This window comes from Andrographis paniculata, unplaced genomic scaffold (genome assembly GCF_009805555.1).
Source record: "Andrographis paniculata isolate CXL003 unplaced genomic scaffold, ASM980555v1 Contig51END, whole genome shotgun sequence".
Taxonomy (NCBI): domain Eukaryota; kingdom Viridiplantae; phylum Streptophyta; class Magnoliopsida; order Lamiales; family Acanthaceae; genus Andrographis; species Andrographis paniculata.
This window is the reverse complement of record NW_026137586.1, coordinates 3,695,396-3,839,574: the sequence shown is the minus strand read 5'-3', so window position 1 is coordinate 3,839,574 and position 144,179 is coordinate 3,695,396. Positions and strand designations below refer to the sequence as shown.

General features: G+C 32.2%; 11 protein-coding genes and 2 long non-coding RNA genes across 21 annotated transcripts in view; 8 read left to right on the top strand and 5 right to left on the bottom strand.

The window, feature by feature from the left end:
• LOC127253871 (hydroxymethylglutaryl-CoA lyase, mitochondrial) overlaps positions 1-2,536 on the top strand; it is a 3,607-nt gene extending 1,071 nt beyond the window's left edge. Inside the window, exons 2-8 of the mRNA XM_051278668.1 lie at positions 1-171; positions 285-450; positions 533-712; positions 800-880; positions 955-1,255; positions 1,325-1,440; positions 2,079-2,536. The exon at positions 1-171 is cut by the window's left edge and continues 19 nt beyond it. Coding sequence (XP_051134625.1) covers positions 5-171; positions 285-450; positions 533-712; positions 800-880; positions 955-1,255; positions 1,325-1,440; positions 2,079-2,336 — 1,269 coding nt within the window. The 5' untranslated portion in view covers positions 1-4 and the 3' untranslated portion in view covers positions 2,337-2,536. The remainder of the gene's footprint in view (positions 172-284; positions 451-532; positions 713-799; positions 881-954; positions 1,256-1,324; positions 1,441-2,078) is intronic.
• Positions 2,537-15,556: 13,020 nt separating this feature from the next.
• Positions 15,557-18,616, top strand: LOC127253647 (uncharacterized). The gene is made up of 6 exons (XM_051278325.1): positions 15,557-15,785; positions 16,485-16,535; positions 16,602-16,644; positions 17,278-17,318; positions 18,207-18,266; positions 18,394-18,616. The coding sequence occupies exons 1-6, from the start codon at positions 15,720-15,722 to the stop codon at positions 18,448-18,450; spliced, it is 318 nt and encodes a 105-aa protein (XP_051134282.1). The 5' UTR covers positions 15,557-15,719; the 3' UTR covers positions 18,451-18,616.
• Positions 18,617-18,749: 133 nt separating this feature from the next.
• Positions 18,750-22,059, top strand: LOC127253645 (protein NRT1/ PTR FAMILY 4.6-like). 3 transcript variants are annotated; one of them, XM_051278319.1, is made up of 8 exons: positions 18,750-19,416; positions 19,482-19,562; positions 19,635-19,698; positions 19,779-19,996; positions 20,067-20,498; positions 20,615-21,091; positions 21,172-21,661; positions 21,735-22,059. In XM_051278319.1, the coding sequence occupies exons 2-8, from the start codon at positions 19,560-19,562 to the stop codon at positions 21,914-21,916; spliced, it is 1,866 nt and encodes a 621-aa protein (XP_051134276.1). In that variant the 5' UTR covers positions 18,750-19,416; positions 19,482-19,559; the 3' UTR covers positions 21,917-22,059. The 3 variants fall into 3 exon arrangements, with proteins under 3 accessions (XP_051134276.1, XP_051134277.1, XP_051134275.1); XM_051278320.1 differs by lacking the exon at positions 18,750-19,416 and having other exon boundaries at positions 19,479-19,562; XM_051278318.1 differs by lacking the exons at positions 18,750-19,416; positions 19,482-19,562 and having other exon boundaries at positions 19,600-19,698.
• LOC127253646 (stomatal closure-related actin-binding protein 1-like) lies at positions 21,924-24,640 on the top strand. 3 transcript variants are annotated; one of them, XM_051278322.1, is made up of 6 exons: positions 21,927-22,680; positions 22,874-23,002; positions 23,117-23,209; positions 23,436-23,567; positions 23,769-23,837; positions 24,131-24,640. In XM_051278322.1, the coding sequence occupies exons 1-6, from the start codon at positions 22,432-22,434 to the stop codon at positions 24,209-24,211; spliced, it is 753 nt and encodes a 250-aa protein (XP_051134279.1). In that variant the 5' UTR covers positions 21,927-22,431; the 3' UTR covers positions 24,212-24,640. The 3 variants fall into 3 exon arrangements, with proteins under 3 accessions (XP_051134278.1, XP_051134279.1, XP_051134280.1); XM_051278321.1 differs by lacking the exon at positions 24,131-24,640 and having other exon boundaries at positions 21,924-22,680; positions 23,769-23,937; XM_051278323.1 differs by lacking the exon at positions 24,131-24,640 and having other exon boundaries at positions 22,504-22,712; positions 23,769-23,937.
• Positions 24,641-49,631: 24,991 nt separating this feature from the next.
• On the top strand, positions 49,632-52,531 carry LOC127253510 (probable serine/threonine-protein kinase PBL4). 2 transcript variants are annotated; one of them, XM_051278140.1, is made up of 6 exons: positions 49,632-49,974; positions 50,127-50,440; positions 50,576-50,711; positions 50,794-50,930; positions 51,668-51,791; positions 52,059-52,317. In XM_051278140.1, the coding sequence occupies exons 1-6, from the start codon at positions 49,914-49,916 to the stop codon at positions 52,181-52,183; spliced, it is 897 nt and encodes a 298-aa protein (XP_051134097.1). In that variant the 5' UTR covers positions 49,632-49,913; the 3' UTR covers positions 52,184-52,317. The 2 variants fall into 2 exon arrangements, with proteins under 2 accessions (XP_051134097.1, XP_051134096.1); XM_051278139.1 differs by having other exon boundaries at positions 49,638-49,974; positions 52,028-52,531.
• Positions 52,532-52,692: 161 nt separating this feature from the next.
• LOC127253508 (CBL-interacting serine/threonine-protein kinase 3-like) lies at positions 52,693-56,443 on the bottom strand. 3 transcript variants are annotated; one of them, XM_051278137.1, is made up of 15 exons: positions 56,340-56,443; positions 55,677-55,902; positions 55,401-55,463; positions 55,206-55,277; positions 54,990-55,097; positions 54,800-54,880; positions 54,629-54,682; positions 54,420-54,545; positions 54,260-54,349; positions 54,052-54,174; positions 53,850-53,960; positions 53,612-53,725; positions 53,397-53,453; positions 53,258-53,332; positions 52,693-53,160 (listed from the first exon to the last, which is right to left on the bottom strand). In XM_051278137.1, exons 2-15 carry the CDS (start codon positions 55,845-55,847, stop codon positions 53,086-53,088), a joined length of 1,320 nt encoding a protein of 439 aa, XP_051134094.1. In that variant the 5' UTR covers positions 55,848-55,902; positions 56,340-56,443; the 3' UTR covers positions 52,693-53,085. The 3 variants fall into 3 exon arrangements, with proteins under 3 accessions (XP_051134094.1, XP_051134093.1, XP_051134095.1); XM_051278136.1 differs by lacking the exon at positions 56,340-56,443 and adding an exon at positions 56,060-56,333; XM_051278138.1 differs by lacking the exons at positions 54,990-55,097; positions 56,340-56,443 and adding an exon at positions 56,060-56,333.
• A 5,110-nt stretch (positions 56,444-61,553) lies between these two features.
• LOC127253511 (uncharacterized) lies at positions 61,554-63,992 on the top strand. The gene is made up of 2 exons (XM_051278141.1): positions 61,554-62,929; positions 63,029-63,992. The coding sequence occupies exons 1-2, from the start codon at positions 62,368-62,370 to the stop codon at positions 63,259-63,261; spliced, it is 795 nt and encodes a 264-aa protein (XP_051134098.1). The 5' UTR covers positions 61,554-62,367; the 3' UTR covers positions 63,262-63,992.
• An 8,196-nt stretch (positions 63,993-72,188) lies between these two features.
• On the bottom strand, positions 72,189-72,910 carry LOC127253874 (uncharacterized). The gene is made up of 3 exons (XM_051278671.1): positions 72,836-72,910; positions 72,333-72,603; positions 72,189-72,245 (listed from the first exon to the last, which is right to left on the bottom strand). Exons 1-3 carry the CDS (start codon positions 72,902-72,904, stop codon positions 72,205-72,207), a joined length of 381 nt encoding a protein of 126 aa, XP_051134628.1. The 5' UTR covers positions 72,905-72,910; the 3' UTR covers positions 72,189-72,204.
• Positions 72,911-85,247: 12,337 nt separating this feature from the next.
• On the bottom strand, positions 85,248-86,997 carry LOC127253848 (uncharacterized). Its single transcript, XR_007839349.1, has 4 exons — positions 86,837-86,997; positions 86,442-86,568; positions 86,290-86,365; positions 85,248-85,592 (listed from the first exon to the last, which is right to left on the bottom strand). It is a non-coding gene; the product is annotated as an uncharacterized LOC127253848 (long non-coding RNA).
• Positions 86,998-87,006: 9 nt separating this feature from the next.
• Positions 87,007-89,208, bottom strand: LOC127253573 (uncharacterized). Its single transcript, XM_051278224.1, has one exon. It carries the CDS (start codon positions 89,206-89,208, stop codon positions 87,007-87,009), a length of 2,202 nt encoding a protein of 733 aa, XP_051134181.1.
• A 5,410-nt stretch (positions 89,209-94,618) lies between these two features.
• On the bottom strand, positions 94,619-97,699 carry LOC127253611 (uncharacterized). The gene is made up of 4 exons (XR_007839281.1): positions 97,549-97,699; positions 97,254-97,371; positions 95,283-95,993; positions 94,619-95,199 (listed from the first exon to the last, which is right to left on the bottom strand). It is a non-coding gene; the product is annotated as an uncharacterized LOC127253611 (long non-coding RNA).
• Positions 97,700-103,484: 5,785 nt separating this feature from the next.
• LOC127253861 (L-ascorbate oxidase) lies at positions 103,485-121,362 on the top strand. Of its 2 annotated transcripts, XM_051278656.1 has the most exons (6): positions 103,485-103,521; positions 109,776-110,023; positions 111,180-111,272; positions 113,226-113,438; positions 115,404-115,598; positions 120,241-121,362. In XM_051278656.1, the coding sequence occupies exons 1-6, from the start codon at positions 103,485-103,487 to the stop codon at positions 121,213-121,215; spliced, it is 1,761 nt and encodes a 586-aa protein (XP_051134613.1). In that variant the 3' UTR covers positions 121,216-121,362. The 2 variants fall into 2 exon arrangements, with proteins under 2 accessions (XP_051134613.1, XP_051134612.1); XM_051278655.1 differs by lacking the exon at positions 103,485-103,521 and having other exon boundaries at positions 109,475-110,023.
• Positions 121,363-137,282: 15,920 nt separating this feature from the next.
• Positions 137,283-138,542, top strand: LOC127253572 (uncharacterized). Its single transcript, XM_051278223.1, has 2 exons — positions 137,283-137,465; positions 137,589-138,542. Exons 1-2 carry the CDS (start codon positions 137,283-137,285, stop codon positions 138,540-138,542), a joined length of 1,137 nt encoding a protein of 378 aa, XP_051134180.1.
• Positions 138,543-144,179: the final 5,637 nt, after the last annotated feature.

Genomic DNA, 144,179 nt, shown 5'->3' with positions numbered 1-144,179 from the left:
CACGATGTCGAGTTTGGAGCAGCCCCTTGGTCTTGACAAGCTGCCATGTTTGAGCAACATCGATGCGCCTTTTAGGTTTTCTTCCGGGGCTTGCCGGCCTATCCCTGAAGACATGGGAATGGGGAACTGCTGGATAGAAGGGAGAAGCTGCAGCTCATCTAATAGCTGCGAGTACGTATACTTGCTCAATATTACACTTTTTAGTTCCAATTCCGCTATCTGCATTCGAGTATCATGCTCAGTTTGTCATTTGTGCATGTGTGTGAACCCTGTTTTATCTTCAGTGACGATTTCGAAGAGTACGCCGAAGATCCCATTGGGTGGCGTACAAAAATGAGAAATTCGCTGAGCAGATCATCGAGTTTAGGCCGGAGTTGTGTAGCCTGTGGAACCACGACCAATTTTTCTTACTTGTCCAATTATAACGACACAAGGGGGTCGAAATATAGGGTAACCCTCAGAATTTTTCCTTATAAGTTAAAATTGCTTCTTGGTTTTGGAGCAAATTCCATATCTATTCTTTTCGGTGCAGCTATTCAAGGATATACCAAGGTATGTGAGGATAGTAGAAGTTGGCCCGCGGGATGGGTTACAAAATGAGAAGAAAATCGTCCCAACATCGGTCAAAGTGAAACTAATACTCAAATTGGTGTCCTCGGGCTTGTCTGTTGTTGAAGCGACCAGTTTCGTTTCGCCTAAGTGGGTGCCTCAGGTGATTGCTATGCTCCCATTCTAGTTTGTTCTCGAATACTTTTGATGATGTTGAGTGTTGTAATTTCTTTCCTTGATTGAAACTTAGCTGGCGGATGCGAAGGATGTGATGGATGCAGTTAAGCATTTGAAGGATGTTCGACTGCCCGTTCTGACACCAAATCTTAAGGTGAGCCGTGATGTTTTTTATTTCATTGATTCACGCATTTTGTGAATGAGAGCCATTAACACAACTGACTGCAGGGCTTCGAAGCTGCTGTTGCTGCTGGTGCCAAAGAAGTGGCTGTGTTCGCATCAGCCTCCGAGTCATTTTCAAAATCGAACATCAACTGCAGCATCGAAGAGAGCCTTGTGCGCTACCGCGCTGTGACATCGGCTGCCAGAAAACTCTCCATTCCCGTGCGAGGCTACGTGTCCTGCATCGTTGGCTGCCCTGTCGAAGGGTATATCTCCCCATCAAAAGTCGCGTATGTTGCCAAGGAGCTCCACGACATGGGCTGCTTCGAGATCTCGCTTGGAGACACAGTAGGCGTCGCTACACCTGGTAAAAGCATAGCAGCAACTGAATTTTCTTTCTTCCCTGAAGCTCTAGCTCATCAATGGCTTTCTACAGGCACTGTTCTCCCAATGCTTGAAGCTGTAATGGCAGTAGTCCCGATCGAGAAGATTGCTGTCCACTTCCACGACACGTATGGCCAGTCTCTTCCCAACATTCTCCTGTCCCTCCAAGTGAGTAGTTCAACTTGACTTGCAATTTAAGGCTGGCAAAATTTATCCTGACCCGAACCTGACGGAAAATAATTGGGGTTGGGTTGAGATTTTTGACCCAATTAATAATTGGGTCAAACTCGTTTAACCAATTTAATTAAATGGGTCAGGTTAAGGTCTACATTTTCGACTTGAAAATAACTCGTCTAACTTGTTTAATTAAATATTATTTTAAATTTAAATATATCTTCTAAATTTTATCAATATAATTCAATATTTATGGCCAATTTTATAAAAAAAAACAATAAAAAAATAAAGAATTGTGTTGTGTAGTAGTGTTTGTTAATTCCATTGTTCAATATCGGTTTCATGGTATGAATAAATAATTTTTTGCTTTAATATGTATATATATTATGCATTTGAAAATTTAGTTATTAGAAATTGTAATTTTAAATTAAAATTTAAAAATTTTAGATTTAAACAGGTTACATAGGTCAGATTAAAAGTTAGATTCATGTCAAGGATTTTGTAACCAGTTTAAAGCTGACCCGAACTTGAACTCCACCCGACCTCCGTTTTCCAGTCTTACTTGCAATAATATCTAGCGTTTCTCATCATCATTATTATTATTATTACATATGAATTTCCATTGTTGGTAGATGGGAATAAGCACGGTGGATTCATCGGTTTCGGGGCTAGGAGGTTGCCCGTACGCCAAGGGCGCTACAGGCAATGTGGCCACAGAGGATGTCATGTACATGCTCAATGGGCTTGGCATCAAAACAAATGTGGACATGGACAAGCTTCGTGCTGCCGGAGAGTATATCAACCACTACCTCGGCCGTGCATCTGGCTCCAAAACTGCCGTGGCCCTCACCCGCAGAGCCTCGCCCTTGCCCGATGCATCCATCGCCTAAAGACAATGATAATTTGATGAAAGAGGTTATTGGTATTTATCAATTTGGACAGGATGTATTGCCCTTAAGGAATATGTAATACTGAAAAATTAATGAAGTCTACTACTTACTGATACACAAGTAAAGTAACCACAAATAAGCTTAAGGTTCAAATGAGCATATAGGCTATACTCAATTCAATTTTACTCTATTATCTCAAACAGCTGTTGTACAAGTGTCACGAAATAGAGTGTTGTGCATTTGAGATCACATTAATGGGGTTTTAAAAAAAAATAATAATCCAAGTCAAACCTTGTTTAAAAGATCTAGTCTTAAAAATTCTTATATTTATAAAATGTAAGAATTTTCAAAATTCTTAAATATTCGAAAACTCTTACATTTTATAAATATAAAAATTTTGAAAACACTTAAAATATTAAAACTATAAGTTTTCAAAACTTTAACGTTCTCTTTTAACTATGTCATCTATATCATACCTTATTTTATTTAAAGTAGTTCTAGAAACTCTTGTATTTTTAATTATAGGAGTTTTGAGAATTTCTACACTTTTAATTTGAATTTAAATTTGGGTAAATTATATAACATTCTTTTGTATTTTTATTTAGTAAAAATGCACAAAACACTCTGTATTTTATTTATTTTTTATTGCGTAAAAAATTCCCTTATGTTAATTTAAAATTTGTACAAAACACTCTCCTTACCCAAAGTTCTAAATAAAAACCTAAATTATGCAAGTTTTATACAAACAAAATACCTAAAATATCTTAAATAATTTTTTTTGAATGAAATAAATAAATGAATAATTGATCAATTATTTATTTTTATAATTTTGTAAAAATCAGATAGCCATTTGTTTCCAAAAAATTATAAAATGAATGATTAATGAATTATTTATATTTTATTCAAAAAACTATTTAAGATATTTTATTGTTTTTATTTGTATAAAATTTGCATTATTGAGTTAATATTTACAATCAAATACTCCCTCCGTCCCATTGCAAGAGTGACATTTGTTTTTTGCACGTAGATTTTTGAACAGTAGTATTATATTGGATGTAGTAGAAAAAGACAAAAATACCCCTATTAGTATGGTGTAATGTAAAAGTAATGACACTTGTGTAATATATTGTAAGTTGAAATGATATTTATTATGTTAGGTAGGTAGTACAATTACTAAATTAGAAAATGGTAACCTTGTTTTGGGACGGACGAAAATAGAAAATGGTAACATTTCAATGGGACGGAGATAATATTAGTTTTGGATGAAAATGGTGTTTCGTGCAAATTTTACATTAACACAAGGAGTTTCACACAGTAAATAAAATACGAGGTGTTTTATGCATTTTAAATAAAATACAAGGGAGTTTTATATAATTTACCCTTTAAACTTTCTTAAATAATTTTTTGTATTTCAAATATTTGTATATGACATGTCTTTCATTTTTTAAGTAAAATTTCTTTTCAAAAAATCCTATATCGAGTTGTTATTTTTTGGACTAAATTATTTTATAATCTTTATACAATATTTTGTTTAATAAATTGTAAGTGAGAGTAAACAAGGTGTTAAATGAAATAATCTCTAGTTGGAGATCATAGAAAGAGCAAAGTAAAACGATTCAAATAATCACATAAATATCATGCATAGGTGAATGAGAAGTATATGAGTATGAGGTGAGCTGTGTTGGTGGAGTATGTTGTGCATGGAGGAACGTGTATGGATGATGGTGCAAGTGGCGGCGTTGGAGTGGACAGTGTTGAGAGGATCTGTGTATGAGAGAATTAGAACATAGGGCATAGGATGTATAAATATAGTAGATAAGTGGGCCAAATAAAATGAATAAGAATGGGCCAGCCCAATAGAACTAGAATGAAGTCCAAAGAGGAATAAATAGTCCAATTTGAAATTTGGTAGGTAAATTGTTTTTAGTAAGGTGACGGTTACTGTAGTAACATATAAAATTCAATACAGGATTGACAACACATAATATAAACACAAACAACCTATGATAGAAAGCTAGACAACACATGAATTGTGCTAACATAATACAAATACAATACATGAACTGACAACGTACAATATAGAGACAAATAACATATTATATAAAAATATACAACACATTATATAAAGACAGACAATATATGAATTATATTAGTACAAATATACACATAACATAATTTCATACAACCATAATAATTTGACCCTTCATCAAGAGAAATTGGGGTCTTATTGCAATCAAACGATAAACCATACACTTTCGCAAAATTCTTGTTGGTCACTATCCACTCAATCCCATTAGGTTAAACAAAATAGAGTGATCTATATCCTGCATACTAATTAGACGTGATTTAGGGTCAGGGCTAAAAGACCTAAGATTAACATGTAATAAGCCCTTACCAACAACAAATAAATTTACTCATGGGATGATTGCCCGTCATCGGAATTATATAATTTTTTATACCTCACATAAAGAAACACCACTTCAAACTATTTTACAAAACAAACAAACTCCAAACAAATCCTAAATTTCATAAAGAGTTAAAATCAATCATTTTTTGTCCCATTGTATATTATAATTCTAAATTTTGGTCCATTTCAAACTAAAATTTATCAATTTTAGTCTCATGGTAGCTGACAGTGACTGAATACGACTATGTTCATTACCTTGCTCTAAACATGACTATGTTCGTACCTCTGTTCACAACCATGTTGTGAACGTGGCCGTATTTTTGTCTGTGTTCATGCCGTGAACACAACTATTTTTCTATCCATATTTACGATCCTGTTCTTAACATGGTCATATATTAGGTCATGTTCACGGTTTGTTTTAAATATAATCATATTCTAGATCATATTCATTATCATGTTCACTTATTTGCTCAAATTATTTGATATATATATATTTATTTATAATTCAACACAAATATTTTTTACAATTATTTGAAACTATATAAAATAATCAAATTTTAATATTTTAAAAATAATTGCAAAAAAGAAATAAAATTATTATAACACTTCATCCACCCCTATGAAATGTCCATTTTTTCTATTTTTGTCCGTCCCATATAATTTTTCATTTTTTTTGAAAATATAATTATACACTTTACTTATATTTTAAATTTTATAATTTGTAATTTTTTAATTTTAATTAAACTATTTAGTTACTTTAATATTAACTTATAATTATATTTATTATATAATAATTATTTTTACTAATACACTTATTAATTATTTACTAATTATACTTTACGTAAATTTATGTATCTACACTTCTTACCCAAACTCATACAATATATTTTTAAATTAATATATAATATATACTTTATTCACTAAAAAAACTCAATAGTTTAATATAAAATATTACTATTTTTTATATTAACAATACAATTTTTCATACTTAGTATATAAAATTGTTATATAATAAATAATATAAGTAGATAAGTTTTGTAAGTATGAATATATATAGTGTATATATGTGATGTGATGTATGCATGTGATATTATGTATATGGTGACATAAATACAACTATATATGTATGGTTATATATATATATATGTAATAAAGATATGTATATACTAGCCATAAATGAGTGTAGAGAGAGAGACGAGTGCGCAGAGACAAGATGAGGAGAATTGTGTGTTTCCTTTCATTCCAAATAATACTACATATCTATAAGAGTATTCAACCAATTAAAAACATCCACACTTTACCTACACATGCGTATATACACACTACCTATACAATACATATATAGTGGTTGCGTGTCTTAACACTCCACTTGGATGTTTTTGTACAAATGATGTATCTCATTAAAATTTTACTATGAAAATGCCCTGTGGGAAAAATCACAGTGAAGGAAAAAGAGTACATCATTCGTGTATTAATGCGCTTCCCTTGTTTTGAGCTTCATTTGATATCTTTCAGCTGACGCATTCCAATTGCTTACACCAATTTGTTGAATGGTACAGTCGATAGCGCCTTTGTAAATAAAATTTGCAAAATTTTCAGATGATCGAATTTTTTGCACATTAATTTCACCACTTTTCTGAAGATCGTGAGTGAAAAAGAACTTTGGAGATATGTGTTTTGTATGATCGCCTTTAATATATCTTCTTTTCAATTGAGCTATACAAGCTATCTTCAAACAAAATTGTAGGATGTAATACATTATTAGAAATCAAGCCACAATTTTTCTGAATATGGTGAGTCATAGACCTTAACCAAACACATTCACGACTAGCGTCGTGAATTGCTAAAACCTCAGCAAGGTTTAAGGAAGTAGTTGTTATCGTCTGTTTAGTAGATCTTCAATAGATTGTTGTTCCACCATAAGTAAATAAATAGCCAGTTTGAGATTTTGCTTTGTGTGGATTAGACAGATAACCAAAATCAACATAACCACTTAATTCATTTCGAGATTCACTCGAATAAAATAAACTGAGGTCATGAGTCCCCGAAGATACCGAAAAATGTGTTTGATACCATTTCAATGGCGCTTCATGGGCGATGCGCTAAATCTGGCCGGTAAATTTATTGAGAAAGATATATCTGGTCTGGTACAATTTGCAAGGTACATTAATACGCTAGCGCTAAGATATGGTACCTCAAGGCCAAGTATTTCTTCATTTTCTTCTATTGGCCTAAATGAATCTTTACTGGGATCAAGGGACCTGACCACAATTAGTGTACTCAAAAAGTGAGATTTATTCATATAAAATTGCTTTAATACATTTTGGGTATATGTCGATTGATGGATAAATATTTTGTTATTAACATGATCCACTTGTAATCCCATAAAATATTTTATCTTTCCAAAATCTTTGATCTCAAATTCTTTCTTTAGATATTCAACTGCAATTTGGATCTCTTTTTTGGAGTTCCAATTAAATTGAGATCATCAACATATATTGCAGTAATGACAAAATTTGATCCATTTTTCTTAATAAAAATGCATGGGTCTATTGGATCATTAGTATAACCTTCTTTAATTAAAATTCACTAAAACAGTTATACCACATTCGCTCTGATTGTTTAAGTCCATACAATGACTTTTTCAATTTAATGGAATATGATTCATTTTGGTTTAATTTGTATGTTTGAGACATATTGAATCTCTTAGGAACTTTCATATAAATATCAGTATCTAAAGAGCCATAAAGATATGCAGTAACTACGCCTAAAAGACGCATGTCGAGCTTTTCTCGTACTGGTTGGCTCACAAGATATCTAAATATTATTCTATTAACAAGCGGAGAGTATGTTTAATCAAAATCTACTCCAAGTCTTTGTGAGAATCCTTGAGCTATAAGACGGGCTTTATATCTCACAATTTCATTATGTTAATTTTTTTTTTTTTCGTACAAACACTCATTTGTATCCAATTGGTTTTATACCATTTGGTTTCTGAATAATTGGTCCAAAGACCTCTATTTTGTTTAATGAGTCAAACTCTAATTGAATCGCATGTTCCCATTTTGGCCAGTCATTTCTTTCCCGACATTCGTGAACCGATTTTGGATTTGGATCATTGTTTTATTCCATTATATCAAGTGCTAAATTGTATGTGAAGACATTATCAATAATTGCCTCTTTACAGTTCCAACATTTTCTTGAAGTAACATAGTTCATTGAGTTTTTAATAACCTCATTATGTTCTTCAAGATCGTGCTCTTCTGGAGCAAGTATTTTATGGTTAACTTCCTCACTAGATTGAGATTTATCAATGTCAATCTTGATATTTTCATAATTATCATTCTTCATTCCTCTTTTCTTTCAAGGATGTTTGTCTTTGGAACCGATTGGTCTACCACGCTTTAAGTGTGTCGTTGATTCATTGAATGCAGCTTGAATATATGATCGAGTGACTTTACTCGAGTCATTGAATGCATCTGGTAACTGATTTGCAATATTTTGTAAATGTATAATGTGTTGAACTTCTAGTTCACACTGCTTTATACGAGGATCACAAAAATTCAATGAGATTTTCCAATTAATATCCCTTTTCGGTTCATTTTGTTTCCCCCAAATGTTGGAAAATATGATTCATCAAAATGACAATATGCAAATCTTGCAGTGAATAAATCACCCGTCATAGGTTCAAGATATTTTATAATTGACGGTGATTCATATCCAACATAAATGCCCAATCTACGTTGAGGACCCGTATTTGTACGTTTGGGGGTGGAATAGGAACATAAACAACACACCTAAAAATACGTAGATGAGATATATTTGGTTCGTGACCAAATACTAATTGCATAGGGGAATAACTATAATAGTTTGTTGGCCTCATTCTTATGAGTGTTCCTGCATGTATGATTTTATGCCCCCAAGCTGAAACGGGCAACATAGACCTCATCAGTAATGGTCTAAGTGAGTTTGCCAGACCATTTTGTGCATAAACATGAGCAACTGGGTGCTCTACATTGATTCCAATCGACATGCAATAATCATCAATTATATTCAATGAATATTCACCAATATTATCAAGATGTATAGTCTTAATTGGATTATCGGGGAATTGTGCCCGTAATTTAATAATTTGGGCAAACAATCTCACAAATGTCATATTGCGAGTATACAACAAACATATATGGGACCATCTTGTAGATGTATCAATAAGTACCATAAAATATTTAAATGACCCACACAGTGGGTCTATTGGTCCACATATATCCCTGTGTATTTTTCCAAAAATGTAGGTGATTCAATAGTTACTTTAACTAGCAATGGTCTAGTTATCAATTTTCCTTGTGTGCAGGCAACACGAGTTAACTCATTTGAGTTTAACACTTTTTTACTTTTTAATAAATGGAAATACGAATTTTCAATTATTCATCTTATCATTATACTGTCAGGATGCCCAAGATGATCATGCTATATTTGAAAATCGGTAGTCTTTTGATCTACCGTGAGGTGTGTTTCAACAACATCTAATCTGGAATAATATAAACCAGTAGAGAGTGAGGGCAATATCTCAATAATGTTGTAGACACTAAAAATATATGTCTAAATTCAATTAAATATTATGTATTTTGGAAGAAAATAAAATTCAAATAAAATAAATATATTGTATTTAATTATGCATATATGTTAATTTTTGTACAATAAATATCAACAATTAATGCAAAAATCTGCTTTAAATGGAAGATATCATACAAATATTATGCGCATAAATAGAGCCATAATAAATTTGGCAGAAAAATAAATAAATCTTATCAATAAATGAAGTATATAAATTAATATCTTCTGAAAAAATGCAATGATATAAAGATCTTGGCGAGAAAGAAAGATGCACAATCAAATCCGTCAAGAATGGAAAACGGCATCTAATGAAAAATGAAAGATTATAAAATCTTCATATTGGCCAATCAGGACGCGCCACGTGACATCATTCTAAAAGGAAGCCGAGGCCATCCTTACCCTATAAATAGGAGTCATGGCCAATTCATTTGACACACCGAAGTTACATTGAGGATTCAAGGAAAGGGGTAAGTCTCTAGACTCTCTATGTATTGTTCTTCATGTTCTTCGTGTCCTTCATGGCGTTCTTTGTCGAAAGCCACTAATTTGGACAAATGATCTAATATTGGTTGACGAATCGATGAAATTAACGTTTTTCATCGTATGCCTAAGCCAGAGGAAATATCAAAGCTCCCAAAGCCATTGAGGAATTCATCAAAGCCAAGGGAAGGTTTCCAAAGTTCCTTTCAAAGCTTCAAGATGTTCATCGCGTTCTTCAACAAAGCATCAACCAGACCTTCTTCGATCCAAAAGTCAAAGGGACACGCCGCCAAAAGTGTTATGGAGGACCAAATCCATCTCCTCCAAGATCAAAGCCACGAATCATCCAAAGAAGACATCAAATCTAAAGTTGAGGATCAAATCGCTTGCACGGAGACCGAAGCTCTCCAAAAGGCGGAAAAGGCAAACCAAAGATCAAAGCCTCGGATCGTCCGAAGAAGACATCAAATCCAAACTCGATGATAGAATCGCCCATACGGAGACCAAAGTCCTCTGAAAAGCGGCAAAGCCAAATCAAAAATCAAAACTTCGGATCGTCCAAAAAAGACATCAAATCCAAAGCCGACGATCAAATTGCTAATACGGAGACCAAAGCTCTCCAAAAGGCAGCAAAGCCAAATCAAATATCAAAGCCTTGGATCGTCCAAAGACATCAAATCCAAAGCCGAAGATCAAATCGCCCACATGGAGACCGAAGCTCTTCAAAAGGCGGAAAAGGCAAACCAAAATCAAAGCAGCGGATCGTCCAAAGAAGACATTAAATCCAAAGTCGACGATCAAATCGCCGACACGAAGACCAAAGCTCTCCAAAAGGCGGCAAAGCCAAACCAAAGATTAAAGCCGCGGATCGTCTAAAGAAAACATCAAATCCAAAGCCGATGATCAAATCGCCCACACGGAGGCCGAAGCTCTCCAAAAGGCTGAAAAGACAAATCAAATATCAAAGCCGCGGATCGTCCAAAGAAGACATCAAATCCAAAGCCGACAATCAAGTCGCCCACACGAAGACCAAAGTCCTCAAAAAATGGCAAAATCAAAGTAAAGATCAAAGCCTCCAATTGTATAAAGAAGACATAAAATTCAAAGTCGATGATCAAATCGCCTAGACAGAGACCAAAGCTCTCCAAAAGGCGGCAAAGCCAAATCAAAGATCAAAGTCTCGGATCATCCAAAGAGGACATCAAATCCAAAGCCGCCGATCAAATCGCCTACACGGACACCAAAACCCTTCAAAGTCCGGCAAAATCAAACTGAAGACCAAATCTCTTCGAATTAAAGAAGTCATCGAAAACCAAGTTGGAAAACAAATCGACCCGGAAGGAGAATCAAAGGACCTATTTAGAGAATAGGATCCGCTTTAAATCCAAATTAAATATAATTTATACAAATTTTTGTGTTTATTAAAAATAACACAATTTTTTGTCTACGATGCATTTCCTTTTATCAATGATATTGTTGATCAATAAAAATTCACCATTGGTATCACTCATAATTTCAACGTGATAACCATTTTTCCAAATGTCATGAAAGCTCAGTAAATTTCTTCGAGCTTTAATGGCCAACAGTGCATACTGTATCATAATTTTTGTCCCCGCAGGGAGAAATATAATGGCTTCTCCAGAGCCTTCAATTAATTTCACACTGCCACTTATTATATTGACATTCATCATTTTTCTTTTCAAATAGGAGAAATATTTTTCATGTTTCAATATAGTATGTGTCGTTGCACTGTCAATGAAACACATATTTGCCTCATTTTGATTGACATCCATTTAACCTTCAAATATAATAAACGCTGTATTAATAAAGACAATTATAACTATTACAAAATGCATTACAGAAAGGTAATATGCGACAATTTAAATATTACAAAATATAAAATAGCATAATGTAAAATGACATAGTATGTTTGTCACTGGGGGTTTGCTGAATCGACAAAAAAATCAGCTATATCAAGATGCGTTGTGTCATAATCCAGAAGATCATCATAGAGGTCGTCTTCATTATCAACGTGATTAATCTCGACCTCCTTCCCCTTTTTCTGCAGTGAGGCTTGATAAAGATCGGCTAGGTGTTTGGTTGTTCTGCAGGTATTGGCTCAATGGCCTTCAATGCAACACCGATTACAAATGTCGATTTGCCTATTTCTCTATTTAGCCTTTTTATGTTATATCCTCATATTGGGATTTACGCTGATTCCTGTTAATGTCAAAATCGCGGTGATTGTAAGGGGTGTATCAACCGCGTTGACTCTCACGACCGCGACTGCGTCCACGGTCTCTATCATGTCCTCGGTCTCGTTCAGAAAATGTCACGTTCGCTTCAGGGAACATACTGGAACCAGTGGGCCGGGACTGATGATTTTTCATCAATAACTCATTGTTTTTCTTGGCTAATAAAAGACATGCTATGAGCTATGAGTACTTTTGAATTTTTTTTTTCACGATACTGCTGTTGCAGCACAACATTAGAAGCATGAAAGGTAGAGAGAGTCTTTTCCAATTTATCATTCTCAGTAATATTTTCTCCGCAGAGTTTTAACTGAGAATATGATGGATAGTAGAGTTATATTCTGTAACAATTTTGTAATCCTGCAATCGCAAGTTAAGCCAATCATGTCGAGCTTTCGGGAGAGTGATATATTTCAAATGGTCAAATCTCTCCCTTAATTCATTCCAAAAATCAAGTGGATCTTTCACCGTCAAATATTCGGACTGTAAAGGAATGTCCAACTGGTGACGAATGAAAATAATAGTCTTTGCTCAATCATGACTTGTAACCGTATTTTCACTAGAAATTGTATGAACAAGGCCTATATCAGATGCATTTCTACATCCAGGGACCAAGTCAAAAAATTATTACCGGTGAAAGAAAAATGTTTAAAAGAAAATTTTGCAAGATTTTCCATAATTTTAAAAAATAGATAATATAAATAGTATAAAAATAAAACTTACTACAAATAAAATAGATAAAAACCTTTATGCTGATAACATGCTATATAATAAATAATACTCCCTCCATCCCTTAACAATTTATCAATTTTCTATTTTTGTTCAGTCCCATAACAAAATATTCATTTTCTTTTTTAGTAATTGTACATTCTACTAACATTAAAAATACTCTTACAACTTACAATATATTACACAAATATCATTACCTTTACCTCACACAATACTAATGAGTTATTTTAGTTTTTTCTACTTTATTTATACTATATCTCAATATAATACTAATATTTTTAAATTTTCGTGCAAAAAACAAACGGATACATATATAAGAGACGAAGATAGTGTAAGTAAGTAGGTAAGTTTTGTAAGTATGAATATATATAGTATATATATATGTGATGTGACGTATGTATGTGATATTATGCATATGGTGACATAAATATAACTATATGTATGTATGGTTATATATATGTGTAATAAAGATATGTATGTATTAGCAATAAATGAGTGTGCACGGAGAGAGAGAAGTGCGGTTAATTCGATCCTGCACCCGGAACATGTGCCCAGATTGCGCCACGCGCCACATGGCGCAATCTGTAAATTTTATTTTTTTTTAATTTTTTATTAAATTTCTCCACTTCTTCTTTATCTTTTCGTCTAAACTTTAGTGCGGCGGGCTTCTCCAATGGTGAGGGTCACACGCGACGCATTTCCAATGGTCAGATATAACTTCCGGTCATTCCACTGTTGAAATCTTGCTGTTCTCCGACCGCTGTCCTAATCACTTGGTTATATATCTAAGAAGTCTAAATTCTCCCTCCCAATTTCAAGGCGGTTCTTGTGCTTTCTAAGAAAAAAATTTTTTGAGGAGTTTTTGCATTTCTAGCAGCAGTATATCAAAGTTGTTGCAATTTTTTTACGCTTAGATGATTTTAGAAATGGTTTTGATCTGATTTGGTGTAAGTTTTGAGTTTTTGATTATGTAATTTACGGGTTGAATTCTTCTATTATTTTTTGTTGTCCAACCATTATTTGAAAAACTCCAAGAAATTATGATTCCAATTATTATTGTGCTTTGGCGTTTCAATTTTTGCATCAGTAGGAAAATCAATTGTATTGTGGATTGGAAAATTGTGTTCGATTTTTCGTTTTGAGATAGTGACACTGTCTTGTAGGAAGAGGACAAAAAATATAAAAAACCGTCTCTTAAAAGAAGAGTTCTTTGAACCTCAGAGTTGGAAGGATGATAATAGTTTCAGGGCAATCCATTTAAAGCAATCGAAGGTTACAATGATGTCGAAAATGCCGTCGTCGTTCATTGTAGAAATTGGGAAAAAAACATAAAGAAAGAATTTTTTTTTTAAAAAAAAAAAACTGCTGGAGATGGAAGAATGACAATATTTCAACTGTGAAATAATCAGAACTTATTTTCCCGGTCGTCGGAGACTTTGCTATGCAACTTATCCGGTTGGAACAGAAGTTTAAAACATCAAATTTTCAAAATAGGGTGTGTTTGTTTGTGGGTTTGAATTTTAGATTTGAATTTTTGAGTATTTTGAAGTTAGGATTTTATATATGTGTTTGTTCGGGGGTTTGAATTTGTAACGATTATATTTAAATAAATTATTATTTTATTAAAAAAATTAATATATTGATGTGATAGTTTAAAAAATAAATATTTAAATATAAATAAAAAATTTGTGATTAATGAATAAATGTATAATTTGATTTGACGTGTACGAATAAAAAAATCTAAACTCACATATACAATCGGTTTTCATCTGCTTAAAGCAAGTCATTTGAATAGTAAAAAATGTGAATTGTAATAGTTGTATGATTTGAAATAAATATGTATTGATGTGATGTTTTGAATGTAAAATTAATTTTTAGTATAATATAAAAAATAAAAAAATAGATATTTGATTTGATGTTTTTGAGAAAAAATTTTTGAATCAGAATTTTGTCAAAATCCTTCAAACGAACACACCTTAGTTGATTTGGTCAACAGTGAGGGAGGAGAATTGTGTGTGTCCTTTCGTTCCAAATAGTAGTACTACACATTTAATTACACATGCATACACACACTATCTATACAATATATACACAGTGGCTGCGTCTCTTAACAAAAATAAATTTATCTAAAAATATTAATTGAATAAAATCATTATTATGGTTATTTATTACTTTTTTCATCCAATTTAATTTGTCAATTATTTTTATTTCTGTCTTTCACACGTAATTTATTTTTTTTTTAATAATATAATTATACACTTTAATCATATTTTAAAATTCATAATTTATATTTTTTTATTTCAATTAAATTATTTAGTCATATTAATTTTAATTTATAATTATTTTTATTAAATTATAATTACTTACTAATTATACAATACCTACAACTCTATGTCTAAGTTAAATAAGACAAATTAGCTGGAAGGAATAATATTTATTAATTATTCTTTAGATACAAATAATAACTAAAAAATAGAGAAAATCAATTATTAACCAATATTGTTATTTTACTTATTTGTTTTCATAAATTTTATAAAATACTATTTAAAATGTTTTTATAAAAATGAAAAAAATAATTATTAGTGATTTTATATTTAAAAATATTATTTATTTATTATATATCTTATGCAAATAAAAAAAATATTATACGCTCAATTTTAATCTCGCCCCAAACATATCGAAGACGGTCAGGAACAAGGAGTATATATAATTGTAAAAAGCGATTCTGGCAAGAGCAACTAGCGACTTTAATAGTAACAACAGGGCAGGGTAGAGTAGAATTGTGGTTAAGGGTGATTGACTGATTGCCTGCCTTCGTTCCGCAGATTCGAATTTCCCGAGAGACAGTCGTTCAGATTCCGCTTCTATTTGCCGAAAACGCGAACGGAAGCCTGAAGCCCCATGGATGAGCGAGAGTTTCAGAAGGTGTTGGAGCTCTTCCCCGTTGTCCGATCTCGCGATTATCACGTAAACATCCGAATCCATTTTGTGTGTATTTCTGTACGTCTAGGTTTTTTACTTGTCAATGTGAGTACGTTTGAATTCGTACAAATGCAATCTTGTGTGTTTGTTGTGTACCATACCCCTTGGTTAAGCTTTGTGAGAGGTTAAAAATTGCATTGCATAAGAATGTTGGTCGCTTTGATGTTCTCTCTCTCTTAATCATAACATTTAGGTTTATCTAAGTTCGACCACTGGGTATTTTGTATGAAATTATTGATGAAAGAGCACGGAATCCGAAATGCGAAAGTTGTTGATTAAGACATCTAAAAAGACAATAAAACTATTAGCGCAAATGTTGGCTGTTCGATATTTTGGCTTTGGTAGAAGATGGAAGCAGCACACATAAGTGTGCCTTTTTTAATTTATAAATCTGGGTTTCATTAATCTGTGTAGCATATAATTTTCATCTTCTGTATATATGAATTTGACAAAGCTGTGAAGGAATATGATATTTTGACTATATCAAATTTAAAGGTTGTTGTAAGATAGCTAATAAAACTTCTATTAACTTTTTAATCTCGAATTGTTTCCTATATGTTGAATGGTTGATCACTTGATCTTAAGGGCAGTGTATATTTAGATTAAGAAGGCCAATTTTCACCTTCAGTTCCTTTTTTCATTCCTTCAACTTGTGAATGTTTAGCTGTTATTTTCTACTTTCAGGCAGAATTAGATCCTTCAAGACCATCAACTCAATCTGGACAAAGTTCAGAGGTACTGCATAATATTTATGCTCCCATCTCTAGATTTCTGGTATCTAAAAGTAAAATGTTCTTTCAGGTAAAAGAGTGGCAAGATGGATGGAACACTGAGGATAGAAAAGGTATGAGGATATCTTGAATTGACAATCATGGGTGCCACTCGTGTATGGGTTTATTAGTTTTTTATGGTTTTGAATGGCGTGCTACACTCATTACAGTCTGCAGTCTAACTGCATGCCTTAGAGAGCCCAATTCAGTCTTTCTTACTTTTGGCCTTTTTGTATCAATAACACATGGCAGAATGCTCATTGTATTGTTTCATTTTGTAACCAATGCTTCCTTATGCCCAATATAAAGAATTCTGTTGGATTTCTTCAATTAGATTTATAGTATGTTCTTTTCTTTCTTTTATTTTTTTGTAGATCTTAATGGTATCAGCAAAGTTTAGAAGCTATTCTATCTTTAGTTGTTTTTAACTTCAGGGCAATTTAATCAACCTTGCAGTGTATTTCACAGCACTATTCTTTCTGTCAACTTCACTTCCTATGTGGTCACAATTTCCCTTTTCAGCATATCTTCGTGTTTTTACTGCAAACTGAATGAACTAGACTAGTTATATGAGGAAGGTGATCATTCTGGAATAATACTTCCTAGGCAAGTGGCATTATTGGTATGGCATCTAGATACTATCAAGTTAGACTTTTCTTTGTTGTAAATTGGTACATTACCTATGGTTATGTTGATTGTGGCAACAGAAGCATTTTGGGGGAAATTGAAGTCAGCTGCTGAGAAGAAGGTATTTCTTCTATTTCTTGGTAACTGGCATATTGTAAACTATGATGTTTTGCTTCTAAGGTTCATTGACCTAGGTATCTTTATGGATCTTGAGGTATTTCTTTCTATTTGAGTTGCTTGTTGATTCAAGGCCATAAATGTAATATGCTTTTCTTTGAATTATGACCATGATCTATACCAATTTTGTAGACTTTCTAGTCTTAGAGGGCGTTAGGTCCAAATAAAATTTTTAAATTGTTGAATTCTTAAGTTTATACGTAATAAAGCGTGCTATATTATTATTATTATTATTATTATTATTATTATTTCAATTCAATCTATTATTTACCCTCCAATAACATCACATACCACACAGTGTACGAAAAGCATACCTTTTCCCATTAAGCATTAAGTTACAAGTTTAATCACTTAGTTATGAACTTGTTTTACCTGATACATTTAGGGTGTGTTTGTTTGAGAGGCTTTCCCAAACTTCCACTATTCATAAAAAATTTCCCTCCCAAAAACTTCAAATCAAACATCTATTTTTCAATTTTTATATTATACTAAAAATCAATTTTACATTAAAAACATCACATCAACACCTATTTATATCACATCATACAGCTATTCAGATTCAAATATTTTACTATTCAAATCCCAACTCAAAATCCAAACTCCAAAACAAACACACCCCTAGTATCACTTAGTAAGTGAATTTCTTTTTTGTTATCTAACAGACAATGAAATACAGTACCGAATTGCGTTTAATCGATAAGTGACATTACCAGCCAGCTTAGGTTTGAACTTGAGCTTTTCTATAGTATTCCTGGTTCATCACTTGCATATCACTCTGTATAGTGAAAGGAAATAAATTTCCATACTTCTATCACTCACTCTCGTTTTTCAGGTGGGTGCAGCTGATGCTGAAAATTTTTGCAAGGCGTTTCAACAAGTTTATAAGAAACTAGTAAGGGAATTGAAGAAATAAATAAATCCTTGTTTACTTCTGCTACTGCAGTTACCCACATAATTGAATATGATATTTCGTATTAATTTTCCTATAAACAATGGTGACATTCGTCTCTGTCATGCAGGTGTATGAAGAATTAACATTGGATGCTGCTAAGAATATTATAAACTCAAGGTCTTAATCATATATAAAGATGGCTGCTACTACTGCATACAAGTCCCCATCAAAACATTGGCATCATGATATACTATGAATTTTATGTTGAAGCATTTGGGACTTTGCTCGATTTCTGGCTGTGGATATGTACTATAACATGATGTTTTTTGAGTATTACATATTTTTGCATACTTGTCTGTGTTTCTGCTTATTCTATGAATTTGATTGCTGTATAGTATTGGGAAATCCTTCCCAGATTTCATATCTCTTTCTCTCTATGGAATGGGCATATTTGTAAGTGGGTTACCTTTCTCAGTTCAAGAACACATGTTAATGTCTTGAATCTTATACTGGCAGGGTCTGAGTTGAAGTCCCAGATTATTTAGATATCACTGCCCTTCAAACACTCATTTGCAAGGGTTGTTTCTCGAAAGTAAAATCTTTCCAGCTGATTTTTCCTTTATTACCAGGTTGCTGAAATCAGGCCCTTCTTCAAAATGTCAAAAGGACTTTGAATGATTGCCACCTATTTATGATTCTATATGGCCATGTTTGTTGTGTTGGATTGTATTGTCTATAAACCAACCTTGTAAACATTGTGTATGTTTATTTTGATTTTTCCTTATAATCATATAACTGATCAAGAAGCTACAAGTTAAAGCCAAAGAGATGATAGGAGGTATTCAGGTTTAATATTGAATCTAGTGGCCAAGGAATGCAGTGTACAAAAACAGGTATCCAAAGCTGATGATGGTTTTCAAGTTTAATAGAGTATGTTTTATTGCAGGCTAACAGAATATTTTCATCCAAAATGCTCCTGATGTGGACTTTCCATGGGACCTTATTTTGGAATTTTGTCCAGATCAGATATTGCTAACAGTATCTCATCTGACTATACTTCTGTCTGAATTTCCTTAAAAGTCTAGGCAAAGTGGAGTAAATACAAATCCAGGGATATGCATTGGCACAGCTTCATGCTTTTGCTCTTCAGGTATGATTCTCAAACCAGAATTTATTTTAGAATGCATAAGATTCAATGAGTGTATTTTCATCCAGGAACACATACTGGAATATCAGACCTGAGAGATTTCAGATCATCGTATAAACAACGGTGCTGTCTGATTGTCCGAACGCATGGTACGAGTTCAAGGTGCATCTTCCCGGACCATATTTCTCCATGATGCTCATTTTCATCTTGTTTACATGCAGGAAAGGCTGTATTCCATGGAGCCCAGAAAGCAGGGTGGATTCAGGGCTTGCATGTTTGTTTTTGGTAAGTTGAATCAGCTCTGTATTTATGAATCTGCTCATGTGTATAACGACAGTAATATCGAAAGTTTTGCGCTGTGGCAGTTCTGGGAGCCCTGGAGAACATTGGATTTGCTGCAAACATATCGACAATGTATCTCTATTTCCACCGCGGGCTCTTCTTCAGCATTTCTGCCTCAGCCAACACTCTTACGAACTTTCTTGGTTCGACGTTCTTACTCACGGTTGTAGGAGGCTTCATCTCAGATACTTACCTCAACAGGCTCCATACTTGCCTCTTTTTCGGCTTTCTTGAAATACTGGTACTGGTAGAACAGAAACCATTTACAATTCTATTCCTTGTTGGAGCCTAATGTCCTCTTTTGTATTTAGGGATTGCTAATGCTTACAATCCAGGCGAATACCAAGAACCTGCAGCCTGATCCTGATCCATGCAACAACAAGCAGAGTTGCATCCATGGCGGCAAGGCCTTCATGTTTTATACCTCTTTGTGCATGTTGGCTTTAGGGTATGGCGGAGTAAAGGGATCCATTGCCGCACTCGGTGCTGATCAGTTTGATCGATCGGATCCTGAAGGTGCCAAGGGCGTTGCCAGCTATTTCAACTACTTCCAGTTCAGCACGACCATAGGATCCCTGATAGGAGTGACGGCAGTGGTGTGGATTGCCCTGGATAAGGGCTGGCACTGGGCTTTCTTCACCAGTCTTGTGACTGCTTTCGTCGGGTTTGTTGTGCTTGCTCTTGGAAAGCCTTTCTACTTGTTCCAGCCTCTGGCAACAAGTCCCATTGTTAGGATATCACAGGTCTGTCAAAATATCTTGGAAACTTGCTTCTTGAGGTTTGGATTGGATTGGATTTGTTTGGTTTGGTTTGTATGAATGAAGTAAGTAACATAATTTCTTTCTGGGTGGATTTGCAGGTGATTATTGGTGCAATTCGGAACAGGAATCTTAGCTTGCCTGAAAACTCGGATGAATTGTATAAAGGAAGGGACAGTTGTGAAGAAAGGGTTGTGCACACCGATCAGTTCAGGTTCCTTGACAAAGCTGCTGTTCCTTGGCCCCGACGGCAAGTCTGCACAGTAACACAGGTAGAAGAAGTGAAGATACTGCTACGGATGGCTCCAATCTTTGGGAGCACCATAATACTGAATACATGCTTGGCACAGCTGCAGACATTCTCAGTCCTCCAAGGATCCATCATGGAGCCTCACTTGGCCACTCTAAACATTCCGTCCCCATCCATACCAGTTATTCCATTGCTTTTCATGGCCATTTTTCTCCCCCTCTACGAGATCTTCTTCATCCCATTTGCACGAAAGATCACAGGCCATCCTAGCGGGATAACTCAGCTCCAACGCGTAGGCATTGGCCTAGCTCTCTCTGTCCTTTCAATGGTATTGGTAACAATAATCTTACATTACATACATGCTTCTCTCTAGTCTAGTCCTTTTAAATTATGTATTGTTTTTCTCAGGTAATAGCTGGAATAGTAGAGGTGAAACGAAGAGAACAAGCTCTAGCAGATCCCGAGAAGCCGCCGATCAGCCTCTTCTGGCTCTCATTCCAGTACGGCGTATTTGGAGTTGCAGACATGTTCGCCATGGTCGGCCTGATGGAGTTCTTCTACAAAGAGGCCCCATCTGGGATGAGGTCTCTGTCCACATCCTTGACTCTACTGTCCTTGTCCTTTGGGTATTTCTTGAGCACTGCGTTCGTCCACATTTTCAATGCTGTCACCAAGAAGATCACTTCAGACAAACAAGGGTGGCTACAGGCGTCTGACTTGGACCACAGTAGACTCAGCTATTTCTACTGGTTTTTAGCCGTCCTTAGTGCCATCAATTTTGGGAATTATCTCTTCTGGGCATCGTGGTTCAATGCAGCACAGAAATCTGATCAAGATAGCAAAACCAGTGATTTCGATCCGATGGAGGGAGGGTCGGGTCTCCTTAATCAGATAGATAGTAAGGATGGTGATGGATTCCTATTTCTCAATCAAAGCCATCTCTCATCTTTTTTCCCATCTGAAATTGAAAGGTAGGTATGAAAGACACCGCACCACACCACACACGGGGCAGCTTGTCGTTAATGGAGTGCTGGGAGAAGGCGGGCGATTATTTCGTTTTCCTTCTTTTTTGGGGGCTTCGAAAAGCATACGGAATCATTTCCTCTCCACTTACCTTCTTCAGACTTATGATCCTTCTTCTTTGGCTCTGTAGTCAATTTCTCTGCTCTATAAATTACAATCGTTTTTTTATCCCTTCTACTTTCCAGGACAAAGATCTCCTAGTTTTTGTATATTCATCATCTGTGAGTAACATTTTTTGTGATAAAAATCTCTGGGTTTTCAGTAGTTTCTTTATGCCTCGGTATTGTGCTTTGTTGTCTTTTCTGGGTTGATGAAGTTGATTCTGAGTTTATGCTTTCATCTATATGTGATGCTTGGATTGTCTTTGGTGTGTTTGTTTGTTGGTTTTGTTCATATTGTTTTGATTTTCCGTTGGTAAGGAATGATATGGTTATGAAATTTGGGAATTTCTTTGATGCTCAATTTCTTGGGTGTGAGCTTGCAAATTTTTCGCTTTGTTTTCTTGAATGAAGCAAGGGTTAAAGATCAGGTTAACTGCCTGAGTTTATTAGTATAACAATGTAAACGTGATACTGTCTCTTAGTTGATCTTAGCTTGTTGGTTGAACTGCTGTTATCTATTTGAAGTAACTGCTGATCCAATTATATGACGAGGTTAAGCTGGGGTTTTAGCTACACAATGCAAAAGGATGCAGGTTCACAAGTGTCTGCCCATGTACATTTCACTACAAGTCGGTTTCCAGATTATATAATAGGGGCTGACGATGAGATTGTAGAATATCAAGAGTACTCCAATTCATTGCCCATGAAAGCTACAGTTGCAAGGGAAACTGCCATGTTACTGGAGCAGCATAACCGCATATCGGTATGCGACCTTGCAAGGAATTTGAGAAAGGTTTGGCTGCAGCTGCAAAGCTCTCGGAAGAGGTTTAATCTCTTATGGAAAAATAGTATTGTTCGTTCAGATTTTGCTTAGTATCTTGAGTAGCAAACGTTTGAAACATTAGTGTTATTACTACCTCAAAACTTACTCCAGGCAAGCGATGCATGTCTCTTGCAGTTCTAATGTCATCTACTTGTGGATTCAGGCAAGACTAAAAGAGGTTGTTTCATTGGAGAAGCACATACTTATAAAGAAACTCAAAGATGCACTTCAAGCTCTGAGAGGGCGTGTAGCTGGGAAGAACAGAGATGATTTGGAGGATGCTATGGCTATGGTTTGTTATCTGATTATGCTTCAGTATCCATCTTTTAACGTGGCCTCACCTTCTTTATTGCAAAATTTTAGTGCTGACAGACATTCCCATGTGTCATTTATGTTATGTCCCCAGGTTGAAGCTTTAACGATTCAATTGACCAAGAGTGAAGAAGAGTTGCTTCACGAGAATGCTGAAATGAAAAAAGTCGCTGCTTTCTTGAAACAGGTAAAATTCACTAAATGCGGCTGTTAGATGCTAAGATTTTACTTCCTCGATCATCCCAGAACTTTATGGAAACTCTTCTTCATTATAGAATCTGTGTTGCAATGAGCTGTTCCTTTGTACTGATGTTGACCATCCCATCCCAGTGGACGTGAATTGTGAAATGCGATGCTATAATATTTTTTAGTTATCACTGCGCCGATTGATTTTTCTACCTAGTGCATTGCAGGCTTATGAAGATGCCAAAAAACATGTTAATGAAGAAAGAGCCTGTGCACGGGTTGAAATTGAGAATGCAAGGGGAGCTGTACAGAGAGTGGAAGAAGCCTTCCAAGAACAGGAAAGAACTTCTGGCAAACAGGTTTCTGATGCAAATCCTTCCCTTTACCATTTTAGAAAGTCAAGAATTCAGAAACATCTTGCAATGCATCTAATACAGTCGAAAACTTTTTGAAGTTTCTAACTTTCAAAATTAGCTATTCTGACGTCGATCATTCATCTCCCCTAGCAATTCGCAAATCTTCAATGTAAATTATACTTGTCCTTTTGTTTTTATGATCAGGACATGGAAGAATTGATGAGGGAAATTCAAGAAGCTAGGCGAATCAAAATGCTGCATCAGCCCAGTAAGGTAAATTACACACATGCTGTGCTCTGCTTTAGCTTTTGTTTTGTAGCACAGTGTGATTACAGTAATGTTCCATTAATGCCCTAAATTACTTCATTAAGCATCCTTCTTCACTCATCAGAGGCCAACTGAGGTTGAACATAATCTCAATTTATCTAAGAATACCACCTTAGTCAACATGATTGCTGAATTTTTTGATCCTTGAATTTTCTCCAATTTCATAATCCCCTTCTCCAATAACTCACGAACATGGTGAAACTTCAACTCAATATGTTCCGTTCTTACATGGAATGCAGGATTCTTTGTCAAGTGGATTGCGCTCTGATTGTCGCTATACAAACTACTATTTTTCAGATCTCTACCCAATTCAAGCATAAAATTTTGCAGCCAAACCTTCTCCTTGCTAGCCTTCGGCACTCAATGTACTCAGCTTCTATTGTCGACAAAACAATTACCTTATGCAGCTTCGAAGTCCATGATATTTTTGTCCCACCATAAATGAACACATATCCAGATGTGCTCTTCCTTTTATGCCAAGTTGGCTTCTACGAATTCAGCCAAGCAAGACTCTCTTCTCTCGAAGATCAGTGCCTTATCTGTAGTGCCTTATCGAAGAAAAAAGCTGATCTGCCGAAAAAGTAGGAGGAAGAAGAAGAAATAGGGTGTGTTAGGGAAATAGAAATCGGTTTTGGTAGGGATAAGATTGGAGAAGATGAAGTGGGTGGGAGAGAGGCTACATTAAATTAAATTTTAAAGTAGTAGTATTACAAAAATTAAGAATAATTCAAATTATAACTGAATTCAATTATTTAACTTTTAATTTTATAAAATTAATTATATTTAATTATTTTAATTACTTATTATTAATTATAATTAAAAAATATAAAATTTTATATTTAAATTTTTTACGGATATTTGACCGATACATCGAGACGATACGCCGCGACGTATCTGAAACTGTGAAGGCCGATTCGCGACAATGAACCATGATCTTAACCGTTGATCTATCTCCATCCGGTTACTGTAACTTTTTCAGAACCCTCGTGAATTATAAGATCGGAAGGATACCTATTGAAGTTATATACCATGCATATAAACATATGGTGAAGAAATATTGTATTTTAGGAAACAAAAAGTCAAATTTATCCGGTTATAATAAATAATCTGCGAATTAAGAGAATGCATCATAATATATTTATTTGAACATCATTAGAGTAAATTACATATGGAGTGCATTTCACAATATAACATTATAATAATATTACAAAGACATCAATTGTGATACCATATATATCATTATATTTTGAATATGTACCATTTTGAAAAGTAATTATTTGCAAATATTTTTTATTTTATTTAATTAATTTAATTAAGAATATATTGAAAGTAGTTGAAATAATTTTTTCTAATTAATTGTTTTAATTAAAAATCTTTAATTAATTTTTTAAATTACCAAAATACTCCAATTAAACTGTTGGATTACAATCAAAACTATCCAACGAATTAAAAGAAATTAGGATATTCCTAAATTTTGTATTACATCATAATGATACCAAAATTCCTCCAACAAACCCTACGTACGTAGGTCAACAGTCAACAAACCAATGATGATGATGATGATGATGATAATAATGATGATGATGAAGTTTCCACATGTCATATCACTATCATTGACCTTACCGTGCTCGTTTTTTTTTTTTTTTTTTTTTTTAATACATGGAGTATATAGATATGATGTGTTTTTCAATATTTTTTAGTGATATACTCCATCTCGTGGTTAATGATATTTTTTATTTGAATTATAATATTTACTTTAGTTAATAATAAAGATTATGGTATTATTTTATAATTTTTTTTACGTAAAAATATTATTAATAATTTTAAAATTAGAAATAATATATATAATTCAAAAAATTTGGAATATATATTTATATTTTAAAAAATTATATTTTAATAAAATATAATAATATATATTATGATATAAAAATAAAAGTTTATATAATATAAGTAAATAAAAAATTTACTTATTTATTTATGATTAATTTAAATTAATTTTATAAAACAGTGAAAGTTTTAAATATAAATAAAAAAATTTATTTATTTAGGAGAAAGATATAAATAAAGTGGTTTTAAATGGATAATAATATGATATTATATGTTATGAAATTAATTAAATTAATTTATATTCATTAAATATATATTAAATTAGTAAAATTTATCAAATATAAAAGAAAAATATCTTTTTTATAAGACGAAATAAATAACTTTTAATAAATATTAAAAAATATATATATAATGCTACCTCCATTGAAATATGTTCTTATTCTCTATATTTTAGAAAGAGAATAAAAATACATTTGGATTAGAGAGAAAATATTGTACATAAAATATACTCCATATTTTATTTATTATTTAAGATTCTCTGAAAAAACGTGAGGATGTCATAAGTAGAAATCATTGATGTGAATATTAAATAATTGATGTACTACCAATTTAAAAAGTCATTGTTGATTCGGTCCAAACATTTTTTTTTGTTTTTTTGTAATTTGTATTTTAATTTAAATTTAATATATATTTTAGATGAGTAAGTATATAGAAATTAAGAGGGTACATTATTTAAGGTTTTATTGAATTTTTAAAAAATTTTAAAAAATGTGGATTTAAAGAAATTCATAATTAACTACTATATAAAATTTTAGAAAGTAAAAGGGTACATTATTTAAGATTTTATTCAATTTTTAAAAATTTTAAAAAATTGTGGATTTAAAGAAATTCATAATTAATTTCTATACAAAATTTTATTAACTTTATTAATTGATTTATGTAGATTTTTACCGATTTAATTGAATTATTTATATAAAATATATAACAAATAAATAAAATAAAATATTTATATATGTGCATGCATCTAACGTGTGTATAAGTTATACACGCAATTTAATAGATATATAATATATATGGAATATTCTTATATATAGAGAGAGATAGAGAGAGAGCAAGAGATAAGATGGAAGAAAGCAAAAATCAGTCGTTACATTTCATTAAGTACAAATCCCCTTATATAGACAATTAAGAAAATGATTAGTCATCCAATTTGCTACATGACATGATTCTACAATAACACCTAATTATATAATAAAATGAGTTATAACGTTCCCCCTTAGGTATCATTTACCTGCAATGAATATGCTTCGTTAGAACGTTATTAGAAAAAAAAACTCACTGGGACAAAACATCCTTGTAAAGGAAAAAGAGTATGATATTCATGCATTAAAAATACTCCCCTGATGTGGACATCATTTGAATTCTCGTAGTCGATGCATCCCGATGTTTTTCACCAATTTTTCGAACGTTGCAGTTGGTAAAACCTTGGTCAATAAATCTGCTAAATTATCATTTTATCGAATCTGCAACACATCCATTTCACTATTTTTCTGAAAATCATGAGTAAAGAAAAATTTAGGTGAAATATGTATCGTTATATCTCCCCTGATATATCCTCATTTCAGTTGCGCTATAGAAGCTGCATTATCTTCGTATAAAATAGTATGAGGATTATCATTTTCAAATCTCAAACCACAATTCTTTAAAATGTGGTGAGTCATTAATCTCAACCAAACAAATTCTCGACTAACTTCATGAATTGCTGTTATTTCAGCGTGATTCGAAGATATTGCGGTTAATGTTTGTTTAGTGGATCTTCAGGATACCACTATACCATCACAAGTAAATATATAGCCAGTCTGACTTGACTATATGCAGGTGGGTCAGAAAGGTACCCAACATCTGCATATCCAATTAATTTATATCGAAATCCTTCTAGATATAATAGACCGAGATCAATAGAGCATTGGAGAAAATGAAAAATATGTTTAATTCATTTCCAATGTCGTTGTGTTGGCATTGCACTAAATATGACTAATAAATTTACAGAAAATGCTATGTATGGTCTAGTACTGTTAGCCAAATACATTAGTACACCAATAGCACTTAAATATGGTACTTTAGAACCAAGTACTTCCTCACTCTCTTCTTTTGGTCTAAAAGGATCCTTATCAAGAGTTCTAACGACAATTGAAGTACTTAATTAATGTGTTTTATCCATTACAAATCGTTTCAATATCTTCTGGATATATGCAGATTGATGTATCAAAATTCCATATTTCAGACGTTCAATTTGTAGACCAAAACAGAACTTCATTTTTCCAAACTCTTTAATTTCAAACTCCCTTTTCAAATATTCAATAGCTTCTTAGACATTTTCAGGGGTTTCAATTATATTCAAATTATCCACATAAACAGCTATTATCACAAAATTTATCTCATTTTTTCTTTATAAAAACACATGTACAAACAAAATCATTGGCATATTCTTCTTTCAATAATGATTCATTGAGACGATTATACCACATACGACCAAATTGCTTAAGCCCATACAAAAACTTTTGTAATTTAATAGAATAACATTCTTTTGGCTTTGATTTGTATGCATAAGACATATTAAATTCTTCAGAGGTTTTCGTATAAATATCAGTATCTAATGAGCCATATAAATAGGCAGTTACGACGTCCATTAGACGTACATCCAAATTTTCATGTACTGTCAAACTGACAAGATATCGAAATGTTATTCCATCAATTATTGGAGAATGTGTTTCATTAAAATCAATTCCAGGTCTATGTGAAAAACCTTGGGCAACAAGTCTTGCTTTATATCTGAAAATTTTATTATTCTCATTTTGTTTTCGAACAAATACCCATGTATAGCCAACAGGCTTAACACCTTCGGGTGTTTGAACAATTAGTCCAAAAAATTTCTATTTTTCCAGTGAATTTAATTCAGACTGGATCACATTTTTTCCATTTTGGCTAAATTATTCTTGTCCAATATTCATCAACTGATTTAGGTTCTGGATCCTCGTCATTTTCTATTAGATCAAGTGCTACATTATATGCAAAAGTATTATCCAAATTGTATCATTTTGATTCCAATACTTTCAATTGGTAACATAATTTATTGATTTTTCAATAATTTCATTCTCTTCAGGAGAATTCTATTAGGATTAACATCATCAGCAAGTTTATCAGGATCAATTTCATCAGAAATCTGATCTATGTTACTCCCTGTTTCTTGAGGGTTTTAATTAACATCCAAATCATCAACCCTTTTATTTGTTCATATTTTTTTTCGAGGATTTTTATATTTGGAACCTACAGGCCTGCCACGCTTTAGGCGTGTATTTGATTTACTAGCACTTTGTATATTTTCTTCAGGAATAACAATTTTAGCAGGTACATTTTCAGTAGCTATATAAGATCTAGTAACCCTGCTGGCATCACAAAAAGTATTAGACAACTGATTTGCTATTCGCTGCAAACGTAAAATTATTTGCACCTCTAATTCGCTTTGACTTGTACGAGGATCAAGAAAACTTAATGGTATTTTCCAAGTAATTTCCTTTTTCAATTGATTAGTTTCTCCCCTTAATGTAGGGAAATGTGACTCGTCAAAATGACAATCAGCATAATGAGTTGTAAACGAATCACTAGTTAATTGTTCAAAATATTTAATGATAGATGGTGATTCATACCCGACATATATCCCCAATCTCCACTGGAGGCCCATTTTTATATGTTGGGGTGGTGCAATTGACACATAAACTTCACCCAAAAGTTCCCAAATGTGAAATATTGGGCTTTTTATTGTACATCAATTGTACTGAGGAGTAACTATAATAGCTTGTCGGTCTTAATTTTATTAGTGTTGTTGCATGCATAATTGCATGTCCCCAAGCAGATACAAAAAATTTAGATTTCAGTAATATAGGTTTTGCAATTAATTGCAGTCTTTTTATAAATGATTCGGCTGGACCATTTTCAGTATGTACATGAGGTACATGATGTTCAATGTTAATTTCAATAGACATGCAATAATCATAAAATATCTTAGATGAAAATTCACCAGCTTTATCAAGACGAATTTTCTTTATTAGGTGCCTTGGAAACTGAGCTCGTAATTTAATTATTTGAGCAAGCAACCTCGCAAATGCCAAATTGCGGGTGGATAAATACAAATGCGACCATCTAGTAGATGCATCGATAAGTACCATACAATATTGAAATGGTCCGCATGGTGGATCTACAGGCCCACATATATCACCCTAAATTTGTTCTAAAAACGTATGGGATTTAGTTCTCATTTTTGTTGGTGATGATCTAGTTATTTACTTCCATTTTGAGCAAACAGCACATTTAAGCTCATTTGTATTTAATACCATTTGATCTTTCAAGTTATGGCCATGTGTATTTTCTATAATTAATCTCATCATAGTATTCCCGGGATGCCCATCAATAAATTTTGTAATAAACAAAAATTCATTATTTTTCTCACTTAATGTCTCAATATGATATCTATTTCTGCGAATATTATTAAAACTCAACAAACTTCTTTGAGATTTTCTAGAATATAGTGCATTTTGGATATCAAGTTTTATTCCTTTGGAGAGAAATATTATCGCTTTTTTGGTGCCCTCAATCAATTTCGCACAACCACTTATATAGTATTCACCTCAATTTTTCCCAACTTCAAGTTGATGAAATATTTCTTATATTTCAAAATGGTGTGTGTTGATGCACTATCAATCATACATAAATTGTCTTACATATTATTCATTAGAGCGTGCTCAGCATTCAGATTTCTTCTTAAAAAATTTCGCAATATGCACATTCAGGATGCTTAATATACATCTCAATATACACCATCAGGGGTTTTAAAATATGAACCTTCAGGGTTCTCAATATACACCTTCAAGGTATTCACATCATCGGAAATTTTCAAAATATAAACCTTTATGGGCATCATGTACCTTCTGGGTACATAAAAAAATCACACATATCATTGCGTGCTAATAAAATTATCACCATCACTTGCATTATTTTTAGATAAATTTGTTTATTAAATATTGACATCTTCGAGTGCTATTTTCTCTATAATAGCTGGTGGAAAAATTGTAAATTTATGTTAGTAATAATTGTATTGAAAAAGTTAATTGAATATATACTTCAAAATTTTTGCAGAATTTCGGCAGCACTTTGATATTTTCATATTGTATCCGGGCAGAACTTTGGAATTCTTTTTTCTTCGAGCAAATTTCGTAACCTATTTGAGTAACTTGAAAAATCATAAAAAATACGCTATCTTTACATTAGCACTTCATCGGCAAAGCCTCGTGCTGATAACGTGTTATAAAATATATAAAAAAAATAAAATAAAATATTTATATGTGTACGCATGTAACGTTTGTGTAAGTTAAACACACAATTTAATAGATATATAATATATATGCAATATACTTATATGTAGAGAGATGGAGAGAGAGAGCCGAGAGATAAGATGGAAGGAAGCAAAAATTAGTCATCACATTTCATTAAGTACCAATCCCCGCAATTAAGAAAATAATTAGTCATCCAATTTGCTATATGGCAAAATTCTACAATGATACCTAATTATGTAATAAAATGAGTCATAACAATTTATGAATTTTTATAGATTTTATATATTTGATATAACTCTATAATTTTTATTAATTTTTATGGTTTTCACAAATTTTAATAGACTAATATAACTTTATTAAAAATATCTCTATCCATCAAACTTTTTTTTCTATTTTTTTTACTTCATAAATTAAATTTACTCTATTATTCACTCTATCCCACTTTTTGTATCTAATTTATTGTAGTTATAAAAATTTAGATAAAGTATAATTATAAGTAGTTAATAAATGTGTTAATAAAAATAATTATTATATAATAAAACTAATTGTAGATCAAGATTAAAATATTTAAATAGTATAATTAAGATAAAAAATTATAAATTATGAAATTTAAAATGTGATTAAAATCTATAATCATAATCCTAAAAATGAAATGACAAATAAGATGAGACGGACAAAAATAGAAATAATGGACAAAAACTATGGGACGGAGGGAGTATTAATTTTGAAAAAATCAACGAATCTAATATTTAGCAATTACACTTTATTCAATATTTATTTACAACAAATATCACTAGATTTTATTACACTATCTTTTTTCATTTACTTTAATTTCTAACTAAATTCTAAAAACTACTTCAAATTAATTTTTTTTTTTATCATTTTTTAAGGAAAAAAATCAATAATATAGTAGTCTCAATATAAATATAAATAAAATGTATCAATTTTGATCATAATATAATTTTTTTTTTATCAATTTTAATCTCACTATAAACAGTTTTAATAAATTTTAGTCCCATCATTCAAAATTAATGGAAATTGCTTTGTGGATGTAACAGAATTGACATGGCAGCTTGCCTTAAAACAACACGACCATATACAATTATACATGTCCATGTTATCACATGATCGTATTTAATTGTACACAACCGTATATCTTTATGTTTTGATCTAAAATTTTATTTTTTTGGTTATATATGTTTTTTAAAAAATATATAATAAATTTAGAATAGTTCATATAGTCTAAAATTAAATTGTAACAATTTTAAAATATTGAAGTTCAGTTCGATCGTATTGTGTCCAGGTCAGCTGTCCTGCCAATACCATTACGTCCACGTCAACAATTTTCATTAATCTTTGAACGGTGGAACCACAATTGATTGAAAATATTTATAATGGGACTAAATTAATGAATGTGTTTGTTTGAGAGTTTGAGATTTAAATAGTCAAAATTTTGAATTGAAAAAGTTGTATGATGATATAAATAGGTGTTGATATGATGTTTAGAATGTAATATTAATTTTTAATATAATATATGAAATAAAAAAACAGATGTTTAATTGAATGTTTGTGGGGTAAAATTTTTTGTAATTAGTAAAATTTTAGACAAAATTTTTCAAAAGAACATATCCGATGAATTTTTTTTTATCTCGTAATCAAAATTGATACGTTCTAATTAGGCAAAACTGTCTATATTCCCCTGTGGTTTAGAAACTCGGCGTCATTTCTCAATGTACTTCAGAAACGGCGTAGTACTCCCCTGTGTTTTCACAAACCTTGCACACTCTCCCCTTAGATCAAATATAACTTACAGTGTTAAAATTAGTCAAATGGACCATTATACCCCCAATTAAATATCTCTTACCTAACCATTCTCCCTCATTACCCACCAATACCCTATCTCACAACCGCTGTAAACCCGCATCTGTCCCTATCGACCACCGAATCGGGGTTAGACCGACGAATCACCCAAACGCCGACACTGACGAGATGCCACACCCGAAGACCACTCCGACATCGGCATATTCATGGAACGAACAAAGAATCGAGGAAAAACCTTGAATTCGATTTCTTTGACGGTGAGTGTATATAATACAAATTCACCCCAAAATCCTGTTAAGTAAATATAATTCCAATGCAACCCGATACAGATGCATCCCTCCTAAATATAATCTTGCCCATGAACACTATAAAGTTAGGGCTATATCGGGTTGAGAAGTTCCTCTATTTGCTATAGATGTAGATTTGGGTGTTCGACGAGTGCAATTCTTTGGGTTTTTATACATTTTCATTAGTTATCCTCCAAAATACACAAATGTGTCACTTTCCAGTTATGAAATAGGTCTTGTTTTTTTATCTTTGTTCTTGTCGTGTTGCTGTTGGTAGTCGACCATGGTGGGGTGGACCATCTATCGTTAATTTTTCATTTAGATTAGTCATTTATTCATTTTATCATCGATTCTTTATGAGTACCGATGGCTACGTTGACATATACTTGTGGGTGGGTTGCTACTTTCAACCCGAAAGCCCAGGCCCAGACATGCCATATTGCGGTGGCTAGAAAATATTGTTCAAAAATATCGATAAGGACAAAATTTACTATGGAACGTTGGTTGATATGTATGGACGCATTGATGGAAAGTCTCTTGCGGTTCAGATGTATCACACATCAAAGATAACCCCTTGCGGCTTTTGCACTAAACATATGTTTCTTATGAAGACTGACGATTACATCTTGGAAATGTTTCGAAAACACTATGGGGGAGAGGCATATACACATATATGCTGAAGAATTTGGCATGCCGATCGCCACATGTGATCAAGAATGGCGCGAGATAGGCTTAGAGAAGAAAGTGTCCCTTATTGGTTGGCACAGAGATACCAACTCAAGTTATCAAATTCTGTCTGGAAGCGTTGTCTATGATATTGCATCATCAAATTCGGAAAAGCCTGTGAAGGAGAATCTGGGTGATTGTGTTGGCAGCAAGTATGGCATAAAGATGATTGTGGATTTGATCCAAATAACGAGTTGTACATTGCGAAGGGAAAACAAGTCGCTGAAACTATGAATGAGTTAGACTCGGAGTCCGAGTTCTCGGACATGGGCAGTGAGGAAGATCGATACTATGGGGAGTTTCAAAAGGGTGAGTAAATGGACGAAAAGGGCGATGATCAATTCAAGGGGGGCAAGTACAATAGCACGAGAGATGATGGAATGGACAAAGAGGGTAATGAAGGTGGTGGTAGTTGATCTGGCGAGGCTGTCTTAAGCAAAACCATGCAAGCACCTCAACTATCCTTGGGACCAATAACTCTGAGCAAAACACGAAAATTTCAAGATCAAGTTTTAGCCTTAGCAATTCAATTGGACGAAAAAAATAAATTCAAAACACAGGCGTGGAGGCCTCTTTCGCCCTTGCTTATTTTAATCCAGCCGAACCAAGATCAAGACGAACGTCAAGAATGTGCATTTTCGTTGGCCCTACTAGAGAAGTCCAATCAATAATTTATTTAATGCTACTTGAATTTCCAATGTGATTAGTGGAAATTTCAAGAAGAATTAAATATTGTTGAACTTCCAAAAATCTTAAATGGTGGTAAATTTCCAAGACAACATAAATAAGGGTGGATTTTCAAGATGACATCAATGAGAGTGGATTTCCAAGATGACATCAATGAGAGTGTGGAGTTCCAAGATGAGTTTAAAGGTCCAAGGTTGAATGCATTGAATCTAGTATGTTTCCCAGGTTTATTGCATTAATTTGTTTTAACTATTTCCTAGAATGAATGCAATAGTTTCCAATTTTTGCATTTATTTTCCCTTGTCTATAAAAGGGAAAATTTAGATGTAATTTGAGCATCCTTGTTTTTGAAGATATTTGAATTTTAGTTCTTTCTTTAAACTAAGTGTTTGAGAGCGATTCCTTACACTTTGGTTTATCCATCAAATCGGGTCTTTGGTTAAGTCTATAGATCCGTTGCTTCCAACCTTCGCAAGGGTTCAACATATTCATTCGAGTTATCTTTTTTTCGATTTAGTGGGTCTAAGACAAGTTCCTTAGGTTCCTAAGCAAGCAAGAATACTTCGGTACTGCAATTTTTCTTTGATTAAATATCTATTTCAACTGGGCATAAAAAAAACGTGAACCACCCCCTTTGGGTTGGAACACAATCTTCTTCCGGCCTTTGTTTGCATATTTGGCATAATTGTGAGCAACCCGTTGTAGATTTTCCTTCACTCGGCTATGTAATTGCTGCAAAAATTCAGCTCTTTTCTTGCCATCGAGACTTTTGTGCTCATTGCATGGCAATGGCAAAAAATCCAAATGAGTCAAGGGATTAAATCCATAAACAATTTCAAAAGGGGAATAATTAGTAGCCCTATGAATAGTTTGATTGTAAGCAAATTCTGCGTGAGGTAAACATTCTTCCCAAGAATTCATATTCTCACGGACTGAGGTACGTAGTAAACTCCCTAAAGTCCTATTCACATATTCAGTTTGACCATCCGTTTGAGGGTGGTGTGAAGTAGAGAATAACAATTTAGTGTCTAATTTTGCCCACAAAGTTTCCAAAAATGACTTAAAAATTTTGTGTCCCGATCAGAAACAATTGTCCTCGGCACACCATGCAGTTTCAAAACATCTCTAAAAAATAAGTTAGCAACATGTGCGGCATCAGTGGTTTTCGTAGATGGAATGAAGTGCGCCATTTTCAAAAACCTATCAACAACAAAAAATATTGAATCTTTCCCTTCCCGACTCCTAGGCAATCCCAAAACAAAGTCCATAGAAATGTCAATCTAAGGTGATTCGGGTATGGGTAGTGGAGTATACAGCCCATTGGGTTGGATGGTGGACTTGGCTGTTTTACACACAATGCATTTATTTATAAATTGTTCAACTCAGACTTCATGTGTGGCGAGTAAAAATGTTCTTGCAATATGTTCAAAGTCTTAGACCTACCAAAATGACCCATCAAACCTCCAGAATGTGTTTCATGCACAAGAAGATTCCTACGTGAGCATCTAGGAATGCATAAACGGTTCTCATACAACAAATAACCATCATGTAAATGATACTTGTCATGACCATGCTTAGCACACGCAGTATAGATGTCACCAAAATTAGAATCAAATTCGTAAAGCTCTTTCACATGAGAAAAACCCATCAACTTGGACTCAAGTAATGTAACAAGTGCGTACCTTCGAGATAGAGCATCGGCGACCACATTCTCTCTACTTTTTTTGTATTTGACAATGTATAGGAAGGTGTCGATGAAGGCAATCTAACGTACATGCCGTGCACTCAACTTCGCTTGAGACTTGATATACTTTAGTGACTCGTGGTATGTGTGCACCACAAATTCTTGGGGCCGAAGATAGTGCTGCCAAGTTTGAAAGGCTCGAACCAAGGAATACAACTTCTTGTCGTACGTTGAGTAGTTCAATGCAGCCCCATGTAGCTTCTCGCTGAAATAGGCCACCGGACGTCGTTCTTAGGACAGCACAACTCCAATCCCTACACCAGACGCATCACAATCAATCTCAAAAGCCTTAGAAAAATCAGGAAGTGCAAGTACGGGTGCATGTGTAAGTTTATGCTTCAGTGAATCAAAAGCTTCTTGTTGCTCTACTCCCCAATCAAACTTGTCATTCTTCTTGGTGATTGTTGTTGGTACAAGTACTTTTGGTCGGCATTCACTTTATTGGGACTCAATGGTTTAAGTGTAATCTTTTTTCCGTCATGAATGAGTGTATACCGGTTCAGGTGCCCATCATGCATTGTCCTTTTGTCAAATTTTCATGGCCTCCCAAGCAAGATATGGCATGCCTGCATAGGGACCACATCACACAATACTTGGTCATTGTAGTCCTTGATATTGAAATCAACATGGACTAATTTTGTAACCTTGACCTCACCACAATTATTAAGCCATTGCAGCTTATATGGATTTGGGTGGGCTTCAGTTTTCAGCCCCAATTTCCGAACCACAAGATCGCTTACCAAATTGGTACAACTTTCACCATCTATGATCATGCTACAAACCTTGTTGGCTATCTTGGATCTACAATGAAAAATATTGTCCCATTGTTCATCGTTGTTTATCTCCTTAGGCAATGCACTCAATGCCCTCAATGTGACCAAGGTTAAACCAGCTTCAAGATTATAGTCGGTCTCTTCTCCACAAACCGGTGAGACAAGCTCAAAGAAAGTTACACCCGATTATGACTGGGGTAGTCAAGAAAGAAGTGTTGAAGCTACATGATGCTGGTATCATCTACCCTATCTCCAATAGTAGATGGGTAAGCCCGGTCCAAGTAGTTCCCAAGAAATTTGAAGTAATTGTGGAAGATACTTGAGAAGGAGAAAAACTCCATGTTCGAAAGCAAACTGGATGGCGCCAATGCATAGATTACCGTAAGCTCAATGCGATAACAAAAAAGGGATCATTTTCCCTCTCTTATATTGATCAAATGATTGAAAGACTGGTTGGTCGCGCATATTACTGTTTTTTAAATGGATTTTCAGGTTACTTTCAGATAGCGATAGCACCTGAAGACCAGGAGAAAACATCATTCACTTGCCCATTTGAAGTTTTTGCCTACAAAATAATGTCTTTTGGTTTGTATAACGCCCCCTGCTACATTCCAAAGATGTATGGTGAGTATTTTCTCTGAGTATATTGAGCAAGTCATTGAAGTGTTTATGGACGACTTTAGTGTATATGGCTTTAATTTTGATGATTGTCTAGGCAATTTGACTCTAATCCTGAAACGATGCATTGAAACTAACCTTGTGCTTAATTGGGAGAAATGTCAACTGATGGTTCAACAATGAATTGTCTTAGGCCATAAGATGTGACCTAAGGGTATAGAAGTAGATAAATCTGAAGTTGAGCTAATCACTGTTTTACCTTACCCTACTTCTGTGCGAGAGCTATGCGGTTTTTTAGGATATGCAGGTTTTTACCAACGATTTATCAAGGACTTCTCCAAGATCAGAGCGCCATTATTTCTCCCTCCTACAGAAAGATGTGGCATATGAGTTCAATGATGATTGCAATAAGGCATTTGTAGCATTGAAGGAGTGTCTCACAACCCCACCAATTATTCAACCTCCGAACTAAGACTTGCCATTCGAGCTGATGTGTGATGCAAGCGATATTGTAGTGGGAGCTGTTCTAGGGGAACGAGTTGGGAGAGCTTCTCATGTCAACTACTATGCTTCACAAGCATTGAATGGTGCTCAATTAAATTACTCTACCACGGAGAAAGAGATGTTTGTTGTTGTTTTTGTTCTTGAGAAATTTAGATTTTATCTTCTAGGCATTTAAGTGTTTTTTTACTCTGATCATGCAACTCTACGCTACTTGATGGCAAAGAAGGAGGCCAAACCTCGATTTATTCGATAGGTGCTCCTTCTGCAATAGTTCGACATAGAAATTTGTGACACTAAAGGAACTGAAAATTTGGTGGTTGATCAGTTGAGTCACATACCCGTGGAGTCGGAAGGTATTCCTGTTCGAGAGTCTTTTCCTGACGAACAACTTATCTCCATTGTAACTACATACCCTTGGTATGGTGATATTATTAATTACTTAGTCACTAATAAGTTTCCTGGAGGTTGGGCAAAGGCAAAAGAGGATAAGCTACAAAGTGATGCAAAATACTACATTTGGGATGACCCTTACCTTTGGAAGTGATGTCCTGATCAAATCATTCGAATGTGCGTTAATGAAGGTGAATTTCAGTCTATTTTGACCTTTTGTCATTTTATGACATGTAACCTTTACTGGCCTACTCTCTTCAAGGTCGCATTTGAGTTTTGTAAATCTTATGATAGATGTCAACGAACAGGTAACATTTCTTCCCGTAATCAAATGCCTCAATCGCCTATGATGTTTGCTGAAATATTTGATGTTTGAGGTATAGATTTTATGGGACCTTTTCCTAATTCATATGGGTGCTTGTATATTGTTTTGGCCGTTGAGTTATGTTTCGAAATTGGTGGAAGCAAGAGCCACCCGAACTAATGATTCTAAGGTGGTTTCAGAATTTATTAAGTCAAATATCTTCTCTCGGTTTTGAATGCCAAAAGCAATTGTGAGTGACAGAGGGACTCACTTTTGCAACAAAATCATGGCTGGACTTCTTCAGAAATATGGCGTACTTCATAAGGTGTCAACTTCGTACCATCCTCAGACGAATGGGCAAGCAGAAATCTCCAATCATGAAGTCAAGTCTATCTTGGAGAAAATAGTTCAACCGAATAGAAAAGATTGGAGCTTGAAACTCGATGATGCTCTGTGGGCATACCGAATAGCATACAAGACACCAATAAGGATGTTACCATTTTGATTGGTGTATAGAAAGCCTTGCCACTTACATGTGGAAATTCAACACAAGGAATTTTGGGCAATAAAAAAGTGCAATATACATCTTCAAGAAGCCGGATTCCATCGAAAAATACAAATTCAAGAGCTAGAGAAAGTTCAACAAGAGGCATACGAGAATGCGATACTTTACAAGGAAAAGACCAAAGCCTTTCATAATCATCACATCTCCAGAAAAAATTTTGAAAAATTGGATAAAAAGTCTTGTTATATCATTCTCGTCTCAAGCTTTTCCTTGGAAAACTGCACTCTAGGTGGATAGGGTCTTTTATCGTTACTAAAGTTTTTCTTTATTGTGCAGTGGAGATTCAGAGTTTAAAGACGGAGAAAACCTTTGTGGTCAATGGACATTGTAAGTCATATTACAAGAGATTCCCACTTGAATCTGTAGAGTTGATGTCTCTCGCTAGTGTTGAAGTTGAGAACTAAGACGCAAACAAGTTTAGCTAAAAGACTATAAAGAAAAGTGTTTTTTGGGAGACAATCCAAACCATTTAAATGCTTTCTTTAATTTTAATTGGTTGCTTGTCTTTTTATTTTGTTTGGTTTTGTGCAGGTCTTTTGGAAAATAATTACTAGCTCTTGGCGAAGGTGCGATCAATTTTCTTAAATCCCCTCTCCCCCTTCAAAAAAAGATCAGGCCAAGGGTGACTTTTAATCATGGGCATGACTAATTAGCATCTCTCATATTGTATTTTTTTTCATCTAGCCTTTCCAAACCATACCCAATTCCAGAATAATACAAGATATTTAGTTATGACCATGACTAAATACCTTATTGCATACTGTTTTTCGTCCCTTTTTTTTAAATTAAACCATAGCAGCCCTCCTCCCCTTTCTCCTTCTTTTCTTCTCTTCTCTTATCTCTTCCAATCAAACCGAACTGATTCATCTTCTTCTTCTTCCTCTTCCAACTGCCCCAGGCCGCGATTCTCCAACCACCGCGTAGCCGCCGCAATTCCGGCCAAACCGGCCCAAACTACTCCTCTCTAGACCGGTCCGCCTCAATTCCAGTCGATGCCTCAGTGACGCCACCCTTTCCAAACCGGACCGCCTCCAATTCCAGCTGCCACCCCAGCCTAGACACGGCGTAAACCACACCTCCACCACACTCTTCACCACTTCAGCTCGGTAATATCTCTTCATTCCTATATTCCTAATACTTCCAATTTTGGAATTCTATATTGAGAATGGGGTGATCACTGATCCTAAACTAAACTACTCGTTACAATTTCCATTGTTGAATTTCAGTCATTAGTATCTAGGAATTTGGTGAGAGCTTAGCGTCGAATTTTCCTTACGTTATGGTAATATTGAGGTGCTAGATTTAATTTGCGCAATCTTTGTTCAAATTTTTTGGGATGGATTATTAGACTCATGCTCTTGATGCTCTGAAATTGATATTTTCTAAGTGATACATCTGGATACATGTCGAAGTTTGAGTGTTTAGATATTGCCTTGGTATAGTTATAGTCTATTGTGTGGCAGACTATTTCATTTAGCAACTTTCATGGATAATGTTCGAGTTCTTCCCCCAAGCTGCATCAAGGCTACTCAATCATAAGGTATTACCAAGAAGAAACGCAAACAACTCGTCATTCCAATCATGAAACCACTCAAGTTGTTGAGTGAAGGAGATGAAGTATCTGAAACTCCAATTTCTTCGATGTCTTCATTGCTTCTTGGGGGATTGTTTGAGGTTGAATTAATGGCGAATAGATTTTGCATGTTTCTATAGATCTCATCCATTAATTGTATTGAAAGATGTTACATTATTTTTGTGTTGGATGTTGAACGTACGCGGGAGGAATGAGAAAGAGGCCGGAGCGGTTATATAAATTAGGAGAAAATAAAAATTACGTTGATACCCTTCAAATAATACAAACAAATAGATTAATTTTTGTAATCTAACGGCTCATAATGGATCAGCATGCTGCTAATTATAGGGATCAGCACCAAAACTCACCACATACTAATAGATAAGACAATCTCTAACTCGTTATTCCATTTGGCAGCAGCTACAATAAAAATATAGAGTTGATCTACAGTAATTTTATTTTAACCATAAACTTAAATTTCTACTATAAAAACTATATTTCCTATATATTTATTTTTATATTATTTTATATAATTTCTAATATTTATAAATTACACTTACCTTTAATTTACTTTTACATTTTATCACCCAAAAATATATAATTTATATTTTATTTAAAAATTATATATATTAAAATTAATTAGTAAAATTTACACGTTACTTTTAAAAAATAAAATTATATATCACCTTTTTTTAAAGAAAATTACACATTATTTTAAATAAAATAAAATTATATATCACTTTCCAATAAATTATATATCCCTTTTAAAAACATAAAATTATACATCATTTTCTAATAGGAATAAAAGTACACCATACACCACAAAAATAACAAAATCATAAAAAAACACCTCACTCCAAAAAGGAAGTGTAGCAACAATGCTGCAAAAATAGGGGGAAAATGAGTCCCGATTGAAGCTCCAAACCTGACTTGGACCGTAAGAGATCAACTATCCTTTAAGAATACAAGAATTAAAATTAACTAACTTTGAAGGGAAAAGCGAAAATAATGTATACTTATTACTTACCCTTTTAATAGGTGAAAATGAAAATGTATATTTTTTAATTTTATTTTATATTATTTTTCAATTTTAGTTTTTTTAGGTGGTAATATTATGTAAGAAGTAATCATGTATTTATCATGATAATTATATAATCAAAAAATTTGAATTAAACTTAAAAAAACAGAACAAAATGTGTGAATGAAGTGAGGCTTAATTATTGACAAAATGTGTTCTCCTACTTTCTCAATTGAATTTTATTAGCCATCAAACAACCAATTTTGACCATATTTAAATTTGACGTGCGATTTTCCAATGTAATAATAATAATAAAAAGGGTTGTTTTAAATTAAGGTAAAATTGCTTATAACTCCCCGGTTGTTTCAAAATTTAGCGTCTGTACTTTAAAAATTGCATGGTACTTCTTTATACTTTAAAAAACGTTGCATGAAACCCCACCACCATGAAACTTTCCTCGTGTGATAAGAAGATGATTTCATATCTATATGTTTTGTATGGCATGAGGGTTTTATGCAATATTTTTGAAAGTATAAGTGAGCGTCATGCAATTTTTTAAAATAAAATGTGGATTTATGCTGAGTTTCAAAACCACAAAGTGGTTTCATGCAATATTTTTTAAAGTATAAGGAGACGTCATGCAATTTTTAAAGTAGATGGGAAATTTATGCTGAGTTTCGAAACCACAAGAGAGTTATGGGCAATTTTGCCTTAAATTAATTTAGTGGAGTCAAATTATATAATGGCATTGGCATACCGTGACACAATTTAATTAAGCAACGTCGTTCCCTATCATTATCATAATTCACATTCAAAGTTTGAAAATTATTTATTGTCAATTTTTTTTATACTATTTAATGTCACGTCAAATATTTCCAAGTCTTGGATCAATAATAGCATTTGGACATTTATTTCACACAATTATATATTATAATGATTATTTGATATGTGCATTATTATGGTCTTCTTCGATTAAACTATTTTATTTTATAATACATTAAACAAAAATATATAAATGAAATTATCTTTACTTAGAGATTCAGTTTTATTTTAGTTATTATACACTTTCTTTTTTATCATTTTTTATAACCAAATTTTTTTTATAATCAAATTATTCCGTAAATAAACCATTATATATATATATATATATTAAAAGACTTATTAGAATGTTGACCAGAATTAATAAGCATCATGCCTATATTATAATATGAGATATTTTAGATATTCATTTTTAGATTTAATAGATTTATGTCTATATTTGATCTTATTCATAGATTAGATTACTTAAATTTGAGTCTATCGAGTCTATTTTGTATTGCTTATATATAGATTTTATTTTTCCCCAAAATTTCTAACATAATCTATACTAATAATCCATATAAAATATATTGTATATAATGGTCTTCTTCGATTAAACTTTTTTTTTTATCTTATAATAAACTAAATTATGTTTTATTTGTATTAGATCAATTATAATACTTCTTCTTCCGGTCACAAATAACTTATACTCCCTCCGACCCATAACTAAATACTCATTTGTTTTTTGCATGTAGTTTTAGAAATATTAGTATTATATTTGAATGTAATAGAAATAAAATAAAATGACTAAAATAACCTTATTAGTGTGTGATATAAAAATAATGATATTTGTGTAATATATTGTAAGTTGTAAGAGTATTGGTAATATTAGGTAGATAGTACAGTTACTAAAAAAAGAAATATATACATTGTTATGGGACGAACTAAATTGAAAAAATGGATACTTTGTTATCGGACGGAGGGAGTATTTCAACATTATCTTTTTTCTATTTCATTATCTTTTTTATCTCTCTCATTCATATAATATTCATTTCAACATTCAATTACTCTTTTCTCATCAGTAAATCATTTTCATCACATTACATTTACTATTTTATCAAATCTACAATAATTTATTTATTTGTGTATATTTTTATTGTGTAATAATATATATACATATATAAACAATGTATAATCTATTCATTTATACATATTTTCGTATATTTTTATTGTCTAATAATTTTTTATATAATATTATAATTTAAAATTTAAATATTAATCGATATAAATTTTAATAAGCATATCATTTATTATTTTAAAAATTAAAATTACTTTGAATAAATCAATATATATTTTAATTAAAAATAAAATAAAATAAATTATAGTATAATATAAATTTATAAAAGAAATACATTATTAATACAATATAACTTAGGAATGATATTTAATTATTTTTTTAGTATGTTGGAAGTAATCACTTTTAAAAAAAAATAATAAATTTTAATAATTGTATTCCCTATTAAAGATAATGAATATTGTTATAGTAAAAATTGAAAAAATAATGATAACGGTAATGGGAAAAAAAAGTCATTATAATCGATGTTCTAATATACACTATCTAAATAATTGTGCCCGGACAAATGGATCATATGTTCCAGGACGGATGAAGTATATATTATCAATTTATATGTTATATTTGTATTATATTAATATATATGTTATATTGTTAGTTTATATATCGGTTGATATATATATACAATCACGGTATACTTCTCAATTCAATATTTAGGATCATCCTGAAAAAATTACAATCATTAAATGAAACTTTTAATCAACGTATGAGATTGCATGTAGGAATAGATATGTAATTGATTCATATAATTAATAAGTTAATGCTTTATTTTAGCATAAATCAAGCGAATATAACTATGGATAGATGTTGACCGTGTTCATAACCCGAATCAGTTCACATAAAAAAAAATACATATAACTTCACCTTCTTTCATCGACAGTCATCGAAAAAAATAAATAATTGAGAAGTCGGAGCGTAGAACAAGATTAAGCAAAATAATGTGCATTCCGGTCAATTTTAGTGTGACGTGCACGAATATAACATTCTAGAAATTGCAGAATACGGTAGAAAATTATTGTAGAACTAACTTCAAATTAAATGACAAAGGATTCATTTGGATTGTCTTAAAAAATAAGCCGGAGTCAAAAGCAATAGAAATTCGATTTTGTATTTGAATGAATAATTATAAAAGTAATTTTTTTATAAAAAACTCTTTTGATATAATAAAGTTTAAAGTACTTTTAAAGTGTTAAAAAATTACTCGAAATGACGTGTTGTTAATATAATTGTATTTTTCTATACAACTTTTTATAATTTATTTTAAAAATTTATTAATTTATATTTAAAGATTTTGAATTATAAAAAATATTCTTTTTAAAATTTGTTATTTATATTTTAAAATTTTAATTTATAAGGATAATATATAGATTAAATTTAAAATTACAATCTAATATATTAAATTATTTATATTTTACAATGTATTTGAAATTTTATAAATTAATTACTGTAGTATAATTAAAAAAATTTATATACTCCTCATATCTCAATCATAATTTTAAATTTTAATTCAACTATAATATATAAATTAAAAAATAAGATTATAATTATTTTTTAATTTTTATGAAAATATAATGTATAAATTAATTATTTTTAATTATATTATATATTGTATTTATTATTATTATTATTATTAAGAATAAAATACTCCATCCGTCCCATTGAAAAGTTACCATTTTCTATTTGCATATGTCTCGAAACAAGGTTACCATTTCCTAATTTAGTAATTGTATTACTTACCTAATATAATAAATACCCTTTCAACTTACAATATATTACACAAATATCATTACTTTTACATTACACCATATTAATAGGGGTAATTTTTATCTTTTTTACTACAATCCAATATAATACTAATATTCAAAAATCTACGTGAAAAAACAAATATCACCCTTCCAATGGGACGAAGGAAGTAGTAATTTTAACTGAAAAATTTTTCTATTTATTTTAAAAATTGTCCTTAATGTGTTTTTGAAAAAAATATTTTCAGCATAAAAAACTACTTTTGTTATTAAACCGAAGTGAATGCAAACAAATACAAAAATAATATTTTAGAGGTAAAAACAAAAAATTCATGCAAAAAATAAATCCAAACTGGACTTAAATATTACTGCAACCAAGAATATTCCAGCCATACAGTCCAAATCACATAAGTTCTAATGTGACAACTAACTCTCTATCAATCATTTACAATTATGTGAAATATATAAAATATTTTATTATAAATTAAATATTTGATTTTTTTACTTTTTAATTTTTTTTATTTATTGTATGATTTTTTTTTTAAAATCTTTTTACATTTATAAAAAAATATTTTGTATTTATTGTTAGTATTATTATTTAAAACATTGCAAAGTTTCGAGAGTATAGAGCCATAATAGGTTTAAGTTTCTCATTTACTTTCCACCCTTCAATGTTATTTGGTTAAAATATTTTAATTTTTATCTTTCCATGATAATTAATACTCCCTCCGTCCCGCGATAGACGAAGCTTTTTGTCAGGGACACAGTATTTTATGTAATATAGATTATTGAGTTATTAATAATAAGTTAAGATTATATTTTATTATTTTTTATATGTATAAAGGTGTTGGTATTTTAAATATTTTTAGAATTATATCTCAATAAAATATATGCAATATGGATATCATTTTGTAGACAATAAAATTTTATATAATACAAATTAATAAAAAAATTTATTTATTTATTTATCATTATTATAAATTAGTTTTATGAAAAAAATAAGGAATTTTAAAGGTAGATAAAAATATTTATTAATCGATGAGATAGATAGAAATAAAAGGATTTTGAGTGGGTCCTACGTAGATGTTAGAAGTTTAATTAAATTGATTTATAAGTTAAGTATGTTTAAGATTGATAAACTTAACAAAAATGAAAAGTGGTCATCTTTTGTAGGACGTACCAAAAAAGAAATGAGGTCATCTGTGGCGGGACGGATGGAGTATATTTTTATTTTGGATAAAATTTACTATATTGAAACATACATAACAAATATAAATCAAATTACTTAACTACATAACATATAATATCATAAATTATGTAGGACTCACCGAAAACTCTTTTATTTTTATATCTCTCCTAAAAAATAAATATTTTTATCTATATTTAAAATTCTACATCTTTTATAAAATTAATTTATGTTAATTACAAATAAATAAAAATATTTTTTTATTTACTTGTATTATACTACATCTGTTCGGCTCTAAGAATTTCATTTACTTTTTGCGTGTTGATATTTGAATATTAATTATTATATGAAAATATAATACAAATTAAGAAAAAATGACAAAAATACTTCTATAAATGTCTTATAATATTATTATAATGACATTTGTGCAAAAAATTATACAAATATAAAGATATTTTTAATGTTAAGTACAATAACGCAAAAAGTAGATGAAACCCTTAGAGGCGGACAGAAGGAGTATAAAATTTTATTCTCTATAAAATAATATTCATATTGCATTTTTTTATTACTATATAATTTTTAAAATATTTAAATATATATTTTAATTTTCTTAATCATATATATTAAATTTATTTTAAAACTATCAATATTTTTAATTATATAAAAATAATAATAAAATAATATCATAATTCATTATTATTATTATTATTAATTAATTAAATATACTTATTTTAAATATCGTGTCCCTAATCAAGGATTAAACTAGACCTGTCAAAACGGAGCGGATTGGTCCACAACCAACCATAACTCGCAAATAAGAAGGTTGTTTGCGTGCGAGCCAACCCACGGCGGGGCGGATCAACGTTTCATTAACCCAACCCAATCCACCGGCGGTTGGCGAATTAAACAACTAGCCCATGGGCTTTTTAAAAATATTAATATTATAAATATTTTCGTAATTAATATTTAAAAATAGCTAAAAGTAGTTTTATTGTAGAATTTAAATAATAAATATTTTAAAATAAATAACAAATATAAAAATTCTCAATTTTAAATATTATTAGTTAGTGTATTTTAATAATAATAATAATAAGAAATATTTTACAAATAAATCATAATTAATTTTATGAATATGTACATTTTTTAATAAAAAAATATTATAAAACAATAAAATGGAAGACGAACAAAACAAATGATAAAAAATCGAAATAAATAAGAGTGACATTGATAATAGAGTTATAAAATAAAAGACACGTGTAGACAATATTGATTTATTTATTTAAGCTAATTTTATTCGTCTTAACTAAAAATATATCTTTTCAGTAGATTAAAAATAATAATATGTTACTTATTAAATAAAATGTACAAGATGATTTTGATATTTTTTTTTTCTCTTTATAAGTTATTTATAAATTAATTGTATTTATGATGATATATTTGTATTTTATATAAAATTAAAATATATTCTGATATTAATATTTGATTACTTTTATTATAATTTTTAATGTAAAAATAAAAAATGATAAAAAAAAAATATATTTAGTTGATAGGGTGAGTACTAGTTATTATATTTACTTGGCCCGCGGACTAACCCGCCCCACTACGGGCTAACCCACTCTCAACCCACAGCCCACGTGGGTTGGTCTGTTTAGGTCCGCATTTTCACGGGCTTACAAAATCACAATTCAACTCTCCTAAAATTTGAGGCGGGGCGGGCCAACCCATTTTGACGGCTCTATATTAAATTATCATTGAACAAAATAATACTCCCTCCGTCCCATCGAAATTGAACTATTTGATTAGGAACACGGTATTTAAGATAAGAATAATTAATTAATTAATAATAATGAGTTATGATATTATTATATTATTTTTTTGTAATTAATAATATTTATAATTTTAAAGTAAATCTAATATATATGATAAAAAAAATTAAAGTATATGTTTAAATATTTAACAATTATGTAGCAATTAAAAAATATATGCAATATAAATATAATTTTGTAGAGAATAAAATTTTTTATAATACAAGTAAATAAAAAAATATTTTTGTTTATTTATAATTAATATAAATAAATTTCATAAAAGATGTGTAGTTTTAAATATAGATAAAAAATATTTATTTTTTTTGAAAAAATAGATAGAAATAAAGGAGTTTTGAGTAGGTCCTACGCCATTTATGATATTGTATATTATGTAGTTAATTAACTTGATTTATATTTATTAAATATATTTTGATTTAATGATTTTTATCAAAAATAAAAAGGTGTCGTAGTATCAATTGTGATAGGACATAAAAAGTATTGGGTTTAATACCCCTCTGTTGTCCCTCAATATCTGTTTGTTTTTTGGTATATTAAGTATCATATTGATATACAATAAATAAAATAAAAATAATTAAAATTATTAATATAATATTTATGTAATATATTATAAATTATAATGATAAGTAAAAAATAAATAATTTTTTATGAAATAGATTAAAATATAAAAATAAATAATTTATTAAGGGACGAAGATAATATTTTGTATCTAAGGTCCGGCCGGTCCAAAGCAATCCCATTTATTTATAAATATAAAAGAAAAATAAATATAAATATAAAAGAAAAATAAAAATAAAAAAAAAAATCGAAATTTACGAAAGTATGGGATGAGCGATGGATGGGTGAGTCAGTAGTCTTGGGCATCATTTTCAATCAAGATTTTCGCCTTCCTCTCCCTTGACCAGACCGCCCTCTCTCTCTCTCTCTCTCTCTCAGATCATCAGACTCTCCTCCTCCTTAATGGCCGCCGACTTGGGTTCGCTTCACCATTCTTCAACTTGCACTTTTCTCCTTCTTCATCTTCTCCAAATCCTCCTCTTCTTCTCCATCTCTGCTTACTTACTTTCATCGCTCAAGTCACGTCTCAACCGCTTGCTTCATCATATTCATATCGATGGGGCTTTGCCTGGGAAAGCCTGTCAAACTCGCCCACGCTTCCTCCGGACAATTCTCCGGTACAACAATATTACTACTATAATCAAATCCTTCCTTCCTAGGCTTTTCAATTTCACTTCATACTGATTTATTTGTTGACCTTATTATGTTACTTTGCTTGCTTGATTATGTTGTACTAAATGATTTTTGTTTGTTCCTCCCCTCCCCTCAGATGGTAAGAGAGCGATTACTCCAGACGGACAGGGCAATTCCATGGTGCAGCAGCAGATTTCGAGCACAATTTGCACCGCAATTTTGGCGTCGAAAGGCCTCTCCAGCAACCTCAAATCGTTCACCTTCAACGACCTCAAGACCGCCACCCGCAACTTCCGTTCCGACAGCCTCCTCGGCGAGGGAGGCTTCGGATACGTCTATAAAGGCTGGATTGACGAGCAGACATTCGCTCCCAGCCGGCCCGGCACCGGAATGGTTGTCGCCGTCAAGAAACTCAAGGCCGAGAGCTTCCAAGGCCACCGGGAGTGGAGCGTACGTTACCCTAGCCACCCAATTTCAATTTCAAATTTGATCATATTATTATTCATCATCATCATAAGTAAAGTAACATAGCATTAGCATAAACATAACATTTGGACTAAGATAAGAGTTGTTTGTTACTTACAGGCTGAAGTGAACTGCCTGGGAATGCTTCACCACGAGAATCTGGTGAGGCTTATCGGATACTGCAGCGAATCAGAGAGCAAGCTCTTGGTGTACGAGTACATGCCGAAAGGCAGCCTCGAGAATCATCTTTTTAGAAGTGAGGAGAGGAGAGGAGCACACCATTCCTTCTACTCTACTGTACATGTTGTTGTTGTTGTCTGATAGTGTTGATTTTGCAGAAGGCGTGCAGCTTATGGCTTGGCCTACTCGGATGCGGATTGCCGTGGATGTCGCCCGAGGCCTGTCCTACTTGCATAGTCTCGACGCCAATGTCATCTACCGCGACTTGAAGGCATCCAACGTGCTTCTTGATTCGGTCTCTACTTAACTTATCCTAAACTTAGATATATATTAATAAACTTTTTGCTACCAATATAATTTTCATCTTTCAAACTCAAACAAATGTCTTGGAGAGGCGGGCAGGCAAGTATTTGCACAGAAAATACATACTCCTCCTTCCGTCAGCTAACAATAGTCAATAGACAGACACACAAACAGACAGATTTTGCTATTTAGGGTGTCGATAAACAAACAAATAGATATGTTTTTCTTATTTAGTAATTGTGAATCTTACAATTGTTGATAAAATGGCGCGGTTGCAGATAGTGCATGTAAGTATATAGTATAGCACAATGTTCAGTTTATATATTGTACCATGTTGTGTATATATGCTTATTACGCTGAAATCAATAATACACACTGCTATATGGAACTATATCTATGTACTGTCAAAATAGGTGTTATATATTGTTTTATCATGTGTTATGCTATCCACTTTGTTGATTTGTGCTGATTGGGTCACATCTAATCTAAGTATTTTTCTTTGGTTCACCATTTATAGACACATTTTGATTTGTATCTAAATCATGGAGATTTTAGAGCATATGGCCTTTTGTGGTAGAAATTGATTGAACTCATTTGTGCGGAAGAGCGTAATGAAGTTGCGTGTGTGTGTTGTTCAATCGGAATTTTTTATGAACCGGAATGTGTAAAAGAAAGATTGATTGATTTATTGTGGGTATGGGGTTCTAATATTGCGTTTTCTTTCTATAGGACTTTAATGCAAAGCTTTCAGATTTTGGGCTCGCACGGGAGGGTCCCAAAGGCGACAGGACTCATGTTTCAACTCGTGTTATAGGGACCAGAGGCTATGCAGCCCCCGAATACATAGCAACAGGTTTGTGCTCGCTCGGATTGGATTGGAAAAAACATTCATTATTATTTGATATTAGAGAAAATTGGAAAAAATATCCCACACTTATATCCTATTATCACACTCTCTTACGTGCGGCATATTGCGCGGCCAAAAGTGATGATAATAGGGTATACGTGGGATATTTTTTGCAATTTTCCCTTGATTTTAAGAAAGAATTGAGAATCAAATAGAATTGGAATCGAATGTTGTTGGAGCAGGTCACCTGACGCCAAGCAGTGATGTGTACAGCTTTGGCGTGCTCCTACTGGAGCTTGTATCAGGGAAGCGGGTGGTGGGCGATGAGTGTGCCGGAGTTGGCGACGAGACGCTGGTGGAGTGGGCGAGGCCTTTTCTGGGGGACAGCCGCAAAGTGATGAGAATAATGGACTCGAGACTGGGGGGGCAGTACTCTAAGAAGGAAGCGCAGGCTGCTGCCGCCATTGCCCTGCGCTGCCTGCACAATGACTGCCGCCATCGCCCGCCTATGACGGAGGTCCTGGACCAGCTCACTGTAACTTTAAGGAAGCACCGGGACTAGACTATGAACAACCGAATAGTTCACTCCTACACCACTACTGGAGTCGATTTATTTTGTATTTATAAATATGTTTTTTTTACATTTTTTTTACATTAGATATAAACAGTCGTATCAGTGGTATAAAAGACAATATTTTGTATTAAAACATTCTTTTTAGATGAATAGAATATATTTATATAGATTATTATATATATTTATGAAAAATGCGTAACACAAGAAATAAGTTGGGTAAACAAACTCAAAATAACATTATAAAGAATATTTAAAATATTAAAAGAGAAGGTTTTCAAATCCACTACCATCTTATTAAATAATACTAGTAATAAATTAAAAGAGAAGAGAAGAGAAAAGAAAAGACAAGTAATAAATTTAATAAGATAAAATACCTTGAAGAAGCCAAATAATAAATCTCTCAAAACTAATAAATCTAAATGGGCCATTTGGTGGAGTGGGTGAACTTCAACTAGCCCGACAATGCAAGTCACACGGCGCATGGGTGAGTTTGAATCCATAATCTCACTGTCACAAGTTGACTATACACCACTACCACACTGCCAGACCATCCTTACGGACTACTATTATTTTCTTTATTAAATGTGGATGGAAGGAAGGAAGTATCATAATTCATTCCATCAAACCATAAAAATACACTACTACTACTACTCTACTACTAATCTTGTACATTCTAACACACAAACTAAATACAAGTACATAGTAGTACCTGTGCAACTTTTACTTCTACTTCTCTTTCATGTCCTCATCATCCCTTTTCCAAACCACATCATCCAGCGAGGTCGACAGATTTTTGTAGAACTACACACATACATACATAATTAATAAACAAATGCATCGACGAAAACAACCTACACTTTGACTACTCATTCATACAAGTACTTAGGTACAACATTACCTTGTAGAATTCTAAAGTGTCCCCTTTGGCTTTCCGGACTTCAACCATGTGCAAAGACGGCGCGACTTGGAAAACCTGAACGAGAATGAATAGATGATGATGATGATCTACATATTCGACTAAATACAATCTTTTGTACCTCCGTGGCCACCTTGAGGTTCCCTTTTCTTCCTGCTTTCAAGTTTTCAAGCCTCATCTGGGAAATTAGGATCGGTTTTACAGATTAGACATAATACTGTTCAAAGTGCTAAGAGGACTCGGATAATTACAAAACAATCAATGATAGCATCGTAAAGCAGACTGACAAAACAAGACAAGACAACAGGACAGAGTCGATTTTCTCAGGCATATCACCTTGTAGTTTTTCTTGTGGACATCGAAACCGAGAGGCTTTGCGGCTTCTTCGATTTTATGAATTATTTCATTGGCTGGGGACGTGGATGTGAACCTCGTTTCTCTTTTGAATCCCTAGTAAAACACACATTCCAACCAAGTAATTAAGGGAAATTATTTATATATATATATATATATTCAAAATCTTAATTAATACCAGATCATGCAGTAATGCAAATAAGAACTAGATCGAACCAACCTGCTCCACTTCAAAAAGATTTCCCAGATTGAGACCTTTAGACATGGAAATTAATTCAAAAGCATTCATGGCAACCGGCTGCTCCTCCTTTTTCTCCGTCACAAGGTGTTCCTATATCATATAGGATTTATATATGTTAGACCCATTTGAATGCTGCTGCTGAATTTCGAGCCAAGGATGCATGGAGGAACCAAGAACACACCTCGGAATCCTTGAAAACAGCTTCTACGTCGTCCAGATTTGCATCTTCCTTCTCGTCAAATACTGAAGGTTTATAATCCTTCTTGAACCACTCATCCTCCAATATTTCAGCAACCGTGATACGCTGCAATGCAATAAATGGTGAAATCGGTAAAATCATATAAAATGTTACCATTAAGAAGGTAAGGATACGTATTGTAATTTCTTACAGTTTCGGGATTTGGATCTAGGATTCGGGTGATCAATTTCATGGCCCCGAAAGAAAGCCAAGGAGGGCACCGGAATTCAGCTGAGGATATCTGGAAATGTATGCAGCAAAACCATTAAAGAAGTGCAAAAAAAAGAAAAAGGATTCGCAAAATAACTCACCTTTCTATAAAGATTCGCAAGATTAGAATCATCGAAAGGCAAATAGCCTGCAAGCAGTACAAAGAGTATGACCCCGCACGACCATAAGTCTGCAGTTGCTCCATCGTAGCCTCGATCATTTAAAACCTTCATGGATTTTAACCTCGTCAATAAGATCCATCATATTGATATAATATTGAGGTTGATGAGATGAAATAACTTGTATGTACCTCAGGAGCAACATAGTTTGGAGTTCCACAGGCAGTATGCAGCAAACCATCATCCTGCCATATCACATTGATATACTATTTATTAAGTTCACTTTCTGAATTGATTAAAGAAACCAAAATCAGAAAAGTATGATGTTAAAATTTTCGTGATATTTTGGACCCGAAATTTACCTTGACTTGCTGGGATAGGGCACTCAATCCAAAATCGGAAACTTTGAGGTTTCCAGCAACATCCAGTAGTAAGTTTTCTGGCTGCAACAGTCAAGAAAATGTCAACTTTTTTCATGTAAAATCGAGTAAGAATATCCATCCAATTCAATTATGCTCCTCTGATAGTTCCTATCCAAAATCGACAGACAACCTTCAGATCCCTGTGAAAAACTCCCCTACTGTGACAATAATCAACTGCATTAATGAGTTGCTGAAAATATTTTCTTGCTTCGTCTTCTCGCATCCTTCCATTATTTACCTTTACATCACACACACACACATACATATAAAGAATCCAATCTTAGGACCACAAAGTAACAAAACAGAGTTGATTGGCTCCCTCCCTCCAAAGTAATAAATATCTTACAATTTTGTCGAAGAGCTCTCCGCCGGTAACAAACTCTAAAACAATAAATATCTTGGTCTTACTTGCCAGCACCTATCGAAAACAAGTTCCTTCAACATGAGGATACTTTCGAAGTTTGCAATAATAGAAATAAACAATAGAGTAAAGCATAGATAGAAATCTATAACGCATTATGCACCCTACCTACCTACCTACCTCATATATGCGAACAACATTGGGATGCTTGATCAATTTCATTGTTGATATCTCGCGCTTAATCTGCCCAATGAAGGGGCACAAGACAAGATACATCCATTTGTCAACATGAATATCAAAAGATTGCAAGAATCAAATACCTAAATAACTAAATCGCCTCGGTGCCTCCTACCAATTATCGACAAAAATACAGTAACCAACACAAAATTGAGCATCTAAACATGTATGTATGTAAGTATGATCACGAGGAGGATAACAAACATATGCAAAAACAACCTGCTCTGCCATTTTGTGCTTTAGGACTTTATCCTTGTCAAGAATCTTGATGGCCACAGCTTGCCCTGTATCCGAATTCCTTGCAAACTTAACCTTGGCAAATGTCCCCTCCCCAATCGTCCTCCCGACCTCATACTTGCCAATTCTACGCTTAATTTTGGGATGACTCATTCAAAGAGCGACTGTTCCTTCCAACAGTTTCAACAACAAACAACACTGCCTCCTCCTGTAAGCATCTCAGATCAGATCAACCAGAATCAATCAAGATGTACACTGTTACATTACCCAATCATTGAATGCTCAAACATCATAAACAACAACAACAACAACAAAGCAAAATACAAACTAACTAACTAATATCCCAAATCCGACCTAATCCTCACCTAAATCCAAATTCACGAACATAAGCTCAATTTCCAATAAATCCACCCAAAATTCAAAGGCAATTAGCAGAGTACGAGCGTGCTCGAGCTTGTGCTTGCAAAAAAAAGTAGAACAGTACAAAGGAAACCCAATTTCGAAATGGCGGCGATAAGCGATAAAGAGAATCGACAGGTCTATACTAGGGAGCTTTTATGTGCCAAGAAATCCGAATAGCTTGAAAATTCAGTCTGAGTGAGTCTAAGATCTTCAAGATTTATTATAATTCCAGCCACAGAATACCAGTTGGAAGAAATACGATCAGGGGAAGTGAATGGAGAAAAAACGGGATCGGATCAGCTGTGGGTGGCTTCCGATGGATGATTGATCTGCCGATAGCGACCGTTGATTTTGGCGCATTCGATTGATTTTGGTAGCTCAGACTGTGAAGAGAATTCGATACACGTAGAATACGCGGCGTGGCCGTACAAGACAAGACAAGAATCAATATTGCATTGCAGCTGGCTCGCGTTAAATCTACACCGTAGGTCATGTGGGGCCCTCATGATCAACGGTAGTGGTCTGCGTATTCACTATTCAGGATCGGATAACATCAATACGGTCCACACCATTGTTCGACACACGCAGAATATAAATAATTATAGATAAAATATTGGATATGTTATCCATCCAAATTTTCGACACATTGTCAACATGCTCCGTTGCTTGACAGTTTATCAATTTTTTTTTAATTTTAGTCCTTATTTATAATAAAATATAAAAAAAATATCTACCTAACATTATAAATATTATTTCAATTTATAATATATTACAAATATCGTTACTTTTATATCATATAATACTAACAATTTAGTCTTTTTACTTTTACTGATACTAATGGCGTGAATATAACATATACTAATATTCGGTGTCCACGTATTTTCACTTATTCTGTTTTTTTTTTAATTTTAATTTTAAAATTATTTTTATTAAATAATAATTATTTTTATTAATACATTTTTATTATTAATTAATTATATTTTTTATAAAAGGAATAATATTTAATACTGTAGTTTATATATTATTAATCTAATTTATAATTATATATAAAAATATCTTAAATTAAAATACTAACAAATAAATTCATTGTTTTAAGGTCATGATTATTTGTACAATAAAATACTCAATTTCGTTGTGCAATTTTATTTTTATTTTATTTTTTTTTCATTTTAATGTGTATAAAGTAGTTTATTAATTAGTATTAGTACCATAAGATGATTCCCATATTTTTGCTAAAAAATAATAAACATTTTTGTAAAAATTAAAATAAGCTTCACATTTATTTATAAATTATTTAAATATTTGAGTGGAAGTGAAAGTGTATTTTTAAGTAAGTTAGTAAAGATTTGTTTGCCCTAACATTTTTTTTTTGACACTATTTTCAATGTATATATTTTATCCTTTTATAAAAGTCAACATTCAATATAAAATATTATTTTTTATATTACCGATGCAATTTTCAATACTTTCACATAAAAAAAAAAAAAATTAACTCTAAATACTAAACAAATAAACCCTAAATCACACACTATAACTACTTTTAATATATAATTATATATTTATAGTAAAAAAGTTTTTATATTCCTTTTTTTTTTTTTTCAATTCAAAGTATTTTTTATAAGTTTTTTTTCTGTAGTAAAAATAATTAATATAAAAATAATTTTTAATTTTTATTTAAATTACAAATATATTATTATATACAATTAATTTATATATAAAGTTAAATGACAAAAATATCAAAATCTCTTATGCAATTCCACTGATCAATAAAATACTTCTTATTTTTTCATCTATTATAAAACTCCAAAGAAGTACTCCATTTGTCCCATGTAAGAAGCAACATTTAGATTTTGGTACGGAAATTTAAGTGGATAGAATAAAACCTAAAATTAGGTAATGTACTGAGAAGAAAAAAATATATATATATTTATTTATTTTATTTGAATGATTTGATGGAGTAAAATAAATATTTAATTTTTTTTTTAATAATAATTAATCTATACTATTTAAATTCTAGTGTCCAAACAAAATGCACAATTTTTTCAGGGACAGAAGAAATATTATTTATCACTGATATTTTTTAAAAAAAAAATATTAAATTGGATAACTATTTTATAAAATATTACATTAAATACTCAATTTATTTATTTATTAAAGTCTAAATATATATACGTATATGTTGTTTTGTTACTGATTGGTAGTAAAATTTTAATAAAAAACAATACTACAATAATATAATTTTTGATTTAAAACAAATTTATATTGAAGGGGAAAAACCATTAGTAAAACAGAAAACGAAGCGCAGCCTTAATATATAGCATTTGCTTTGAAAATAAATTAAAAATATATCAAATATTTTTAAAACTACAACTTAGTAGAATATATTCAGAATTAATATTATACTCTAATTCAACCGTCCAATTGAAAAGTTACCATTTTCTATTTTTGTTCGTCCCGAAATAAGATTACAATTTTCTAATTTAGTAATTATACTGCTTACCTAACATAATAAATACCCTTTCAACTTACAATATATTACACAAATGCTATTACTTTTACATTACACCATACTAATAGGGGTATTTTGTCTTTTTTTACTACAATCTAATACTCCCTCCGTCCCCTTACAATGTTTACATATTTCTAGTTTGGGACGTCCAATTACAAAGTTAATATTTCATTAAATACTCTACTTTTTTTCCACAAATACCCTTACTTTACATTACATCGTTACTTTTACACAAAAAAAGTAAGGGCAAAAATGTCATTACACTACTTTTAATACTCACTATAATTAAAATACTATTATTTCTTAAACACCGCGCCAAAAGTAAATATAAACTTTGTAAATGGACGGAGGGAGTATAATACTTATATTAAAAAATTTACGTGCAAAAAACAAATGTCACTCTTCCAATAGGACTGAGGGAGTATTATAAAATATAAAATTTTATATGATACAAACTAATACATTATATATCTAATATCTATGATCAACATAAAAATGTAAGTGAGGTTCTTTTATAGCTACCGGAGGGGAAGCCTTGCTATGCACGTGTAGTTATAAATTGTATTAAATTGTAAAATTAATTGTTGTTATTGAATATATAATAATTTAATATAAGGATCATTTGAACAAAATTAAAATATTTCACACGATTAATTTTTAATATTTTTAATATTGGATATGATGGATTTTATATATAAATATTGCAAAAATGATGTTTATATATAATATTAATGGTGTCTATTCATATTTTTATAAGTAATGTTTAAAATTATAATTTAATTGAAAATTGTGTCAATATAGAATTTAAAATGTCTGAACAAAGCTAAAGCTAAATTTTATTAACTTATCACTATTATTTTAATATAATTAAATTATAAAGTAATTTTTTCATTTGGGATAATTATGTCATATTTTTTATTCGTTAACTTATGCATAATTCATTTATAATAAAAAAAAATTATCCACACACAATTTTATTATCCTCTTTCTTAGTTTTTATGTCCCAATAATATAACATAAAAAGTCCCATTGAAAGAAGTAAAAAATAATGTATAATCTACTTATTTATCCTAACAATATATATATCAATTAATTTAAATGTTATTATTAAAAAATTGATTCATCATTTTTTCAATATATTTATCTTTCTAATATTACATATATTTCAAAAAAAAACACATAAATAAAATCAAAATTTTATAAACAGTTAACTAAGATTTTTTTATTATTAAAATAATAAAGTAAATAATATTATGGAGTATTATTATTATTTATTATTATTAATATTTTACAGTCCATCACATTCGTCCTTTTTTTTATTATTATTATTTAAATAATAAGCCCAACTAGAGCTGTTAATGATCCGAGCCGAATTGAGTCGAGTCAAATTTTAAATGTTCGTTAACATTCGCGAACAAGGTTTGTGTTCGTTCGTTAAACTTTCAAGCTCGTTCGTAGTGTTCGACCTCGGCTCGTTAAAAATTTTTGTTGTTTGAGCTCGTATTCGTGTTCGGCTCGTTTAGGCTCGATTAAGCTCGTTCGAGTTCGTTTGTCTTATTTTTTAAAATTTATATATAAATTATAAAAAAAATTTAAAATTATTTTATTTATATATTTTAAATTAATATTTTATTTAATTATAAATTATAATTTTATATGCATATATAATATTTATAATAAATATATTATTTAAACGAACGTTCGCGACCAAAGCTCAGGCTCGTTCGTTAATTAAACAAACCTGTTTATATTGTTCGACTCGGCTCGTTAACGTTCGCAAACGAGCTTTAACCGAGTCGAACCGAGCCAAGTTCACGAACGGCTCGGTTCGTTTAACAGCTCTAGGCCCAATAATAAAAAAAAATGTATAGCCTCGTGGCAATACAAAATCAAACATATTTGTTAAACTGTCATACATCACGTTATATAGACGTAGGCACGGTGTATGCGTTGGATGGATGTTTCGTGGCTCCTTAGATGCCACTACTTGTATTCTTTTGTTGCCTATAAATAGGCCATTGTACATTATCAATTGAATTAAGACAAATTCATCACAGTTTTATTACAATCCCCCCCTCTCTATTATACATTCATATATATAATATATTTATATACTTAATAAATATTACTATACTATTTATTACTTTCTCCGTTCTACATAATTTATCTCTATTTTCGTCCGTCCTACGTAACTTGTCATTTCTATTTTTTGAAATATGATTATGCACTTTAATCGCATTTTAAATTTTATAATTTTTTTTTATTTTAATTAAACTATTTACTTATCTTAATCTATAATTATTTTTACTAAATAATAATTACTTTTACTAATACACTGCTTAATTACTTACTAATTATACTTTACCTAAATTCCCGTATCTATAGTAATACACTCATATTACATAGGACGGAGGGAGTATATAACATAAACGTATTAATTCTTTTTTTCTTTTTTATATTATTATTACTCATTAAATTTATATATAATTTATTTATAATATTATTATTCTTACTTTAACATATAATAATAATATTTGCATTATTTTTCATCTACTTATTATTTTTCATTTACTTGTTATTTTTTTATCAATTTTTTAATAGAGTTTTTATTATACATACTCCCAATTTATTATATATATATATGTTTATCTATTTTATTTTTATTTAAAATAATATTATTTTCAAAATTTCATGATTTCAAGTCAATTTTAATTTATTTAAAATATAGATTTTAATAAAATTTTGTTATAATTAAAAATTGTAAAAACCACACACATATATATCGATTTATATTTTAACCATCTAAATTTTATTCTCCTATGTCATAAAATAATAGTTCTATTTTTCTATTTTTGTTCATATTAAAACAATAGTCTAATTTTCATAAATAAACATATTACAATAAAAATTTCATTACCTTTTTATTATTATTACGAAAATTCAACTATCTTTTTTACAACTACGCTTACAATGGCAAAAAAAAAATTTACTCGTATTTTTTACCAACTACTAATATAATATTGTTACGCACAAAAAATAATAATAATAATAATAATAATAATAATAATAATAATAAGGTATCCAGAGTCAGTCGGTGGGTTCTCAGTCGGTTGGTTCTCAATCAGATAAGCAAGTCAGATGGTCCGCGGTCGGGCAAGCAGGTCGGATTATCCGCAGTCGGATAAATGGGTCGGTTGATACAAAGGTTGGCTGCTATGGGGGTCGGTCGAAAAAGGAAGTCGGGCGAAGAAAGGTCTGTTGATAGGTCAGACGATTGAAGAGACCAAATAGTGGTCGTTTGATGGGGCGACCAGTGAGTCTTTTGATCTGGCGACCAATTATGTATCTAGATTGGTCGGTTGGTCGGTCGTTGGGTTATGCGGTTGGCGAGGCGGTTAAAGACATATGTCAATCAAAGAGGCAGTTCTGAGTTCTGTAACTGGTGGGAACGGTTGGTAAAACAGTGCGACGGTTCTGAACGTTTTCTTCAAAGAATATTTAAGGATTTGGATCATCATTTGGCAAGGCATCTTCAATCAACTTCAACAAAGCAAAGTCAGATTTGGGGATCACCACTTTAAATTTCAGTCTTTTATTTTCCAGTTTATTTTCTGTACCGTACAGTGTTTAGAGATTCCTAATCTCAGGCACTAATTAATCAAGTTTAAGGATATTTTCTATATCTTTGAATTTTACTTTATTTTTGTTGAAAAATTACATCAACAAATTGGCGACCACAGTGGGAGAAAATTGCTGATCCATATGGCAAATTTTCAATTCCACAGTACAGCCGTTGGCTTTATCACGGCAGAAGAAGCTTCCCAACTACGGGCCGAATTGACAGCAGGTTTTACAGCATGTTTTCGGCAAATGTACGACCAGCAGATAGCAAATCTGCAGGCAATACATGACGCAATGCAAAACTTGATGGAGCAATCAAAATTCATGTTGAATTCGGTTCCTGCACCGCCAGAAATGTCATGCCCCCAAACGGACAACGCCATTCCTGAGCATATACCCAGTCAGACAGACTGGAAACAGGACCAAACAGGAGGACAGGCCCGACCAGGGACGACCGAATGGACGGAGACAGGTCGGCAGGATCACGACGCCTGGACGGACCATGGTCGGGAAGACCACACCGACTGGACGGACCATGGTCGGGAGGACCACACCGAATGGACGGACCGTAGTCGGGACAACCACACCGACTGGATGGACAAAGGTCGGGAGGACCACGCCGACTGGACGAATACAGATCGGGAAGACCACGTCGACTGGACGGACAAAAATCGGGAGGACTACGTAACCTGGACGGATACAGGTCAGGAGGACCACGCCGACTGGACGAATACAGATCGGGAAGACCACGTCGACTGGACGGACAAAAATCGGGAGGACTACGTAACCTGGACGGATACAGGTCAGGAGGACCCCGCCGAATGGACGGATACAGGTCAGGAGGACCCCGCCGAATGGACGGACACGGGTCAGGTCGCCGACCATAACTTTTCAGGCGAGCAAAAGAATGACAGAACAACAGTGGCCGAAAGGAGGAATAAGTCGGACGGGAGTCTGAATACAATGGTAGTGCAAGATCGACCAACGTCCAGGCCAGCACCAGTCCGCGATAAATGGAGGTCGGGTCCAACGTAGCCTCAAAGGATGGAGGTCGGATCTGAGGCTGACGTAGCCTCGGATGCTAACCTACTAACTCCTAAAACATCATAAGAAATGATGCTTAGGAGTCTTGAGGAGGAGGCATGTTGTTACGCACAAAAAATAATAATAATAATAAGGTATCCAGAGTCAGTCGGTGGGTTCTCAGTCGGTTGGTTCTCAATCAGATAAGCAAGTCAGATGGTCCGCGGTCGGGCAAGCAGGTCGGATTATCCGCAGTCGGATAAATGGGTCGGTTGATACAAAGGTTGGCTGCTATGGGGGTCGGTCGAAAAAGGAAGTCGGGCGAAGAAAGGTCTGTTGATAGGTCAGACGATTGAAGAGACCAAATAGTGGTCGTTTGATGGGGCGACCAGTGAGTCTTTTGATCTGGCGACCAATTATGTATCTAGATTGGTCGGTTGGTCGGTCGTTGGGTTATGCGGTTGGCGAGGCGGTTAAAGACATGTGTCAATCAAAGAGGCAGTTCTGAGTTCTGTAACTGGTGGGAACGGTTGGTAAAACAGTGCGACGGTTCTGAACGTTTTCTTCAAAGAATATTTAAGGATTTGGATCATCATTTGGCAAGGCATCTTCAATCAACTTCAACAAAGCAAAGTCAGATTTGGGGATCACCACTTTAAATTTCAGTCTTTTATTTTCCAGTTTATTTTCTGTACCGTACAGTGTTTAGAGATTCCTAATCTCAGGCACTAATTAATCAAGTTTAAGGATATTTTCTATATCTTTGAATTTTACTTTATTTTTGTTGAAAAATTACATCAACAAATATCAATATTCCTTTAATCATATCATGTGTCGAATTCCAATAAGATTTTTCTTTTAAGACGGAGGGAGTATTATTTATACCAATTATACAAAATTTAAGTAATCATATCATATCATATCATATATATATATATAAGAGCTCAATATGGACCCACTTTTTTTACTATTTCTGCAATCTTGCAATCTTAAAATTTTGATTTTTTTTTAATTTTATTTTATCATTTTAACTCTTTATCAATAAATATTATTTTTATTATAAATAATATTTTTATATTTTTTATATTTAATCTTTTTTGATTTAGATTATAATAAAATAACTTGCAATATTTATTCCTATAAATATGTAATATTTGGTACTAAAATTTTATTTATTTATTTATAAATTACTTTAATATATTTTTATCATTTTTTTTTTTTGGATTTAAATTTTTTTTTCTCGAAGTTATAATTTATTATTATTATTTTCATGTATTAGTCTTATAATTACTATTTTTATGATATATAATTAATATTTTTTTAATATAAATTATAATAGGATAACTTGCAATATTTATGCCTATGATTATGAAATTTTGTTACTAAAATTTTATTTATTTATTTATAAATTACTTTAATAATTATGAAACTAAAATTAAATATATTTATTTTTATAATAATAAATATATAAATTTGATTATCACATATATATATATATATACTCATATTGATGTATTAATTTATATATATTCTATTTATATTATATTTAGTTTTTGTAAATGATGTGATTTTGCAGATAATTTTATAAATGAGGTGGTTTTACGTTTTCTCATAATTTGATTTTAAATAGTTTTTTAACTGAGTGTTAGTGGGGAAAACTAATTTTTACAGTTTTTCATAGTGTTTATAAATGGGTTGAGTAATCACATTTTTCTAAAATTTTATTTTATTTTTCACAATTTTTTTATTTTCTTTTTATATTTTCTCAATTTTTTACAATTGTTCTAAGTTTTGTATTAATTATAGTTTTTTTTTGTTATTTTCTAAATTGTTTATTTTGATGTGTTTTTTTTTTTTTTTTTGCTCAGAACGAGAGTCATAAAGTTGGATCCGAAAAGACTGCCTTCTAAACATCAGAAGTTGTTTGCTAGAAGATTCGCTCGCTTTTATTTTTAAATTTTGTTTAGGTTTGTTAATTATTTTCATTGTCTAATATTTTCTTTTCATGAGGTTATATTTACTGCAGTTAGAGAATTTTTTTGGACGTTGAAATTGAAAATTTGAATTTATTTATAGTTAATTTGCTTTCACAACTGGTTGTAGCATACAAGGTACAGAAAGAAAAGAATGTTAGAAAAAAAACCAGAAAAAAGAAGAATCGGGAACAATAAAGAAAAGAAAAAAAAATAAATGCAAATGTTTACGGATAGAGTTTGGTGGTTTTTTTATTTGTAATATATAAAAATTATGCAATTCATCATAATTTATATTAAGTTATATGTTATTTTTATTATGTTTTTTCATTATAGAGTTACAGTTTTGTTATCAAAGTATTGCAATTAAGTTATTTGGGGAATTGATTTTATTCGTTAAGTTGAAAACCAGAAATTGTAATAATAATTTTATTTTCATAATCAATCAAGTTTTAAACACATCCAAATATATATGTATAACTTTCATATATCTTTTTAATTAATTTTTTTCATAATAAACTTTATTTTAACATTAAATTATTTTAGTTGTATTAAATATTTTATTCCAAATATATAAAGTAAATCATAATTTATATAATTACATATTCATTTGAAGTTTGTAAAAAATTATTTTTTAATTTATAATAAACGATAATTATTTTTTTAAAAAAATCAATAATAATGTATTTTGAAATGACCAACAAACTTTCGTACCTTTCCGCTAGTATTTATATTAATTGATATTAAAAATACTATTAATGTATATAAATATTTGAAAATATCTTTCTAAATAAATAAACTTATTTTCTCTATTTACTTGTATTATAAAAAAATTTTATTTTTTAAAAAATAATTATAATAAATTATATTTTATAAAATAAATATAAATATATAACTAAAGTGTTATTCCAATTGCAATAATTGTTATCTTGTGTATTATAAACGAAACATTTATATTAATTAATATATATTGGGTTATTAAATTGTAGTATTACTAACCACACGGTTTCTCATTTAATTAAATTGATCAAATAATTAGTGGTTGAATAGTATCAACACATATTTCACAATATTTGAACACTGACGCACAAAATATGCCATCAAATATTCAAATTCTTTATTCCGATATCCCTGTTCTAACAAATCAAATTATGATACTTTAAAGAGAAAAAAAATATTTAAAATTTAGAATTTAATATATTTTTATTACTTATTAATTTTTTTTTTTGTTTTCAAAATTAAAAATAAAAATTATATTCAATCTTAGTGGTCATTCAATTTTATTAATATTAAAAAATTATTATGTTATTTTACAGTAAATATATACACCCTCTGTCCCACCATAACAAGTATCAATTTTTTGTACTATGTACTAACATTACAAATACCCTTACAACTCATAATATAAAACAAATTGATATTTAGTTCCGGGACGGAGGGAGTATTATTTTTCTCAAATGTTAAAAAAATAACAAATTATCATATGATATTGTTATTTAACTATAGTTTTTATTATAGAATCAATTTTTTTTTTTTTTTTAAAGTTATATTCAAATATACTTTTATTCATGTTATATTTTGCAATTCTTTATTATGTTATTTTATAAATTATGTAATAATAACATTAAGTAGATTATATAATATTTTAAAGTTTGTTATAAAGATTTAATTTTTTATTTTAATTTGAATCTAATATTTTATAAAAAAATATCTAAATTAAATTTTTTATTTAAAGTATTTTTATTTTTATTGTGTTATTTATATTCAAGTACTGTTTTTTTATATTTTATATTTGAATTTTTTTTTTAACTGATAAAAAATATATATTATATATTATATTAATATGTGAATATAATTTTTTATAATACTTATAAGAATCGTACCATCTTAAAAATATAAAATAAACAAATTCAGTACCACGAATGTGATATTTGAAAAAAAAAATATTTTAAAATCAAACTAATATAATAAAAATTGAAATAAAAATTGAATAAAAGTAAATTTGAATAGGATCTTATTTTCTATTTTTGATAAAACAAATAATAAAAATATAATTAGGTGATATTATATAAATTTTAATTTATCTTATTTATATTCTCTCTCTTCTCCAAATGTTATGATTTGATTTGCTGGAGTAGAAGGAATACAGAAGTTTGATCCCATAAAACACATATACGACAACATTTTTTGTCCTAAATGGGTTAACCAGTCAACACATATAATACCCGCGAAGAGTGCATATTTACATAAAGATCAGTATAATTCTATATTATATAAAAGTATGTGGTGTTAAAATATGTACTAAATATATTACTTTGTCCGTCCCACTTTAAACGGGTTCTTTAAACATGTATTAAATATATTATTTTGTCCGTCCCACTTTAAAGGGGTTCTTTGGGGTATTGCATTATATTAAAAATAACCATATTTTATTAATTAGTGAAATTTTGTAAAACATTGACATTTTTATTATTTAATTTTATATATAACGCTGTAATTATATGTGTAATGATATATTTGTAATTTATATAAAAGTTAACGATATTTTGATATTAGTGTTTGATTACTTTTACTAAAATAAAAAAAATGATACTTTAGAGTAAAATAGACGGAAATGGTAAAAAATATACTTTAAATTAGAACGAATGAAATATAATATTATATACCTTTAAGTTGGAACAAAGAAAATATAATATTATATTAAAAAAATACTTTAAGATGGAATAAAGGAAATATACTATACTCCCTCAGTCCCACATACCATATCCACGTTGCCGTTTCTGTCCGTCCCACATACCATTTTACTTTCTTTTTTTGGAAAATAATTACACATTTTAATCTCATTTTAACTTTTTAATTTTTTTAATTTTAATTAAACTAATTAGTTATCTTGATCTTAATTTATAATTATTTATATTATTAGATAATTATTTTCACTAATATATTCTTAATTATCTACTAATTAAACTCCTCCTAAAATAACGTGTATACAATGTAGCAGACACGGTACGTGAGATGGAGGTAGTATTATATATGCACTAATGCCTTATTACATATGTATTGAGGGTGTCAAATCAGCATTGTGCATGAAAATTGAAAAAGACATAAATAAGAGTGATCAGGTTTTGATCAAGACTAATAAGAATTATATTAATTTGTTAATAAATAGATGAATTATTATTTTTAACTTATAATCGAAATTAAAACAATATCTTTTACATGAATTATTATCATATAATAACAATTATATCATATATTTTACGCTATATTAACATATATTTTGCCCTAATACTAATTGTGTCATATATTATATATTATATGAATAATTACAGTATATTAATTTATATCATGCATTTGTAATAAATTAGTTGTGGCATATGTTGTGTGTAACTATTATTATGTATTGTTAGTTTACAATACATATTTCTATTATATTATCATACACTGTATTATTTTATTGAGATCGATATAATATTTATTATAATATGATAGAATTATACATATATATATATATATATGATGTGGTGAGTGTCTAATAGGATTAATCACTATTATATTAAATAATTGTAATGATTAAGGTTATAAATGTCACACTTCCACAATCAATATTACTATTGATATAATACAATATTTTGTTCAATGGAGTACTACATAAAAGCTGTCGCTATTCAATTATGGTCGAATAGTATTCTCTATTTTATTATGATATTTGAAAAACTATCTGTTATGCACCATATAAATAAATTGATCTTTTTTAATATAAATTTCAAATTTCAAATTATCGATTAACTTAAAAATGAAGGGTGTGTTTTGATTCGAATTTTTTTTTTTATATAATATATAAAGAATTTTATAAATAATATAAAAATAATGAATTTATGTCGTATATTAATTTTTTAAAAAGTATATTGAAATTTTTTTCTTAAATAAACAAACCAGACGAAATAAACTATAAGTATCATTATATGGTTATAATACATACGTGTATATATATATACTAGAACCCGCTTTTGCGCGGTATACCGCGCGACTATTCTATAATGCAATTTGTTACGTACAAAAACTAATAATAAAAAGAAAAGTAGCAGGATCTTAAAGGAAGTTATGCACGAAGTCAGGTGGAAAAGAAGAAATATTTGCGTTGAGGTCCGTTTGTCCGTTCGGTTGTTCCTGGGTCGGTTGGCTATCAATCGGATCTGTACGTCGGAAGGTCTGCGGTCGGATAGGCAAGTCGGTTGCTCCTCTTTCGGTAGGTCAGGTCGGTTGGTCCGCTGTGGGATAGTCAACTTGGTTGGTCCTCGGTCGGTTCGCATGTGGGAAGGTCTGCGGTCGGATAGTCAGGTTGGTTGGTTAGTTGGTCGGATGGTCCATAGGTCGGAAAGTTTGTAGGTCGGACGGTATGTGGTTGTATAGTAAGGTCGGTTGGTTGGCGTGTCGGATGGTCTATACGTCTGAAAGTCTGCAGGTCGGTGGGTGTGTCGGTTGTACGAGCAGGTCGGTTATTCAGCAGTCGGGTAAGCGGGACGGATGGGATGCGATCGGATATGCAAGTCGGTTGGTACGTCGTCGGACGAAGAAAAGTCGGGTGCCTGCTAAGTGAACAGTAGGTTCGTCCCTCGGTGGGGGCGGCGAAGGAGTGTTTTTTTGTCTTTTGGTCGTACTTTCGGATTTTACCTTTTGTTTATTGGAAAAATACATCAACACTTATGTACCCTACAGTGTTTAGAGATTCCTAATGTAATTATTCAAATTTAAGGATATTTCTATATCTTTGAATTTTACTTTTTGTTTGTTGGATAAATGCATCAACACAATGGAATTATGAATTTATAGTAATAAGAAATTTGATAAATATATGTAGCCGATACATATTCAAAATGTTGTACGTACATATCGGATAGTAATATTACAAAAAGGTAGGCAGTTTAGTAGTTGGATGTAGTACAGAACAAAAGATATTGTAGAAAAGCTTGAAAACTATTTTTTGGATTCTTTCTGTGGAGCGACCGAATTGTTGTTCGTTGATGCTTCATCCGTTGATTTGTGTTCATTGATTGATTGCAACTCATCGAACAGTGGCAGCAAGTTCTTTGCATGTTTACCTAAATAATGTTTTTTGTATAAGTATAGTTGAAACTATGAAATTGTACCTATGTTTATTATTTTATATTGTTGGGATGATACATTGTTGTTCTTACCAGGACCAGATGATTCTAAGGTATCAGTTGTGCAGTTTGCCTTCTCCTGCAGTTCAGGTGTTATCCCAGTGTGTTTGTGTACAATAGGGTGGTTCTTTGACAATGTTTCTTCGGCAGCAATTTCCTTATCTGTACATGAATTTTATTTGTTATATAAAATGAGTAGTATATAATTGCACCATATGATGTATTAGTCATAGTTGTTTTCATGATAATGTAATGTACCTTTGTTTTCTTTGGAAGCAGACATAAGTGTGTAAGTACGTGTTTCTGTTTGGGATGGTGCGGCGGCCTTTTTCTTTATGTGAAAGAGGTATGATTGGTTTTGAAGTTCTTGATTGCGCAGATTGCATAGTGAAATGATTTCCTGTGTAATATATATATATATATAATGAGACAGTATAGTACTTTGATGAAATATTTAAAGTTTAACCTGTTGTCCTAGTTCATTCGACTCTGGTATGTCAAAGTTCAGAATTTGTTGCGCTATATTGTCATAAGCAACGCAGGTAATTGATCCCGTCTGATCAACAATCTGTAAGCGCAGAATTGACCTGTTTGTATATGTGTATTGTTACGTGTATATAAATATATATCAAATTTTAAATGTGTATAAAGTAGAATGAGTAGTCTTTCTTACTTTTGCTCCGACGATTGGACAGATTTGCACCTTAAACAAAAAAACTGTCGTGTTATTGGGGCTGGAGTTGCTGTGTAACACTTATCGCAGGCGTTGTAGTGGAGTTGCACTTTCTTATCCACTTTGATTGACAAACATCCCTTGATTTTGTACTCACCTTGCTATATCAGGCAAGTTTTTGATTACTTTATGATGTTTTATTTGTATATAAACAAATATACATTATAAATAACTCACGCGAGTAGATTGTGACATGGTTGCAATTGTTGAGAGAGTAACTACAGCTAGCGGGCTTCCTTCGACTGTGTTGAAGTATGGTTTTTGGATTACAAGTTCATCAATGCATACCTTATTATTGAGTTTCCTGTGATGTAAAATGTTTTGAATTAAAATGAAATTTGTAATTGACTTTCAATGAGAGTGTAGTGTTGTGATATAAAAAATATAAAATATTGATTTGATATAGAAAAAAATACCAGCTTAATAGATTGTCAGCTTCAGGATATGGAGGATCAACAATAAAATTTGCCATGGAAATTGCAGATAACGAAACACCTTGACATGCGAATATAGAATCAAATGAAGTGAAATGGTAATTAGGTGGACTACGATACAAGTATTGACAATAATTTATATATGTTGAGTCAAATATGGTTGATGCATAAACTACCTGCATATAGTGTTGCTTTCAGGTGGAGGGCCGCAATGATCGGTCTTTCCTTCACAATGGATGTGAAGTACTTTCCTTCAGCGTCCACCAATTCATTCCATAAGGTCAGTCTTGTCGGTAGCAATCTATTATGATGAAAATTAATGGAGAAAACTGTGAAGAACATATGCTACTTGAATTTGGTAAATTTAGTGTACTATTAAAAGATGTCGAATAGAAATGGAAGCTGATAAAAATTTAGTATATTTATTTAAAAATATAGTTGTTAGGCATAATTATTGACATAACTTCTTTTAGAAGAAATAAATTGTGATTAAAGATGAATACATACATTGATGTGAAAAAGGTGATAAAAATATAATGATACCAAAATAACTGTACTTGAATCTATGCTTACTCCTCAGTTACGATTACAATCTCTTGAACACGATCTCCTATAATGTTGGAAGAGGTCGGTTGTTGACGTTTATTTCTTTACTTTTGTTCTGCAACATCTATCAGTACACCGACCACATCTGTTTGATATGTATCATATATTAGGTATAAATGCAAAAATATGGACAAGCAAATGAATTAAAGCATAAACATAATAGGAGTTATACCGATGTACTCATTTGTTGCTAGGCAATCAACAATGCATGAGAGCTTTTTGAAAGATGGCTTTCCAGTTAGAGAAGATATGGGATCAGTTTCAACAGGGACGATGCTGCAGTGTTTGTTGAGATAGAGCTGGATTTCAGAGTTGAAGTTTGGTAGATCCGTCTTGTACTCTTTGCCTTGTTTAGCAAATATCTCGTAGGTCTTAAAGAGTTTTAAACAATGATCATATGCTTCCATGTCCGCAGAAAAGGCACACGTCATGAGTTTGGTGCCCTACAAAATAAGTAAATAAGATAGTTAACCCCGAAAAAACTAATTAGTAATGTACAAAATTGATGTATCAATTTTCTTCTACTATAAAATAACTAATAGTAAATTATAAGCATAGTAAATATGATTAATTTTAAATTTTATTCCATATTAAATAAAGTATATTAAATGTAAAATTTAGATAGTAGTACATAAATTCACTCAATTATTTTTATAAGTAGGATTGTTTGAATACCTGTGTGTCAACAAAGACATATCGTCCGTAGGGCTTTCCACTGGTCTTGGTTGTTCTGATAGCGGACATCTCTACGAATAACGCACGGACTGTCCAGTTTCTATTTTCCATGGTTAAATCAGTTATGGGTGTTATGTGGTTGGCCATTGGCTTGTAGTGATTAGCAGTAAGGAGAATTGATGGAAGAGTGATGAAATGTGTGAAAAAGAAAAGCTAAGGAAGAATGTAGCACGTATTGAAAGTCAATCTTGTCTTTATAATTAAATGGATGTTGTTGGCGTGTTGCTTTGTTAGAGTGGTTGCTGTGTTAGAGTGGTAACTTTTATGTAAGAAGTGATAGAAGTTAGTGAGTAACACGTTTTTTTATGTAATAAGTGATAGAAGTTAGTAAGTGATACGTTTTTTCATGTAAGAAGTGATAGAAGTTAGTGAGTGGCAGGTTCTATGTGTTTATTTTGGTCAGGTAGATTGGCTCTAGTAGATATAGTTACGTATGTAGATTAACTTTGTAGCTGAATTCAAGGTAAGGGATGTGATTGCAGTTAGTATTTTTGTAAATTGTGTGTTTATTTAAATGGTTGGTCGTATGAGAGTCTGTTTTTTTGGGTATTCATTATCATAAATGCATTACTTTTTTTCTATTTCAACCATTATTATTATTATTATTATTCTTGTTGGGCAGAAAAAATAATAATAACAATAATTAATAACCGTAGTACGGTTGTGGATGGGTCTGAATATAAGCTAAACGGCTCAGAGGTCGGTTGAAAGAGGAAGTCTGGCGAAGATGGAGATGGAATGGTACGCAGTCGGATAGGCAAGTCAGTTGGTTTGGAGTCTGACAAAAGGAAGTTGGTCCGTTGGTCTGTAGTTCGACGAAAGTAAGTTGGTTGGTTGGCCCACGGACGGGCAAAGGTAAGACGGTATGGTAGTAGAGTCAAAAGGAGGTCGGTTGGACCAGTCGTCCATCTAAGGAGATAATGCGAGCAGAGGATTCTGTTTCGTCGTCGGTTGATCCACGGTTGGTTGGTTCTCAGTTGGCTCATCGGGGGTCGGTTGCTTCTCAGTCGTTTAAATAGGTCAGATGGTCGACTGTCGGTTGAGCAAAGCGTGCGGTCCGCGGTCGGTTGAGTCGGACCACACGGAGATCGTTTGATATGGTGGTCGGTTAATGCCGACTTGGGAGTAAGTCAGTTTCTGCGAAGAAGAATGGGACGAACGGTACGTGGTCGGATTAGAGGAAAAGACCGACAGAAGGATAAAACGGCCCATACGGAGGTTGTCCGAAGAATGGTCTGTTAATTGGTCGCCCATATTTGTGAACAGTAGTTCAGTCGCTTGATTGTAGTGACCAATATATCCTCTGGAGGAATTGTTGTTCGGCCATTTCAAGGCGACGTATGGTGGTCGCTTGTTAATGCGACCAATGAATCATCTGGACGAATGGTTGTTTAGCTGATTGAAGAGAGCAGATGGTGGTTGCTTGATTGGGCGACCAATGATTCGTTTGGTTTAGAAAGATGAGAAATTAATTATATAAATATATATTTTTTATATCTGTGTAACGAACGAATTTTCAACAATATATATTTTCTTTAGATAATACTTTTTTTCTATTTTATTAAAAAATAATTGTGTACATGATCATATATATACTTAATTAGTCGTATGAAAAGAAGAAGAAACGTCCGGTAGGTAGTCGTTTGGGATAGAATGATGAGAGAAAAAAATATAATAAATTATATAAATTTATATTTTTTATATTTGTGGAACCAACGAATTTAAAAAATATATATATTTTTCTTTCGATAATTTTTTTCTATTTTGTTAAAAAATTATTTTTTACAAAATGATATAAACCCTAAATTATTTAACAATTTGGCTTTTCCTGCCGGACTCCCTGCCGTAATTTCTCGATCAGTGTGAGATGTGATTTGTTGAGGGAGTCAGATGATCATTACGGTGTTTAATTAGGGGCTTTTGCAGAAAAACCTTACTTAAATCCCCTTCGTCTTCATCTTCTTCCTTATGCATTGTAATTGCTTTTCTGCTTTTGCGATCCAATACTTTGTCTTCGTGTTTTCACGCTTTGCTGCTTTCAACCATGGCTAACCAGTACGTCCCAGCTCTACCTTTTGATGGTTCATATCTAGAAATCCCTTTTGTTTCTTCTGCTGTTCTTATTCCCACTGTTCGTCCTTATTGTACATCTTCTGAGGATGCTGTTCGTATGAAGAGTATTATCTGTTCTGTAACTCCCTTAGCTATTAATAGTCCTGATTTCAAACCCGAACGCATTAATGATCATATTAAAACACATCTTACCGATCCCAAAGATGCCTTTCGTTCGTGGTATTCGAGGCTATATCCTGTTTTTCATGAACAATGGCAACGGCAAGGGATTGATAAGGCCATTTTTCTAGCGACTCAACCGTTGTATCTTCACGACAAAGTTCTTTTTGCTATGGCTGCCTTTTGGAATGCCCAACTGGGTGTTTTCCTTCTCCCAAATGGCCCCATGGGCCCAACCCTAATGGATGTGGCTATGATTGCCCACCTCCCCGTGGTTGGTGACGACCCTGTCCTTGGGTCGTTGGATGGGCAAGAACCAGCTACCGACCATGAAGGCTGGTCGCTTGCGCGCATACCTGAGAGGGAACGCGACTGGACCAACTTTGTCATCCGCTTTCGGGGTACAGAGGGTTCTCCAGTAACTGCTTTGGAGCACACCGCTTTTCTGCTGTTCTGGCTATGCAGGTATAGAATTTCCTCTATGTAATTCATTTTTTTATATATTTGTTTTTATGTTGAACCTTCTTTTCTGCTCCTTTCTTCAGATATGTAATTCTTTCTCCCTCCAAATCAATCTTGACCTCGCAACTTGACTTAGCCATCCACTTAGCCACTGGTCGCTTCTTTTCTTTAGGGACCCTCTTTTTGGCCAATTTGTATGAGGGGTTATCCAGAGTTAGCGACCGTCTAGTAGATACGAAGAGGGGGGACACAGCTGCGTCTGGTCCTTTTTAGTTTTTGGAGCTTTGGCTGAGACTCTATTTTCCGAACACCTTTTGTGGTCGGGTGCCCATTACCCCGAACCCTCGTAGATCTCTTGGTTTAGCCCTTGCTCAGCTAACTCCAAACTCTTCCAGTCTTTCTCCTTCTGACCGTGTAATTGCGGCTATTCTTTCGGACGACCGTACAAACTCCAAATTTTTTGTCTATGAGCTTTACGTTCAGTATCTTACTGAACTTTTTTGGCCTTACTCGGAAACCAATTACCCCTTGTCGTATCCAGACCCTTTGCCTCACCCGACTTATCATCATTCTTGGGACTCAGCTCTAAAACCACGGTCCTTTTTTTCTAGTCCTAAGTTTGATAAGAGAAACCGTAAGTCTTTTCATACTTTTAACTATCAGCCGCAATTTTTGTCTCGACAGTTCGGCTGCTGTCAAGGTTTACCGGGCCCACTCGCCCGTCCACACCTAATAACTCAGAGCCCGGACGGGCGAGTTACCCCTTCTTTGATTTCACCTTATCTCTCCCAGCTCATTTCTTACATAACTTCCAACTCCTACCTTCCTTTCCGCCGTGACCCGAAGACGGTGGAAACCTTTCCGTCTTGGTGGTCGGATACCTGGGCGGTGGTTGCGCCTCCAAGTGACCAATTGCTGGCGATATTAACCCCTCCTCCAACACTTGCTTTGGGGTCGCGAACTCCTGCCACGGTGATGAGGAGCAAACGGGCGGCTCCCGCAGAAGGCCCCAGCGCTCCAAGGAGGAAAAGAGCCACCCGACCGAAGGCCACCACACGTCCGGTATATGATCGGCAGGCGGTAGAGGATTATTTGGTGTCCCTACCTGTGGACCCAATCTGGATGCCTGCCAATGTGCGGCGATACATGGGTAAGTATAAATGGTAACCTTAATTGTGTTTTTCCTTTAATTTATTTTTGAAAAGGTTTTTCCTCAGAGTCGCTTGCTGAGAAACCAGCCGACCAGACTGGCGAACATGGAAGAGATAGGTCGGTTGATCCAGCATGCGCTAACGTAACCGATCAGCCAACCACCCGAGCAACTATGTTGGCATCTGCCCTACCAGCTTCTTTGGGAAGCGACTCAGTATCCGTCCCCGAGGTAATCCCCCCAAAGTCTTTCATTTCTCGTAATTATGGTTTGTAACTTTACCTCTTTACGTGCGGACAGGCAACTTCTTTTCCGACTGCAGCCCGAAGTGGTGAACAATTGCGCGGTATACCGAAGGAGCTGCCCGTGATGCGTCTTGACAAGGACCCGACGTTGAGGCAGATGTCTTCATCCACCTTCTCCCACTCCGAACCGGAAATGCCGGTCGGCCAAAGTTCCGTCAACCCATCGGCGGGACCCTCAGTGATTCGTCGGGAAGAGGACCCGACCGTCATGGTGATTGGCTCATCCACATCTACCCTTCCTCAGCCGCGTGTGCTCCCGGTGAGCATTTAGCATGTTGTGAGATTATGTTTCGTATCTAGAGCCTAACTTATATTCCTTATCTCAGGGACTTGCGGCAGCCGATTCGGTTGTCGAACCACCGATCACTGAACAACAACGGCCGGCGATTCCTGACTTGGCTGAACCGAACGCAGAACCAGGACCGTCGATTCTTGCATCAGTCCAAGCAGACCCTGAACCAGTCCAAGCAAACCCTGAACCAGTCCAAGCAGACCCTAAACCAGTCCAAGCAAACCCTGAACCAGTCCAAGCAGACCCTGTACCAGTCCAACACTTTGAAGCAGTCGACGTCTCTTCTTCAGAGTTGGGCGACCCTTCTGTTAATCAGAGCAGCGAAGCCGTGGTTAGTATTTTTCTTTGTCTTCATCTCCGTATGCTAATCGCAATTGTCTTTGAGTTGACGTTTTACATTTTTAGGGTTCTGAGCCGGGCTTCATAGGTCCTCTGCCCGCAGCCGCCGAATCGGTTGGTCATATGAGGAACCTTTCTGGCCCTGCCCCACTAACTCCGGTTTTGCTAACTCCTTCTGAAGCTACGGCTGTTCTCCACCAGGTAACGTCCATATAACTCCATTACCTAAATTTAACTTATGAATCTTTAATCATTGTGAGGTAGTTCAACAGGCAACCCGTGAGCTTACTTTCCTGAGCAAAGTACCATTAGTGGAATCTGCCCGACCAGTTGTACTGCGCTGCGTGGATGTTTCGTTGGCTGATCTGAGCTCTGAAGATGTAAACTCTCTACGTCAGGTGGTTGTTGATTTATTGGTGCAGACTCCTAGTGAGTCTGTCGTGGCACCAATTCTGAGTCGGATGATGGAGAGAATCATTGAACTTCAAATCGACCCGCCTTTCATTCGACCTCCATCATCCGACTCTGCATCGTCTCAGGCCATTCCTGACACTGCGATCATTGAGGCGTCTCTGTCAAAGGCGACTGCGGTACTGAATGAAGCTTCTAGTAGGTTGACTGAACACCAGCAAGTGCGCCATCATTTGAGGGCTGAAATCTCTCAGAAAATGAAGGAACTCGAGAACCTTCAGAAACAGCTGGAGTCATTAGAAGGCTGCATTCAGGAAGATAGTCGCATGGTGGAGGAGCAGCGCCAGAGTTGCGCCAGCCTGCATGACCAACTCCAAGCCAGTACTCGGTCAAGGATGATCCAGGAGCACGAAAGTGCCGTCCATCAAAGAAGAATGGCGCACACTCAACAGAAATGGGCCGACCTAGTAACCGCCTTCAAAGCGCTTCTTATGTAATGTGTGTTGTCGGATTTTTATTTACTTTTATTTTTAACTAAATTTGCAAAAATACTCCTAACTATTTGTCATTTTTTCAATAAAATGTTTATTTCTCTTAAATTCCCGAACACAAATGGACTATTTTTAGTTGAAGAGGAAGTATTAATTAAAGATGTAATATAAGGCCAACTCTACAGTTACAAATTAATGCATGCTGAATTTCTACTATTTCTTTTTATTTTTAAAAATATATATATATTTATTTATTTAAATCAATTATTCTTTCTTTCATCCAAATTCCAAGGGACATGTCACCTAATAACTCATTAAACTCCATTGGGACAAAATTTAATCATCTTCTATTTTATTTATTTTTTAAAGAAAAATAAAAGTAAATCAATTAAAAGTTTCTTTCTCCCCTTTAAACAAACATCATGCTTATGTAAAATAAAATACTAATATTATTAATTAATCCCATCAATCAACAATCACCAAATTAACATTCTTCAACTATAGTTAATTATGTACTTCTAGAATATATTAATTAGGGCATAACTTAGGCATGAATTGGGCCCACATATTCAAATATATTAAATTCAAGAACCATACAATTAATAAATATATATAAATATGTATATTATGAACAGTGATTGTAAACTTGTGACCGTAAAGTAATAAGTTCAAATGTCGACACTTTCAGACTGCGAATTCCTACATTATATATATATTAATATGAAAGGAAACATTAAGGAAAGATAAATATAATATTCGTTTAAATAAGTATTCTAGTTTCTAAGTTAGGTGATTTAGTAATAGGCAATAAATACGGATCTATGTTTGCTGGATTAGACTCAGTAAACAACGCAGGAAAGATAGGATCTGTTTTCTAGAAATAGGAACAATATATTTGCATTACAAGGAGAGAAGCGCCCGTAAAGCAGTTTTTAGATCGGCCCATTTGAGTTCTGACTTGATGGCCCGACGACGTTGGTATGCTTCTTGGTGTCTCTGGACGAGTCTCGTTTGAATCGCTGCCTGAAATTGGTCGCAAAGACTGGCTTGGTTAAGGCAATGTGTTTCAACCAGACGACTTCCCTCTTGTATGCTATCATCTATAGCTTCCAATCGTTCTTGAAGTCGTCGTAATTCTTCAGTCTTTTGAGCGATTTCAGTAGCTAATGTTTGTCTCTCCTGCCGGAGCTCATCTAGTCGGGCCCTAGCCATGCTAAGATCTTGGTTAGCCTTCTTCAAATCTGCTTCAATATTATTAGGATCTGCTGCCGGACGGGAGGAGGTCGCTTCGGATAATGGGGGTCGGATCAGAGGAAGTTCAGCTTGAAGTTCAGTGATCCTGGCCATCATCCGATCGAGAACTGATGAAGCTCCCGACTCCAGGGCAGGTTGAACCAATAGGGTTATTGCGACTTGGACTAACGCCGAAAGGTGCCAGTTCTAAGTCGGCAAAATCCAAATTGGCGCATCGTTCCACAATGGTTCTGACGGGTGTCGGGAGATTTATTCGGGTCAAAATGTTCATCTCCTGAGCAGCCTGAACCAGAATGAGATTAGCAAGCTAAAAGACATGGCAAAATTGTTTAAGGAATAACGGCGGAAGGTTACTAGATCCAGGGCAGCTGTAGCCTCGGAAGGGGCCATAAGTTGGAAATTTGAGGGGTTGACTGGTCGGGTAATCGGACCAGCAACTGATTCATCCCCTGGTGGAAGTTGTTGGGTGGCTGCTAAATCCATACCCTGAACAGAAGATAAAAGTTTTCATCACCGTTGGATGGGCAAAAATAAAATCCGAAAATGGATAAGAAAGGGTACCAACCGGATCCAACGGGGCAAAATTAACAGAAGCTTCACCCGATCTTGAGGAGGAAATTTCCTCTACTTCATGGGGTGGTTGGACTGGTTCGGGTTGGACTGGTTCGGGACCAACAAGAGGAACCTCATCAACTTGCTGAACAAGCGGGTCGGGTAAAGCCACGACCTGGTCGGGGTCGGGCACTACCACATCTTCAATAGGTGCCTGGACCAAATAAGTTTTAGGTATCAGAAGTTTTATCAGGAGGATGTTGTTGAAGGAAGGTTTAGCGCTTACTTGTTGAGGTTCCGCAACTTGGTCGGGGAGGACAACAAGTTGGTCGGGCATCACCGCAACGATATCCGACGTTGAGGGAGGAGGTAGCCTGCCCATCGATTCGCCTTGTCGGTGTGCCTACAATAAAAGGTTCGAAGTTGTTGTTTAAAATTAATATTTTGTTGGTCTAAGGAATGTCAGAAACTATCTTTTACCTCTGATTGTCTGGGGGTCGGTTGTGTGGTTATCGGGACTATGGCTAGTCGATCGGTGGTCCGGACCATAGATGATTGTTCTATGGTCGGGACGGCAGTCGATCGGGATGAAGGTAAATTGATGGGAAGTTGTGCCTCGGGCGATTGTTGGTCGGTCGGTTGAGACGTGGTAGGGCCAGTGGTCGGGAGCATTGAAGGATCTTCTGAAATAGACATATTGGAGTTAGAAAGGGGCAGTATGAAAATAACATAAGGAAAGGAACAAAAACTTATCAAATTGTTGCCTTAGATACTTTGGCATCCCGCTAGTATCTATTGGCAGAGAAGCCAAATATTCCTCGATGGCCTGCCTATCGATAGCAGGAGTGGCCTTTACTTTTTGTCTTTTTGCTCCCGACCCACCTGCCGTACGGGCTTGCCTTTTTCTTCCTCTGACTGCTAGTCGGGGGGAGCCAAGAGCCAGAGCTGGGGGTGGAGCAAGTCTCCCGACCAATTGGTCAGTCGAAGGGGCAAGTAAAGACCAGGTGGCCGACCACCAGGAAGGGAAATCTTCGGTTGTCGAAGGTTTTGGGCAGAACGGGAGATATGAATTCGAGGTGATGTAGCTGGTGAGTTGAGAAATATAGGTCGGGATGAGTTCGGGAATCACCAGACCCTCGGGGCTTTGAAATATGAGGTGAGGACTGGCTAATGGCCCTGGTATGCCCTGGCAGCAACCAAATTGCCTCGACAAAAATTGAGGTTGGTAATTGTAAGTAAAAAATGATCTACGATTCTTCTTATCCGACCTTCTGCTAGAAAACAAAGATCGGGGTTTTATTGCGGCGTCCCAGGGGAAAATATAGGTCGGGTGAGGGAGAGGATCTGGGCGAGTTAAAGGATAGGTTGGGTCGGGATAAAGGAAGAAAAGATCGGTCGAATATTGCATTAAGGTTGTATATACAAAAAAACGGGAATTGTTCCGATCTTCGGTCAAAATTTGGGTTATTATAGAGTCAGAGGATTTTAGACAAGAAGAGTTCGGGGTGAATCTGGCTAAAGCATAGCCAATAGACCTATAAGGGTTAGGAGAAATTGGGAGGCGACCAAAAAATACAGAGGGGAAGTATAGACGGAACCACAGTTCCAGGAACCAAAATGGTCTTGAGGCTGCAGTATCCGCCTTTTTGGTATCTGTAAGACGGGAACTTACTCGGGTTAAACCTTCAAAGAGGTTGGCTAGAAATAAGGTACCTAAAGAAGATAAATGACCACATGCCAGATAAATGGCTAGGTCAATATGAGTTGAAAGGACAAGTTTAGAAGGGGAGAGAATGATATATCTGTGAAAGATAAGAAGAAAGAAATGTAAGCTCAACAATCAAACTTTGTGTATATCAAAGAGGTTTAAAAATGGGGAAGAAAATATACCTGCAGAGCCAAAAGAGGAGGAAAGCAGTATGTTCCAACTCGGAAACAGGGGTATCCTCCTTACCCTGATATTTATTGACAAAGTATGTCCACCCTCTTTCTCTTTCAGGCAGTTTGGCCAGAGCCCAACCTTGATGGTTGGGGGAAAGTTCTTGATTCCCCAGAGAAACCAGAACGGGGTCCTCTCCTGTGATCGGCAAATGCGCGATCACTGCTACATCCATTAGGGTTGGACCCATTGGACCTGAAGGGAGGAAAAAGGCACCTGTTTGTGAATGCCAAAAAGCCGCCATGGCCATCAAAACCTTGTCATGGAGGTAGAGGGGTTGCGTCGAAAGGAGAATAGCTTTATCGATCCCTTGGGCTTTCCATTGATTTTCAAAATGTGGAAGGAGCCTCGCGTACCATTTCCGGTAAGCATCTTTTGGGTCGGTCAAGTGAGTCTTGATGCTATCTAGAAGGCGTTCCGGTTTGAACGCTTCATTGTTGACGATAATGGGAGAAACTTGAACAATGACTGAACTCATACGCTCAGCATCCGCAGTGGTAGTGCAGTAAGGGCGGATTGTAGGGGTAAGAACTTTGGAAGATACAAGGGGTATTGAGGGTTCAGTTCCATCAAAAGGGAGTGCAGGAACGTATTGGTTAGCCATTTACGCGAGGGTAAGGAAAGGTTGAAGGAGAAAACGAAGGAGGGAGTTATACGAGAGCAGAAAGGGTTTTAGAATTGTGAATGTGTAAGTTTGAGAAGTTGAAGTGGGGTTTAACATAAACCCTTTGATTTGACGCAGCGCAGTGTGATGATCACATTGTAACCCTAAAACGTCACGTCTTCTGTAGTTCGAGGAGTGACGTTTCGGCGGGACGAGACAAGTTGTTGAGCACAAAATAATGGATAGGATTTAGGAAATAGGCCTGCCAAGATTAGGTCATCCGAAATGTCCAATGGGCTTTTGAAAGTCCGAATATGATTTGCAGTAACCAGGTCGGATGAGTTTTGAATTTGTCCAAAACCGGTCGGGTAAATCCTCTAGGTTGGGCGAATGAGGAGATTGGACCCGGTCGGGACCAAATAGTTCAGACGTCAAAATCGGAAAATAGAGAAATATCACCCTGAGATTAGGGATTTCTAAGTAATGTAGAATAGTAAAATTGTTACATATGAAATTTTGAATTATGTTAAAAAGCTTAGGGTAAAAAGAAAAATGTGTGTAGGAATGCACTTGATGAAACTGGCGGAGGGGCCCTGTTGGAAACTCAGGAATAGTAAATATATTTCTAAGGAAATTGCGGGTCGGAAAGGTCCTCAGGTCGGGAGGTTCTCAAGGCGGAAGGTCCTCACGTCGGGAGGTCCGGAAGTCGGGAAGTTCGGAGGTCGGAAAATCCCCACGTCGGGACGTTTGGAGGTCGGAATGTCCTCCGGTCGGGAGGTACTCCGGTCTGGAGATACCCAGGTCGGAGCTCTGCAGCTCGGTAAGTGCTCAGGTCGGAAGGTCCTACGTCTTGAGGTCCCCAGGTCGGGAAATCCTCAGGTCGGAAGGTCGTCAGGACGGAAAGTCCATAGGTGGGAAGGTCATCAGGTCGGGAAATACTGAGGTCGGGGGTTTGTAAGTCGGGAGGTTTGCAGTTGGATCAATAAAGCGGAAAGTCTGCGGTCGGTCCAGGGAGTTAGATATTGTAGAAAGTGAGAATGACACTGTGGTCGGATGAGGACACGTGTCGACAGGAGAAGGGTTGACAGACCAACCAACTGTGGTCCCGAACACAGATCAACCGACAGCGGTCCCGACTACAGAGCAACCGACCAACTTTATTTGTCTTATCTCCTTAGATGGACAGACTGTCCTCTACACAAACCTCTGCGTCTGTCCGTACTTTTTCCTTGCCCGACCTTCGTGTTCATAGACATCTGCGCCTGTCCGACATTTTTTGTCCCGACTTGTGGGCCATTCGGTTTATATCCTGACCGATCCAGCATCCTACTGCCATTATTTATTATTATTATTATTATTTTTTATGCTCAACAATAATTATATTTTATATTTCCTCTCTATAATTTTTATTTTACTTTTTATTTATATTATCTTATATAAAGATATGGGTTAATATAATATTGTTCATTATATATTATTTGAAATTAAATTTATATATTTATTAATTGAGTACAAATTTCAATGATAGATTCAATTAAAATTAATTTTGTATTTTATATTTTTATTTTTATTTTATTTCAATAGTTTAATAATAAATATAGTTAATTATTTTAATTATTGTCAAATAAAAATTAACATTTAAATATACATGTATAATATAATACTATTTTAGAAATAGTTATCATTTATAGTTGATTAATTAATTTCTAAATATTTTAATTATGTATGCACTCGTGCATAGCACGGGTTGAAATGGTAGTTATTTTAATTATTATCACGTTATTATTTTGTTATGGTTAATTATTATCTGTAAATTGGTCAATTGATTTTGGTTTTGGATTGTAAATGTTTTCTGTTATTAGTATTTGTTAGGGTATTGAGTGGTAAATGCTCGCTTATTGAATACAAAAGTGGTGATTATCTACTTTAAGAATTATTGAGGGCAACATACCTTGCATTAGGCAATAGGCACACGAGCGAAACTTTCAATGTTGAAAAACATATCATGTTGGTTATAATCTTTTCTTCAGTTGGATTGTACTTGTTCTAAAATGACTAAATTGTTGCATAAAAATCGTTAAAAAACTTTGACACACTGAGCGGGAAAAAAAACACCTAGACGCAGAGGTGATAACATAGTATATAAAAACGAAGATATCAGTTGTAATCATTCAATATTAATCTTAACAAGGATCAAGCTGATGAGATAATGCATGTTCCATCATTATGAAAGTGATGTTGCACTAAAAGTTTTGCCCCCAGAATTTTGGAGTTGCAGCTGTAGAATGGATTTTATTCTATCTTACAAAAATCATGTTGAGATGAAATGGTTCTAGGGATTAAGACCACATTAGACTTTGTTGTTTACCAAATAAGTATGGACTAAATTAATGTAAGGCTGTAATGGAACAGCATATGCATCATATATGTAAATAAAAGTTTCCGGTCGTTGAGTAAATGTATTCCAGTTAAGCAAAGAGTATGCTGTCGGCAGCAAGAATCTTCTGACTGAAATCCGGTACTGTAGGCAGTTATCTCCCATTAATCTAGAGATCAGTGCTGACAAACAACAATGGTGATACATCCACATACTTGATCTCTAAACCATTAATGGACTTTGAAACATCTATGGCTGTGTATATGGATTGATTCATTCCCAGCATTTTCTGTACAACATTGTCCAATAGCAAATGATAAGCAGGACATATACAAAGAAGATTAGCTTAGGAAGATTGAAATATAATTTCCGTATTGCTAAATAAATCAATACATAACACAATATCAAAAATATGTTTACTGTATAGTCATTTGAAAGCAAACATAGTGCACAAATTATTCATTGATAACATTAAGGGGAACGATCTCGTTACGAAGAAAAATTGGAATCACGATAAAAAATGTCATCTAATGACAAGTTTGATCACCACTATAATACGAATTTAGATCAAAACTATTGTCGATTTCTTTGATAAATTACCATTTGATACTATATCTTAGCAGGATCTTCGATGCTCAATTCTGATCTTAGAAGTTCGAAAATGTTTGGATCAGAGCTGAAGAATTAAATACAAGATCATTACCTAATTTGAAACGCTATAATTACAATTTAATTGTATTCTAAAAGGTGTAGGAGAGCAAGAAACACTGATTCACTAACAAACCAATGCCCTCTCTTAGCCTGTGAATGACACTGATCTTAGAATCTCTAATGTCACTGCATTTAAGTGTATGATAATACCAAATAAAAAATATAATAAGCAAATAAGCAATTACATTCATAGGTAAGTACATCCACACTCTTTAGTACAATAGACAAGTTAATTCTTCTATAGTCATTTACGAAATTTCGAATGAATATCATACCTTCACAGAACGCTAATGTGAATTTGTCCACCTAATAGCATCCAAGTCACTTATGTGAGTAATTGTGGCCATATTCCTGTAGTTAAGCACGTATTGAAGAACTCAATAAGAAGATGTAATTTTTATAATACAAACTACAATGAATGTCCAACCTAGCAATGAACACTGGATTCTTTAGTTTCAAATAGCTTCTGAAAGCGCATGCCATCAGATACTTTGGTGTCGTACATACCCTTCACATATTTTGCCAGAGGTATAACAAACTCAAAGTGTTGACATCTGACAACAAATAGCAGAGCAATCTATAAGAGATAATATATGTACATAAGGTGCAGATGATAGAAACTCTATTTACATATATGCTACATGAAGAAACCATACATGCATAACAATATAAATGGCTAAAAATGAGCTTGCATCGAACAATAGGAAAAAGCAGGACTGAAAATTCCGACAGAAATAGAAGATTCATAAATAAATAAATGGAGCATAACTGTAACTCACACTAACAAAATTAAGTGAATCATAAAAATATTAGAGAACTTACCATGTTTGATTTAAGCCTCCATAAAAATATAATCCATGAAAAATCACCAGAAACAAACTAAAGAAGGCATGAGATGTGACATAAAAAGGCAAAAACTGAAATAAGAAAGAAATAGATTGTTGACAATAATGTGGGAGTAAGGGTAGGAGGTGGGCTCTTATGGATGTGGACTATGTGGGATTTGGAAGTGGAGGTATATTAATGCCAGCCAATTGTAAAAGCTTCTTGTAAACTATGTTTTTCGTCCAAGAAGAATGTATTCCAGTGTTGATGTCTGAAGGAATGAGGACATGCAAAGAGTCAAAAGATTTTACTCGTGATAATGCAACATATAGTTGGCCATGCATAAATACTGGTTGTTTCATGTACACTCCAACAACGTCTAATGTCTGCCCTTGTGATTTGTTAATGGTCATTGAGAAGCACAACTTCACTGGAAATTGAGTACGTATGAACTCAACAGAGCATTCATGTATATTGTTAAGCTTTAAAGGTATTCGTGGTATAAAGCATAAAGTTCCTTTTTGCGGGCCTGTTGCAATCTCTGCTTGTAAGAGATTGCGTGTAATTTGCTTGCAAACAAGCCGTGTACCATTTGAAAGGCCATTTGTGGGGTCTAAGTTACACAATAGCATTATTGGTGCACCTGTCTTCAAAACTAATCTATGAGGTGGCATACCATTAGGTGTCAAAGTATTTAGGTAATCTTCATAATGTGCTTGTTGTGATGGATCTTTAGTTACATCTCTTGCAATTAGTACGATTGGTTCTCCAAACATGCTTTCTATTATTTGATTGTTAATAGTATCAACTGTCTCGTTGGTTGGTGTCAGTATAGATCTACCTATTAATGCAGCAGAGGAACTTGGATGGAGTAAATTCTGTGGGTAGATCTTGTCAATTAGTTGCAACAAGTTATTATTTTCTAAGCTAATCAATGAAGTTGTTGGGATCTGAATCTCTCCTTTGTTGTTATTTACACAAGAGTTGTTCCCTACTTCCTCAAGAAATGTTGCAAATGATTTATCGTTTTGTGCCCGCATATTGACAGTTAAGTGAAACTTATATGCATGTGTAAATAGAGGAGACGATACACAACTTGCTTCGATGTACTGGTCCTTTGTTCCGTCTCTTATGACAGGAGTAATTTGACGAAAATCCCCCCCGAAGATTATAACTTTACCACCAAAACTGATGTTGTTATCCATAATATCTCTCATAGTAGTGTCAAAAGCCTCAATTAGTTCACGTCTTGCCATTGAAATTTCATCCCAAATAATTAGATTGGTATGTCGTAACTCATTTGCTAAGGTAGACTGTTTGCTTATCTGACAAGTCTTATGCTCATTACTATCCAATGGCAATTTGAATTTTGAGTGGGCAGTTTGTCCATTAGGAAGGAGCGATGCAGCAACTCCAGATGTTGCTACAACAATAGATTTAATGGTATGATCAGATGTGTATGACAAAATAGCAGTGTATAAGAAAGTTTTTCCAGTACCAGCTGGTCCATCAACAAAACAGACATAAGGTTTCTTGTTATGCAGTTTCTCAATAATAGTGTTAAAGACGAACTGTTGTTGTAAATTAAGTTTGTCAATAATTCCTGGGAGTGTGACCAGGTTAAATTCTGCAGGCGATGCCTGTTGTAAAGTTATTTCAATTAGGCCATTTTCGGACTGTTCGGGCATGCATATTCCAAAGTCATGAATATGCATACCAAATGGTTCAAGGAATTTTTCTACAATTATGGCAGCAGCACGATCAATAGGAAAAAGTGGAAATGAAGACGAGATTGTGGTAATTGGGACACAATATTGTTTGAACATCTCCCATAGTTGTATAGGTTCAGATGGTGTACAAAAAACAAGTATGGTAGCAAATAATTGTGCAAAAGCATGGGGCATTTGAAAAAGTGCAGCTTCTCGCAAACAATCCACCAATGGAATATCACTCTCTAATAATCCTAACGCGACACATGCATTTCTAAATGAATCATGTGTAACACCATCAACTGTTCTTAAGTCCTCGTATGATACAGGAGCACGACGGTACTGCAAAAGAAGGCGAAGAAAATATCTTTCTTGGTCAGTTGGCCTTGCTGTAACAATCCTCCCTACTATTGAACCTTGTTTGCGAAAATTCCAATTATTGTGTGCTCGATCCCATACAAAATGTTTTGGGAACTCTTTGTAAAGTAGATTAAGTGCCTTGGCATATACGTTGGTTGCATTCATGACAAAGAATTCAGTAAGCATAGTTTTGTGGGCACGTGCATTTGTTACAACATCTTGTAAAGAGTCTGTTACTTTGAATGAAGTATACTGAAAATTAGGTAAATGCAATTGTAGAGCAAGTACAGGAGGGTGCATATCTGTCAAGGGGAATGCAAAAATACGCCAACAAGCTTCAGGTGGAGCAACCTAACGGCCAGTTTGGAAATCAATAATCTCATCACGAGGTGTGTCGGGTGTTACTGAGCCCACAGTATATGCAACCCGATCATGACCTTTATACACATATTTGTAGAGATATTTTACAAGTTTGACACTCGAGCATACTTTCAAGTTTATATGACAATCAAACTTAGCAAGTAAATATGGATTATATGGTACCACCCAACGGTTGTCCAAAGTACGTCCACGCACAATAACAAAAATGCCATTATTTTGTCTTTTATACTTAGGATATCCATTTGGAGTATGAATTGTTTCATCCACAAATTCCTTTGGGTAATGATTCTTACATTGTCCATCAACCATGCACACATTAGTTGGGTTTTGAGAGCCACAAGGACCATGCATCATATGTTTCAAGACCAATTGCAATAAGTAGGGGTTTAAGTTACTATTAGGAAGTTTTGCAGATATAAATTTGTCGTAACTTGTCGGGTTGTGTAATTTAAATTGTGGAAACATGATAAGTAACATATGGGCATGTGGCAATCCTCTTTTTTGAAACTCAATGACATATGAATACGCCTGCACTTTACCTAGCAAGTGTTGTTTGAAGAGTTCGTTTTTTAGTTTTTCAAGTTTCATTCTAAACACTCGAGCAACAATGTCAGGTCTATCAGTTGATAATTCAAATGGTTCTAAGACTTCTTGAATCTCTGGCCATTGTGGATTACAAGTGATTGTAAGGAAAAAATCAGGCTTACCAAATTCTTGTACAAGAGCCATAGCATTCATATATCTTTGTTGCATGTCACGGGGACCACCAATGAAAGAAGATGGAAGGACAACTGGTTGTCCAATCATAGATAACGGTTCATGTTGGGATTGGTTAAAAGCGTCTAGAATACCCTGCATGGTGTCGTGACGGTGTTGTTTTTGCACTTGTTCAGACCTGAAAAAATCTAGCCTTTGAGTTTCTATTTTTATGTACTGGTCAGTTATATATTGTTGTAACAAACGGCCAGTATGTAATAGTAAAGTAGGACTTGTAGGCCGTATTTGGAGGCGATATGCATAGTATTCTCTAATAGAGACATGACTCTTGTCCATCCGGCGTTTATTACGCCCTAATTGCATACTGTAATCTGAGGAGCTATTTATTGATAGGTCAACTTGTTCAGTATAAAACGACTCTGCTGATAAATTAGGTGTTGACTGTGTAGAGGAAGACGAAGATGTAGCATAATTTTTCACAATACCTGGATACCAACCTAGCTGGCCAAAAGGATGGATCAATGGATATTGAACAGGATCATAGGCATAAGAATAATAATCAACCTTTTTCACAGAACCATCAACCGGATATACTTTTATGTCTCTAGATAATTGGGGACAATCTGAAGACCCATCTTGCCATATAATTGATATATCATCAACCCGTGGAAGATTATACACTCTTCGATCTAATCGATTGGAGGTTTTTAGAAATATTTTATAGTTATCAAGACAAGGCATTGTATACAATTGACGGAATAAACTTGCATAAGGGTTCAGATGAGACAACTCAATCAAGATTGTAACAATAGATGTATGTAAAGTAGGGTAATTACTCAAACGTGTGGCAAGCTCTTGTGTAGGATCATAGTAATAAAGTTGCAGGTTTCTCCGTACATTTGTTGAGGGGAGCAATGAGTTAATGAAATGGTGAATTGTATTGTTAACACGAAATATATATAAGTTGTGATCATTATTACATAAAGATACGTTATAGTGAACTCCTAATGTAGAGAAAGCAAAAGAGTTATTATAAGTCCTAACATAGGTACGAAAATGAGATGATAGTTCATGGCGATTAAGGAAAAGGTCTTGCAAGGGAGATGGCATGTCCAATAGGGGTAAGGAAAACTTCCCACCAGCACAATATAGGGTTTTATGCTCACGGTGGAATAATAATGCACCACAGTAACGACATTTTGTCGGTTGGGGTGCGACCCAAGGCGACACATAAATGGCAGACAATCATAGTAGTGGAGAGCATGCTGGCAAGATGAGTAAAGTTTCAATAGATACGAAGATACATAATAAATTAAGTAAAGTAACAACATTTAAAAATTTAATAAACTAAAAAACGAAAGTAAAAGACATAATGTGCATACATGTTTGGTTAACCGACTGACTATTACTTGTTTGGTTAGCTGATCGGCAATCACATGTTTGTTGCCGACGTCTAATACATTGCAATGACTGAGATTGTGTCATGGGCTGTAAAAAGTAGTTATAGGTAGAAAATAAATAAATAATAAGAATTTGAAAAAAGAAAAAGACACAAAACGAAAAAAAAAGTAAATAAGAAGCTTACTTATGCCCCACAAAGTAAATATAAATTGATAACAACATACAAGTTTTAATACCCAAATCAACTAATACATTAGCTTTACTTTTAAAGTCAACTATAGAAAATTAGTAAACATGTTAAATCCATTTTGTTCGTGGTAAAAACAAAACTTTCTCAAATAATTCAATAACAATGAGATTTAAAGATAATTACTTTTCACTTTAAAATTTAACTGGGGAAAAACAAGCATGTTTAAACAAAAAATATATTTTTTTTTGCACAAGATTACTCTATGTTTTGACCATTTCTTCCACAATCAAGAGCCCTCAATATGAAAATGAGAAATAACAAAGAGCAAATTTATCAACGCTATTGCCGAAAAAGTCGTAAAAATAAATATGCTACTCTAAGTCAAATAGTTTACATAGAATGCAATTTATAAGGTCAGAGAGCAATAGGGCCATTTGCATCATAACATATTGAAATATGACAACATGGTCCTGAAAAAATAGAACCAATTCTACCGTAAGCCTCGTATTTCAGCTGCCCGAAAGATAATGCAATAAGTTGTGGCTCTTTTTCTTCCAAAATTCAGTGGGTAAGAATTAACACCATGACAAAATAGAATAAAAATAGCCCTTCTTTTAAAAGACGCCAACAATAGCAATAACTAAATTCTACGGAAGCAAAAACGAGACAAAACTTAAACTAAAACTGGTCGAGGCAGAGATCTGTACTTTCGATGGCCGAATCAAAATCGCGCTTCCGGTTCACAACAACGAAGATCACACAGGGGAAAGCCCAACTGTTTAGGAAAAGTACATTGTGATGAAGATGATGATACAGAAAGGCGTGACTGGACGCCAAGAACGGCGGCTTGACTTGCGATTTCAGGAGGTAAGCGGAAGAGCAGAGCAAGTGGCTGTATGAAAAGACAGTTGTGAAGGGGTTGTCGATAAGCAAATCAGTACAGAGCTAGGTTGAAGGGGTAAATTGTTATTTTCGAAATAAGGGGCAGGATAGACTTTTCAAGTGACACATCCGTACAAGCTCGTCTTTTGAAGGTAGTAAAAACGGACGGTAAATTGTTATTTTGGAAATGAGGGACAGGATAGACTTTTCAAGTGGCAATTCCGTACAATCTGGTGTTTGCCCTTAGGTTGTTTGGTCTAGTCGGTTGCTCTGGTTGGTTGTTTTCGGTCAGATTGTCAGGTGAGATGCTTAGCAGTCGGATAGGCAGGCCGGAAGGTCCTCGGTCGGTTTCTTCTTGGTTCACAGGTCAGGGTCGGTTGTTTAGTCTTGTCAGTTTGACCTCCTTCGGATGGTATGCAGGTCGCTTGGTGGGTGCGGCGAAAGACTCTTTGACTACCGATTCCTCTCTGGATTGGTCGGTTGGGCTATTTGAGTTCTGGAACTGATATAGGGTTTAGGGTTGAGAAGGTCCTCGGGGGGTTGGTCTCGTCGGTTGGTCTCTGGTCGAATGATAAGGTCGGTCGGTTTTCGGTCGGGCAGACAGATCGGAAGGGCCAAGATCGGTTGCTCTAGTTTGGCGGCCATCGGTCGAATGGTCAGCGGTCCGACAAACAGGTCTGATGGTCAACAATCGGACAAACAAGTCTAATGGTCGGTAGGTCGGACAGACAGGTCTGATAGGCTAGTTCAGTTCTGGAACTGGTGATGGGGTTTGGCGAGGCGACTGATGTAACCAACCACACGACGTTTGAAAACGTTTCATCTTGGGCGGTTGACAGCGTTTGCTGGCGACGATCCCAAAACCTTATTCATGTGTTTTTATTTTGAGTGTCTTTTCGACATCAATGTTGTTAGTTTTGTGGTTATTAAATCATCCAAGGTATGTTATGGTTATTTGCTTTGTAGGAAGAATATTTGCTCCTAGTAAGTGATGACGATGTAGGATCAAAACTTGTTATGAACCTATTGTAATTGACTGTTTAATATTGCTAGCACTGTCCTTATTGTTCTCGTTGTTGTGATGTTAACTGTTGCTTTGTGGAGACTCACATGTTCGAAGGGAAAAATTTGGTGAGATGGGAAGATGCTCTAAAAGGCCGGAGTGCAATTTCTGCTTTTAAATCCATGCCATGAGGTTAGTAAGTTATTTGTTAGCAATGTTGGTTTTGTTGACGGCGGTGCAGCTACGTTGTCTGATGCTTAACTATTCCATTTTCTTCTAAAATGTGATAGAGTTATCAGTAGTGTTCTTCCTACTATACTTAAACTCATGGCGTAGTTACCTTATTTCATAGAAATTATTTTACTATTGCCATTGACTTAAGAGTGATATATTTGTAGCACATACTCAAAGCGCAGGAATACATGGAGTGTTGCTCGAAGCCGATGAAATTGTGATCAACTTTAAAGTGGCAATCAATGAAGTTTAATTTTTTTTGGAAACTGGCCATTCCTGGCCTTTTTATTTTGTACTAAGCGATGCCTCTCGGTGGTCTTTCACTTGTTTTTTTTTCATGTATTGGTGGAAGTTCAAATACAAAAGGGGAGCAAAACATTTACTTTTTCAGTATTTTCAATTATATTTTATGTATTTGTTTATCACTACGTGTAGTTACTTTTTTTTTTTTTTTTAGTTTAGTGTTAATAGCTATTTTAAAGATTTTTGCACTCCCGCAAATAGACAATGATGTTGGTTCATGGATATTGATTACTTTGCCTGACATTTTAATTGACTGTTTCAGGTTTTACTCATCCAAAATTCACAACTCGGCAGTGCTAGGGTCATGTCCGTTGACTTATAACGGGAGTAGTAACTGCATGAGCTGTACGAACCATTATGTGTGTTAGTGTAGTAATCCAGTTGTTCCCTCCTGATTGCATACTCCTTTCGTGAGACCTCCGTTACGAGATTTGCAAGGTCAAACTTACGTAGCGCAACAATCAATTCCTCGCTGACTTTTGCCATCTCCCTTGTCAGTAGAACAATCTCTCTGGCCATCCGTGCCGAATGCTGCAGGAACATATTATTTTTCGCTATGTGATTCGATATTTTTAAGAGAAAATTATTGAATATTCTTGTTTGAGAACATATTATCAAGCTTGTATTGGCTCAATAAATAATGGATGGCAAAAATAATATACATGTTCGCTTGATCTTTCGTCTATCATCTTTTCCCGCTTTGATTCGATCTCCTCCATCTTAGACCATCTGTCCGCTTGTGACGAATCAAGAGCCATGAGACTGCCAGTGATGCTCCGTGTTACTGAGGTTTGTGACTCTTCATATTGCCTGATCCTATGTTGACGTTGGTTATTAACTTTGTGGACATTCTTTGCCTTTTTAACCCTGAGTGGCCGATCCATATCTACCGCTGCAGGCCCACTTAACTCCGTCCGGCCAGGCCTTTTATTGGAACCCTCAGCGTCCACATGCATTTCCTATTGAGAGAGGTCTATTGGGGTTATGGGTGATTGATCGTGCGCCTCCCTCCGGATGGTGCGTCGCTCACACCCTCTTTCATTCTCGCTTGAATGTGGCACCTTGTCTTACCCGTTACAAACTCCATCCACTTTGGTTGATCCTTTAGAATACGCCAACACGCATGATGCTTAAAACTGATCTGATTCTTTTCAACAAAAAATTGTTCGCAGTAGTGTTCCTGAAAAGTAAATGGTACGAATGTTATGGAAGCGCCATGTAATGAATGTGTAAATGCACAATGATAGATTCAAATGAACTTACAAAATCAGCCGAACTCCACCCACTCCGGTACTGTCCCTCAGCATGAACTCGTATTGCAGTCCGTTTACTGCATTGTGATTTGATCTCCGTCATCCTATTCTCGCATGCTCCCGGGGTTCTTTTATTTTCATCCCTCGGTACTCTGTGAATCTTTTCCATCAGCCATGCAAAATCATCACGTACACGTACACGATCCCAAAGCTTCTCTCTCTTTTGGCCTACACCTACCAGGACATTGGTTGATACGTTGCACCACGCCGTAGCCAGCTGCACATCCTCATCAGCATTCCAGTTTTTATTTGAACTTTGATTGTTCCCTTACCCCTGCCTGCGGGGATGCTTTTGCCAGGAGTATCATTTGAAAAAAGCCGACAGTTTGTAGTCAATAGAGTGGTGTGGGCCTACGATAATTGGGTATCATGTTGAGCATGCTGCAACCAGCTACCTGGCAGCCTGACAGTCCACATGTTTTGGTAGAATCATGGGTCATTGTGTTGCATAAAGTACTGCACCGGATGATGAGGCTGGCTGAAGCTCATATGAAATTGGTTCGGTAAGGATGACTACTATGTGGCCATATTTGGGGTACTTTGAGTGCAATGTGAAGGATCCTGGGGCTCAGAGTGAACTCTGCTGCTGCGCTCAGGCATTTCCATGAGGCCTTGAACTGTATCATCATCAACCCTATGTTCGTATCCCTAGTCTGCCATTCTGTTCACACGTTGCATTAAAATACAATAATTTCGCTATAAATAGCATATTGTACACACTTTAAAAAAAATAGTAAAAACCAAAGGAACTTACTAGACTCTAATTCGCTGGACAAAACTAACACCCAAAGGGGCAGCAGATATATCTAAATCATACATATTTGTGGATGTTTGTGCATCGAATCGTTTGAACCAAAATACCAATGACAAAACAGAAAGGCTGTTTGTAAATATATATTCATATAATTAACTGACTAATAAAACATGTCTGATATTATAAAATAGCCATCCTTAGATTTCTATTTCACTAACCTTCTATTGTAAACTAATATATGACGAAGGATTTAATTGTTTTAATGTCACATTTCTCCGTCACTCTCTCCCTGTGTCTCGAGACTAAATCATATTGCTACATATACATAATTACTATGACTTCACAAGGGAAAGTGGACTTGGCATTCGTGAGATCACTTAAGCCATTACATATTTGTTGGAAACATTGTCATCGCATCTCACGCACAGCAGCAACATATTTCTAGACGAATAACTAATAACAACACTAATTATAATGCTGTAGTAAGAAAGTATTGCTGTAGGAAGAGTGTTTCCCCCCAAGAATTGAGAACACTTTCAACAAAGTTGTGAATGGTACCACGTTATGAAATAACCTAATACAGTTGTGAACATCTCCCGACAACACTACAGAGTCGAAGTTATTTGTTCATTTCATCATGCGCTGGTAGGCGTGTTGCATCTAAAACATGTTGAATGTTGTTTGTGGGATTCATAAGTTATTTTCATAAATGCATCAACATAGCCGTATCTTCATCACTACCGGTTTATTCGAAGTGCCTTACCACAATAATGGATAATTGAAGTGTTTTTTATTAAATTCAATTTTTCACATAGACAACACATGAAAAATCAACACATCGGAGCACTTCCCCGCATGCTCACATAGATTAAAACAATTAAATCGATAACGAATATCCCCCTACACCTACACTTGGTACCGTTGCCGACAGAGCCACCCACAATTTTATCATATTTTTTGTTCCTATCACCAATGTTAATTTACCTAAAAAAATACAAAAACTATGACTCGCAAGTAATTTTCGCTTGACACCTAAAGCAGATCAATAATGGAACACACATCCCATTTGAAGAACCCTAGGAAGAAATCGCATATAGAAATTATTTCATATAATACAAAAATTAAACTTCACAAAGTTCTAATTGCAATTTATCCTTAAATGCGCACCTGTATTCAATTTCTTCGATGAAATTTGTGCATCGGTTGGGGATATACTACCCGCGGATAATTTCCTATCGAACTTCACACTCATCGGCAGAGTGGCCTTCTTCTTGGGAGATATGAACTGAGAAGAGAAGAGGAAGATGACAAACGGAGAAGAGACAAAGAAGAAAATGATTTGGGAGAAACGAGAAAGAGCAGTACGAATAGGGAGAAGGGGAAGAAAAAAATGAATGTGGAGAACAGGAGAAGGGGAAAAGAGAAGACAAGAGGGAGAGGGGAGGAGAGAGAAGTGACAGACCTCCTCGACATGGCTTCGTCTTCACCGAGCGGCGTCTATTTCAAATCGAGATTGGGGTGTGGAAGCGACGGCCATTGCGTTCCCCTAATTTCGACTATCTGACACAATGACTTCGAAAAGGCTAGGAAGGGCTTCTACGCGAGAGCCGTTGCTTGTGCTCTTACTTTACTGACAATTACAGGCTTAATATAAAAAATAAATAGTATAAATATTCAGCTCGAACTCGAAGCCTTACGAAATTTCAGCCTTTTTTTTTTTTGCTTCCTTCCGCAATGTCCTCGCTAATCTCTGATTTTTGCTTCGTATATTAAATTTTATGCGCGAGAAGAGCGGGGCATAAACTATTGAAATATATAATATATAATAAAAATATATATAATTGAATGAAAAAAAAAACATGAAATAAATCAAACGTCAGTCTCCGGCAACGACGCCAAAAATTGGTAGCCTCGGTGCTTCCAATAAAAATACTCTAACACCATAATTGCCACGTAGCAAGTGGTGCCGAGGTCGATCCACAGGGACTGTGAAATTTAATTCCATTTTCTCACAAATTCAAATATTGGGGGGATAGATTAACAATTCACTAAGATAATTAAAATAAACAATAAAATTTAGATTTCAATGAGATTAAACTTCTAGCCTAAGGAGTGAACAAGAAACCGGATTAAATATTCGATCATCGATTTTAAATAATCTTGTTATTCAATTGATAAATTGGTTATAGGCATTAGATACGATCATAACGCCCAATTTTTCCTTACTTTATTGGCAGCAATGGTATGACTGATTAAACGTATCCCTAATCAAAGAAATAATTTAGGTACAACCATAAATTAATTTTCTCAATTGAAAATAGCCCGATAAAAACCCAATTCAAATATTCAATCAATTACGAAAAGATTTAATTATTTGATCATGCAATTCCTAGACTAAGCTTGTCAACCTATTTACCACTTTATCAGACAAGTGCACAATTACGGATGCAAATGTTCAATTGGCACACAATTGCTAAACAAATCTAAAATCCGGCCGCGATAAAAGATTAAACAAAACAATTGTAGTTATAAATCACAGAAATTGCACAAATACCAATTTCATAAACAATATGCAATTTAAATAAAAAAATAATCTCATAAATCCAAATCTGAAATCTAAATTCAACCATGGACTAGAATAAAGAAAACTAACTACTCATGCTAAAAAAAAAAAAAAAAAAAAAAAAAAAAAAAAAAGCAATAAGATGAAGATACTGATGATCTCCCGGTGGCGCTTCCGCTCAAATGCCTCGCCCAATCCTTCAAGTTATGAAATGTGAGTGTAAGTTGTGATATCTCATCCCATGCCTTGGCCCCCTTTTTGAGATGATCAGTTCTTCAACGCGTCTTTAATCACTCAATCTCATTCATCATGCCTACAATTACGTCTCAATCTCCGTAATCCATCACTTTCTTTGACATGCAAGCTTAGATCAAGTCTTTCCAAAATTCTTTGATCGAAAACATGGTATGAGCGTGAATTACTTCATTTCTTTGCACCAATCAATAATATGCCAAAATGAGTAAAATCTATCCATAATATTAATTATATCTTATAATTTATCTATATAAATATACGATAATATCTGCCATTATCAATCATAAGTTTAGTCTTATTTGTCTGAATTTAAAAAGTGTTGCAGATTGAAGCATTCACAAAGAATATTGCATCCGACTTTTTTCGGTCAAATTGTAACTTAAACTTTCTAATATTCAAATGTACTATCTCGATGAACAGCTGTCATACACTGGATCACAATCATATTCTATTATATTTGACTTTTGTATAATGTTATCATCTCAACAACATAATATCAATATTGCTCTAGCCACTACTCGTTATTTACTTCTGTAAAAAAAAAATTATATTAAATAAATCTAATAAGAATAAAATTAATATATTATAAAAATAATCAATATATAAAAATATTATGATAAGAAATATACATAAATACATTATGAAAATTAATAATATATCAATATAAACCTTACAAATAATATTAAAATAAACAACTAAGATGTTATAAAATTACAAGTAAATACACAATCACCAAACAACTAATTATTAAAAACAACGGCAAAATAAAGAGAAAATTGCAAAACATATCTCACATTTATACCCTATTATCATTTTTGTCCTGTATTTATCTCGCTGGCAAAATATATCTCACATGTTTACAAAAGTCGCTATTTATATCTTTTGTCCGTGCGTGACATTCACACCACGCGTCCTTACGCGCAATCACGCGCGGCTACGTGCGGCTAAATGATAGAATTAGTGACTTTTGCAAACATTTGAGATATATTTTGCCAGTGAGATAAATACGGACAAAAGTGATAATGGGGTATACGTGTGGGATATTTTTTGCAATTTTCCCCCAAAGTAAATATCATATGAAAATAAATTTGTAATCAAACAACAAATACAATATAAAACAAAATGTTGCCTACAAACAATATAATACAAAATATTGCATAAAACTATAAAATAATTTAGTCAAAAAAATAATATCGAAAAGTTGGACTTCTTGAGCAAAAATTTTGCTTCAGAAACAAACATACCCTACACAGAATTTGGAATACAATAAAATCGTTTAAGATGGTGTAAATTGAAATTAAAAGTATATGAGTTTTTAAAACTCCTATAATAAAAAATATATGAATTTTTATAACTATTTTTCATGAAATTTTTTTTTTCAAGACTCCTACATTACCAATTGTAGGAGTTTTGACAAATCCTATGATTCCCCTATATTAATAAGTAGTTGTGAGAGAAAATAAGAGTTTCGAAAATTACTATTTTTAATGTTTTAAGTGTTTCGGAAACTTTTATCATTTTATATCTAAGAGTTTTTGAGAACTTCTATAGTTTATAAATATATAAGTTCTCAAAACTCCTTCCAATACTATATTTTTAAATGATATTTGACTTGGGCCATTTTTCAAAAAAACTGTTAAATTCCTCTACTAAATTGTTATTGTGTCAAGGAGAACTAAAGAAAGCATGTCAAATCACTAGAAATAAATTGATGTTTTGCACTCCAAAGTTCGAAACCTAGTTCTGTCATTAAGTACGTGTTCGAAGAGGAGAATTCTAACATATTACAAATAGAGTTTGTTTGGTTGTATTTTGATTATTTTCATATTTTGATGTGTTTTACAATAGTAAAAATTTTTAAATTATAATAATTATTTAGGTTGCGTTTGGTTAGCGGTTGAGTTTTTTAGTTGAAAGTTGCGTTGGAAGTAATTTATTCAATTAATATTTGATTTATGATGTAATATATGTGATTTAAAAAAATTTAAATGTGTATTTAATTATTTTAATAACTGAATTTTAATAAAATATATTTAATATAGATATCATTTTTTCGAGAATAAATTTTTCTATAATACAAAAAAAAAATTAAAATATAAATAATTATTTATAATTAAAATAAATTAATTTTAAAAATAAATAGGGAATGTTTTCTTAAAGAAAGAAATAGAAATAAAAAATTTTAAATAGAGTTTGAGTGAGTCTCATGTGATGTAATATTTTAGAATAAAAATTGGGAGCATAGTATCAACCGGCCGCAAGATGCTAACCAAACACACTAATATAATGTAAATAGGTATTTCATATGATATTTTACATGAATTATGATAATATAATTTATGTTACCATAATGTGCATATATATATATATATGGTTTTAGTTACCATGTTGATTTGGTCAAGCGGTGTAAATTTAACTCAATCAGCATATGTATATTAAAAATATATAGCATTTGTTGATTTGACCCAATTAATATATATTATAAAAAAGTAGGACATAATTATATAACACATACTTTGATACCGCATTATCAGGAGCGGAAATATGCAGGGACAAGGGGCTGGAGCCCCCCTCCCCCACCCCACTCTTTAAATTTTTATACTTATTTTTTAATTTTTTTTATTATAATTTATATAACTTTTAAATTATATAGAGTAAAAAATATATAAACATTTGGTATATATATATAAAAAAAATCATATTAAAAATTTTAATATATTAAAATTTTCGATATGATCTAGTATCGTATTGAATTTTTTTAGTACGGTGACAATATATAATTTGATATTTTATTTTAGTATTCAATATATAGATATGTAAAAATAATTTAAAATATTGATACCAAAATTATTATTTTAAATTTTCGTCTTTGGGTATGACATAGTATATATCAATACTGTATAAAAATTTTGGTATGGTATCAAACTGTAACATCCCCAGTTGGTTCATATTGGAAATGTTACCGCCACACTGCATCATCATGAGGTCGTCACCTCCTACTCCGGGCCCCACAATACAGTATTAAGGCTAAAATTAATCATAAAAGCACATTATTATATAATAAAATCTGATTTATGAATATTTACAAAACACACTCCTAAACAAGAGATTTTTTCGGTTAAAAATTTACATATAATATAATAGATGTAAGTTCACTCACTCAGCCCGTCTTTCTATATCCCGAGACGTCCCCTGTCCCGAAGGTATGCATGACGTCCCCTGTCCCGAAGGTGCCATGCATACCTGAACCAAATATTTTGCTTAAAAGCAATTTATAATTAAATATATTTTAAGGACTAACGTGAAATATGTCATATCATACCTTTTAAAATAAAGTCTAATCTCCGTCAATCATAAAATACGTGTCATGTCATGCCAATAGTGAAACAATACAACAACGATATCAAACTCGACAACAATGCACATGCACATAAATATACATCCGTCGAAGTGAGCAGCTAGAAAAACCTCGGCTCCATAATAATAGGCTCAGTGCATTTGTCTAAGTGAGCAGCCGAAATAATCTCGGCCCTATAATAACAAGCTAACTAGGCCATCATCAATAAATAGCCGGAAAATCATCGGCTCAAGGAAGGATTTAATAAACCCACAATAATATAACGGTCATCCGGTCACTTCCATATACCCACCATACGACTCCCACAATTAATACATGGATAGTCGAACGTTGTCACCATTAACCACAGGACACCCCATAGTCCGTGATAGCGAAAATAGGACCCCCACTGATTAGTCCTATCCCGTGTAATGTAGTAGAGTCCGTGCAACCTGGAATCACCCAAGGGAAATCCGAAAAGTCTACTCCTCCTCGCGCGTCCTAACGGGATCACATTTGGAGTTTGACATACGATCCTAAACTACCAGTAGACCTCACTAGTAGCTACTCCAATGAGTGGAACAACACCGAACACGAATGTTACACCAAATGCGTCTCAACTACAATGGGTCAAATCCCTGAATGACCGTGCGACTAAGTCACCCAGCTGTCTGACTACTATCGTCCACTATCGTCAAAGTGTTACGTTACATCGGGGTCGAATATCCTAACCCCAGATGATGCCCTCGCCTAGCGCTACCGCACACGGCGACTAAACAATAGATCCATAAAACATATCCGATAAACTGTGCAATATGTGTGCAACATGTCAAATAAGTGAATTTACTGAAAATGGCTGATGAGACAGCTCACCTCTCCTCCTTTTCACAAATTCACAAACAAGATCAAATACGTATATCAAATATCATAAAATGCGAAGTCTCACACATGCATACATATATATATATATGTGCACTGACAAAATGATTCACATAATATCACATTAACATATTAATTAGAATCGCATGCAACATGTGTTAGGAAAATATTTATTTTCCTATCTAAATATGGGCAAATAATAATGTACAACTATATTAATTATTCTAATTTATTTGATTGACTTAAATTACGTAATCTAATTATAGAAATAATCAATTATTTATTTGATTGACTTAGATTACGATATTTGATTATGGAAACAATCAATTATTTATTTGATTGATTTAAATAATGTGATCTAATTATGGAACAAGTCAATTACTACCTTATTAATATGGAATAAATTGAGCAGATACCAAATAGCGTATCAATTAGGTGATTATGGGTGGCCTATTGATCACTATATAAAGAACGTTCAGTTATAGTCCCCAATACACTAAATCGATCATTGTTCTCTATTCTCCCCATCGGAATAGATTACGAAGGACCCATTAGGCGATTTAATTGAGGAAGGCCATAATACCAATTGATCGAGTTCACAGTTCCACATCTTAAAATTTGATGGATCCAGGTATATTTTGTCGTGGTTTTCTTCTTTTTTTTTTCATATAAATCGTTGTAGGACATATAGATTGGAGATATGCCGAGTGCATTATCAATGTAATTTTTCCATCAACATGCATACCTACTTTTTTAAAATTAGATTTAATTAATTACTGCTTACCTCTTATTGACACTCCCTGACTTTTGCAATCTCACTCAAATATCCTCCAACGTACACCTGCCTCATTATTTACTCAAATCAGATGAGATATATGTTTATTCATAGGAGCTACCTGCTTATTAAAAAACTAATTTCTATAATTAGCTCATTGAGTTTCAAACTTTTATATTTATATTTAATAGAATACGATATTCTGACTATAAAACTCTTCTACCTCATAATATTTATATTGTCCGATTATTAAATATAAATATTTAAAGATATAAATAAACAGGCAGTACCATTACCATTTTCAATTCGTCTCGGATCGATACAAAATTTTCAAATTATAACGCTAAGACTACAAATAGACTATTAGCTAAAGAAACTAGTCGATTAAATAGTCAAATAGCTAGTTATAAATTTTTGAAAAATTTTTAATTTAATATCCTCAATATCAAAATTTATATTAAAATTCATAAATAAACTCTACGTATAACAAAAAAATACAATATCAAAATCAAAATCAAAATCCAACGATTAAATCTTTTTCTTTTCGTCCCTGAACGTCTGCTTCTTTTTCTAAAGTTTGGTTTCTTATATATGTAATACTATTATTATTATTATATATATTATTATTAATAACGTTGTCGTTATTATTATTATTATTATTATTATTATTATAAACATTATCTTCGCCGCATCACATTTAATTTTATTAGTATATTATTATATATTATATTTTATATTTATCCTTATCGATATTAATTTATTTAACAGTTTCAATAATTATAATCAATATATAAAATAAGACTAAAATTTATTTTATAATATTAATTTTTTTATTTCAAAATATTATAAAAATATTTATTTGCTATAACAATATTATTTTATACACTCCGAAATCAAAGCATTACACAAACTACCAATACATATATTTATCATACCTATTTTTCGGTATATCGAATTTTTGAAAAAAAAAAAAAAAAATTAGCCCCCCCTTTATTCGAATTTTAGTTCGGTCGTGGCATATTATATAATTATATGTAATATAATATATTTTAAATTCAACACAATAAGCAGATTATGCATATGCAACACATCACAATATATAAACCACGTATCAAACGTTAATACAATATATATATATCATATTATATAATTTTATGTAATACGATATATATTAATTTCAGCATAATATATATATAATCTACACAACACATATTTCTACATAATATATAATATATTACTATCTTGTGATAAAATGCTATTTACTTCGAATTAGTGCGCTAATTTAATCTGATTTTATGTTATTTGATTTATAAAAGAAACATTAATTATTGTATGTTAGCATGTTTACTTGATCAAATTAACATTATATTTATTTGCCAGTACCCTAACCGTCTAGAAATATATATATATAGCTGCAATTGGATTAACAATTCGGTTGAATTGGACAGAAAGGCTTCTTAAAAATGGAATGGAAATTCTTTAGCCATTATTGCTCTCACATTTCTTTATTCTTCTTTTTGACCCAAGAAATCTTTATTCTTCTTTTTGACCCAAGAAACCCCACGTGAAATCATTCTACTTTTATCGATTCTTTGTTTTTTTTTTTTTTTTTTTTTTTTTTTGTGGTGAATGAATGTCGTACAGAAGCACAGCCAAGTTGTATAGCATGCTAAAGCTAAATTTCATCATTCATAGTAGGATTGAGCAAAATATTCGAAATTTGAAAATTCGATTCAAACTAAATCGAAATTTAAAATTTGGTTCGGATTTTCGGATTGAATTTTTGACAAATTTTGGATTTTCAGATCGGATCGGATCGGTATACTTAAAATCCGAACTAATCCGAAGTCCGAAATATAACATTTTAATATATTTTTTTATTATATATATATAATATTTTATTAGAAAATATTATATTTTAATATAAAAAAACTCAAAATTATTTGAAAATATAGGGATTACACTAGGTTAGCGTAAACTCGAGATCCGACTCGGGCCCGACCTATTTATTTGAAGTTGAGTCCAATTATTTGAGTATTATGTCTAGATCCGGGTCATGTTCTGGATATTATAATCGGGTCCGAATCGGGTCTAGGGTCTAAGCGGACTCTACCCGCACTCGGACTCGATTTATAATATTAATAATATATCGACTATACATTATATTAAAAATAACTTTTTAAGTTTAATTTATTTATTATTTTATTATAATATTTTTTTAATAAAATACATAGATTTTAATATATATTGGGTCCGGCTCATGCGTAATTTTAAATTAAAATTTAAGAATCGTAAAAAAAATTGGATTTGTTAGATCCATCGGGTCTTACCGGGTATAGTTTCGGCCGGATCCGGTATAATCAGATCCAATTTGGGTCTAGAGTATAACAATATATATTGGGGACGGATCTCAGTTTCGGCTGAACCCGACTCATTGTCATCCCGATAATTTTATAATTGAAATAAAATTTATAATAAATAACAATTTAAAACAATGAGTTTATTAATTTATTTAAAAAATATTGTGCCATGAAAAATAATATTAATTTAATTTACCGACAATTGGAGATAAATCCCCAATTCCACAAATTATTTAAGATCAGTCCCTGTTATTACTATTTTACACTGCACTCCCCCATTTTTTATTTCACTTCGTTCTTACTCTCCATCTCAATTTCCTCTTCATCTTCCTAATCGTCCGTTATTTTTCGCGCAAAATCAACACAAAAGATCTGGCAAGCGGCACTGAAGATCGCGAAATCAACACTGATGTCCAGTCGGCCAATGTCCAGCCCTCTCAAATTCCTATTTCTCTTTCCATATCTTCCGGTTGTCCTCCATCAAGCGAAGATCGACCGAGGGTTTAGAGAATCAGTGATTCTATCTTTGAACCCTCTGCAATTATTCATGGAGCCGTGATGTGTTCCCTTTCCCCTTGTCTTGGTTGAAATCGATGATTAAATCAACTAAAAGGTTCGTCGATTGGGAATATTTTTGTCTTTTGAGTCTCATCGGAAAGTTAGAATCGAACCGGGAAGAATCGAAAGTTGATATCGGCTGGGCAATATCAAAGCACAATCATGGGAGTTGAATTAATTTCTCAATTCCATTTTAGGTTTTCTTTGTTTGGTTTCTTTGATTCCAGATTGCTTTTTTCCAAATGTTTACTTGATTTAATTTTTATGATTCATACTCTCTTAATTCCAATGATGCAATGTGTTTAATTATGTTTTAGTTTTAATATTATGGTTTGATTTCAATTTCGGTTCGATATCATTATTTGGGTTTATTCGAATTTCGTTTCCGCTAATTTAATTTGTACTTTTGTTTACAAGGTTTAATTTGAAGAATCCATCGAACCGAGTATAAATTCACAACAACCTAATTTTTAGTTGCTTCTATTTATTGCACACCAATTCCCTATCTATGGAGTTTTCTTTACTAACTTTGCTGAAATTTTTCGTATAATTGATGCTTGTAGTTGCGTTTCCTCGTTCTTGTTTATTGCAATGTTGCGTTTGGTGAAGAATCACCATGCAAAGTGGTTATAGAGATGTGCGATTTATTTTCTTATTTTATGTGGTGCGTGTTATAGCTGATGATTTGTTTGTTTGTGTTTCGTTTTTATAAATGTAATTAGACTTTGTTGATATTTTGTAAGGTGAAAAGGATTTGTGATGATGTTATGTTTGTTGATTATGTTTTTCATGTTGATAAAATTCAAATTGAGTTGGATTTATTTTTAAGTTTAGTTGTTGTTATAAAATCAGATTTGGTTGGACTGATGTTTTCTTTTCCTTTGAAACATTTTGATGAGTTGTTGTTGGGTATGGACAAGATGGATTTGTAAGTCATCTCTCTTCTATTTTTTTTTTTTTTTTCATATTTACTTAATTATTTAGTTTTGTAATATTTGGGATATATGGAGTTCATATATTTAAATTTGTATTTAAATTTTATGAAGTTGAGATATTTGAAAGTCAATGAACACAGACTCTATTTATGTATGTATATAGGTGTAATTAGTGAAGTTTCATCCAGATCCTTTGTTGATATTCGTCTGCTTTTTATTTGGTTTGATATACATATCAATTTTTAAAGAAATTCTACAATAATCGGTCATTTTTTGCTTTTTGTTACTTTTTCTTATTTGGAAAATATTATTTTGGATGGTTCGCTCGTGTATTTTATGTTTACATTATGATAGTTGTTGATTTTTCTCAGATTTGTAGTATAGAAAAGTTTTTTTGAACGACTGGATCTAATTTAGGACAACATAGATCTTGAATTTGTTTTCTTTGTCTACATTATAATAGTTGCTGATTTTTCTCAGGTTTGTAGTATATTAAAGTTTTTTTGAAAAACTGGATCTAATTTAGGACAAGACAAATTTTGAATTTGTTTTGTTCTGTTCGAAGACAATTGAAGGATATAGATCGACAAGGGCATCCACAATCATCATCATCATTATCCAAGACTAAGGATTTGGATGATCCACTTCACTCAATTGGATTTGAGATCGAAGATCTTATGCCTAGGAAGGTATCCGGCCATGTCCTCGTCACTTTCAAAGTGTATCATGGAAATATACAACAACAATATGCATTGAAACTTTTTTATAAATTCATTGCACCATGGTACATGAACGGAAAGTACGGGCATGAGTATGTGTATCAGGAGTATGTAAGATGTGTATATGGGTATGTGAAAAATGAAATAAGACATAAAGATAATAGATGTAATTACGTGAATAAAGTACTCAAGTATTAACACTGTTTTTATGAGTATATATATACATTACAAATGTATTATTTGTAAAGTAACATGTATATTTAAATTTAGTTGAGTTCCTACAACGATGGAGAATTCTCTAAATGAAGTAGCAGTAGGTACACAACTAGTATGATTTCCTAGACCAAGTCAGGTTTGAGGCAACAATCATATAGCAATCATATACTCTAACAACCAATATATATAACTTAGTCACTAATGACTTGTTTAGACATCTACAAGTGGATGTTGGACTACGATTGTACATATATCATACAGCTTAACTAAGTCATTTCTGACTTGTTTAACTATTCATAGTAAATATACTCCCTCTGTCCACTTACAATATTTACATATTTATATGTAATAAAGACACATGTATGTTCTTTCTATACTTGGTGTCCTTTCCCAAATAAATTATGGATAAATTTTGGACATACTAAAACAATAATAGGATAATTATTGTGCATGTATGGAATATTTATTTTCTATTAAACTTTTTACTAAACAATCACAAATTACAAAAATACTTTACCCAATCAAATACTCCATTACTATATCCACTATAAGAAAATATCAATTTTGTAACGAAATTTTTTCGCCTTTAAATTCACTTTTTCTGTTACTAATGATATTAGAGACGGAATTAATGATGAAATTACGTTAGCTACGTGATCTTTAGTGACAGAATTCCGTTACAAATATACTATTTTTTTTTTTTTTTTTTTTTGTAGTGATCTACTCAATTCTCTATATATACATATATAGTAATAGTAGTAGTATAATAGAAATACACTCTCTCTTTCTTATTCTCTCTCTCTCTCTCTCTCTCTCTATATATATATATATATACACAGTAATTAGCCCTAACTTCATCTTCTCTTCTTATCCATCCCCAAACTTTCCATAATCAAACCTTATACTATATATATATATATATGATTATGAGTAATGCATGCTATTAGGCATTTGAAGTGATCTAATTATATATACATATAAGAATGAGAATGAATAAGATGGACCTTCTTATAATGAGTAATTCGAAAACACAGAGAGTAATATTAATCCCGATGGTCTCTTACAGTCGCAGTATGTTTGGTGTTGTCCTCCTTCTTGTAATATTATTATTCTCCTCTTCATCTTCATCCTCATCCATGGCTGCCACAATTAAGCATTTCAAATGGCACGTGGAGTACAAGCACTGGTCCCCCGACGGCGTCGAAGGTACCGTCTTGGCCATCAATGGCCGCTTCCCGGGCCCAACCATTCGGGCTCGGGCCGGTGACACCATAAACGTTGAGCTCACCAACAAGCTCACCACTGAGGGACTCGTCATCCACTGGCATGGCATCCCACAGGTATCTTTTTTCTTTTTTAATTTAAATTCTACCAGTTTTGATTTATTTATATAAAAATATATTGATTCTCATATTCACTAATTTTTTTAATCTGAAAACCAAATGCAAACACAAATACAAAATAAAGAAAACCCTTATTTTTATTTTTTTTTAATGATGTTGGAATCCGCGACCGCTACTTCGAAAGTGCGCACTGGATAAACTCCGATCGAACTTAATATTCTCCAAACTAAGCCTAATAAGGAAAGTCATACTATTCCTTATAGGGAGTCTAAATCTACTTTTTTTTTTTTTTTTTTTTTGTTTGATGATGTGGAAATCCGCAGTTGCTACCCGAAAATGCGCACCGGTAAACCCCAATCGAACCTATTACCTGTAAACTAGGGCGTCTAAATCTACTTTTGTTTTTACGAATTGTGACTTAACAAGACTTAACTCTCAATAATTAATTAGAAGATAATATACATATATAGTTATGATAGTTATATATCTATACATGTAAAGAGCCCACCAAATTGAATTATTTGAATGATGAATAGCTGTACACCACTCACTCATTGTGATTGTATGTTAATTAGTATGATTTGAGTTGGAAGATATATATATATATATATGTATGCATCTGCATTGCATGAAGTGCTTCATGTCAATGTCTCTTTGCAACTAACCATTATTTAAAAAAAAAAAATATTTTTTATATCATACAAATGTGTACTCGTTTGACCAGACATGAATTTTAATAATTATTATTTTTTATAGTAAAAAAAATATAAAAATATAATAATTTTCTTTTTAAAAAATGAAAATATTTTTTTATGACAATAAAAAAAAGAAAATGAACATAAATTTAAATAAATGATAAAGTAACCATTAATAATAATAATACTCTCTCCGTCCAAGCTAAAAGTATATAATTACTTTTGGCGCAGAGATTAAGGAATAATATTATTTTAATTATAGTTGGTAGGTAAAAGTAGTAAAATGATATTTTTGCATTTACTTTGTTGGTATAAAAGTAATGATGTGATGTAAATTATGAGTATTTGTGGAGAAAATAGGGTATTTAATAAAATAATTACTTTGTAATTAGACGTTTCAAAATAGAAATATGTATACTTTGTAAGTTGACCGGTGAAGAATAAATTTGAATGGGCAGATTGGAACACCATGGGCAGATGGGACAGCGTCCATCTCACAGTGTCCTATTAATGCAGGAGAAACATTTGTCTACAGGTTTAAGGTTCCCAAGGTACTTTACTTACACCTACTCCATATCATATATTATTATTATTATTATTATTATTATTATTAATTTCAGATTTCTATGTATGTTTGATTATAATTTAAAATTAAATATTTGATTTAAACTTATTTTAAATAACATATTTTAATATAATATTTTATAAAAAATATTATTTTTTTATAAAAAATCGTACAAAAAATAGTATTAAAATATGTTTGAAAATAAAGAAAAACAAACAAATATCTGGATTTATTTGACTGTATTTGAAAATTAATTTAAAATAAAATATTATTTTAAATTTTTATTTAAAATATTTTATTAAAAAATAATTTATTTTTATATTAAAATTCGTTGTGGTTGAATAATAATATTTTTTTATTTGAAATAAAAAAACAAAACACCTTTATTTTCCAAGTCGTCCAAGAATAAAAGATATATTTATTTGATAAAAGTTCTATAGTTTTCATTATTTTGAAAAAAGTATGTATATCTATAAAAATATTATACTATTATTAGATATAAAATTCAAGCAAAATTTTTTCAATTCAAATAAATAAAAAAAAAAGAAGTTACATTCAAAAAGTTTTGTTTACTTTTATAAAATAGTAAATAATATTTTTAATAAAAATATATTATTTAATCTTATAAAAAAAATCCCTAAGGGTGTGTTTACTTGGGATTGAATTTTAAATTCACTGTTGCGTTCTATTTTTTTTTTCAAAAAATCAAATCAAACACTTATTTTTAATTTTTTATATTATACTAAAAATCAATTTTACATTCAAAATATCACATCAACACCTATTTATATCACATCATACAACTATTCAAATTTAAAAATTTTACTATTCAAATATCAGCTCAAAATTCAAACTTCCAAACAAAAACTCCCTAAAAATAAAAATAAAATAAAAAGTAAATACTTGTTATATTTTTCAATGATTAATATGGCGCACATCCATACTACTTTTGGCCATTAATAATTGGAAGGCTCCAAAATTTATGGCTTTAGTACACGACGCAATTATTAATAATAAATATCTAAACGTATATCGAAATTAAATAGTTTTTTTTTTTTTCATAAAATATTTGATTATTTTATGTTAATTGTATTAACGAATCCTAAGTGTGCTCAAGACTTTGGCTCACACCTTTCTATTTTTGGAAAGGTCCGGGACCTTGTAACATCAATCTAAAAAAATCACTGTAATAGCGTCAAGAGAGTTTTTAAAAAAGTAAGGTTATTTATTTATTTATTCAGTACAAAGTATTAGCTAATTTTTAAAATATATATAAGTAGAGCAAAAATTATTTTTGGTCTCATTTAAAATTATCAATTTTTGTCCCATTGAAAAGTTTTTATCAATTTTGGTTTCACTGAATTTTTTTTTATCAATTTTGGTGTCACTCAAATAAAAATTTATCAATTTTAGTTTAACGATGATTGACTTGGACTGAACACGGCCGTATTGTATGACTCAACAGGGTAAACTGGGCTTCTTAGACAATCAACAAAGCCTTGTTGGGTTCAGCACGGCCTTGTTGGACTCAACACAGCCGTGTTGATTACCTTGCACTTTTGAACACGACCGTATTTCTACCGATATGTATGCACGTGTTCATAATACAGTCATGTTCCGATCTATGTTCATGGTCTTGTTTTCAACACAGTCATGTTGTAGACAATGTTCACGACCCTTTTTTCAATATAGTTATATTATAAATCGTATTTTATTATTATTTTCACTTATTTATTAAAATTATTTGATATATATTTATAACTCAACAATTTATATATCTTTTTTTAGTTATCTATAATATGAAAAATAATCAATTTTTAATACTATTATAAAAAATAAATAAATAAATTTAAAAATAATAATATATTAATATATATATTTTTTGAATAATCGTAATGATATATTTTTCAAATTTTAGAATACTCCTACTTGGATGCAGGCGGGCACATACTTCTATCATGGGCACTACGGAATGCAAAGATCGGCGGGTCTGTACGGATCCCTGATTGTCGACGTGGCAGAGGGAGAGACGGAGCCATTCCGCTACGACGGAGAGTTCAATCTCCTGCTCAGTGATTGGTGGCATAAGTCCTCTCACGACCAGGACCTTGACCTCTCCTCCGCTCCCATGCGTTGGATCGGTGAGCCTCAGGTAACGTCTCTCTGCCCCACTACCCTACCCCTATCCTACCCCACCCCCTTTTCTTTTTTTTTTTTTTTTTTTTTTTTTTTTTTTTGTTTAGTAGCTCACAAAAAAGCGTCGGCATATACCCTCTAATTCAATTAAGATTCAAATGCATATATTTTGTTATAATAAAAAAGAATTTTTCATAAATATTAAAATATTTTTTTATTTTTTATAAATTAAAAATAATTGTCAATATTTAAATAAAGTTATAATATAAGTGTGAATAATGAGTTGGTTTGATTTAGTTGTAATTTAAAATTGATTTTAATATTTATTTAAATAATATTTTGATATAATATTTTATAATAAAAATAAGTATATGTCTATTGAAAACTATACAGAATAAATAGTATCAATTTTAATTTAAAATGAAGAAAAGAAAAAACAAACCTTAATTACAATGAAATAATTGCTTAAATTTTTTTATATACTTTCACTCGTTAATAAAATATTGCTCTATTCGTCCGTGGAATTTAGTCAATTTGGACTCGACACGCGGATTAATAAAAATAAATATTATATTGAAAAAGTAAAAAAAAATAGTTGAAAGTATTTCTAAAAATTTTAGTTTGAAATTAAAGAAAATAGAGGAAGAATATAATAAAGTGACTAATATTTATTATAAATAAGTGTTTGATAAAAGATAATAATTAAATATTTTATTTTTTCAAATACAGTAATGAGATAAATTTAATGGACAAATAAAAAAAAATAAATAAATTTAACAGACAAACAAAAAAGAAAAGTAAAAAGAAATTTAACGGACAAGAAAGAAATTTTTTTTTTTTCTCATTCATATATGTACCCAAACTTTTTGACATAAATTTTAATGTTGATATTTTTAATGGTGGTATTTTTAATGATGGTAGTTGATGTATATATATACTCTATTTGTCGTTTAAATTTATTCTTTTTTTTTTTTTTTGCCAATTCAAATTTACTTTCGTTTCATTTTTTAATAAATAAATACCACTTTTCTTTACCAAAAAAATAAAATTTTCTATTCTTACATATTTTTTTAAAAACTTGTATCCGGTCAAATGAGCACACAATTGAATGACGGAGGGAGTACTATTTTATAATTATGATGTGTAAGATTAGTGTAGGTATTGATATAAATAAATATAAATATTAGAGTATTTGAAATATATAGTGAAGTCTATATTTACTAAAAGAAATGAATAGATATCTTTTATTAGAAAACAAAAATTGCAAACTATAATACAACGGATGGAGTATTATCTTTTATTTTTCCGTTTCTTAACAATTTATCAATTCTTTTATTTTGGTTCGTTCAATGACAAAATAATTATTTTCTTTATTAGTAATTGTACTATCTACCTAACATTACAAATACCCTTCAAATTTTTAAAATATTACACAAATGTCAAATTTTTAAAATATTACACAAATGTCATTAATTTTATATCATACAATACTAATAAGGTTAGTTTAGTCTTTTTACTTTTATTTCTACTACATCCCAATATAATACTAATATTTTTGAAACTCCATGTAAAAAGTAAATAAATAGATAAATATGAGACGGAACGAGTAATATACTACAAAAATTCGAAATTATAGATTCACTTGAGACTAAAAGAATATCCTATTTGATATGTATGGAATTTTTTATAGGAAAATTATATTAAATATTTATTATTTTTAAATTCATTGTAAAAATTATTTCCTTCATCATTTAAAATTATTTTTATTTTTCTTTTTTAATTATTATTTAAATTTATTATTGTTTTTTTAAATAAAAAAATATCATTTTTTTTAATTTATATTTACTCAAAAAGTAAAAAATTTTACTTTTACATATTTTTTTTAAAACTAACGTTCGGAGAGAAAGTAAAAAATAAAAAATAAAATATACTGTGTAAACAAAAAGTTACTCCGTTTAAGGGGTAAAATTATGTGTTACAGAGTTTGCTGATCAACGGGAGAGGGCAATTCAACTGCTCTCTGGCGGCGCATTTTAGCAAGGCTAGAATAAGCCCGTGCAGTTTTAGAGGAGGTGAGCAGTACGCGCCCTATATTCTCCATGTCCGCCCCAACATGACCTACCGGCTTAGGTTAGCCAGCACCACTGCACTCTCTGCACTCAACTTTGCCATTGGGGTACGTTCTCTGTTGATTTAAGGTCTCTCAAATTATTTATTTAGATTAATTTTATTTTAATTTTTTCAATATTAGACTTGAATTAAAAATATAAAATTATTTTTATTATAAATAGATTGCACAGTGTAGTATAAGACACTTTTCGAAAATACAAATTACTCCCTTCGTCCTATATACCATGCCTGTGTAGACAGGGTATTTAGGAGAGGTGTAATTAGTAGATAATTAATAATGTATTAATAAAAATAATTATCTTATAACATAAATAATTATAAATTAAGATTAAGATAACTAATTAGTTTAATTAAAATAAAAATAATATAAATTAAAAAAAATTAAATGAAATTAAAGTGTGTAATCATTTTCCAAAAAATAAAAGTGACATGAAATGTAGGACGGACAGAAACGGCAACGTGGACATGGTATGCGGGACGGAGGGAGTAGTTGACAGCTATTTGAATGGCTTGACCCAAACTTCCTCGGTCATGCAATTGTATACTTATTTGACTGTGCATGAATTTTAATAAAAATTATTAATAATTATGAATTTTTTTATAATAAAATAAATAAAAAATGTAATAATTTTTGTACTTAAAAAAATTAAAATATTTTTTGAAATAATATTTAAAATATATATATATATATATAAATTTGAACGAGGAAGAGCATTATTTTGGAATCTCTAGGCAAGCAATTTAGTTGCTGATAATCTTTGCTTTATTCAAGTAATATAAATATAATCAAATTGAACATGTGAGTGACATATGGCATGTCATAGATTTATATATATATATATATATATGTTTTAAATTTCTAACAATGCTCATCGATGGCTGTGTTTTTATTTTTTATTATGGTTTAATTTGAATTTTATTTTAAAAAAATATTTATCGATATATTTTGTGATATAAAAGAAAAATAAAAAAATTCAAATATAGTATTTTATTTGTCCCATAACAAAGTATCTATTTTTTCATTTTAGTCCGTCTCATAACAAAGTATCAATTTTTTTTAGTAACTGTACTATCTACTTAACATTACAAATACCCTTACAACTTACAATATATTACACAAATGTCATTACCTTTATATCACACATATTAATAAGGTTATTTTGGTCATTTCTACTTTATTCCTACTATATCTCAATATAATACTAATATTTCTAAAATTACGTACAAAAAGCAAATGAATACTTATTTTTGGAACGGAAGGAAGTATTTAAGAAAATTTTGATAAGAAACACATTTAAATATTCAAATATCTTAGATAGTTATCTGTTTATGAAAAAAATACATATTCCATTTTTTTTTATTATTAAAAATTTTCAATTATCTTATCTAAACAAATTATATTTTCTATTTATATAAAAAATTTTAAAATTTATGATATTATTTATTAATAATAATTTGTTTTTTTAAAAAAAATTACTATTTTCTCCGTCTAACAATAAGAATTGTATTTACTTTTAGACGGACAAATATTAAACAATATTGTACTAATTTAATAAAAATTTGTGATATTTTGAATTAGATGATAAATTTATCATTGTAAGTTTATTTATAATAGAATGATATTTATATATATAAATAAAAATGTAATTGAAAAGATATTTGTAATTAATATTAAAGAATATAATTACTAAATAAAACGATACAACTCTGATAAAAAGACAATAAAAAATAGAAAATATAATATTTATTGCTAGACTGAAAGAATATCAAATATTTAAGTACAAAATATCATATTAAATATTATTTATTTTTATTATTTGTGAAATTCTCAATAATTCTTATATATACTAAAAATTCAATTTGAATATTTTAAAAACTATGACGATGATGATCTTAAAAATTATATTTCTTTCGTTCCAATATAATATATTGTTTATTATTTTTGTCAATTTTAAAACAATAGTTTTATTTCCATAAATAACCATATCACTATATAACTATCTTTACTCTTTCATTATTACTATACAATTGCTACTATTTTTACACTAATATACTCACAAAGGCAAAAATATATTTTACCTATACTTTTTACCTGTTATTAATATAATATCAATATTTTTTAAATTATGTGTCCAACGCAACTAATACTATAGTTTCGAGACGGAAAGAGCGTTGAAATAAAATAAAGATAAAGAGAAATTAAAGTGGTAGACAGACATGCATGCTCGCTCTGAAAAGATGTAGGAAGATGATGACAGATGGCCACTAGGCTCTAGGCTAGGCTTTTCTTTTCCATCAGATTAGAACAGATCAGCTCCGATCACTAAGCAATTTGATATGATATTTGAATAATAAAAATTTATAATTAAAATAATTATGGTATGTTTCTTTAGGTCGGTCGGGGGAAATTTGTTTTTGAGTTTGATTTTTATTTAATTTTTAGGATAAATTTGAGTTTATTTTTTTCTTTTGTGTTTGGATTTAGTTTGAGTTTTGAGAGTTTTGATATTTATTTATTTTGATAGCTAATAATATAAATATTTATTAAATTTAATTGATAAAATTAATAGTAGTATGATTTGATTATGAATTTCTATTATATACATTATATATATTTTTAAATTTTTATTTATTTGTATTATAGAAAATTTTATTCTCTACACAATGATATATATTGTATATATATTTTTAACCTATAATTATTATAAATATTAAATAAAGTATTATTTATACTCCATCCGTCCAAGCTAAAAGTATACAATTAATTTTGGCGAGGAGATTAAGGAATAATAGTATTTTAATTATAGTGGGTAGGTAAAAGTAGTAAAATGACATTTTTGCCCTTATTTTTTTGGTATAAAAGTAATTATGTGATGTAAAGTAGGGGTATTTGTGAAAAAAATGAGGTATTTAATGAAATAGTTACTTTGTAATTGAACGTTCCAAAATAGAAATATGTACACTTTTTAACTTGACGGAGGGAGTATATTATAATTTTTTTTAAAAAAAATAAAAACAAAGAAACAAGCATAAAGCTGCTGCAGCCTGCAATGTGTTGTTCTATTTAGCAGCAGCCCCAATTTCAGGATATTTACTGTGCAAACAGGCCCTATATAATACTTTCTCCATCTTTGTGGGATCTTCAGGCCTAAAAATAAATTTTACTCCCTTATCCTCGTACACATAATGTATATATATACAAGTGTGTATGTATTATATATACTAATACATACACGTATGTATATATAAACGTATTATGTGTATAGAGATAGGAGATATGATGTGTTAACAGGATAGAGGATCCGATCTGATCCGTCATATTTACTATATCCATTTTTTCATTTTCGTCTGTTTTATTTATTTTATCACTTTTATTTTTTAAAAAAATTTATATACTTTAATCTTATTTTTAAATTTATAATTTTTTAATTTTAATTAAATTAATGAATTATTTTAATTTTAATCTATAATAAATTCTAAATTATTTATCAATTATATCTCTTTTAGATTCATGTATCTACAGTGGACATGGTATCCAGAACCGAGAGAATACAATATAAATTTAAAATTAATTTTTTTATATAATATATTATTATTATATATATATTTTTTTAAAATTGAATGAATAATAAAAATCTAGCAAAATTTGCCAAAATAATTAATTTATTTGGTAGGCAGGATATACTATAGTATATAGCACATGGCCCATGGGGATTGTCGGTCCCGAATTTTGACCCAGTAACGGAGTGCCCACACACATTGTGTATCTATACATGAGTGTGGCCGCTGCGGCACTGAGTTTTGATCCGGGACCAATGGTCCTGACTGCACATGGCCTTCGCCTGGTAGGTGGTAAATTCTTGTTTTTTTCCTAAACATTTTTTTATTTAAAATTCTTTATATATTGTGAACTTTACAGTATTGATAACACAATTAGTATTTTACATAAAATATTCAATAATGTTTTAAATTTATAAAGAATATCATATTTTGACTAACAAAATATGATAAATTATGTTATATTTTTCTTGATTTACTGCAAAATTTACTATTCCGTCACATAATTGAAATATTGTGTGTTTGAGGCATACACTCCCCATCCATTCGGGATGTTTATGCACTTTTGGTCGAACACAAATATTAAAAAAAAATAATAATAAAATAATATAAAAAATAAATAAATAAAAAGTAAAATATTCTATTGTCATAAATTAATTTACTTGAATAAGTAGAAAAAGTAATGGTAAAGGAGATAATATTTTTTAAATTACATAGAAGACTAATATATATATATAGTATATTTTAGTAAATCACCCTTTGTTCTTTCCCAATTTTAGTTTTTTCTTTTTTTCACTATGCAATTCTTACTGTTTGTTTGTAATAAAAAAACAATATTTTTTAATAAATTATTATATTAAAATACTATTAAAAAGTAAAATTCAAAACTGAAACTTAATTGCAAAGATGATTGTAATTTATCTAAGACAAATATCAAATAAAGTAATGCATTCTAATAAATGACAGATTATATTCGAAGTAGTCTCGTAAATAATGACCTTATGGTAGAATAACTCATGATCGTGAGATCATGGATTTAAATTCCGACGCCTCCAAATCTTACTTGCTAGACATGGTTCGCGTAAATGGTATATGTAAAATAAATAATTAATTAATTCATGTACATGCAGGAGCATAAGCTGGTGGTGGTCGAAGGTGATGGCAATTATCTTAAACCATTTTCAGTGGACAATATGGACATATACTCCGGTGAGACTTATTCAGTCCTTTTCACTACAAACCAAAACCCTTCTCAAAACTACTTTATTTCCATCACTGTTAGGGGTAGGGAGCCAAAGACACCCCCCGCCCTAACCCTACTCAATTACGACGACGACCATCGTCATCCTACCCGGCCTCCTCCGGTGGCCCCCCGGTGGGATGACTATGATGCTAGTATAGCCTTTTCCAACAAGATCCTCGCTCTCGAGGGCTCGCCCAAGCCTCCTAGCCATTACCATAGGAGAATTGTGTTGTTGAACACTCAGAATTTGATCGATGGTTACACCAAGTGGGCTATAAATAATGTGTCCTTAGTGCTGCCTACCACGCCCTATTTGGGCTCCATTAAGTATGGAATACCCAATGCCTTCGACCCCAAGGGCCCGCCGGACCGGTTCGGGGACGAGGAAGGCTACGATATCACGAGGCCCGCTCCCATTCAGACAGCGGTGTACGGGAGCGGCGTGTACGTGCTTAGATTCAACACGACGGTTGACGTAGTGCTGCAGAATGCGAACGTGCTCAAGGCAAACGTGAGCGAGATACACCCGTGGCACCTGCACGGGCACGACTTTTGGGTGTTGGGGTACGGCGCGGGGAAGTTTAGGGATGTCGACGAGGCGGGGTTCAACTTGAGGAACCCGCCGCTGAGGAACACGGCGGTGGTTTACCCTTACGGGTGGACGGCGTTAAGGTTTGTGGCGGATAATCCCGGGGCATGGGCGTTCCATTGCCACATCGAGCCGCACTTGCATATGGGGATGGGGACCGTGTTCGTCGAGGGTGCGCGCCGCGTCCGCATCCCGACACCGGTAGCCGCCGAGGCTCTTGCTTGTGGCTTGACAGGGAAATGGCTAATGAGCCACAATCCAGGCCACCATTGATCATGAGCCCTACGTTACATTGCATTTCATCTATATATATATATATATATATATATCTATAGGATCCATGCAATATTGCTTGCATTCAATTCAATTGCTTATATAATTTTATATGGAGTATTTTCTTATGTTTTGGAGTTTGATCAATGGATTCTATCTACTTTGCCTTATTAATTGTATGTGTGACTCGTTATCAGCCATACAGGTTCAGATACCCTACACTCAATGTATTGTGTATTTTTTATACCAACCAATCACCATCTGCTACGTGCATTTATAAAACAAAAAAATTTAATAAAATAAAAAATTTAAAACAAAAAAAAAAACTAATAAAATAAAAAAATTTAAATAGACATGGCGGATGATGATTGATCGATATAAAAAGGACACAATACATTTGGAGTAGGACAAGTGAACCCCAGCCATACAATTAATTTAATTAGCTAGCTAGAGAGATTATTATAAGAACATATGAAAGACATTTATTGAAATGTATGTTCCAAACAGTGCACCATATATTGAAATGATCACTGGTATTATATTGTTATTACAACATATGAAAGACATTTCAAGTGTAAAATTGGGCAGAAAATGTCATAAATGAATTGTAACGATAGCTCGTCTATAAATCTTCTTGCTCATATCCATATCTCTTTTACATTCCAACACTCATTCACAATGGCTAGAGAATTCAACAATATTGCATCGGATCGTGGGAATCTAGAGAAATCAATTAATTTAAATTTCAGAAAATTAATAATATAGAAGGAGCATTCTTATTCTTTTTATGAAAGAACTAGTCCAACTTTACATTATGCACAAGTATTTTTTTTAATTTTCTTTTTTTTTTGTATTTATAATTTCGTTCAATTTTATTTTTCTTTTGTTATAAAAAAAAATATATATTCTCATTTTTTATGAAAATTATATTACTTTTATACTATTTATTATATATATAAAAAAGGAAATACAATTATTTTTTATTAAATCTATTAAAATTCGTATTCAATTATAATAAATGTGCCCATTGTTAATTGAAAATAAAAATATACAATTGATAAATATATTCAAATAATATATTTAAAATTTACCAAATATGATACTACTTGACACTTGTTACCAAATCTTTCATTATTTATGCAACATTTTAAATATTTGTATATTTAATAAAAAAATATACATATTTACATATAATGTTAAATAAAAGCAAAAGGAATATTTTTTAAATTTAAATAACAAATAATAACTATTTTATTAAATAAAACATAGCAATATTCACTACTAAAAAAATGTCATTTGTAGCGGTTCTAAAATCGTTACAAATGACATTTTTTCGCTATAAAAAGGTTATTTGTAACGAGTTTGTACTGGATTTTGACCGGTGCATATACTCAAGTTACAAAAAGTTTTTATACCGACTTTTTTCGCAACAAAAAGTAGGCGTTCAACGCACTTATAAAGCACTTAAAAATGTTGACAAATGTTGAAATTTTGTGTTGTCATTCAATACGGCAAATGAATATCCTAGCAAAAACAGGACATACACAACTTCAACGTATTCCTAAAATTTATACTCTACCACGAGGGACTAAGGATGTCAAGACAAAATCAAATATAGAAAGAGAATACGCCATTAAGAATTCCCTTGAGAATGATTGTTCAGCTAGATATAAGTCGTTTTGCCATTTGTTCATGAGCGCAACGAAGATTTTTGCTTCTAAATATAAGTTGTTTGTAGAGCTGGCAATGGGTCAGGTCGGGTCGGGTTGATTTTTTAAATGGGTCAATTAGGTCAACCCAAAATTGACCCGTTTATGTAAACGGGTCAGACCGCACAACACGAATCCGACTCGGTAAAACCTGACACGACCCGAAATGACCTACTAACATGTTTAATAATTTTTTAAATGGGTCAAGTGAGACAACCCGACCCGAAAATGACCTGTTAATCCATTTAACACAAAATCGACATGTTTACCTATTAAAAAAAAAAACTCTAAAATTAAAATTACACAAATTAAATAATTAAAGATAATTTCAGTATTCCAGAACATTTATGTCACTTGTGCCGGTTAATCTTGACTCTTCCAAATAGTTTTTCAGCTCTGATTTTCCACAAGAAGTGAACTCATCACTATAAAAAGGATCAAAATCCTGCATGCAACAAAAATTAGAAATATATTTTATAAACATGAGCTATAATATATGAAATTTAAAATAGATCATTAAAAAAAATGATAGAATTACCTTAATAAAACATCATCAACAATTTGTTCAACCGACATATGAGAATGGGACCTATGAGCAATTTAAATATTACTAGTTGAAGAAGTTGAAGATGAATATATTCATTGAACAATCTGAAAAATTTATTTTTGAACAACTCCAACTTAATGTCATAATCCACCTCAAAGATTTTCTTAAATACTCAATCAATAATTTGATATTTGTACCGAGGATAAAGAATAACATCAGTGCCCATAATAGTATTAAACTGAACCCAATACTTCTTGTAATACAACACACTATCTAACATCTGATAAATGGAATTCCAACGTGTGGGAACATTTTGCCTTAGACTTATAATATATTCAAGTCCAACGTATTAAACACAATGAAAAAACCTTTGTTTTCTACCTTGAGATCCATTGCAATATTTGACACATTACCTTACTTTAACAACAGCTTCATCTACATCTTTCAATTCATCATGTACAATCAAATTTAATATGTGTGCATAACAACGAACATGGAAATGCTTACCATCAGATAATAAATCCAAATCAAACTTTAACCCATCCAGTAAAGAATCATTAGATAAAGCATTGTCCAAGGTAATAGACACAATTTTCTTTTCAATGCCCCATTCTTTTAATAGATTGCATACATTTTCAGCTAAAACAACACCGGTATGGGGATGAGGCATAAGAGTGAAAGCCAAGACTTTTTTCTCAAACACCAATCAACATCAACAAAGTGACCGGTTAATGAAATGTAGTCATAAGTAGTAATAGAAATCCAACAATCAGAAGTAAGTGCTATCCTACAAGGAGCTTGTTGCAACACATCACAAAGTTTTGATTTTTCTTTGGCATACATCTTTAGTATATCAGCTTTTACGGTATTTCTTGAAATGATATTAGCTTCTTGGCACAAATAAATGAAACAATTTCAAACACCTTCATACTCAACAAGTTGAAGAGGAAGATTGTGCCTAGCAATAGTTATTGCAAGTAATTCACGGAAGATCTCAAGTTGAAACTTAAATATTTTAGAATCTGCTGAACTTGAAGCATTATATTTCAAGAGTAATTGCCCAATATCTCTAACAAAAGATTTTTTACAAGTCTTTAGATGCCTAAGCAGATTACCGGTTTCATAGGTACTTTCAGCAACATATTTACTACCATATTTTTTGCATTTAGCAATCATATGCCCTTGATCATCAGCTTTATCAACAATATCAAAAAAATTCTATACAATAGAAGTACAATTCCTTTGGCATCCAGTGGGTTTATACATTTTTGATGTAGTTTCTGTTGTCTGTAGCTTAACTTTCTATTTTTGTTTGAGTGCAACTTGTGCTGCTTGATTACTTTCGACTTCCTCAATCTTCTCACTGGATTCAAGCGGCATAATAGGGGATTTTCCAGATATTTTGTGTTCTTTCATTATACAGTGAAATATTAAAAAAAATTAAAATTAAAATAAAATTTGAATAATTAGAATATGAATAAAAATTAAAAAGACTAAAAAAAAAAAATTAACTTATACTTAAAAAAAACAATATAGACAAAAAAGGGTGACATACTCACAAATAACAAACTAGGCGAGCAAACTTGCAGCTGAGGCCGAGTGCGTGGCGGCGCAATGGAGGTGGGCGCAGTGTGACAACGGCACAACAAAGGCGAGATGCATGTAACAGCGGCGTAACGAAGGCGAGACCGAAAAGCGAAGTCAATTAGGGTTTTTTTTCTTCTCTTCGATACTGAGCTGGAGATGCGAGTTGACTGAGCGCGGAGGAAGGAAATAAATGTCAATTAAATCAATTTTGGGTTTGATTAAGTTAGAAACGTGTGGTGTGTGTGATGTGTTGCACCTGTGTGTTTATTTTTTATTTTTTTTTAAAAAAAGTAAAAATTATTAATTGTATTATATTAATATATTTGGAATTGGACTTTGGGTTAGGCTGGATTATTGAGCTCAAATTTAGTTTAAATGTATTTTTTTTAAAAAAAATGTTTATTAAATTAATAATATTATTACATATAATAAATATATTAATTAATAGTAATATATAATGAACGGATTGTCGGGTCAATTTCGAGTTGAAAGTTTTAATTCTAATCCGACCCATTTATTATTGTGACGGATTCGTGTTGATCCGCATATATAATTGGATCAATACTCTTGACCCAAACCTAATTATTTTGTGTTGAATGGTCATGTCGGATCAATTTTTGACAGCTCTAATTATTTGTACATAAACATAATGATATTTTTGGAAGGAAACTAGATATATCGGTAGTTGGAGGGGTAAAAAATGGAAATGATAATAATATTATTTACGATTATCTTAACACTCAATTTTTCTTTATTGTACTATTAACATATTGAATTGATTTTTCAAATATTCACAGGCCAATCAATCAATGTGGAGTTAATGAAAAGATTATAAAACTTATGGAGAATCCAAAGGGAAGGATATGAAAAATTGTACTAAGTAGCATATATGAAAGACGAAAAAAAAGTCTACAAATAAGATTTGCCAATAACTGGAGCACTATAAGTGCTACATTAGAAGAGATTTCATTGTTTAATCCATTTGAATTTAATGAATCATAATATATATGAATTAGTGAGAAGCGCGTGCGCTGCACAATATTTTTATATTTTATTTTTTTGTTCATTAAATATTTTTATATTTTTTTATGCATTCGTTAAATTTTTATTAAAAGAACACATTCATTATCTTCTTTTAAAAATTTAAAATTAGAATTTATGTAATCAATATTTATGTAACTAATATATATGTATAATAGCAAATTTATTTTTAAAATTCAAATTTATTATTTAATTTTAAATTGAATAGATAAGTATTATATATATACATTATAGTATAATATTCTTAATAATTTTATTAACTTTTATATTTATAAAATATTTATTGATTGTGTTAATTATAATTTTGTTAAATATGTTAATTATAGTATATTAATTATGGATATTTAATATAAATTTATTTTAATAATTATATCAATAATAAAGAAAAATAAAATAAAATTGTATAGATTTATTGAAAACTTATATATACACAAGTATATTTGAATAAAACTATAAAAATCTATTAAATCATCAATATTTATATTTTTATTTAACATAAATTAGAAGTTTTAATTTAAATGAAAAAATATGATAATATAATACATATATTATAAATAAAAATAAATCAATTTTATTGTAATATTATTATTAAATAGAAATTAATATAAAAATTATTTAAAATAATAGAAAAATATCTATAATATACAACAAAAAAAATTATATTATTTTATTATTTTACAAAGTACAAAATAATAAAAAAATAAAATATTATAAATAAATTATACTTTAAAATATTTTATATTTTTGGATTAGGTACAATCCCAATATTTTGGAACTTCAATGAACTAAAATGAGGGAAAAAAAAATTGTAGAGTGGTTAAAAAAGAGAGAAATATTGTCGAAACATTGAGCAGAAACTCTTAGGAAAAATATTTCCTAAACAATAAGAGAATTACAGAACAAATGATGTTAAAGTATGATGGAAATGGATGAAAAACTGATCTTGCGTGTGTCGGGACAATCAATACCTGAGGCATAAAACAAAAATATAATTAATATTGTAAATAAAAATAAATCAATTTTTAATTTTATTATTAAATATAAACTAATATATGAATTACCTAAAAATAAATAACACAAAAATATTTATAAACACAAAATTATATGAAATTATTTATACACAGTACAAAATAAAAATAAAATAAAATAGTATAAGTAAATTATAAGTTAATACGACGCTTTATCTTCATATTAGGTAGCGCCTCAATACTTTGGAACTCCGATTATTAAAATGTGGGGAAAAAAACAATTATATTGGGTGGCTAAGGAAAAGAAACGTTACTGAAATATTAACCGAAAACTCGCCGAAAAAGTATTGCCGGAAAAATGAGGAAACTGGAGAGAATGAGAGATTGATGTGTGGTTGAAACGAGGGTGAAGAGATGACCATTTATGACATTCAAATGAGAGTTGTCATCAAATTCGTCATTAATATCGACGTTAATTGATCGTAATCGATGTCTTTAATATTTGGTAACTTCCAATCGTTAAAATTAATTTTATTCATAATAAAATTAATTATATTTAATAAAGTTTTATTATTTACTTGTAATATATTAGATATTAAATAGAGAAGTATAATAATAATAATAATAATAATAATAATAATAATAATAATAACAACACTGACTAATAATATATTAATCGATAATAATTAATTTGTAATGCATTGATTATAAATAGTTAGAATAAATATTTTTATTAAAAAAGAAAAAAAGAAAAAAATATGTATTAATTACTAATATAAATATAATTAATTTGCATATTTAAAAATAAATTATTTTTTTCAAAAATTAGTTATAAAATTAATAAAAATTTAAAAATTTAAAAATTATTAATTATGAATATAATTAACATTAATTATATATTTTGATTAGAATTAAAAAAATATTAAATTAGTTTTAAATTTATTAAAAATTTCCAAAACTTTAAAAATAATAGTAATTCATTTTTAATATCATTAATTAGTATTATATTTGTCACTAATTTTAATAATTTTTAATTTTTATTAGTTTTTATTAATTTTATAACTAATTTAAAAGAAATAATTTATTTTTAAATATGCAAATTAATTATAATTATATTTATTCTAACTATTTATAATTAATGCATTACAAATTAATTATTATCAATTAATATATTATTAGTCAATATTATTATTTATTATTATTAAGATATTTCTATATTTAATATTTAATATATTAAAATTAAATAATAAAATTCTTTTAAATATAAATTAATTCATTAAGAATAAAACTAATTATGATATTTATGATTGAAAGTTACCAAATATTAAAGACATTGATTACGATCAATAAACGTCGGTATTAATAACAAATTTGATGACAACCCTCGTTTGAATGTTTATAAAAAACGATCTTTTCACCCTCATTTCAATCACACATCAACCTCTTATCCTCTCTTTTTTTTCATTTTTCTGGCAATATGTTTTTAGCGAGTTTCCGTTAATATTCCAGTAACGTTTTTTTTTCCTTAGCCACCCAATATAGTTTTTTTTTTTCCTCATTTTAATCATCAATGTTCCAAAATATTAGGGTGACATATAATCCGAATATGATGCGGCGTTTTAACGTCATTTACTTCTACTATTGTATTTTGTTTTTATTTTGTATTGTATATAAATAATTTCCTTATTTTTGTGTTTACAGGTATTTTTATGTTATTTATTTTTAGGTAATTCATGTATTAGTTTATATTTAATAGGAAAATTAAAATTAAAAATTGATTTATTTTTATTTATAATATTAATTATATTTAATGATGGTCGGTTACCGACTGTTTTGCCTCATGTAATGATTTTCTCGACGCGTAAGATCATTTCCTCGCCCTATTTCAATCACACTTCAACCTTCTTTTTTCTCTAACTCTCTTATTTTTGGGAAATATTTTTCGTTTATATCTTTTAGGCCACTAAATATAGTTTTTTTCCCCTCATTTTAGTTAATTGGAGTTCTAAAATATTGAAATTTTACCTAATTCAAACATGATACAATATTTTAAAGTATAATTTACTTATAATATTTTATTTTGTTATTGTTTTATACTTTGTATAAATAATTTAATATAACGTTTTTTGTGTATATTATAAATATTTTTCTATTATTTGTTTTTTAAATAATTTATATTAATTTTTGTTTAATAATAACATTAAAATAATATTGATTTATTTTCATTTATAATATTATTCATATTTTTATATTCAAATTATCATTTATTTAAATAAAAATATAGATATTGATGATTTAATAGAATTCTTATAATTTTATTCAAGTATATTTGTCTATATATAAGTTTTCAATAAATCTATACAATTTTTTTTTGATATTTTTATTAAAATTAATTTATATTAAATATCCATAATTAATATACCATAATTAACATACTTAACAAAACTATAATTAACACAATCAATAAATATGTTATATATATAAAAGTTGATAAAATTATTAAAAATATGATACTATAATGTATATACAGTATACTTATTTATTCATTTTAAAATTAATTAATTAATTTAAATTTAAATTTAAAAAATAAATTTACTATTATAAATATATATTAATTATATTACTACTGATTATATAAATTCTAAATTTTTAATTTTTTTAAAAAAATAATATATATGTTCTTTCAATAAAAGTTCAACATATTTATAAAAAAATATAAAAATATTTGGTGAACTAAAAATATATATAAAAAAGTTTTTCACTAGTTTATTATATAATATCATACATAAAATATGTCTAAAACACAATTAAAGAGTATGTATTCTCATCATTGTTAATGCAAAAGTTTAAATTCTATATCTATAAATGATAAATTAAATATATAAAGACAAAATGTCAAAAATATTATTATAGTTTTTTCTCGAGAAAATATAAGTTATTAATTTAATAAAATTTAATCTTTTGATATCTATGTTTATTAATATAAATTAAATATTTTATATATGTATATATGTTTTGAAGAGTTTTTTATATGTATGTTTATTAATATAAATTAAATAATTTATATATGTATATATGTTTTGAAGAGTGCAAGTTGAAAAGCACAAATGGTTCAGCTCTAAATGTCTGATCATTTAAATAAAATAATAAAATAATTATAGTGTATATTTTATTTATATAGCACTTATTTTTAATTGATGAAGTGTAGTATAAATTACCAAAAGCATATTGCTACATAATCTTTTCATATGTGTGCTCTATCAGAGCTTTCAGGTGGTCATTTATCTGTAAATTACTTTAGAATAAGCACGCTTAATTTTAGAGTTCCTTCTAATGGGTTCTTGTAAATGAATATGCACATTGTTGGCATAATTAGCTTATTCAATCCAATTAATCTCTATTCAATTTCAAATTGTCTAGTATCGGTTCATCCATACACAAACATTGACATAGCACCGAGATCTGTCAATTGGTAACCCCTAAATACTCTGTCAACCACCAGAGGTTGTCGCACGTTGGCTCTAATACCAATTATGACACTCAAGTGCGCAAGTCACGCAAACTGGGAGTATCCGGATTAGACCAACCCCATAGGTCAACACAAGTCTTTTCAGCGCATTTTTGTCCTCATTCACGCGCACCCTGAGAAACTTCCCAATAGGTCACTCATCCTGAAATTACCCTAAAGCAAATACACTTAACCCTTAGAGTTTTTTCAAGTGGGTATGAGTAGCCTATTCAACTGCTTAATTTAACATTGAATGACCTAGCATCGATTCATCCATACAAAGGAGTTGACCTAGCACCCCAACTCCAAATGTATCACAAAATTATATTAATTAGACCAAAAAAAAAAAAGTCAACAAAACCACTCTATCTCTCTCTCTTCCCTAGCCCTATCTTGAGCTATTCTATAAATGACTTTATCTTTTTTCTTTGCTTTGGATAGCTGGGGAAGCTTCAATTTAATCATAACTAGTATTTCTGAAGCTTTTGTAGCACAAAATGCTTATTTTTATGAATTATTGGCCATCTTTTTTAATATATTAAACTTTCAGTTTTCAGCCTGAAAATAAAAAATAAATTTGAGCACATATTTGTCCTTTTCAATCCATAACATCCAAGTTGGACACCTATTTACATATTGAGAGAGACAAATCTCGAGGCCAGAAGTCCATTAACATAAAATATATTCCACAACTACTAACATCCAGTTGCGGCATATGAAGGGGGAGTTCAAACGAAAATTGTCCATCCCAACACTGAATAGGATATAGTTTAATTCTTGCAATTTTAAAATATTTGAAAAGCCTTGCAAAAATAAGAGAATTGGAATCCCTGAAATTAATGGGGTTTAATCTATTGAAATAGAACACCTTAGATCGAATGATGGAAATACCAAATAAAACCCAATGCCCACCTTGATATAATGGAAAGAAGTGTTGCAATATAACAAGAAAATGAGTAAATTATTTTGATTGCATATTTTGCATAATGTTTCCGCATTTTTTATTACAAGTGGTAGCACCAAATATAGGGTAACAAAATTATCCCGTAAGTTACCTATTTATATGTTCCCATAAACTACAAGAAGAAACTTGTATATTGTCTAAAATTCATATGCAGTATAATAGCATATTTTTTCTAATGTGCTAAATAGCACACAAGAAAATATATCCCATGTAAATTACTTATTTACAATTTCATACAAACCACAAGAAATTAACTTTTGTATTGGCTAACAATATGTGCAATGTAATTGTACATTATTGTCAATACTTTTTCTAATGTATTAAATAGCACGCTTTATAATGTAGCACATGTAAAATACCTATTTGCAAGTTCACATAAGTTACAAGAAGAAGTTGTGTACAGTCTAACAACAAGTGTAGTGTAATAGCACAACCTTGTCAATGATTTTCATATCATGAAACATTTATTAAAATAAATAGACTAAGACTCTAAACTAGACCAACTCAAATCAAAATCTTTAGCTTTTGTTAAAATATACTTAAATAATCAGCTTCAACACCTCCATGCAATCTTTACCAAAATTGGGCTGATGAAAAATACATTTCTTATCTTCCATCAGCTCAATTTCATCTTCTCTCACACATTATTCTTAAGCTTGACAGATACCATGTATTATAGCCAAAAAAAGGGCGAAATGTAATGCATTGAAACAATTAAATCAAACACTTCAAATTAGTGAAATTGGGATTTATTCAACATTTAACATTATGTAAAAACTCATTTATATATTGGATGTACAACTTAACTTGCTTATTATCATCTTGTTCTTCTTAGAAGCATTGAACTCCCGTCGATTCAGATAGATACCATACATATCAACCACATTGTTCAAAACATCATTCCCCAATCTCAAGGTATGCACATCATGCTTGAAAGCTCCCTATGCAGATTCAATAATCCGTATCCACAACATCAAAATAAAAAAGTATTGAGAAAACCCAAACAATTTTCATTGTCATTAGCAAAGGCCAAAGTTAACCCTAAATCTAAACAAAAATTCACAAATTATTTATTTTCTACTCCCATTATCTTTTTACTCCAACCAAGCAAGAACACAAATTGAACACTAAATCTAGATTCCAAATCCAGGCCTTGCAAACGGATAAAACTAGAAGCAGTGGTTCAAGGAAAGCTTCAGAAAATTGGTCCAAACTCGTATACCCATTAAACATATGAAATAATGTCTACAAGAAGATTATTAAAAAATCCAGAGTATGAAAGAACTTAAAAATCGATTTTTATAGCCACTCAATAACATATCTAGTTTTAACTCACCGTACGATAAAGCCATAAAGTGAGAACAACAGTACGGCCAGGAAGATTCACGCCACCAACAACTCAGATAACCACAAGTTTCAAACCGGTGACGGTAGAGCAGAGGCCGGAGTAGAGTGTTGACGAGCTCCTCCTCACGGATCGTGAGTTGATTTGGGGAAAAATAAGAAAGGGCGGCAGTGAGCGAGCGATCAAATTTTTCCTAAGTGTTGGGTCTATTTGTGTGTATATATATATATTGGAAAAGAGTTAATATATATTGAGAAAGTATAAACACGCTTTTCAAATTTGATTTTTTTACTTATTTTTAAAATTATTTTATATAATTGTTTTTTAAATTTTTTATTTATAATATTAACTTTTTGCTACAGTTTGATATACGTAAAAAGTATAAATAGGACATCAACTTATTATATTTGTATTTTTTACGGAATAATTATCGAAACAAATAAGAAAAAAGGTTGACCAACACAAGTTTTTTTTTTTTTTGTTCCGAAAAAAAAGTAACAAATACCATTTTTTTGTGACAGAACTATTACAGCATATTCAATTCCGCTAAAAAAAAGATAATTTTTTGGTAGTGACATCCTATCATCCTTAGACTAGTGATCAAATTAAAGTTTTAAAATGGAGCTAAAATATATCATTCAAACCACTATCAACGAAAACTAGAATAACTAGTCGAAAAAGTTAGTGACTCCTTGTGGGCTTACCAAAATCATTAAAAAATATAATAGGGATATCCTATTATTGTCTAGTAAATGAAAATGCATCAACATCACACTTATTGAACCATCAAGTTCTGAAACTTAATAAACTGTTAGCTCAACAAAAGTGAACTACTCGTCTATTGGATTTAACCGGGTCCCACTACTTAGCTTATGAGACTATCAAGTTATTTAAGAAAAGACAAAATTCTAGCATGACAAGATGATACAATATAAAGAATTCACTTATAGTTAGAAATCGCATGCGTTTTATATTCATATCATATGCGATATTTGGATGATTTTGATTGGATTCTATCTAATTTATATGCGAATTGTTATTTGCTGTGTGCAGAGGACAAATATTAAATTTGACATAATTGATAGAAAAAGGAAATAAAATTAATTAAAGGCCCAAAAGCCCATCTACAAAATAATTATGGCAAACATTAAATAAAAAGAGGGATCACAGGTTTCAAAAGGAGAGGACGACTAGGGCAGAAACGCACAGGAGCAGGAGACTGAGAGACTCATAGATCGCGCAAGAGCAAATCGACAGAGAAGATTTCCCCCTTCCGCTATGACTTTATCTTTCTCTTTTGTTCTTTGTTATTTGATTATGGAGTAGATACTTTTCTGGTTTGAGGGGTGATAATGTTTTGGTTCTTTTGTTTTGGAGATTCTTGATTTTCTTTATAAAAGTTCTTTTTGATTATCAATATTTGTATAATTCTGAGAATAGCGTTTGTGATTGTTAGATTGATTGAATATTTTGGTACTGATATTTAAATTAGTCTGATAATCTAAAGTCAATTCAGGTAGGATATCCGCAATTGTATTCGCACTTGAATAGGTGACAACCGGGTTGAATAGTTCATTCCCGGGGATTAGACAATCAAATATAATTGCTCCTCTTAGGTAGTAATTGTTTTGAATTGGGTTTTTCTAGATTGGAATGCGGTTAGGCAATATTTTTATGGGCGCACCTAGGTTTATTTGCTTAATTAGGGGTAGTTAACGGTCGTACATTAATTACCTACACTGTAAGGAAAAATTGGTTGTCAGAGCTTGTTGATAACTATAACCAATTTATTGATACTTTAATAAGAATTAAATTTATTGAATTAAAGATAAAACACAAGTGCCATAACTGCATCATCCCTTGAGCCAGACATCCCCTTGATAGTCAGTTCCCCCTTAATTTAATTGCTTTGTTATTTTATTTTCATTAGATAATAAAAGAAAATTCCCCCTTTATTTACTGCATTAGAACACGAAAGAGTGAATCACACAATCTCTGTGGAGACGATCCCTTCCCCTATATTACATTAAATTGTGATCACGGAGTAGGTGAAATATTTGATTGACCGCGTGACACGTCAATTTTTGGCGCCGTTGCTGGGGAGAGGGAGACTCAGCGGCGATCGGCACTGGTGGAGGGCGACTGGCGGAGAAGAAGAAGAAGAGGAAGAAGAAGAAGGGCGGAGGCGGAGGGCGTCACGGCGAACGGCGCTGTTCGTCTGGAGGAGAAGAAACCGGCGACGTCTCGGCTTCTGGTGGAAGGAGACGGCGCAGAAGAGGCAACGCGGCTTTTAGGCGAGAGAGAGAGAGTGGGGGGAAAGGGAGAAGAAAAAGAATGGCGGAGGAAGGCGAAGGCGCGAGGAGGGGAGAAGAGACAGGGAAAGAAAGAGAGAAAGGGTTTTAATTTTTTTTTTTTTTTTTTTTGGTTTTTTGATTTTTGATTTTTTTTTTGCTTTTTTCTTTATATATATATATATACTTTTACTACCCATAATTATTCCTTCATACTGTGACTTATTCGTACCCAAAGTTCGTTTCTAACTAGTGCCGAAGAAATAAAGTGCATCACAACATGGACTTAAAGTAATTCTTTCTAACATAAGGTTCAAATCGGAGAAGGCTTAATCAAAGGAAGGGTATAAGGCTAAAAGACATGTTATTATAAAAGAAAAATAGGCTAAGAAGGCTCAAATGAGCTAATTAGGGAAATATATTGTGCTGGGTAATAAAGAAATGCTTAATGGGTTACCTAATGCCCTTATCATTTTCAAAACGCAAGACTCGATAGTTGCAAGTTCAACATGCATAATCACTCAAGTTCTAGGTCATCTAATTGAGCACTACAAATCAAACATGAAAGAAATTTCCAAAAGCTTGAATATATGCAATTTATTTTCTAATGTGACTTTTGGAACATAGGCTCAAATTCTCACAGGGTTTAGACGTCGACTTGACTCAACATATCACCAATCAAATGTCATTAGTCATGCCAAACTAACCTATCACACAAATCACCTTTGACTCACTTCAGACTAATCTGAAAAACATGCGAAAAGACAGCAAATCCGGCATAAAAATAGCACAAAAATGAAAATTTTGCCCAAAAATTTGCATAACTCTCCCCACACCTAAAGTATGCATTGTCCTTAATGTAAAGAGTGCAATAAAAAAAGAGAGGGACTTCCCTGGAGTCCGTATGGGGGTGTAGTAGCTGGGAGCTTTGTCAACGCTTCTGTATTTGATCGTGATTTTTAAAGAAGCTTGAAGTTCTCCTGAGTCCTGCGAAAAAAACTAACCAACGCAAGCTACGCCAAAAAGTGGATGATTCATAATTCAACTAAACTAGTCAAATGCCGTGCAGTTCATAGCCAATTCACAACCAGTAAACAATAGAAATGTCATCACCAAAATTCACGTGTGAACAATGTCCAATTCTTGCACACAAGAAGCAATAACAACATAATCAAGATCCAAAATCCAGAATCCAGCAAAGAGAGTGTCCAATTTTTTTAGTTTTTTTAGCTCTACTATGCCAAACCAAAATAAGATCAACCAAATCAAATGTCAAAAGGATGTATTCAGCAAGTACGCCATAAGCAAAGCATAACAAATCCGTAAGTTCATAGACCCCAACACAGAAATTGAATGAAATATGCCAACGCAGACTTCCAATTTGAATTCCAGATTAGCAATGGCAGGTCTCAATAAAGGCAATGCAATTTCATTCTCATCTACTAAGCCAATGCGGAGTATTCCAGAATGGAACAAAGCAAACAACTAACAAACCATTGAATCACTATCACAAAATGCACTTATAACTTTATAATTAACATTAAATTGCAATTCCAGAGTGTTAATACCCCAAATCAGTGCAGTATATCCCAAAATTGAACTTATGTCGAACAAATTAGAACTAACATGCCATCATCATTATCACTGCAAAGAAAACTCCACATCAAATTCATGGCAATTTCATAGTAATTGGAGTTCACAAATTGGCAATTTCAAAACAGCGATCCCACGTCTCAACATATTATCCCAAAAATTGAAAATAGAAAGTATTGGTAGGGATGAAAAGATAATACCCAATCCAAGAATGAAGATCGGCGTTGGTTGGAGGCGGCGCAAGGCTGTTCGGCCGCGGCGGGAAGTGTGGAATCCACGGCGGCGTGGAGTCGCAGGAGGGCGCTGGGCAGAGTCTGGTCGGCGCGCTGGAGGTCGAGGCGCAGATCGCCGTTTGGAAGGAGTTGCGGCGGATGTGAACACTGCAAACTACGGTATGAATAGACTTCCAGCGTACAATTCATACTCCAACACTTACAATCCAGACTGGAGAGATAATCCGAACCTGTGTTATGGAAACGCACAGTAGGGTAATGCTCATCAACCATTCGGAACTATGCAACAGATGCAACAACCTCGTTTCTATGAGAAACAGCCACCCCAAGCACCCACAAGCAACTCCAGTCCATCTTTGGAAGACTTGGTGAAGTCTATGGCTATCAGTACCCTGCAATTCCAGCAAGAGATGAAGTCAACTGTCGACAAATTACAAGGTCAGATCAATCAAGTGTCAGAGGAGGTGAGACAGCTACGTGAAAGAGGAAAGTGACCTGCTCAGCCTGAGCCAAATCCAGCAAATGTCAGCGCCATCACTATCTGCAGTGATACGATAATTGAATGTTCCTCCCGGCCTAATTCAAAGAATACGAGTGCTATAACTCTTCGTAGCGAAAAGGAATTGGAAGGTCCACCTCCTATATCAAAGGAACAGAATGAGGATAGGATTGAAATGGAGATTGAAAAAGAAGCTGAGATCCACGAAAAGGTACATCCTAATTCTGTTCCTCCTACTGAAGCTAAATCAGCTCCTTTTCCTGACAGGTTGAAGAAACCACAAAAGACAAACAAACGAAAAGAGATGATGGAAATATTTAAGAAGTTGGAACTTAATATCCCGCTCCTGGAAGCTATCAACCAAATCCCCAAGTACGCGAAGTTTTTGAAAGAACTGTGCACCAACAAAAGAAAATTGCGAGGGGACGAGCATATTATAGCGGGTGAGAACGTTTCTGCTGTTATCAAAAGAAAGGTACCACATAAAACCGGTGATCCAGGTATATTTTCTATCCCTCGTAAGATTGGAAAAACTGATATAACTAAGGCTATGCTAGATCTAGGAGCTGCTATTAATGTCATGCCTCGATCAATATACGACTCTTTAAATCTAGGGCCTCTAAAAGAAACAGGAATTATTATTCAACTTGCTGATCGAACTAATGCTTATCCTGATGGTATGATAGAAGATGTACTAGTTCAAGTGAATGACTTAATTTTTCCTGTTGATTTTTATATTTTGGATATGCATGATGCACACTGCTTTAATCCACCGCCTCTTTTGTTAGGAAGACCTTTTATGTGCACTACAGGAACAAAGATAGATGTTAAAAAGGGCACACTCAGCTTGGAGTTTGATGGAGAAGAATTTCATTTCAATATTTTTAATCCCATCAAATGTCCTGTTGAATCTGAATCGTTATATGCAATTAATGTTATTAATTCTGTGGTTCAGGAAACTTATGAAGTTGGTAATGAGAATAAACAAAGAACTGTATTGACAACACAGTTAGAGAAAAGACCAACTGGAGAGAGTAAGTGAAGAAAAAAGATTGTCGAAAAGTGGAGATGAATTCCTAAGGGATCACCATTGCTGGCAACGAAAAAATATCATAAGAAGAATCAAAATTCTAAGCCGAAGAAAAAGTGTGTGGCCAATAGACATCGGTTCAAATTATACCACGAGGGACCCTCACTTGATCCTATAAAGTCGGCACCCATTGCCGATTTCGATGTTCAGAATTAATGCGAGGCGAGTCTAGCTCAAAGACTATAAAGAAAAGCGTTTTTGGGGAGATAACCCAAATCATTTAATTGCTTTCTTTAATTTTATTTATTTTTATTATTTAATTTCTAATAATACTTTTGATAATTTTGTTTAGTTTTGTGCAGGTCTTTCGAATTGAATTGGTTGTGTTGGATCCTCTTGTCATATCGAGTTGCCTGCGATTTCTTTGGCTTATTTCGAATTTATGTTTGAGGGCAAGCCTGATCTAGGTGTGGGGAGAATTGATAGTTAGAAATCGCATGCGTTTTATATTCATATCATATGCGATATTTGAATGATTTTGATTGGATTCTACCTAATTTATATGCGAATTGTTTATTTGTTGTGTGCAGAGGACAAATATTAAATTTGGCATAATTGGCAGAAAAAGGAAATAAAATTAATTAAAGGCCCAAAAGCCCATCTACAAAATAATTAGGGCAAACATTAAATAAAAAGAGGGATCACACGTTTCAAAAGGAGAGGACGGCTAGGGCAGAAACGCACAGGAGCAGGAGACTGAGAGACTCATAGATCACGCAAGAGCAAATCAACAGAGAAGATTTCCCCCTCCCGCTATGACTTTATCTTTCTCTTTTGTTCTTTGTTATTTGATTATGGAGTAGATACTTTTCTGGTTTGAGGGGTGATAATGTTTTGGTTCTTTTGTTTTGGAGATTCTTGATTTTCTTTATAAAAGTTCTTTTTTATTATCAATATTTGTCTAATTCTGATAATAGCGTTTGTGATTGTTAGATTGATTGAATATTTTGGTACCGATATTTAAATTAGTCTGATAATCTAAAGTCAATTCAGGTAGGATATCCGCAATTATATTCGCACTTGAATAGGTGACAACCGGGTTGAATAGTTCCTTCCCAGGGTTTAGACAATCAAATATAATTGCTCCTCTTAGGTAGTAATTGTTTTGAATTGGGTTTTTCTAGATTGGAATGCGGTTAGGCAATATTTTTATGGGCGCACCTAGGTTTATTTGCTTAATTAGGGGTAGTTAACGGTCGTACATTAATTACCTACACTGTAAGGAAAAATTGGTTGTCAAAGCTTGTTGATAACTATAACCAATTTATTGATATTTTAATAAGAATTAACTTTATTGAATTAAAGATAAAACACAAGTGTCATAACTGCATCATCCCTTAAACCATGCATCCCCTTGATAGTCAGTTTCTCCTTAATTTAATTGCTTTGTTATTTTATTTTCATTAGATAATAAAAGAAAATTCCCCTTTTATTTACTGCATTAGAACACGAAAGAGTGAATCACACAATCCTTGTGGAGACGATCTCTTCCCCTATATTACATTAAATTGTGATCACGGAGTAGGTGAAATATTTGATTGACCGCGCGACAGGTCATTCACTAAGGGATCTAAAGTATTGTTATATGATTCTAGACTCCATCTTTTTTCCAAGGAAGCTCAAAATCTTGTTTAACTTGAACCTATCTTATAAGCTATATCTTGCCAAGTGTAGCCATTAGAATTGGAGCCTTGAACTCCAGATCGGATGATTATAGGCTTCTTATTAATGGAGCAATACTCAAGCCCTACATTGAAGGACATGTCTTAAGCAAAAATGAAGCATTTAACATTACATGCATTGTACCATCTACTATAAAACATTAGTAGTATCCTTTTGAATTCTCCATATTCAGAATTTCCTACCATTATATCTATCTATTACTTTATTCCATCACATTTGTAGTATTATATCACCATTTTCATAGTTTATATTATTGTTTTTGTAATTTAGGTTATTGTTTCCTTTAATTTTGACTTATCGCACTCGTATAATAGAATTCATCCTTGCATTTAGTTTAGTTTACTTCTTTTTTATATAGGTTTAAAATTTTCTAGTATAAGCTTACTGTTTTAGTAGATTAGTAATAACTTACTGGAGGTAGTATGAAAAGATATAAATAAATAATGCATTTGGCTATTGGTATTGATGGATATTGAATAAAATAAAGTCAAAGTTGTAGTCCACTTTTGGCTTATCAAATGATAGATTTTAGACTCTTTCATTAATAATTTTCAAGTTAAACTCAAAAATTTTGAGTCAAAAAATAATCCAAAGAAATAAATGCTTTAGTTTGCGAGAATTGAGGGCAAAAAGAAATTATAGCTACTCGAATAAGTTAAAATCTAAACTACTATTATCTATTAAATCAAAGTAAGATTGAAGTATAATGGGTAAATGTTGCATGGGTTTACTGTTAAGAGGTATTGAATCATGTAATATGTGTGATAGAAATTATGTGAATAAATAAGAATGGTGAATATGTCTATGTTAGAAAAATCATGTATGTATGATAGGGTGGAAATAAATAAAGTGAATAAATTTAATTTTCTTAGCTCGAACTAATTCTAAAGAATAAATTTTGCGGTTAAAATATCTGGAAACATATCAAAAGGTTTGATAACTTTCTAGGTGTAGAATGAAAAGATATCAATAAATCATGCATTTGGTTTTTGGTAGTGAGAGATATTGAATGACATAAAATTTAATTAGTAGCATACCTCAGCTTATCAAAGAATTAAATGCTTGAGTTTGGTAGAATTGGGACTTCAATAAAATTATAGCTACTCGTAGAATTTAAAGTCTAAACTATTGTTATCTATGAAAGAGAAGTAGAAGAAAAGTCTAATAAATGAATGTTGCATGAGATTTAATGTTGTGAGGCAGAGAAACATATATTGTGTGTGATAAAATTTGTATGAATAAATGAGTGCAGTGAATACATCTGTGTAAGCAATATCATATATTTTTAATATGGTAAAAATAGGATGACTCTAGCGTCTATGATAAAATATACTTCAAATGTAAGGAATTATAGAAGTGGTGAGTGAATGAACTCTTATGACTCAATAGGGGTAGAAGATGTGCGATATGAGTGGTTTGAAGATAGAATTTAGCAATATTTTATACTTATAATCATGTGATATATGTGGGAGCGAGAGAGATCACAATTATTTACTTTTGGTTCTAGTGGTGCTTGACCTTAGATATTAAAATGGATCGTTTGGATTCTCAACTAAGAATAATATGATAAAAAATGAAGTTGTTATCATTGGACATCTCTACAACCTTGTACGCAAGTGCATATCCGATTAATTATTACTTAGATGTTTCACTCGTTGTCTATCCCTGTGTTACCTCTTTAATTTACATTGAATTATGATTACAAAGTTAATGAGGTTACTTTCGTTACCATTTTTCTTTTGTTACTGACCATCTAAACACCATTTTTGGCACATGAGAAGACATGAATAAGTAATCTAGGTTTCATCTTCTCAATTTTACCAATAGTTGGAGTTCCAAAATTTAAGTGTGAACATAGGAATAGTGATTGGATCAAATGAACGGAGAAATTTATGATACATTATTTCTATTTGAAAGAAATTAGAGTTAATCTACATATGTTCAAAAGGAAACAATAAAAATTTGTTGAAAAAGAATTCCAACTGCTGACTTGGGAAGTCAGTGGCTGAGATCCTCCATAAAATCCTCTGGCTGCCACTTCATGTATAGAAAAAACTCCTTACAAATTGAGCTATGAATATTAAATCACAAGTGAAATGAATTCCATGAATTAAGGTGTGATGAATAACATAAATCAGACTGGTATGTGCTTGGATGACAGTTAATTGGTTGTAGTGGTTGCAACTATCATAACTTTCATATATCTTGATCATTTGGTGTGATCACTTCAAAAACATATCTTCCTCCCAATTGAAATCGCAGGATAAATACTTGGTGGTAAAACTTCACTCAGACCCTTGATCATCACCAATGTGAGTCTTAAATAAATGTTGAGTCCATCTAGAATGTTGCTTTAAAGGTTGCAAATATTGCTTATAATTGCATCAATCTAGCTTCAATGGAGGAAGTTTGTTGACTAGTACGGCCTGAGCGGAAATAGAGTATATGGAAAAAGATTTCGCTTCATAGAATGTTCGTTGGTTTTTGGTTGTTCGGAGTGAAACATCTCTTTTAGAGGATTTTTTATTATAAATCTCATCTTTTCGAACTCGAACTATTTTAAATAAAATCTAATGATAATGTATGTCATAAATTAGATATGTGATGATTTTTGCATATAATTATAAGTAATAAATATATTTTTAAAAAGAGAAATATATTCAAATTTAAAGTTAATAAAATTTCCTTACACTAACTTTTGTTCGCTCTCAAACAAATTCAATAAAAGGAATAATGAGTTAGTAATTTTCAGGCGATATGTGTTGCATGAGACATATGCTACAGTTTGTGAATTAGAGTTAATGTAAAGTAAAAGGTAAGAGATCCTTATTCTTTCAATACTTTTTCAAGCTGTAGTAACAGAGAATCAAATGTCCCTGGAATTTCTAACTTTGCTTGTTAAGATTATTTTTATTTTTATTTTTTTTTAAAAAAAATTCGGTGGCTTATTCACTTTTTGGAAACTTAAACATCTTTTTCTTTTCTTTTTTTTTTCCTCACTTAGCATTTTTTAGGCTTTAAAAAAGGTCTCTGCCATGGAGGACGAGTCAACAAAATCCTCATATATCACCAAAACAGAATTAGAATCCGATTCTAACTCTAACGACATTCCACCCAAGGAGTAAGAAGTAGATGACTTTCTTTAAAGTGGGATGGAGAGGAGGAAAAATTCCAGTAAGAGAAGGAAAGATGGCAAGAAGGAATGATAAGGGTAGTAAGCCTAAGGAAACTTATGAGAGCTGAAAAAAAATGAATGCTGAGGAAAATAAGCCTACTAAGATCGACCCTAACAACATTTCTTTTTTTAGGCATAGCAATGGCATAATCATTAGCGAGCCTACCTCAGAACTACCGCAATGAAATCCAATGCCGCCTCTAACCATTCGATTAGCTTCTGGTGGGTATTTACAGTTAAGTTGAACTCTGATAGCTCTGTTGCTCACTTCAAGGTGTGCATTGTGGCTAAGGGTTATGCTCAAACTTATGGTGCATACTACTCTGAGACATTCTCTCATGTTGCCAAGTTGACTTATGTTCATATACTAATCTCTTTGGTTGCTCGTCATAGCTAGCCACTTTGACAACTAGATTTGAAGAATACTTTCCTCCATGGTAACCTCGACGATATAGTGTATATGGAGCAACCTGTAACACCCCGGCCGCCTCAAAACGGAGCGTCACCGCCACGCCACAACGTAAGGCTCGTTCATCAACCAAGTAGCCCTACGTTGTGGCGCTAAGGCTAAAATAATAAATACAAACAACTAAATATGAATTTAGAATTAAAGCTCACCGGCTTATCATTTAAATAAATAAGGTTCGAGTCAAAAGCATAATTTGGAAATAATTCAAAAGGCATTAGTTTTTAAACATAATTAATGAATTTCAAAAGTATTCTAGAAGATA

Coding starts and splice junctions, on each gene's coding strand:
- LOC127253647 (XM_051278325.1), top strand. CDS start 15,720: ATGGATGAGCGAGAGTTTCAGAAGGTGTTGGAGCTCTTCCCCGTTGTC. Junction 15,786..16,484: donor TCCGATCTCGCGATTATCAC/GTAAACATCCGA, acceptor TTCTACTTTCAG/GCAGAATTAGATCCTTCAAG. Junction 16,536..16,601: donor AATCTGGACAAAGTTCAGAG/GTACTGCATAAT, acceptor ATGTTCTTTCAG/GTAAAAGAGTGGCAAGATGG.
- LOC127253645 (XM_051278318.1), top strand. CDS start 19,629: ATGCAGGAAAGGCTGTATTCCATGGAGCCCAGAAAGCAGGGTGGATTC. Junction 20,499..20,614: donor CCATTGTTAGGATATCACAG/GTCTGTCAAAAT, acceptor GTGGATTTGCAG/GTGATTATTGGTGCAATTCG. Junction 21,092..21,171: donor CTCTCTCTGTCCTTTCAATG/GTATTGGTAACA, acceptor TGTTTTTCTCAG/GTAATAGCTGGAATAGTAGA.
- LOC127253646 (XM_051278321.1), top strand. CDS start 22,432: ATGACGAGGTTAAGCTGGGGTTTTAGCTACACAATGCAAAAGGATGCA. Junction 23,003..23,116: donor TGGAGGATGCTATGGCTATG/GTTTGTTATCTG, acceptor TTATGTCCCCAG/GTTGAAGCTTTAACGATTCA. Junction 23,210..23,435: donor TCGCTGCTTTCTTGAAACAG/GTAAAATTCACT, acceptor AGTGCATTGCAG/GCTTATGAAGATGCCAAAAA.
- LOC127253510 (XM_051278139.1), top strand. CDS start 49,914: ATGGGGCTTTGCCTGGGAAAGCCTGTCAAACTCGCCCACGCTTCCTCC. Junction 50,931..51,667: donor CCAACGTGCTTCTTGATTCG/GTCTCTACTTAA, acceptor TTCTTTCTATAG/GACTTTAATGCAAAGCTTTC. Junction 51,792..52,027: donor CCCCGAATACATAGCAACAG/GTTTGTGCTCGC, acceptor TTGTTGGAGCAG/GTCACCTGACGCCAAGCAGT.
- LOC127253508 (XM_051278137.1), bottom strand. CDS start 55,847: ATGAGTCATCCCAAAATTAAGCGTAGAATTGGCAAGTATGAGGTCGGG. Junction 55,098..55,205: donor GAGAGCTCTTCGACAAAATT/GTAAGATATTTA, acceptor TGTGATGTAAAG/GTAAATAATGGAAGGATGCG. Junction 54,175..54,259: donor TAGATCCAAATCCCGAAACT/GTAAGAAATTAC, acceptor ATTGCATTGCAG/CGTATCACGGTTGCTGAAAT.
- LOC127253511 (XM_051278141.1), top strand. CDS start 62,368: ATGGCAAATTTTCAATTCCACAGTACAGCCGTTGGCTTTATCACGGCA. Junction 62,930..63,028: donor CGTAACCTGGACGGATACAG/GTCAGGAGGACC, acceptor GGACGGATACAG/GTCAGGAGGACCCCGCCGAA.
- LOC127253874 (XM_051278671.1), bottom strand. CDS start 72,904: ATGTCCGCTATCAGAACAACCAAGACCAGTGGAAAGCCCTACGGACGA. Junction 72,604..72,835: donor ATGTCTTTGTTGACACACAG/GTATTCAAACAA, acceptor CTTATTTTGTAG/GGCACCAAACTCATGACGTG. Junction 72,246..72,332: donor AGCAACAAATGAGTACATCG/GTATAACTCCTA, acceptor CATATCAAACAG/ATGTGGTCGGTGTACTGATA.
- LOC127253573 (XM_051278224.1), bottom strand. CDS start 89,208: ATGCACCCTCCTGTACTTGCTCTACAATTGCATTTACCTAATTTTCAG.
- LOC127253861 (XM_051278655.1), top strand. CDS start 109,667: ATGAGAATGAATAAGATGGACCTTCTTATAATGAGTAATTCGAAAACA. Junction 110,024..111,179: donor ACTGGCATGGCATCCCACAG/GTATCTTTTTTC, acceptor TTGAATGGGCAG/ATTGGAACACCATGGGCAGA. Junction 113,439..115,403: donor GTTGGATCGGTGAGCCTCAG/GTAACGTCTCTC, acceptor TATGTGTTACAG/AGTTTGCTGATCAACGGGAG.
- LOC127253572 (XM_051278223.1), top strand. CDS start 137,283: ATGCAACAGATGCAACAACCTCGTTTCTATGAGAAACAGCCACCCCAA. Junction 137,466..137,588: donor TCAATCAAGTGTCAGAGGAG/GTGAGACAGCTA, acceptor CCTAATTCAAAG/AATACGAGTGCTATAACTCT.